At 49.9% G+C, this 144,179-nt stretch overlaps 2 protein-coding genes across 2 annotated transcripts; both read right to left on the bottom strand.

Annotated features, from left to right (window-relative positions):
* Positions 1 to 21,679: 21,679 nt before the first annotated feature.
* On the bottom strand, positions 21,680 to 25,662 carry HSPB1 (heat shock protein family B (small) member 1). The gene is made up of 3 exons (XM_038759251.1): positions 25,125 to 25,662; positions 23,357 to 23,420; positions 21,680 to 22,017 (listed from the first exon to the last, which is right to left on the bottom strand). Exons 1-3 carry the CDS (start codon positions 25,525 to 25,527, stop codon positions 21,822 to 21,824), a joined length of 663 nt encoding a protein of 220 aa, XP_038615179.1. The 5' UTR covers positions 25,528 to 25,662; the 3' UTR covers positions 21,680 to 21,821.
* A 14,380-nt stretch (positions 25,663 to 40,042) lies between these two features.
* On the bottom strand, positions 40,043 to 120,147 carry SRRM3 (serine/arginine repetitive matrix 3). The gene is made up of 16 exons (XM_038759892.1): positions 120,075 to 120,147; positions 88,677 to 88,773; positions 83,457 to 83,702; positions 80,534 to 80,635; positions 75,159 to 75,293; positions 72,991 to 73,071; positions 70,728 to 70,757; positions 70,379 to 70,447; positions 68,988 to 69,023; positions 68,638 to 68,688; positions 68,271 to 68,375; positions 67,848 to 68,031; positions 58,204 to 58,322; positions 51,777 to 52,031; positions 47,518 to 47,655; positions 40,043 to 40,347 (listed from the first exon to the last, which is right to left on the bottom strand). Exons 3-16 carry the CDS (start codon positions 83,678 to 83,680, stop codon positions 40,137 to 40,139), a joined length of 1,740 nt encoding a protein of 579 aa, XP_038615820.1. The 5' UTR covers positions 83,681 to 83,702; positions 88,677 to 88,773; positions 120,075 to 120,147; the 3' UTR covers positions 40,043 to 40,136.
* Positions 120,148 to 144,179: the final 24,032 nt, after the last annotated feature.

Here is a 144,179-nt window from a genome sequence, read left to right as displayed (position 1 = left end):
TCTCCCGGCTTCTTGTGAAATGGGCCCAGAGAGGTTAAGTGGCCTGCCCAAGGCCACACAGCAAGACAGTGGCAGAGCCTGGTTCTCCCGGCTTCTTGTGAAACAGGCCCAGAGAGGTTAGGTGACCTGCCCAAGGCCACACAGCAAGACAGTGGCAGAGCCTGGTTCTCCTGGCTTCTTGTGAAACAGGCCCAGAGAGGTTAGGTGACCTGCCCAAGGGCACACAGCAAGGCAGTGGCAGAGCCAGGACTAGAATCTGGTTCTCCTGGCTTCTTGTGAAACAGGCCCAGAGAGGTTAGGTGACCTGCCCAAGGCCACACAGCAAGACAGTGGCAGAGCCTGGTTCTCCCGGCTTCTTGTGAAACAGGCCCAGAGAGGTTAGGTGACCTGCCCAAGGCCACACAGCAAGACAGTGGCAGAGCCTGGTTCTCCTGGCTTCTTGTGAAACGGGCCCAGAGAGGTTAAGTGGCCTGCCCGAGGACACACAGCAAGGCAGTGGCAGAGCCAGGAGTAGAATCTGGTTCTCCCGGCTTCTTGTGAAACGGGCCCAGAGAGGTTAAGTGGCCTGCCCAAGGCCACACAGCAAGGCAGTGGCAGAGCCAGGTTCTCCTGGCTTCTCGTCTCGCACTCTCTCCACTAGGTCACGCTGCTCGCTATCTATAAACTAAAACACCGGAGGCAGCCTGCCAGCAAAATCAACTACCCAAGCAGCCGTGGCCTAGTGGAAAGATCACAGGCCTGAGAGCCAGAAAACCTGGGTTCTAATCCCGGCTCCACCGCTTGTCTGCTGTGTGACCTTGGGTAAGTCGCTTCACTTCTCCGGGCCTCAGTTGCCTCATCTGTAAAATAATAATGATGTCATTAAGTGCTTACTACGTGCAAAGCACTGTTCCAATAATAATAATGGCATTTGTTAAGCGCTTACTATGTGCAAACCACTGTTCTAAGCGCTGGGGAGGTTACAAGAAGCAGCGTGGCTCACCGGAAAGAGCCCGGGCTTTGGAGTCGGAGGTCATGGGTTCGAATCCCAGCTCTGTCAGCTGGGTGACTTTGGGCAAGTCACTTAACTTCTCTGCACCTCAGTTCCCTCATCTGTAAAATGGGGATTAAGACTGGGAGCCCCCCGTGGGACAACCTGATCACCTTGTAACCTCCCCAGCGCTTAGAACAGTGCTTTGCACATAGTAAGCGTTTAATAAATGCCATTATTATTATTATGATTATTATTAAGGTGATCAGGTTGTCCCACGGGGGGCTCACAGTCTTCATCCCCATTTTACAGATGAGGGTTCTGGGGCACAGAGAAGTGAAGTGACTTGCCCAGAGTCACACAGCTAACAATTGGCGGGGCCAGGATTTGAACCCATGACCTCTGACTCCAAAGCCCGGGCTCTTTCCACTGAGCCACGCTGCTTCTCGTGGTTCTAAGCACTGGGGAGGTTACGAGGTGATCAGGTTGTCCCGCGGGGGGCTCATAGTCTTCATCCCCATTTTCCAGATGAGGTAACTGAGACACAGAGAATCAATCAATCAATCAATCAATCGCATTTATTTAGCGCTTACTGTGTGCAGAGTGCTGTACTAAGTGCTTGGGAAGTACAAGATGGCAACATATAGAGACAGTCGCTACCCAACAGTGGGCTCACAGTCTAGAAGGGAAGTGACTTGCCCAAAGTCACACAGCTGACAATTGGCGGGGCCAGGATTTGAACCCACAACCTCCGCCTCCAAAGCCCGGGCTCTTTCCACTGAGCCACGCTGCTTCTCATGGTTCTAAGCGCCCGGGAGGTTACCAGGTGATCAGGTTGTCCCACGAGGGGGGCTCACAGTCTTTATCCCTATTTTCCAGATGAGGGAACTGAGGCCCAGAGAAGTGAGGTGACTTGTCCAAAGTCACACGGCTGACAAGTGGTGGGGCCGGGATTTGAACCCACGACCTCCGCCTCCAAAGCCCGGGCTCTTTCCACTGAGCCACGCTGCTTCTCGTGGTTCTAAGCGCCGGGGAGGTTACAAGGTGATCAGGTTGTCCCACGAGGGGGGCTCACAGTCTTCATCCCCATTTTCCAGATGAGGGAACTGAGGCCCAGAGAAGTGAAGTGACTGGTCCAAAGTCACACAGCTGACAATTGGCGGGGCTGGGATTTGAACCCACGACCTCCGCCTCCAAAGCCCGGGCTCTTTCCACTGAGCCACGCTGCTTCTTTTAGGGGCATACGGAGAAGGAGAGAGAAGCTGAGGTTGGGTTCCCAATTTGATAACTGATCTCAACTTCAGCAGCCAGCGGGGCCCGACAACTGACACCTTTGGTCAGAGAATCGGCCCGACAGACAGCTTGAACTTTGAATTTCTTGGCCTCGAACTGCCCGCTCTTGCCAACTCCAGCGTTGAAGTTGCTCTCTTTTTAGGCCGACATGAAAAACGGCAGCTTCTCCAACCCCCCGGGGCCCGGAAAAAGGCCCAATCGGGAATCAATCAATCAATCAATCGTATTTATTGAGCACTTACTGTGTGCAGAGCACTGGACTAAGAGCTTGGGAAGTCCAAGTTGGCAACATCTAGAGATGGTCCCTACCCAACAGCGGGCTCGCAGTCTAAAAGGGGGAGACAGAGAACAAAACCAAACATACTAACAAAATAAGTAGAATGGATATGTATTTATTTATTTATGTATTTTATTTATTTTACTTGTACATATCTATTCCATTTATTTCATTTTGTTAGTATGTTTGGTTTTGTTCTCTGTCTCCCCCTTTTAGACTGTGAGCCCACTGGTGGGTAGAGACTGTCTCTAGATGTTGCCAGCTTGGACTTCCCAAGTGCTTAGTACAGTGCTCTGCACACAGTAAGCGCTCAATAAATATGATTGATGATGATGATGATGATGATAAAATCAATAGAATAGATATGTATTTATTTATTTATTTATGTATTTTATTTATTTTACTTGTACATATCTATTCTATTTATTTCATTTTGTTAGTATGTTTGGTTTTGTTCTCTGTCTCCCCCTTTTAGACTGTGAGCCCACTGGTGGGTAGGGACTATCTCTATACGTTGCCAACTTGTACTTCCCAAGCGCTTAGTACAGTGCTCTGCACACAGTAAGCGCTCAATAAATACGATTGATGATGATGATGATAGAGACAGTCCCTACCCAACGGCGGGCTCGCAGTCTAAAAGAGGGAGACAGAGAACAAAACCAAACATACTAACAAAATAAAATAAATAGAATAGATATGTATTTATTCATTTATGTATTTTATTTATTTTACTTGTACATATCTATTCCATTTACTTCATTTTGTTAGTATGTTTGGTTTTGTTCTCTGTCTCCCCCTTTTAGACTGTGAGCCCACCGGTGGGTAGGGACTGTCTCTAGATGTTGCCAACTTGGACTTCCCAAGCGCTTAGTACAGTGCTCTGCACACAATAAGCGCTCAATCAATACGATTGAATGAATGAATGAATGAAGAAATACCGTCCTTATTATAATTAGTGAGGGGAAAGGTGCAAAAAGAAGGGCGACATGGAGTGGGTGGATGGGAGCCGCTGACTCCGGGCCAGCGTGGGGGCGGGTGGACGCTGCAGGGTGTGTTTGTGGGGTTGTACAGTTGTGGGCAAGCGGTCTGCACACCGCAGTGGTATGTTTGTTGATGTGGGTGAGTTACTGGGTGGGTGCGGACGGCGGCCTTCTTCTGCAGACAGGCCTCAGATGTGGGTGGGGGGTGTGGGGGGGTGTTTGTGGGTACATGTGAGTGAGGTTGGCAAGTGTTTTGGGGGGCGGGGGGAGAAGAGGTGCGTGTGTGTGTGTCTGTGTGGCTGTATGCGGTGGTTAGGCTTACCAACAGCGCTTAGAACAGTGCTTTGCACATAGTAAGCACTTAATAAATGCCATTATTATTGCTATTATTGTTATTATGTGTGTACGTGTATGAGGCGGGCAAGTGTTTGGATGGGGGGGTGGGAAGGGGTGTGTGTGAGTGTGTGTACACGTGCATAAGGCAGGTGAGTGTATCGGGTGTGGGGGGAATGGGTATGTCTGTGTGTGTGTGTATGTGGGTGAGGTGTGTGTGTGTCTGCAGTGCACAAGGTGTCTGTGTGTGTCTGCAGTGGGCAAGGAATGTGTGTGTGTATGTGCATGTGTCTGCAGTGGGCAAGGGGTGTGTGTGTGTGTATATGCAGTGGACAAGTGGTGTGTGTGTGTCTGTCTGCAGTGGGCAAGTGGTGTGTGTGTGTCTGTGTGGGTGTCTACACTGGGCAAGGGGTGTGTGTGTGTGTGTGTGTGTGTCTGCAGTGGGCAAGGTTGTGTGTGCGTGTGTGTCTGAAGTGGGCAAGGTGTGTGTGTATGCAGTGGGCAAGTGGGGTGTGTGTGTGCAGTAGACAAGGTTGTGTGTGTGTGTGTGTCTGCATTGGGCAAGGTGAGTGTGTGTGTGTCTGTCTACAGTGGGCAAGGTGTGTGTGTGTATATGCAGTGAACAAGGTTGTGTGTGCGTGTGTGTCTGCAGTGGGCAAGGGGTGTGTGTGTGTGTGTGCGCGTATGCAGTGGGCAAGTGGTGTGTGTGTGTATGCAGTGGGCAAGGTTGTGTATGCGTGTGTGTCTGCAGTGGGCAAGGGGTGTGTGCGTATCAATCAATCGTATTTATTGAGCGCTTACTATGTGCAGAGCACTGTACTAAGCGCTTGGGAAGTACAAATTGGCAACATATAGAGACAGTCCCTACCCAACAGTGGGCTCACAGTCTAAAAGGGGGAGACAGAGAACAAAGCCAAACATACTAACAAAATAAAATAAATAGAATAGATATGTACAAATAAAAAATAGAGTAAAAAATATGTACAAACATATATACATATATACAGGTATGTATGCAGTGGGCAAGGGGTGTGTGTGTGTGCGTGTGTATGCAGTGGGCAAGGTGTGTGTTTGTGTATGCAGTGGACAAGGTTGTGTCTGTGTGTGTGTATGCAGTGGACAAGGTGTGTGTGCGCGCATGCGCATCCGCTTCTTCTCGCCCCCGTCCCCGTGGCCTCCCGCAGAGCGATGCCGCGGCCCGCAGTCCGGGCCGGCCAATGGCGCGTCAGCAGGGCCGGCCGGCCAATCAGGACGCGGGGCCCGCTCCCGTCTAGCCAATCGGAGGCCTGTTGCTAAGGCCCCCTCCTGCTATTCCCCCCCCCCACCCGACGCCTGCTCAGAGCCCTGGCCACCCCGCCTCTAACCACCCAGCAGAAATTCATTCATTCATTCGATCTTATTTATTGAGCGCTTACTGTGTGCAGAGCACTGCACTAAGCCCTTGGGAAATCCAAGTTGGCAACATAGAGAGACGGTCCCTACCCAACAGGGGGCTCACAGTCATTCATTCAATCGTATTTATTGAGCAATTACTGTGTGCAGAGCACTGGACTAAGCGCCTAAGTTTAGAAGGGGGAGACAGACAACAAAACTATTTACTATTCCATTTATTTTATTTTGTTAATATGTTTTGTTTTGTTGTCTGTCTCCCCCTTCTAGACTGTGAGCCCGCTGTTGGGTAGGGACCGGCTCTGTATGTTGCCAAGTTGTACTTCCCAAGTGCTTAGTCCAGTGCTCTGCACACAGTAAGCACTCAATAAATACGATTGAATGAATGAATGAATGAAAACAAAACATTAACAAAATAAAATAAATATTAGAATAAATATGTACAAGTAAAATAAATAGAGTAATAAATACGTACAAACATATATACATATATAGCTAGTCACTCCATTCATTCATTCCATCATATTGAGTGTGCGCTGACTGGGTGCAGAGCGCTGGACTAAGCGCTTGGAAAGCCCAATCTGGCAACAGAAGGAGTCAGTAATAATAATGATGGCATTTATTAAGCGCTTACTATTCATTCATTCAATCGTATTTATTGAGTGCTTACTGTGTGCAGAGCACCGGACTAAGCGCATGGGAAGTCCAAGTGGGCAACATACAGAGACGGTCCGCTACCCAACAGCGGGTTCACAGTCTAGAAGGGAGGGACAGACAACAAAACAAAACATATTAACAAAATAAAATAAATAGAATAAATATGTACAAGTAAAATAAATAAGTAGAGTAATATATATGTACAAACATATATAAAATGTGCAGGGAGGGTGGCTACAATACAGTCGGATCAAATACCTGGGGCTCGCAATCAGTCGTATTTACTGAGCACTTAGTGTGCAGGCACTGTACTCAGCACTTGGGAGAGTGTAGTATGACAGCCCACAGTATGACACACAAGCTCACAGCCTAAGGGAGAGGACAAGCAGATATTTAATTTTATAGATAAGGAAACTGAGGCACAGAAATGGATTGGTTTGCCCAAGGTTGCACATCAGGTAAGTGACACGTACAGCTTTAATTCTATTTGTTCTGACGATTTTGACACCTGTCTACATGTTTTGTTTTGTTGTCTGTCCCCCCCTTCTAGACTATGAGCCCGTTGTTGGGTAGGGGCCGTCTCTGTACGTTGCCGACTTGTACTTCCCAAACGCTTAGTCCAGTGCTCTGCACACAGTAAGCGCTCAATAAATACGATTGAATGAATGAATGAATGAGCCCAGGTCTCCTGAGTCCCAGTCTTGTGCTAATAATGATGATAATAGTTGTGGTATGCATTTACCATGTGCCAAACACTATACTGAGCCCTGGAGCAATTAGTACAGTGCTAAGCGCTTAGTACAGTGCTCTGCACACAGCGCTCAATAAATACGATTGATTGATTGATTGGAGCAGATACAAGATAGTCAAATGGGATATAATCCCTGTCCCACGTGCAGCTCACAGTCTAAGGGGGAAGAAGAATAGATAAGCAGCGTGGCTTAGTGGAAAGAGCCCGGGCTTGGGAATCAGAGGTTGTGGGTTCTAATCCCGCTCTGCCACTTGTCAGCTGTGAGACTTTGGGCCAATAACTTATCTGTGCCTCATCTATAAAATGGGGATTAAGACTGTGAGCCCTGCGTGGGACAAGCTGATTACCTTGTATCTTCCCCAGCACTTAGAACAATGCTTGGCATATAGTAAGCACTTAACAAGTCCCATCATCATCGTTATTATTATATTTAATCCCCATTTTGAAAATGAGAAATCTGGTCTTCCCTCTAGGCCAGCAAACAGGTGCTGTTCACTCCTCTCAAGATTCATAATAATAATAATGACGGTATTTGTTATTGACTGGTTGCCCACAGTGTTCAGAACACTCTGCTGAGTGTGTACTGGATTCAAGATTCATAATAATAATAATGATGGTATTTGTTATTGACTGGGTGCCCTCAGTGTTCAGAACACTCTGCTGAGTGTGCACTGGATTCAAGGAACTGCTTTGGGGCAGACAGTAAAACGTCCCTCAGGTTAACAATCTAATCAGGGAGACAAGATCAGTTATATCCAGGCAGCGGATATAGGAAGTAGGAGAAAAACATTGTTACAGCTGCTTAGAGTCTAATGAGGGAGAAGAAAAAAAAAATGTGCAAATCAGTGGAATAAATGAATCCAATAGTCCCAGAAGAGCTGAGAGAGCACTCGATAAATGTAAGCACCTAGTAAATGCTCAATAAATACCATTGATTGATTGATTGATTGCTGAGGGGGCTGATGGACTGAGCTAAACAGGTTGGTGGGAAATCATCAATCAATGATGTTGGTGGGAAATCATCAATCAGTGATATTCTGGAAAAAGCAATGCCCTCTGAGCCACAAGGACAAAAAGCTCCCTCCTCTCCTTCCTCCTCCCTCCGTACCCAATTGCATTTATTGAGTGCTTACTGTGTGCGTGGCTCTGTACTAAGTGCTTAGGTGAGTACAATACAATACAGTTGATAGGCACATTCCCTGCCCTAAAGGAGCTCAAAATCTAGAGCGGGAGATGGAGGAAAGATCTCCTAGATGCTCGAGAGAGAAAATTGGAATCAGATGCTCCAGAAAGGACAGGAGACCCCCTTCACCTCATCTCAGCCGTCCAGTCACTGGGGTCTAGCAGATGACGGGAGTCAGACTATGGAGACTCCCGGGTGGGGAGGGAGTTAGAAGCGTGGTCGTCTCCGAGGGGGTTTAATGAAGGAGAACTGACAGGGATTGTGGATGGGATGGCCAGGGATGGGGGGAGACTGGAGTAGGGAAGAGAAGGACAGCAGTGGAGGAGCAGAAGTTGGGAAGATTGGGGAGGGAGGATTACAAGAAGGGAGCCAGTGGAGACTAGCTGGTTTTAGAGGGAGCGGTGATCTTCCTGGGGTCTCTGGGGGAAGGAAAAAGAGGAGGCGGAGAGCTGGGGGGTGAATTGGATCACCGCTTCTCTCTTCCCTACTGAGTCCTCTGCCCCCTCCGCCTGAAATTCCCCACCCCACCTCCCCCTGCTCCACCAGTCTTGCCCAAGAGCACATCAGTGGCAGAGACATAAATAGGTTCCAGCCCCAAGTCTTGCCAGTCCAATGAGGAGGCAAGTTTTGGCTCCCCGAAGCTCCTTAATAGCAACCATTTATCAAAGCAATTAGGTACAGAGGGAGGAGGGAAGGAGAGAAGGAGGGAGGTTTTTGTCCTGGTGGCTCAGAGGGCATCGATTTTTCCAGAAGCGACACTCCTTTCCGATCATCTCATGACCAGGCTGTTTTTCCCTCAGGGATGCCAGTGGTTAGACTGAGATTCCCCTGTTTAACTGTAGATTCCCCCTTTAAACTATAATAATAATGATGATGGCATTTATTAAGCACTTACTATGTGCAAAGCACTGTTCTAAGCACTGGGGGGGATACAAGGTGATCAGGTTGTCCCACATCGGGCTCACAGTCTTAATCCCCATTTTACAGATGAGGGAACTGAGGCCCAGAGAAATTGACTGGCCCAAGGTCACACAGCTGACAACTGGCAGAGCCAGAATTCGAACCCATGACCTCTGACTCCCAAGCCCGGGCTCTTTCCACGGAGCCACGCTGCTTCTCAACTATAGGCTTCTTGAAGGCAGGAATCATGTCTACTAACTGCCATAATTCATTCATTCAATCGTACTTATTGAGCGCTTACTGTGTGCACAGCACTGTACTGAGTGCTTGATTTCCCAAATGCTCTGCACACAGAAGGGACCCACAGAAGTAAATATGATTTATCGATTGATGGACTGATTGATAATCCTGGCAGAAGAGCTCTCTCGGATGGGTTGAGGAGGACTGGTCCCCACCTTTAAGGCGACGCTGTGTTTCTCCAGCTACTTCCATCCCCTTCCCCTCCCCATAGCCCTTGTGTATATATGTACATATTTATTACTCTATTTTATTAACGATGTGTATATATCTATAATTCTATTTATCTGTTTTGATGGTATTGATGCCTGTCTACTTGTTTTGTTTTGTTGTCTGTCTCCCCCTTCTAGATTATGAGCCTGTTGGGTAGGAATCGTCTCTATCTGTTGCCGAATTGTACTTTCCAAGCGCTTAATACAGTGCTCTGCACCCAGTAAGCGCTCAATAAACACGATTGAATGAATGAATGAATGATCAGAAAGGTATTTCTAGACTGTACACTCGTTGTGGGCAGGGAATGCGTTTGTCCTAGTCTATTGTCCTCTCCCAGCGCTTAATGCAGTGCTCTGCACACAGTAAGCATTCATTAAATACGATTGACTATTTTCCATGACTTTTTCACTCACCCCAGGGAAGCAGGCCGGGTCCTGAGCCCAGAGCTAGAAATCCTAAGTGGGTCCCAGGGGGGTTTGGGTGGGCCTATGGGTGAGTGGTCCGGGCTGGATGACCGGAGGGAGAGTCAGGGGTGGAGAGAGGAGAGGCAGGGGTGTCCCCCATCACTGGGGAATGGGGGAAGTCAGGGTGGAGACGGGAGAGTCCGAGATGAAGAGGGGAGAGTCAGAGGGGTGGGACAGTTAGTCCTGGGTCACTGGGGGAGAGTCAGGTGGGAAAGAGAAGGAAGGGGAGGAAGAAAAAAAGCAGAGGGAGAAACAGGAGAAGGAGAAGGACAGGGAGGTGGAAAAGAAAGGAAAGGGAAGAGGAGATGATGATTCCTTTTGGGACCCCAAGGGAGTCAGGCAGGGACCCTGTTCCCTCTGCTCCAGGGTGAGGTAAAGCCTGGGACTGGTCCAGGGGGAGCGTGGAGATGAGCCACTCGGCGTGTCGGTGCGGATGGCGAGGCAGGGGGATGGGGAGCCGGGCTGCGGTTGCTATGGAGATCCGGGCCCGGAGGAGGGGCGGTCCAGCAGGATGGATGCGACGGATGGTTATGTGCACCGGGGAAAGGGGCCAGCCCTCAGCGAGATGCAGAAACATCCGCCGCCCCTCCTCCACCACACGCATCTTGTATTCTCTGCAGTTGGGTTCTGGTTGCTCCCCTTTAATAATAATAATAATAATGACATTTATTAGGTGCTTACTATGTGGATGCGACGGATGGTTATGTGCACCGAGGAAAGGGGCCAGCCCTCAGCGAGATGCAGAAACATCCGCCGCCCCTCCTCCACCACACGCATCTTGTATTCTCTGCAGTTGGGTTCTGGTTGCTCCCCTTTAATAATAATAATAATAATGACATTTATTAGGCGCTTACTATGTGCAAAGCACTGTTCTAAGCGCCGGGGAGGTTAGAAGGTGATCAGGTTGTCCCACGAGGGGCTCACAGTCTTTATCCTCATTTTGCAGATGAGGTCACTGAGGCCCAGAGAAGTTATTTGCCGAAAGTCACACAGCTGACAACTGGCGGGTCTGGGATTTGAACTCATGGCCTCTGACTCCAAAGCCCGGGCTCTTTCCACTGAGCCACGCTGCTTCCCTTTTGCCCAGCTTCCCCCCTCCGCAACACACACACAGCCCCTCTGAGCTGCCCTGACTGCCCTACTCTCTACTTCTCTACATCTTTCATTCATTCAATCATATTTATTGAGCACTTACTGCGTGCAGAGCACTGAATTAAGCGCTTGGGAGAGTACAATGGAACAATAAGCAGACACAGTCCCTGCCCACAGAGAGCATACGGTCTAGAGGGGGAGAGGGACATGAACAGAAATAAATAAATGACAGATGGGGACATAAGTGCTGTGGGGCTGAGAGGGGAGATGAAGAAAGGGAGCACGTTGGGGTGATGCAGAAGGGAGTGGGAGAAGAGGGAAGGGGGAACTTAGTCAGGGAAGGCCTCTTGGAGGAGATGGGCCTTCAGTAAGACTTTGAAGGGGGGAAGAGTCATTGTCTCTCTGCTCCTCTGTTCCATCGCTGATGAAATCAAAGTCACTGTTAGGCACAGGAGAGCGAGTCAGCCCACTTCAGCCCACTCCCGTGCATCCCAGCCCGGAAAACTGGGAAAGGGACCAGCCAGGAGCGAGGGAGGAAAAGGCAGAGCGTGGCCGAACGGTCTGCAAATCGGGAGACCTTGGTTCTAGCTGTAACTCTCCCACTGGCCTGCTGTGTGACCTTGGGCAAGTCACCTGATCGCCCAGTTTCTTCATCTGTAAAGTGGAGATAAGGCAGCTGCTCTACTTTTGTTTTTTTCTGGTACTTGTTAATAATTGTGGTATTTGTTAAACTCTTACTATGTGCACCGGAGTGAACTTTGAAGTAGATACAAGCTATTTGGGCTGGACGCAGTCCCTGTCCCTTAAAGGGCTAGCAGTCTTAATCCCCATTTTACAGATGAGGTAACTGAGGCACAGAGAAGCTAAGTGACCTTCCCAAGGGTACACAGCAGACAAGTGGCAGAGCTGCGATTAGAACCCAGGTCCTTCTGACTCCCAAGCCCGGGCTCTTTCCACTAGGCTAGGCTGCTTCGCTTGTTAATCGCTTACTATATAATAATAATAATGGCATTTATTAAGCACTTACTATGTGCAAAGCACTGTTCTAAGTGCTGGGGAGGTTACAAGGTGATCGGGTTGTCCCACAGGGGGCTCACAGTGATCATCCCCATTGTACAGATGAGGGAACTGAGGCACAGAGAAGTTAAGTGACTTGACCAAGATCACCCAGCTGACAATTGGCAGAGCCAGGATTCAAACCCACGACCTCTGACTCCAAAGCCCGGGCTCTTTCCACTGAGCCACTCTGCTTCTCTGTATACGCCTAATATTGTACTATGTACCTCACCTCACCGTACCTCGCTCTCGCCTGTCCCGCCATCGACCCCCGGCCCACGTCATCCCCCGGGCCTGGAATGCCCTCCCTCTGCCCCTCCGCCAAGCCAGCTCTCTTCCTCCCTTCAAGGCCCTGCTGAGAGCTCACCTCCTCCAGGAGGCCTTCCCAGGCTGAGCCCCTTCCTTCCTCTCCCCCTCCTCCCCCTCTCCATCCCCCCCATCTTACCTCCTTCCCTTCCCCACAGCACCTGTATATATGTATATATATTTGTACATATTTATTACTCTATTTATTTATTTATTTATTTTATTTGTACATATCTATCCTACTTATTTTATTTTGTTAGTATGTTTGGTTTTGTTCTCTGTCTCCCCCTTTTAGACTGTGAGCCCACTGTTGGGTAGGGACTGTCTCTATGTGATGCCAATTTGTACTTCCCAAGCGCTTAGTACAGTGTTCTGCACATAGTAAGCGCTCAATAAATACGATTGATTGATTGATTGATTGTTGGGTAGGGACTGTCTCTATATGTTGCCAATTTGTACTTCCCAAGCGCTTAGTACAGTGCTCTGCACATAGTAAGCGCTCAATAAATATGATTGATGATGATGATGATGTACTGGGTTAGATACAAGATCGTCAGGTTAGACATGGGTCTTGAACTATACGGGACTCACAGTCTGAGTAGGAGGGAGTGGGTTTTAATCCTCTTTTGACAGAGGCGGAAACAGATCCAGGGCGTGAAGTGACTCATCCAAGGTCACCCAGCAGTGGTGGGGCTGGGATTAGAACCCAGGTTTTCCGATCCCGTAGGCTCTTCCGACTAGGCCTCGCTGCTTTGAGCCCTTTGTGGGGCAGGGACTGGGTCCCTTCTGATGATCTCTTATCCATCCCAGAACTTGTCATCTAGTAGGCTTTGAATAACTATTGGAAGGAACTCCTGTTTAGCCAGAAGGGAAGGCTGAGAGGACTGTTTCCTTCTGCGTGTTTGGCAATTTATGTCTGCTTGTCTCCGAGTGGCATCTGTGTCCTTTCCTTCTACACTGTGGGTTCTCAAGGGCCTAGTTCAGTGCCCGACAGGGAAGCAGCGTGGCCTAGTTGATACGGCACAGAACTGGGAAGCAGGAAACCTGGGTTCTGTACCTCCTCTTGTCTGCTACGTAATAATAATAATAATGATAGCATTTATTAAGCGCTTACTAGGTGCCAAGCACTGTTCTAAGCACGAGGGAGGTTACAAGGTGATCAGGTTGTCCCATGGGGGGCTCACAGTCTTCATCCCCATTTTACAGATGAGGGAACTGAGGCCCAGAGTAGTGAAGTGACTTGCCCAAAGTCACACAGCTGACAATTGGCGGAGTCGGCATTTGAACCCATGACCTCTGACTCCAAAGCCCGGGCTCTTTCCACTGAGCCAAGCTGCTTCTCCAATGCTACGTGACATTGGGCAAGCCACTCCTCGGTGCCCGTTTCCTCCTTTTTCATTCATTCGTTCAATCGTATCTATTGAGCGCTTACTGTGTGCAGAGCACTGTACTAAGCGCTTGGGAAGTACAAGTCGGCAACATATAGAGACGGTCCCTACCCGACAACGGGCTCACAGTCTAGAAGGGGGAGACAGATGACCCCGGCCCACATCATCCCCCTGGCCCAGAATGCCCTCCCTCCGCACATCCGCCAAGCTAGCTCTCTTCCTCCCTTCAAAGCCCTACTGAGAGCTCACCTCCTCCAGGAGGCCTTCCCACACTGAGCCCCCTCCTTCCTCTCCCCATCCCCCCCGCCTTACCTCCTTCCCCTCCCCACAGCACCTGGATATATGTTCGTACAGATTTATGACTCTATTTTATTTGTACATATTTATTCTATTTATTTTATTTTGTTAATACGTTTTGTTTTGTTGTCCGTCTCCCCCTTCTAGACTGGGAGCCCGCTGTTGGGTAGGGACCGGCTCTCTATGTTGCCGACTTGTACTTCCCAAGCGCTTAGTACAGTGCTCTGCACACAGTAAGCGCTCAATAAATACGATTGAATGAATGAATGACAAAACAAAACAAGTAGACAGGTTTGAAACAGGAATTCAATACCTCTTCTCCCTCCCTCTTGGGCCCTGAGCCCCATGAGGGACGGGACTGTGTCTGATCAGATTGTGTTGTATCTACTCCGGTGCTTAGTACAATGCTTAGCACATAGTAAACCCTTAATAAACACCTCAATCATTACTACACTACAGCATACATTGGTGTCCAGCACAGTTCTCTACACACAGTAGACGGCCAAAACAGTACTCTGGCCTCCCCCAAGCCTCCCCAGCCCTCCCTGAGTCAGTGGACTAGGACTGAATCCAGTTCCCACAGAAAGTCATCTTTCAGGAATCCAGATTCCCTGTTCCGGATGCATCCCCTCCCACCCCCGGAAACTGGGAATCACCCAAAATGGAAGAAGAGGGGAGCGAGCCCTCAGAGCCCTGCACCTCTGCTCACAGAGCAACTTGGGAATCAGGTTAGGGCTCTGGGAATGGGAGAGGGGGACATTTATTCCTAATAGTCAACCCCCTGCCTTCTTACTGGCATGGCAATGTGGCTCAGTGGAAAGAACCCAGGCTTTGGAGTCAGAGGTGGTGGGTTCAAATCCCGGCTCCGCCAATTGTCAACTGTGTGACTTGGGGCAATCACTTCACCTCTCTGGGCCTCAGTGACCTCATCTGTAAAATTGGGGTGAAGACTGGGAGCCCCCCGTGGGACAACCTGATCACCTTGTAACCTCCCCCGCGCTTAGAACAGCGCTTTGCACATAGTAAGCGCTTAATAAATGCCATCATTATTATTATTATTACTTTGCTCTTGGAGAAGAGTATGTGTCCCCAACTCCACGTGTGGGTGTGCGGGACTGCCCGCGTGTGCAACTGCAGATGCATGTGATTTTGCGTACGTAGGTCTGGGTGTATGTGTGTGTGTGTGATGGGTCATGCATGGGAGAATGTGTATGGGCAGCAGTGGAGGATCCGGCCTGGCATGTATTCACAAGCCTGGCTTTAAATGTGAGATAAATGCGTGCGAACGGGTGTAACAGCAGGACTACAGAATGACAACATGTATGTGTGCGCACACACACACACAAGAACCTCAGTTCCCTTGGACCCCTTTCACCCTCTCCCCCATTCTCTCTCCCTCTTATCTCCCCCCGAAATCGGCAGACTGGGTTGCTAGGCAACTCCCGGCTAATTGCGGATTTCCATCCGCTGCACAGCGAAGACAGAGACAATGTATCCAGGAGGGGAAATGGTACCCGAAGGAATTTCTCTCCCACCCTTTCCTCTCAGGGCTCCCGGCCCTCCAACCTCCAGCGTGCCATCCTCCCCTCCCTCCTCCAACCTCTTCCCCTTCTCCTCCCAACCCTCCTCCTGCCTCGCCCTTTGTCCCGGCGCTGGGTCTCCAAGGACCAGGCAGATGGCTTCTCCTTGGCAACAGAAAGGCAGGTCCTGGGCTAGGGCCTCCTATCAGCTGCAACCCCCTCATTCATTCATTCATATTTATTGAGCCTTTACTGTGTGCAGAGCACTAAGCACTTGGGAAAGCATGATACAGCAATAAACAGTGACATTCCCTGCCCACAACGAGCTCACAGTCTAGAGGGGGGAGACGGACATCAATACAAATAAATAAAATTGCAGTTGTGGACATAAGTGACGTGGGGCTGGTTGCAAAGGGAGCAACTTAGGGTGACGCGGAAGGGAGGGAGAGATGAGGAAAAGTGGGGCTTAGCCTGGGAAGGCCTCTTGGAGGAGATGGGCTTTGGGTAAGGCTTGGAAGTGGGGGAGAGTCTGTCAATCAATCAATCAATCAATCAATCGTATTTATTGAGCGCTTACTATGTGCAGAGCACTGTACTAAGCCCTTGGGAAGTACAAATTGGCAACATATAGAGACAGTCCCTACCCAACAGTGGGCTCACAGTCTAAAAGGGGGAATTTAAGAAGGGAGGGCATTCCAGGCCAGAGGCAGGACGTGGGCTAGGGGTTGGCGGTGAGACCCCTGGGGGTCCGTCCTCCCGAGTGGGAGAGGGTCTGCACAACCCCCTCCCTCTCCCCCCCTCCCAGGCCCATGGAGAGGACACTTTAAGCTCCTGGTGGGCAGAGAACCGGCCAACCAGCTCTGGTGTATTGGACTCTCCCAAATGCTTAGTATAGTGCTCTGCACACAGGAAGCACTCAGTAAATACCAGTGAATGAATGAATTCATCCTGCCAGTTTGGGCCGGGGGGCTGCATCCTTTGTTGAATCTCCTGAGGGTCTCCTGAGCCCCCCCACCCCCACCCCTCAGGAGAGATGAGATCCTGCTGACTAATCCGACCCCTGACTCACCCTCCCACACTCCGACCTCCTTGGCATTTCGGAGGCTCTGGAGGGGTGGGCAGTGCCCAGCTGCCCCAGTGGGATGGGGGGGTTTCTGAAGATTGCAGGGACCCCCCATCCCTCTCCCCCAGCCTTTCTGCCCCCGCCCAGACTTAGTGTGTTGGGGGGCAAAATGGGGGGGAGGTCTCTGCCATCTAGAATGAACAGCTCCTGGACCCCCAGGGGAAGAGGCGGGGCGGCCCTGGCAGACTCGCCCGCTGAGCTCAGACTGCCCTGGCACCAGAGTCAGAGCGGCCTGTACCCTTCCGTCGGGCTAATTAAAGGGAAAGGCAGGGATGGGGCAAGGCCGGGCTCCAGGCTATGCGTCTGAATCTGTGCCAGCCTGGGCCGACTGATCTCCCCGCAGCCTGGGAGGGAGGGGGTGTGGGAAGAAAGGGAAGGATGGGGGGGGAGAAAAAGAGAGGGTGGGGTCACCCCTGTAGGAACCGGTTCTGGCACAAATCAGCGGTGCCGCAAAACCCTGAGTCTCACCCCACCCCGCTTTCCCCCGGCCTTGGACACCAAGCTGCAGTGGGTACCCAAGGGAGGCAGTGCGGCCTAATGGAAAGAGCATGGTCCTGGGGGGCGAGGGGCCCAGGTTCTCATCGCATCTCTTTTTATTATGGTCTTTGGTGGGCGCTTACTAGGTGCCAGTCACTTCTCTGTCTCCCCCTTTCTAGACTGCAAGCTCATTAGCAAATAACATCAATCAATCAATCAATCAATCATATTTATTGAGCACTTACTGTGTGCAGAGCACTGTACTAAGTGCTTGGGAAGTACAAGTTGGCAACATATACAGTCCCTACCCAACAGTGTCTAAGCACTAGACAGTGGGCTCACAGTCTGAAAGGGGGAGACAGAGAAAAAAAACCAAACATACTAACAAAAGAAAATAAATAGAATAGATATGTACAAGCAAAATAAATAAATAGAGTAATAAATATGAGTAGAATAGATAATATGAGTAATATGAGTAGAGTAGATAAATAGAGTAACATCATTATTATTATCATTGCGAGCAGGGAATGTGCCTGTTTATTGTTGTATTGTACTCGCCCAAACCCTTAGAACAGTGCTCTGCACGCAGTAAGCGCTTAATAAATGCCACTGAATGAGTGAATGAGTGACCTTCCACTGGGCTGCTGTGTCGGCCAAGTCACTTATGTTTTCCGGGCATCATCATCAATCGTATTTATTGAGCGCTTACTATGTGCAGAGCATCAGTTTCGGCATCTGTAAAATGGGGGTCAGGTACCTATTTTCCCTCTATGTACACACTGCTTAGTCCGTGGGCCCCCAGGTGGGGCACAATTCACAGCGTGGCTCATTGGAGAGAGCCCGGGCTTTGGAGTCGGAGGTCATGGGTTCAAATCCCGGCTCCGCCGATTGTCAGCTGGGTGACTTTGGGCAAGTCATTTCACATCTCTGGGCCTCAGTTCCCTCATCCATAAAAATGGGGATTAAGACTGTGAGCCCCCTGTGGGATGACCTGATCACCTTGTAACCTCCCCAGCGCTTAGAACAGTGCTTTGCACATAGTAAGCACTTAATAAAGGCTGCCATTATTATTATTATTATTAATTCCCCCTCACCCCCCCCCCCCCCCCCCCCCCCCCCACTACACACACACCACAGACACTGCTCTCCTGGACAGATCTCCCCCCTAACCTGAAATCCCAGGGCTGGGGTCCGGTCCAGACCCAAATTGAGAACTGAAGCCCACCCTCACTGCCCAACTTCCAATGGTTTGCCCGTCCACCTCCACATCAAATAGAAACTCCTTACCATCAACTTTAAAGCACTCAATCCTCTTGCCTCTTTTTGCCTTATCTTAAAGATCTCCTACCACAACCCAGCCCACACACTTCAATCCTCTAACACCAACCTACTCGCTCTACCTGTCAGCTGGGTGGCTTTGGGCAAGTCACTTAACCTCTCTGTGCCTCAGTTACCTCATCTGTAAAATGGCGATGAACATATTTATTACTCTATTCATTTATTTATTTTACTTGTACATATCTGTCCTATTTATTTTATTTTGTTAGTATGTTTGGTTTTGTTCTCTGTCTCCCCCTTTTAGACTGTGAGCCCACTGTTGGGTAGGGACTGGCTCTAGATGTTGCCAATTTGTACTTCCCAAGCGCTTAGTACAGTGCTCTGCACATAGTAAGCGCTCAATAAATACAATTGATGATGATGATGATGAAGACTGTGAGCCTCCCGTGGGACAACCTGATCACCTTATAACCTCCCCAGCACTTAGAACAGTGTTTTGCACATAGTAAGCACTTAATAAATGCCATCATTATTATTATTATCATTATTACCTCAAACCCATCTATCTCACTGCCAACCCCTGGTCAATATCCTCTATGTAGCCTGGTTCTCCCCCTTTATATCACTTTCCCCACTTTCAAAATCTTATTAAAAGGAGGCCTTCCCCACGCCCTCATTTCTTCTTCTCCCAGTTCCTTCTGCATTGCTCTTTCACTTAATAATAATAATGATGGCATCTATTAAGCGTTTACTATGTGCAAAGCACTGTTCTAAGTGCTGGGGAGGTTACAAGGTGATCAGGTACATGGGGCTCCCAGTCTTAATCCCCATTTTACAGATGAGGTCACTGAGGCCCAGAGAAGTGAAGTGACTTGCCCAAAGTCACCCAGCTGACAGTTGGTGGAGCCGGGATTTGAACCCACGACCTCTGACTCCAAAGCCCGTGCTCTTTCCACTGAGTCATGCTGCTTCTCTTTTGGATTTGCACCCTTTATTCACCCTCCTCTCAGCCCCACGGCACTTATGTCCATGTCCATAATTTATTTCTATTAATGTCAATCTCCCCCCTCTAAACTATAAGCTCCTTGCAGGCAGGGAATGTATACACCCACTCTGTTATAATGTATTTTCTGCACACTGTAGGTGCTCAAGAGATATGATTGATTTGATATCAAACAGACCACCACTCTCCCCACCTCCGAAGTCTAATTAAAGTTCCATCTCCTCAATGGAAAAAGCCCGAGCTTTGGAGTCAGGGGTCGTGGGTTCAAATCCCGACTCTGCCAGTTGTCAGCTGTGTGACTTTGGGCAAGTCACTTCACTTCTCTGGGCCTCAGTTACCTCATCTGTAAAATGGGGATGAAGACTGGGAGCCCCCCGTGGGATAACCTGATCACCTTGTAACCTCCCCAGGGCTTAGAACAGTGCTTTGCACATAGTAAGCGCTTAACAAATGCCATTGTTATTATTATTATTATTATTAAGGCCTCATTTCCCCTACTCCCTCTCCCTTCCTCATTGTCTTTACTGGGGTAGATACATAATCAGGTTGGTTTCTGTCTCCCCCTTCTACACTGTGAGCCCATCTTGGGTAGGGACCGTCTCTATATTGCCAACTTGTACTTCCCAAGCGCTTAGTACAGTCCTCTGTACACAGTAAGCGCTCAATAAATACGAATGAATGAATGAATGAATACAGCCCATGTCCAATAGGGCTCGCAGCCTTAATCCCTGTTTTACAGATGAGGTAACTGAGGGCCAGAAAAGTGAAGCTACTTGCCCAAGGTCATTCAGCAGACAAGCGGTGGAGCCAGAACTAGAACCCAGGTCCTTCCGGCTCCCAGGCCTGTGCTCTACCCCCTAGGCCACACTGCTCTCCTCCTAATAATGATAGCATTTATTAAGCGCTTACTATGTGCAAAGCACTGTTCTAAGCGCTGGGGAGGTTACAGGGTGATCAGATTGCCCCACGCGGGGCTCACCGTCTTCACCCCCATTTTACAGATGAGGTAACTGAGGCGCAGACTCCTCTAGACTGCAACTTCCAAATGGGCAGTGAAGATGTTTTCCAACACAGTAAGCACTCAATAAATAATGGCACTTTGTTAAGCGCTTACTATGTGCAAAGCACTCTTTTGAGCGCTGGGCGGATACAAGGTGATCAGGTTGTCCCACGCGGGGCTCACAGTCTTCATCCCCGTTTTACAGATGAGGTCACTGAGGCTCAGAGAAGTTAAGTGACTCGCCCCAGGTCACACAGCAGACAGGTGGCGGAGCCGGGATTCGAACCCATGACCTCCAAAGCCCGGGCTGTTTCCACTGAGCCACGCTGCTCCATTGATGGATGGATTGATGGGGGGAAGAGGGGGACTACCTTCTCGGGATGCTGAACTCCGGCAGAGGATCCCTTCCCTAATCCCCGGGATGAGCCAACAGCCCTTTTTCACCTTCTAGTGCTTTCCGTATCCTCTCCCGGTCCCTCAGGGCCATCCGATTGGTTGAGACCAAAGGTTGACCCCCCCCCCCCACCTTCCAGAAAGACATTAACCAATAATAATAATAATAATAATGAACGTATTTAAGCGCTTCATTCATTCATTCAATGGTATTTATTGAGCGCTTCATTCATTCAATCGTATTTATTGAGCGCTTACTATGTGCAGAGCACTGTACTAAGCACTTGGGAAGTACAAGTTGGCAACATACAGAGACGGTCCCTACCCGACAACGGGCTCACAGTCTAGAAGGGGGAGACTTCTGGCTTATTATGTGCCAGGCACTGTACTAAGCACTGGGGTGGATACACGCAGATGGAGTTGAATACGGTCTCTGTCCCACGGGGGACTGGCAGTCTGAATCCCCATTTTACACATGAGGTAACTGAGGCACAGAGAAGCAGCGTGGCTCAGTGGAAAGAGCCCGGGCTTTGGAGTCAGAGGTCGTGGGTTCAAATCCAGCTCCGCCAGTCACTTGGGCAAGTCACTTCACTTCTCTGGGCCTCAGTTCCCTCATCTGTAAAATGGGGATTAAGACTGTGACCCCACGTGGGACAACCTGATCACCCTGTATCCCCCCCAGCGCTTTAGAACAGTGCTTTGCACATAGTAAGCGCTTAACAAATACCACCATCATCATCACAGAGAAATGAAGTGACTCGGCCAAGGTCACGCAGCAGACAAGAGGCAGATCTGGGGTTAGGACCTACGAATTTCCAACTCCCAGGCCTGTGATCTATCATCATCATCATCATCAATCGTATTTATTGAGCGCTTACTGTGTGCAGAGCACTGTACTAAGCGCTTGGGAAGTACAAATTGGCAACAGTCCCTACCCAACAGTGGGCTATCCACGCCACGTCACTCCTCTAACAGACCCCCAAACGCTCACCCCATCCCCAATTTCAGTCCCTCCAGGAAAGGACCAGGAGGCTGCAGGTGGGTTTTAGAGCTTTATTTGAGAAAGTGGGATGAATGTGCTAGTATAAAAAAGCAAGATGCGGATGCTGTGGCGTGGGAAGGGACGGTAGAGGCTGGGTCCGGGCCTCCCCCTCGCCCCCGGCCTGCAAGCGCCGCCGGATTCACTTGGCCGAAGCCGCCGCCTCCTCCGTCTTCTTGGCGTCCCCGGCTCCGATCTGGGCCCGGCTCTCGAAGGTCACGGGGATGGTGATCTCGGCAGATTGGGTGGCTGGCTTGGGCAGTGGGGCCTCCACCGTCAGCATGCCATCGGGGGACAGGGAGGAGACCACCGAGGTGGCGTCCACACCTGGGGGAAGCCTGCGGGGGACGGGGAGAAAAAGAGCAAGAGTCAGGGCGACTCCCAACTGGTAGGGGGGAAGGGGGGCAGGGGGAGGGAAGGAGGAGGAAAAAAAACTCCTACAGGGCCTCAAAAAACCAGACGGCCGGCGGGAAGGGATTTGTAATAATAATAATGATGATAATGGTATTTGTTAAGCGCTTACTATGTGCAAAGCACTGTTCTAAGCGCTGGGGAGGTTATAAGGTGATCAGGTTGCCCCACAGGGGCTCACAGTCTTCATCTATTCTATTTATTTTACTTTGTTAGTATGTTTGGTTTTGTTCTCTGTCTCCCCCTTTTAATAATAATAATATTGTTGGCATTTGTTAAGCGCTTACTATGTGCAAAGCACTGTTCTAAGCACTGGGGGGGGGGTGAGCCCACTGTTGGGTAGGGACTGTCTCTATATGTTGCCAACTTGTACTTCCCAAGCGCTTAGTACAGTGCTCTGCACACAGTAAGCGCTCAATAAATGACTGATGATGATGATGATGATCTATTCTATTTATTTTATTTTGTTAGCACGTTTGGTTTTGTTCTCTGTCTCCCCCTTTTAGACTGTGAGCCCACTGTTGGGTAGGGACTGTCTCTATATGTTGCCAACTTGGACTTCCCAAGCGCTTAGTACAGTGCTCTGCACACAGTAAGTGCTCGATAAATACGACTGATTGACTGATTGATTGATCCCCATTTTACAGATGAGCTCACTGAGGCCCAGAGAAGTGAGGTGACTTGCCCAAAGTCACACAGCTGACAGTCGGCGGAGCCGGGATTTGAACCCACGACCTCTGACTCCAAAACCTGTGCTCTTTCCACTAAGCCACGCTGCGAAGTTTAACTCCTTCCCCACCTTAGCCCTGAAATGGTTCTGCCCAGGTAGCGAGGGGTACTTCTGGCTGGTACCAATGCCCGTGGGGTGAATCCATCTGCCAGCTTGGCTTAGGCTTGCCCAGCTAGGAATCAGGCCGGCGGTAGGGTTTGGGCTAGTCAGTCAGTCAGAGGTATTTATTGAGCGCTTACTGTGTGCAGAGCACTATACTAAGCTTTTGGGATTGTAAAATAGAATAATATAGCAGGCACATTCCCCGCCCATAGTGAGTTTACGATTAAGGGCTAGGTAAGCGTTGTGGGGCACAGAGATGAAAGAGGATCTCCAGCCGCACCCCTGCTTCTCAGTTCCAACCCAACTCCCAAATCCCCAGTCCCACGGTACCCTCCCACCTCAGTCTCCAGTTCCTTGGTTCCCAATCCCTACCGCTCCCCACCCAACCCGGGCCCAAACCGCTCCCCGCCCCCAGTCCCTGGTCCGGGACTCACGTGTATTTCCGTGTGAAACACCTGGAGATGAAGCCGTGTTCGTCTTGCTTCTCCTCATGTTTTCCTGGAATGGAGTGGAGAGGGTGGGTTGGCATGAGGGGGTGGAGGGGGTCTCATTCCATGGGCACCTCCACTACCCGGGGGAGAAGCTAAACTGGTCCCAGGCTGGCAGGGCTGCTCTCCACCCTCTTGCCCCACCTCACAGCTCATCATTCCCCCCACCGCTTTCCCCCCCAACCCCATTTGGGACGGGAAGACTGATCCCAAGGGATGTGTGTGCGAGCATATAGGAAAGGGAAGGAGAACTCCATAACAATGTTCCAGCTGTGCTGAGCACTCAGCCAAGTCCCTTTTACCAACATTCCCTACGCCACACCCCTTTCCTCTTCCTCCTGTCTCCCCCCCACCCCCACCCATTACTCTCAGGGCAGAAATTGACTCAAGGGCATTAGGTGGTTGGGGGGGGGCGCCAATTGGAGCCCCCATCCGTCTCCCTGAAGGCATCGTGACACCCCCCACTCTAGGGAAGGGGATGGGGAAACTGAAGCCTGGAGGGAGGAGAAGGCTTGGCCAGGGAATGGGAGAGGTTACAGGTTCCCCCCCTTGGGAGATGTGAGAGCCGAGGGCGGACTCCTCAAGCGGGAAGGGGGTGTTGGATGGAGGAGTGGGGGGAGGGATTGGGGGGTCTCGTGGAGTCTGGAAGGCCCTGCTGGCCTGCAGTGGGAGGGATCGGGGGCAGAGGCAGGGGAGTCTGCAGGGTTGGTAGGGGCGGGGAGGAGGGGGGCATCAGGAGGGAGAAAATGAGAAATGAGAATGGGAGGGAGAGTGTGTGCCTGTGTGTGTGTGTGTGTGGTGTGTGTCACACCCGCTCTTGAGAATAAACAATCAAACCACTCTGGATGGCGGCCAAGCCAGGAGGAGGAATGCGGGAAGGCCGCAGGCCCGGCCTCAGGAGGACTGGACACCGTGCCTGCGTGTGTGCGGGGGTCGGCAGAGGGTCCTTGTGGGGGTCCGCAGAGGGTCCTTGGGGGGAACTAGAGAGGGTGGGTGCTGGAAACTGGAGATGGTGGGGGTGGGGGCTTGGAGAGGGTCCTTGTGGGGGTCTGGAGAGGGGGAGTAGGGGTGGGGGCCTGGAGAGAGTCTTTGCGGGGGTCTGGGGAGGGTGAGTACGTGTGGGGGCATGGAGAGAGTCTTTGCGGGGGGTCTGGAGAGGGGGAGTACGTGTGGGGGCCTGGAGAGAGTCTTTGCGGGGGGTCTGGAGAGGGGGAGTAGGTGTGGGGGCCTGGAGAGAGTCCTTGGGGGGGTCTGGAGAGGGTGAGTAGGTATAGGGGCCTGGAGAGAGTCGTTGCGGGGGTCTAGAGAGAGTCTTTGTGGGGGTCTGGAGAGGGTGAGTAGGTGTGGGGGCCTGGACAGAGTCTTTGCGGGGGTCTGGAGAGGGTGAGTAGGTGTAGGGGCCTGGACGGAGTCCTTGCGGGGGTCTGGAGAGGGTGAGTAGGTGTGGGGGCCTGGAGAGAGTCCTTGGGGGGGGTCTGGAGAGGGTGAGTAGGTGTGGGGGCCTGGAGAGAGTCTTTGCGGGGGTCTGGAGAGGGTGAGTAGGTGTGGGGGCCTGGAGAGGGTCTTTGCGGGGGTCTGGAGAGGGTGAGTAGGTGTGGGGGTCTGGAGAGAGTCTTTGCGGGGGTCAGGAGAGGGGGGTCCGGGGAAGGGAGAGGACTGGCCCCCCACCCCCTCCCCACCCCCCGTCTCCGGCCCCCCCCCCCTTGCCACTGACCGGTGATCTCCACCACCCCGTCTTTGGTCTTGACGAGGAGCTCCTCGGGGGCGAAGTGATTGACGTCCAGGGCCACCCGCCAGCGGTCGGCGGTCTGGCGGATCTCGGAGAGGCCGCTGCTCAGCTGGCGGCTCAGGGCCCGGCCGTAGGCGGGGGCCGCGGCCACCGGGGCCACCTGCTCGCCCGCCACCGGGCTGGGCAGCAGCCGCACGTAGCCCGGCCAGCTGCCGCTGCCAACGCCGCTGCTGCTGCTGCTGCCAACGCTGGGCCACGAGTACCAGTCCTCCGGGATGCGGGGCAACCCGAAGGCCTGGTCGAACAGGCGGCTGCCTTGGTACCAGTCCCGGAACGGGTCCCAGCTGGGGGTCCGCAGGAAGGTGAAGGGCACCCGACGCTCCGACATCTCGCCGGCTCTCGGACCCGCAGATAGGTCGAGGCCCGGGGTCTCTCTCTCTCGCTGCCTCTGCCGGGGCTGCGGGCTGGACTCCTCCGGCCGGTCCTGCTATAAGTAGCCGCGGCCGAGTTATTTTTAGCCCCGTGTTTCAGCTCTCTATTAATGGCGATGTGACACCCGGGGGCAGGGGCGAGGGAGGGGGGAAGGGGGACGGGCTCCCCACCCCCCGGCCACGCCCCCACCGCTTTAATAAGAAGAAGAATAATAATGTTGGTATTCACCAGTTTAATAATGAGAATAATGTTGGCATTTGTTAAGCGCTTACTCTGTGCAGAGCACTGTTCTGAGCGCTGGGGTTGATACAAGGTGATCGGGGCACCCCACGGGGGGCTCACAGCCTTCACCCCCGTTTGACTGATGAGGAAAGTGAGGCCCAGAGAAGTGAAGTGACTTGCCCAAAGTCAGCTGACAAGTGGCGGAGCCGGGATTTGAACCCACGACCTCTGACTCCAGAGCCCGGGCTCTTTCTGCTGAGCCACGCTGCTTCGCTATTCATTCCTTCGTATTGATTGATGTATATATAACAATCATAATAATGGCATTTATCATTAGTATTATTAATAATACTAATAATATTGTTTATTAAGCACTTACTATGTGCGAGGCACTGTTCTAAGCGCTGGGGAGGTTACAAGGAGATCGGGTTGTCCCACACGGGGCTCGCAGTCTTCATCCCCATTTTCCAGACGAGGTCCCTGAGGCTCAAAGAAGTTAACTGACTTGCCCGAGGTCACAAGGTGTTCAGGTTGTCCCGCGCGGGGCTTACGGTCTTCATCCCCATTTTCCAGATGAGGTCACTGAGGCTCAAAGAAGTTAAGTGACTTGCCCGAGGTCACAAGGTGATCAGGTTGTCCCACGCAGGACTCACGGCCTTCATCCCCATTTTCCAGACGAGGTCCCTGAGGCTCAAAGAAGTTAAGTGACTTGCCCAAGGTCACACAGCAGACACGTGGCGGAGGCGGGATTAGAACCCATGACCTCTGACTCCCAAGCCCGGGCTCTTTCCACTGATCCCTGCTGCTTCTCTATTAAGCGCTTACACTGTGCCAAGCACTGTTCTAAGCGCTGGGGAGGTAACAAGGTGATCAGGTTGTCCCACGGGGGCTTAATCCCCATTTTCCAGAGGAGGTGACTGAGGCCCAGAGAAGTGAAGTGACTTGCCCAAAGTCACACAGCTGACAAGGGGCGGAGCCGAGACTTGAACCCACGGCTTCTGACTCCAAAGCCCGGGCTCTTTCCACTGAGCCACGCTGCTTCCCCTTATATATAATATAATATACATATATATGTATATGTGTGTATATATATATATAGACATAGACTGTATAGAAAATATGTTAGTCTATTATTCTATTATTATTCTATTTATTTTACTCGTATTGATGTCTGTCCCCCCCCCCCCTTCTAGACTTTAAGCCCATTGAGGGCGGGGATGGTCTCTCTTTATTGCTGGATTGTAGCTTCCAAGCGCTTAGTACAGTGCTCTGAGTGCCTAATAAATACGATTGAATGAATGCCTGTCTGTCATTTTATTTATTTCTACTGATGCCTGCTTACTTGCATTGATGTCTCTCTTCCCCCCTCCACCCCCTTCTAGACTTCGAACTCGTTTTAGGTAGAGAAGGTCTCTCATTATTGCTGGATTGTACTTTCCAAGTGCTTAGTACAGTGTTCTGCACACAGTGAGTGCTTAATAAATGCGATGGAATGAATGCCTACCTGTCATTTTATGTATTTCTATTGATGCTTGTTTACTTGCACTGATGTCTGTCTCCCGGCGCCCCTCCACCCCCCTAGACTTTGAGCCCGTTGTGGGCAGGGATTGTCTCTCTTTATTGCTGGATTGTACTTTGCAAGTGCTTAGTACAGTGCTCTGCACACAGCAAGCGCTTTGGAGTCAGGGGTCATGGGTTCGAATCCCAGTTCTGCCAATTGTCAGCTGTGTGACTTTGGGCAAGTCACCTGTATATATGTACACCAACTTGTACTTCCCAAGCGCTTAGTCCAGTGCTCTGCACACAGTAAGCGCTCAGTAAATACAATTGATAGATATATATATGTACGTATTTATTACTCTATTATTTTGCTTGTACATATTTATTCTACTTATTTTATTTTGTTAATATGTTTTGTTTTGTCGTCTGTCTCCCCCTCCTAGACTGTGAGCCCGCTTTTGGGTAGGGACTGTCTCTATGTGTTCCCAACTTGGACTTCCCAAGCGCTTAGTCCAGTGCTCTGCACACAGTAAGCGCTCAATAAATACGATCGAATGAATGAATGAATGAAAGTCACTTAACTTCTCTTAATCTATTTATTCATTTATTTATTTTACTTGTACATATCTATTCTATTTATTTTATTTTGTTAGCATGTTTGGTTTTGTTCTCTGTCTCCCCCTTCTAGACTGTGAGCCCACTGTTGGGTAGGGACTGTCTCTATATGTTGCCAGCTTGGACTTCCCAAGCGCTTAGTCCAGTGCTCTGCACACAGTAAGCTCTCAATAAATACGATTGATTGATTCTCTGTGCCTCAGTTCCCTCATCTGTAAAATGGGGACTAAGACTGTGAGCCCCCCCGTGGGACAGCTTAATCTCCTTGTAACCTCCCCAGCGCTTTAGAACAGTGCTGTGCATGTAGTAAGAGCTTAATAAATCAATCAATCGTATTTATTGAGCGCTTACTGTTTGCAGAGCATTGGACTAAGCGCTAATAAATGACATTATTAGTATTATTTTATTAATAAATACGATTGGATGAATAAATTGAATGAATAAAGCTAGGAGGAGCCCCAGACGTGATCCCCTTCAGCTCATCCCCACGATGGGGAAAAGATGGATCCCCCCCATCTTACCTCCTTCCCTTCCCCACAGCACCTGTATATATGGATATATGTTTGTATATATTTGTTACTCTATTTATTTATTTTACTTGTACCTATCTATTCTATTTATTTTATTTTGTTAGTATGTTTGGTTTTGTTCTCCGTCTCCCCCCTTAAGACTGTGAGCCCACTGTTGGGTAGGGACTGTCTCTATATGTTGCCAACTTGTACTTCCCAAGCGCTTAGTCCAGTGCTCTGCACACAGTAAACGCTCAATAAATACGATTGATGATGATGATGATGGAGTCTGGGGAGAGAAGAGGAGGTGATTCAGTCAGCATTTCTCTGAGGGCGGGACGAGATCAGAGAAGGTCAGTAATTCGCCCGAGGCACACAGCCAGCCTACTCCCCTCTGTTTCCCCCGCGTCTCCCCCTTCTTTCTCCCACCCTTTAATTATGGTATTTGTTACGCTCCTTCTCTGTGCCAAGCACTGTCCTAAGCGCTGGGGTAGATACAAAGTCATCAGACTTATAGACCGTGAGCCCGCTGTTGGGTAGGGACCGTCTATATGTTGCTAACTTGTACTTCCCAAGCGCTTAGTCCAGTGCTCTGCACACAGTAAGCGCTCAATAAATGCGACTGAATGAAGGAATGAATCAGATTGCCCCACATTGGGCTCGCAAGCCTAATCCCTATTTTCCAGATGAGGAAACTGAGGCCCAGAGAAGTGAAGCGGCTTGCCTAAGGTCACACAGCAGATAATGGCGGGGGCGGGATTAGAACCCACGTCCTTTGACTCCCAAGCCCGGGCTGTTGCCACTAAGCCACGCTTGGTTCCTCAGGTCCCCTTCTGGTGCCACAGCTGGGACTGGATAATAATAATGATGATGATGATAATAATAATAATAACGGAATTTGTTAAGCGCTTACTATGTGCGAAGCTAGAATTCCTTCCTTCCTTCCTTCATTCATTCAATCGTATTTGTGCGAAGCTAGAATTCCTTCCTTCCTTCCTTCATTCATTCAATCGTATTTATTGAGCGCTTACTGTGTGCAGAGCACTGTACTAATGGAATTTGTTAAGCGCTTACTATGTGCGAAGCTAGAATTCCTTCCTTCCTTCCTTCATTCTTTCAATTGTATTTATTGAGCGCTTACTGTGTGCAGAGCACTGTACTAAGCGCTCCAGGAATTAGGCCGCCACCCCCTCCCCCCACCAGCATTGGAACAGCCTCCCCCTACCCACTTTGCCCACCCAGGGTCTCTGCTTCACACACAAACACACACATTCATTCACTCATTCAATCAATCAGCCGTATTTATTGAGCGCTTACAGGGACTGGATAATAATAATGATGATGATGATAATAATAATAATAATAATGGAATTTGTTAAGCACTTACTATGTGCGAAGCTAGAATTCCTTCCTTCGTTCCTTCATTCATTCAATCATATTTATTGAACACTTACTGTGTGCAGAGCACTGCACTAAGCGCTTGGCACCGTACTAAGCGCTCCAGGAATTAGGCCGCCACCCCCTCCCCCCACCAGCATTGGAACAGCCTCCCCCTACCCACTTTGCCCACCCAGGGTCTTTGCTTCACACACACACACACACACACACACACACACACACACACACACACACACATTCATTCATTCAATCAATCAGTCGTATTTATTGAGCGCTTACTGGGACTGGATAATAATAATGATGATGATGATAATAATAATAATAATGGAATTTGTTAAGCACTTACTATGTGCAAAGCTAGAATTCCTTCCTTCCTTCCTTCCTTCATTCAATCGTATTTATTGAGCGCTTACTGTGTGCAGAGCACTGTACTAAGCGCTCCAGGAATTAGGCCGCCACCCCCTCCCCTCACCAGCATTGGAACAGCCTCCCCCTACCCACTTTGCCCACCCAGGGTCTCTGCTTCACACACACACACACACACACACACACACACACACACACACACACACACACACAAACACACACATTCATTCATTCATTCATTTATTCAATCAATCGTATTTATTGAACGCTTACTGGGACTGGATAATAATGATGATGATAATAATAATAATGGAATTTGTTAAGCGCTTACTATGTGCGAAGCTAGAATTCCTCCAGGAATTAGGCCACCACCCCCTCGTCCCACCGGCATTGGAACAGCCTCCCCCTACCCACTTTGCCCACCCAGGGTCTCTGCTTCACACACACACACACAAACACACACATTCATTCACTCATTCAATCAGTCGTATTTACTGAGCGCTCACTGTGTGCAGAGCACCGTACTAAGCGCCTGGAAAATACAATCTGGCAACAGAGACCATCCCTACCCAACAGTGGACTCGCATACACACACGAGGGAGGCCCAGGCTGTGGGAGCCCCCTGCTCTTCCCCTTGACACCATGCTGTGTGACTGGGGATTAGCCCCTAAACCTCTCTGGGCCCTCCTTCCCAATTGTGCACTGGGGAGGTGCCCTTTCCCTGCCCTTCCGAGGCCTGGGCAGGACGGGAAAGCGCAGGAGCCTGCGGGAAGGTAGAAGCGCTGAGCTCATGCTGCCTCTTTGATTTGGGTGGAGTTGTGGGGATGAGATCACGTCTGCGGGGTGCGGCAGCCCTCCCCACCAAAAATCCGGGGGGCAGAGGGATTTTGGAAGAGGTGGGGGGGAGGCAGGCCACAGGGGTAGCCCCTTTGGATGATGATATTTGGGATGGACAGTGGGCAAGCCTCTTCGCTTCTCTCTGCCTCAGTGACCTCACCTGGAAAATGGGGATGAAGACTGTAAGCCCCACGTGGGACAACCCGACAGCCCTTAGAACAGTGCTTGGCACGTAGAGGAGGAAGCTGAGTCCCAGAGAAGCGAAGTGGCTCGCCCAAGGTCACACAGCGGACAGTGGCGGGGGTGGGATTGGAACCCACGTCCTCTGACTCCCAAGCCCGGGCTCTTTCATTCATTCAATCGTATTTATTGAGCGCCTACTGTGTGCAGAGCACTGGACTAAGCGCTTGGGAAGGACAAGTTGGCAACATATAGAGATGGTCCCTAACCAACATTCATTCATTCATTCATTCATTCAATCGTATTTATTAATCAATCAATCAATCAATCGTATTTACTGAGCGCTTACTGTGTGCAGAGCACTGGACTAAGCGCTTGGGAAGTCCAAGTTGGCAACATATAGAGACGGTCCCTAACCAACATTCAGTCATTCATTCATTCAATTGTATTAATTGAGCGCTTACTGTGTGCAGAGCACTGTACTAAGCGCTTGGGAAGTCCAAGTTGGCAACATATAGAGACGGTCCCTAACCAACATTCATTCATTCAATCGTATTTATTGAGCGCTTACGGTGTGCAGAGCACTGTACTAAGCGCTTGGGAAGTCCAAGTTGGCAACATATAGAGACGGCCCCTAACCAACATTCATTCATTCAATCGTATTTATTGAGCGCTTACTGTGTGCAGAGCACTGTACTAAGCGCTTGGGAAGTCCAAGTTGGCAACATATAGAGACGGTCCCTAACCAACATTCATTCATTCATTCATTCAATCGTCTTTATTGAGCGCTTACGGTGTGCAGAGCACTGTACTAAGCACTTGGGAAGTACAAGTTGGCAACATATAGAGTCGGTCCCTAACCAACATTCATTCATTCATTCATTCAATCGTCTTTATTGAGCGCTTACGGTGTGCAGAGCACTGTACTAAGCGCTTGGGAAGTCCAAGTCGGCAACATATAGAGACGGTCCCTAACCAACATTCATTCATTCAATCGTATTTATTGAGCGCTTACGGTGTGCAGAGCACTGGACTAAGCGCTTGGGAAGTCCAAGTCGGCAACATCTAGAGACGGTCCCTACCCAACAGCGGGCTCACAGTCTTGAGGTCACCGAGGCCCAGAGGAGGGAAGGTCACACAGCGGGAACGTGTCGGAGGCGGGATTGGAACCCAAGATCTTCCGACTCCCAGGGCCGTGCTCAATCCACCTCGCCCTGCTGTTGTACTAAGCGCCTGGGAGAGGACGATAGATCCGGAAAATGACACGTTCCCTCTCACAACGAGCTGAGGCCTGCTCCGAGGAGCTGCGGAGGTTGAGTGGGTGTTTGTTGGGGGGGTGGAGATTGACAGATCCCCCCCAAATCTGGGCTGCCACCCAAGAGGAGCTCATGAGGCCGTTCCCTGGAGGGAGGGAGGGAAAGGGACAGAAGCCCCGGGAAAAATCCAGCACCATCAGCCAGCCCCTGCAGGGAATTCCGGAGCCGGAATCACCAGCCAGAACTTTCCAGACCCGCCTCCTGCTTGCTCATCCAGAGAGATTGTGGCTCCCCCTTGACCCTCATTCATTCAGTCGTATTTCTTGAGCACTTACTGTGTGCAGAGCACTGGACTAAGCGCTTGGGAAGAACAACAGAATTAGCCTTTAAGGTGGGTGACCAGATGAAATGTCAGGAATCTTTTTACAGCGTGAAAAAGGCCCACTAACCGTGCTGGTTTTAGTTAGCAGCTGATTGTACCTAGAACGGAATGTTGCCCTGTGCAAATTCATCATCATCATCATCAATCGTATTTATTGAGCGCTTACTATGTGCATGGCACTGTACTAAGCGCTTGGGAAGTACAAATTGGCAACACATAGAGACAGTCCCTACCCAACAGTGGGCTCACAGTCTAAAAGGGGGAGACAGAGAACAAAACCAAACATAAATTAAGGAATAATATTCCTGTGTGCATGTCTCTGATAAAAAAAAAAATCCAAATATGTTCCCTATGGAGTATTATGCAAGACACATCCTTAACAGTTGATAATTTGCATAATAAAAAATCTTGGTATTCTAGAAAATTTGCTGCCGTGGGAATGACGAGTTGTATTAAATACCAACTCTTTTATATTGTACTCTCCTATTACTATGTTTATTTTATTTGTACATATTCTGTTTATTTTATTTTGTTAATATGTTTTGTTTTGTTCTCTGTCTCCCCCTTCTAGACTGTGAGCCCACTGTTGGGTAGGGACCATCTCTATATGTTGCCAACTTGTACTTCCCAAGCGCTTAGTACAGTGCTCTGCACACAGTAAGCGCTCAATAAATACGATTGGAAAAAAAAAAACAAGTTGGCAACGTATAGCTAGCTCTCTTCCTCCCTTCAAGGCCCAATTTGTACTTCCCAAGCGCTTAGTACAGTGCTCTGCACATAGTAAGCGCTCAATAAATACGATTGATTGATTGATTGATTGATATTGAGAGCTCCCCTCCTCCAGGAGGCCTTCCCACACCGAGCCCCCTCCTTCCTCTCCCCCTCCATCCCTCCCCACCTTACCTCCTTCCCTTCCCCACAGCCCTGTATATATGTTTGGACGGATTTATTACTCTTTATTTTACTTGCACATATTTATTCTACTTATTTTATTTTGTTAATACCTTTTGTTGTCTGTCTCCCTTATTACTCTATTTATTTGACTTGTACATATTTATTCTACTTATTTTATTTTGTTAATATGTTTTGTTGTCTGTCTCCCCCCTCTATAATAATAATATAATAATGGCATTTATTAAGCGCTTTCTATGTGCAAAGCGCTGTTCTAAGCGCTGGGGAGGTTACAAGGAGATGAGGTTGTCCCTCGGGGAGCTCACAGTCTTCATCCCCATTTTCCAGATGAGGGAACTAGACTGTGAGCCCACTGTCGGGTAGGGACTGTCTCTAGATGTTGCCAACTTGGACTTCCCAAGCGCTTAGTACAGTGCTCTGCACACAGTAAGCGCTCAATAAATACGATTGATTGATTGAACGTCTAGAGACGGTCCCTACCCAACAGCGGGCTCACAGTCTGGTCTCCCGAGACCACCCACCCGTCTCCCCAGCTGTCCTAGGAATAGGGCGAAGCGCCCACCTCTCTCCCTCCCTCCCCTCAATCCCAGCTCCAATCGATCAATGAATCAATCACCAATCAGCTGGGTGACTTTGGGCAAGTCACTTCACTTCTCTGGGCCTCAGTTACCTCACCTGTAAAATGGGGATTAAGACTGTGAGCCCCCCACCGTGGGACAACCTGATCACCTTGTAACCTCCCCAGCGCTTAGAACAGTGCTTTGCACATAGTAAGCGCTTAAGAAATGCCATCATTATTATTATTATTAGAAGGAGGAGACGGGTAACAAAACATATTGACAAAATAAAATAAATAGAATATGTACAAATAAAATAAATAAATAAATAGAGTAATAAATACATACAAACATAGAGACAGGTGCTGTGGGGAGGGGAAGGAGGTCACACAGCTGACAACTGGTGGAGCAGGAATTTGAACCCATGACCCCTGACTCCAAAGCCTGAGCTCTTTCCACTGAGCCACGCTGCTTCTCTAAGAATAGAACCGTGCTTGGCACATGGTAAGCGCTTAACAAATACCATCATCACCATCATCAACCGTGGCATTGGTGAAGTGCTTACTATGTGCCGTACACTCTTCTAAGCACTGGGGTACATACAAAGTCATATAATAATGGTATTTGTTAAGCGCTTACTATGTACCAAGCACTGTTCTAAGCGCTGGGGGAGATACAAGGTAATCAGGTTGTCCCAGGTGGGGCTCACAGTCTTTCATCCCCCTTTTAAAATAATAATAATGATGATGATCGCATTTATTAAGCGCTTACTATGTGCAAAGCACTGTTCTAAGCGCTGTGGGCCATACAAGGTAATCAGGTTATCCCAGGTGGGGCTCACAGTCTTTCATCCCCCTTTTAAAATAATAATAATAATGATGATGGCATTTATTAAGCGCTTACTATGTGCCAAGCACTGTTCTAAGCACTGGGGAAGTTACAAGGTAATCAGGTTGTCCCAGGTGGGGCTCACAGCCTTTTATCCCCCTTTTAAAATAATGATAAGAATAATGATGGCATTTATTAAGCGCTTACTATGTGCGAAACACTGTTCTAAGCGCTGTGGGCCATACAAGGTAATCAGGTTATCCCAGGTGGGGCTCACAGTCATTCATCCCCCTTTTACAGATGAGGGAACTGAGGCGCAGAGAAGTGAAGCGCCTTGCCCAAAGTCACCCAGCAGACAAGTGGCGGAGCCGGGATTAGAACCCACGACCGCTGACTCCTAAACCCGGGCTCTTTCCACTGGGCCACTCTGCTTCTCAGTTAGGTTAGTAATCAGGTTAGGCGTGGTTCTAATTAGCTCGGGTCATTCGTTCATTCAATCCTATTGATTGAGCGCTTACTGTGTGCAGAGCACTGTACTAAGCGCTTGGGAAGTAGAAGTTGGCAACAACTTGGTCCTTATCCCTACCCAAGGACCCCGGACTTTTCAATCCTCAGTTTCCCCCACCTCCCCCAACCCTCTCGGTTGCTCAGCCCCCCGCCCCACGGTCGCGTCTCCTCGGGGTCCTGGGTTCAGATCTTTTTCCTTCTTTTCCTGATCCTGCGACGGGTTCCCTGTTTTCCCTGCTCTCCCACCCCATCCCCTCATCCTCCATCTCCCCGTCCTCGTCCCCTCCTCTCCCCATCCCCCGTCTCCATCCCCAGCTCTCCCACCATCTCCGCCCTGGCCAGTCCCGGGTCCGGCCGGCCGGCCCGCGTCCCGTTGCCCAGCAACAGGGACCGGTCGCCATGGCAACCGCATCCCTGCGTGAGCCGCGGGGGATGCTCGCGGGCTGGCTGGAAGCCAAAGAAAGGAAAATGGGATTCGGCCCCTCCGAAGGACTGGCCAGAGCCGAAATTGCTAATCTGCTCCCATCTGGAGGGGAGTCACAAGCAAGGCTGGGGCCTACAGGGCAGGGGATGTATCTGTTTATTGTTCTAGTGTAATAATAATAATAATAATTGTAATAATCATGGTGTTTGTTAAGCGCTTACTATGTGCCAAGCACTGTTTTAAGCGCTGGGGGAGCTACAAGGTCATCAGGTTGTTCCACGTGGGGCTCACAACAGTGCTTTGCACATAGTAAGGGCTTAACAAACGCCAATTATTATTATTATTATTATTAATCTGGTGTTTGTTAAGCGCTTACTATGTGCCAAGCACTGTTTTAAGCGCTGGGGGAGCTACAAGGTCATCAGGTTGTTCCACGTGGGGCTCACAACAGTGCTTTGCACATAGTAAGCGCTTAACAAATGCCAATTGTTATTATTATTATTATTAATCTGGTGTTTGTTAAGCGCTTACTATGTGCCTAGCACTGTTTTAAGCGCTGGGGGAGATACAAGGTCATCAGGTTGTTCCACGTGGGGCTCACAACAGTGCTTTGCACATAGTAAGGGTTTAACAAACGCCAATTATTATTATTATTATTAATCTGGTGTTTGTTAAGCGCTTACTATGTGCCAAGCACTGTTTTAAGCGCTGGGGGAGATACAAGGTCATCAGGTCGTTCCACGTGGGGCTCACAACAGTGCTTTGCACATAGTAAGCGCTTAACAAACGCCTATTATTATTATTATTATTATTAATTTGGTGTTTGTTAAGCGCTTACTATGTGCCAAGCGCTGTTTTAAGCGCTGGGGGAGCTACAAGGTCATCAGGTTGTTCCACGTGGGGCTCACAACAGTGCTTTGCACACAGTAAACGCTTAACAAATGCCAATTATTATTATTATTATTATTAATTTGGTGTTTGTTAAGCGCTTACTATGTGCCAAGCGCTGTTTTAAGCGCTGGGGGAGCTACAAGGTCATCAGGTCGTTCCACGTGGGGCTCACAACAGTGCTTTGCACATAGTAAGCGCTTAACAAATGCCAATTATTATTATTATTATTAATCTGGTGTGTGTTAAGCGCTTACTATGTGCCAAGCACTGTTTTAAGCGCTGGGGGAGCTACAAGGTCATCAGGTCGTTCCACGTGGGGCTCACAGTCTTAATCCCCATTTTACGAATGAGATAACTGAGGCCCAGAGAAGTGAAGTGACTAGTTCACACACACACACACACACACACACACACACACACGTATGTTCATAACATACATCCATACTCCCCCCCCCCCCGACCACATAGGCCTTTCCTCTTTCCACTGCTTCTCAAGACAGGGGATGTTCTGTCCACCCCGCTCCAAACGAAAAGTCGTCCGCTCTGGTGGCCTCAGCGCCTTGGGGGGAGAGGGGTGTCTTGGACCAAGGGATGGAAGGGAAAGCAGAGTCCCCCCCAACTTTCCGACGCTCAGCCTCCCACCCCCACGGCTCCAACAGACCACGCTCCAGGCCGCACACCCGGCTCTGTACAATCTATACTGTGTGTTTATTAGAACCCGACCAGCTCACGGTGGGGGCGAAGGGTGTTCCGGCTTGACTCACGATCAGGAAGAAAAAAGAGGGAAAGCAAAAATCCAAAAAATCCAACTCAAAAGAGAGAGGGAGGAGTTGCGCGTCCCACGTTTCCGCAGGAGCGTTTGTTCCGGGAAAACCCACTCCCGCGGGCTGGAGGTTGACTTCGAGGAAGACTGGAGATATCCCTGATTCACAATACCCCGGCCTGGGGGCCGTGCCGGCCGAACCCGGGGAGGGAAGTGGGGTCCAGAGAGGGGGTGCGAGGGGGTCGGGGGGGGGGAGCCGAGGATCTGGTGCTCCTGGTGGCCCCCCCACCCCAAATCCCCTTCCCCTCTGCCCCACACGCCCTGCCCAACTCGGCGGTGGGAAAATGATTCTGAAGCCCAACCATGGAGGTAAATCAACAGAGAAATAAATAAGTTAAATAAATAAATAAGAGACGTGTTCTTGCGTGGTCGGACACGGCCGAGAGCCCCGTCGCTGTGAGAATAATACTTGGCTCTCCCCACCCTCACCAGGGCCGCCCGTCTCCCGGAGGGCCCCTGCCCCGGCCCAGCCCTTTCGGGGCCAACCACAGCCCCGTGAAGGGCCTTGACCCCTCCACCCCCGCCCCCCCCCACCCCACTGCACCCCCAGTTTAGGGGCAGAGACCCCTGTTCTGTTCCGTCAATCATCTGGGATCCCCGGGGAGGCCTAGCAGCAGCTGCCCACACGCCCCGGCTTGGCCCCGTGACCTCCCCAACTATCCACCCTCCCCTCCCCACACACAAACTCCCCGCTCCCAAAACCTCTCCAGGTCATGCCCCTTGCCTGGGATCCCCTCCCCAAGAAGAGGAAGGTGCTGGAGGCGGGCGGACGAAGGAAGTGGGGCGGCCCAGGGTGACCCCCACGGAGGGGGCGAGGGACTGTCTCCCATGATCTCTGGTCGGAGGCAGAGGAATGGACAGGGTGACCTTCACGTCCCTCCTCGCCTCTCTGGAGGAGGGGGTAAGGAGGCTGCGACCCGTCGCTAACTTCTACTCCTCCCCATCCTGAAGCCAGAAATTGGGTGTTGTGGAGAAAGGAGCCACCCCTCCACCCCGTGCCCCACCCTGGGAAACAGGACTCTGCTAGACGCCCCCTGATTTGCACAATTAATGGCTGGGATGGGGAAGAGCTGGGCCTGTCTGGACTGGCTCTCTGAGAAGGCCAAAGGCTCAGGTGGTGTTTCACACCTGGCTCCTTCTCCTCCCCACCCCTCTTAACAAGCCCCCTTCCCATTCCCTGCTCCTTCCCGAGGTGGTCCCGGCGGCGGTCCGGACTGTAAGCTCCTTGTGAGTAGGCATCGCATCCACCAACTCGTATTGGCCCAAACGCTTGGCGCGGTGCTCCGCACACGGTAAGCGCTCAATAAATACCATCGATTGATTGATTGACCCTCTCTTCCCTAGCCTTGGCTTGCCGGCTAGGAGCCCGGAGAGGCCAACCGATCCATCCCTCTGCCTCCGGACCCAGTTTCAAGGAAGGGAAGCCGGTCAGGCAGGCGGCCCAGCCCCTGGCGGCCGGAAAGTGCGCCCTCCGGTCTGACCTCCATCCCTCTCGCTGCAGCAAAGGCGCTCTGGCCGCAACAGAAACGGAGGGAAGGCCGGCTCCTGGTCCCGTGGGAGAGTCTGCGAGTGGGGGATGCCGGCAGGACCACGGAGGGGGTCCAAGCCTCCTCTGAGGCCTCTGCCTGGTTGGCCCCCATCGGGATCACGACCAGGTGGCGAAGGAAGATGTCTGGTTAGGAGCGGCCGTCCGACCGCTTTCGGGGATCCGAGGCCGGTTTTCCCACCCTTTCCCTAGTCGTAACCCTTCCCCTGGGCCCGGCACCCAAGACAACACCAGAGAAGCGGCGTGGCTCAGTAGGAAGAGCCTGGGATTTGGAGTCAGAGGTCACGGCTCCAAATCCCGGCTCCGCCAGTTGTCAGGTGGGTGACTTCGGGCAAGTCGCTTCACTTCCCTGGGCCTCAGTGACCTCATCTGTCAAATGGGGACTGTGAACCCCCCACCGTGGGCCCACCCGATCGCCTTGTAACCTCCCACAGTGCTGTGCACGTAGTAAGCGCTTAATAAATGCCATCATCATCATCATCATCAACACCAGGCCTCCTGAAGGGGCAGGAAACGCAGGCCGGATGCGGAGGGGATCTTTATACGCGGGCGTCTCTTTCGTGCCCGGTCTTCTGCCGGGGAGGGGTATCGATGAGGGGTGGGGGGCAGTGCTGGTTTGATGGGAGACGCAGCCAAGCAGGGGGTCCCTGGGCCCGGGGGGCAAACCTGGGCCTACTCCCGGATGAGCGGGGGGCGGCAGGAGCTGGGAGTCCCCCAAACCGGGGGGCGACCCCGACGGCTCCCACCCCTCCGGGCCTTTCCCCCTCGCCCCTCGGCCTGCCCTGCGGGTGAGGGGCGACGGCGGCGGGGGCTCAGAAGCCGGCGCTCTCGGAGCTGCTTCTGCTGTGGAAACTGAGGCTGCGGCTCTGGGTGCGAGGGAGGCTGGGCGGGCTGGTGGTCCGGCTGCGGCTGGAACTGCTGCTGTAGCTGTCGCAGCTGCGGCTGCGGCTGCGGGAATAGCTGCTCAGGGAGCTGGAGGAGGACGGGCTGGGCCGGTAGTAGGGGATGGGCCTCTTGCGAGCGCTGCCAACGAGAAGGCCTCGGTCGGTCATTCAGCCGGATTTAATAATAATAATAATGACGATGATGGCATTTATTAAGCGCTTACTATGTGCCAAGCACTGTTCTAAGCGCTGGGGAGGTTACAAGGTGATCAGGTCGTCCCACGGGGGGCTCCCAGTCTTCATCCCCATGTGACAGACGAGGGAACTGAGGCCCAGAGAAGTGAAGTGACTTGCCCAAAGTCACCCAGCTGACAATTGGCAGAGCCGGAATTCGAACCCATGACCTCTGACTCCAAAGCCTGTGCTCTTTCCCACTGAGCCACGCTGCTTCTCTATTCTTCTGATTTACTGAGCGCTTACTGTGCACGGAGCACCGGACTACTACTACTATCAATCAATCAATCAATTGTATTTATTGAGCGCTTACTATGTGCAGAGCACTGTACTAAGCGCTTGGGAAGTACAAATTGGCATCACATAGAGACAGTCCCTACCCAACAGTGGGCTCACAGTCTAAAAGGCTCACAGTCTAAAAGTAGTACTACTACTACTACTACTACTAATAATAATGATGGCATTCATTAAGCGCTTACTATGTGCAAAGCACCGTTCTAAGCGCTGGGGAGATTACAAGGTAATCAGGTTGTCCCACGGGGGGCTCCCAGTCTTAATCCCCATTTTACAGATGAGGTCACTGAGGCCCAGAGAAGTGAAGTGACTTGCCCAAAGTCACCCAGCTGACCATTCATTCATTCAATCGTATCTATTAAGCGCTGGGGAAGTCCACGCTGGCCACGGAACAGGCCTAGGGCTCAGCTAATAATAACGATGATGATGGTGGTGGTATTTGTTTTTTTTTAAATTCATTCATTCAATCGTATTTATTGAGCGCTTACTGTGTGCAGAGCACTGTACTAAGCGCTTGGGAAGTACAATTTGGCAACATATAGAGACAGTCCCTACCCAACAGTGGGCTTACAGTCTAGCCATGACCTCTGACTTCCAAGCCTGGGCTCTTTCCACTGAGCCACGCGGCTTCTCTGCCATAGCAGTCATTTATTTATCTCCGTTAATGTCTGTCTACCCGACTCTAGATTGTAAGCTCAATGTGGGCAGGGAATGTGTCTTTATGGTTGGATTGTACTCTCCCGAACACTTAATACACTGCTCTGCATACAGCAGTAATAATATAATAATGGCATTTATTAAGCGCTTACTATGTGCAAAGCACAGTTCTAAGCGCTGGGGAGGTTACAAGGTGATCAGGTTGTCCCACGGGGGGCTCACAGTCTTCATCCCCATTTTACAGATGAGGTAACTGAGGCCCAGAGAAGTGACTTGCCCAAAGTCACCCAGCTGACCATTCATTCATTCATTCATTCAATCGTACCTATTAAGCGCTGGGGAAGTCCACGCTGGCCACGGAACAGGCCTCGGGCTCAGCTAATAATAACGATGATGATGGTGGTGGTATTCGGTTTCTTTTAAATTCATTCATTCAATCGTATTTATTGAGCGCTTACTGTGTGCAGAGCACTGTACTAAGCGCTTGGGAAGTACAATTCGGCAACATATAGAGACAGTCCCTACCCAACAGTGGGCTTACAGTCTAGCCATGACCTCTGACTCCACTGAGCCACGCGGCTTCTCTGCCATAGCAGTCATTTATTTATCTCCGTTAATGTCTGTCTCCCCGACTCTAGATTGTAAGCTCACTGTGGGCAGGGAATGCGTCTTTATGGTTGGATTGTACTCTCCCCAACACTTAATACAGTGCTCTGCATACAGTAGTAATAATAATAATAATAATGGCATTTATTAAGCGCTTACTATGTGCAAAGCACTGTTCTAAGCGCTGGGGAGGTTACAAGGTGATCAGGTTGTCCCCTGGGGGGCTCCCAGTCTTCATCCCCATTTTCCAGATGAGGTGACTGAGGCCCAGAGAAGTGAAGTGACTTGCCGAAAGTCACATAGCTGACAATTGCCGGAGCCGGGATTTGAACCCACGACCTCTGACTCCAAAGACCAGCCTCTTTCCACTGAGCCATGCTGCTTCTCTAAGCGCTTACTAGGTGCCGGCGCTGTACTGAGCGCCGGGGTGGGCTGCGTGGCTCCGTAGAAAGAGCATGGGCTTTGTAGACGGTGAGTCCGCTGTTGGGTAGGGACTGTCTCTATATGTCGCTGACTTGTACTTCCCAAGCGCTTAGTACAGTGCTCTGCACACAGTAAGCGCTCAATAAATACGATTGATTGATTGGACTTCCCAAGCGCTTAGTACAGTGCTCTGCACACAGTAAGCGCTCAATAAATACGATTGATTGATTGTACTTCAAGCGCTTAGTGCAGTGCTCTGCACACAGTAAGCACTCAATAAATATGATTGATTGTACTTCCCAAGCGCTTAGTACAGTGCTGTGCACACAGTAAGCACTCAGTAAATATGATTGATTGATTGTACTTCCCAAGCGCTTAGTACAGTGCTCTGCACACAGTAAGTGCTCGATAAATATGATTGATTGTACTTCCCAAGCGCTTAGTACAGTGCTCTGCACACAGTAAGCGCTCAATAAATATGATTGATTGTACTTCCCAAGCGCTTAGTACAGTGCTCTGCTCACAGTAAGCGCTCAATAAATACGACTGAATGAATGGGCTTTGGAGTCAGAGGTCATGGGTTCGAATGTCAGCTTCGCCACATGTCTGCTGTGTGACCTTGGGCAAGTCACTTCACTTCTCGGAGCCTCCGTGACCTCATCTGGAAAATGGGGATGAAGACTGTGAGCTCCATGTGGGATGACCTGATCACCTTGTATCCCCCCCAGCGCTTAGAACAGTGCTTTGCACATAGTAAGCGCTTAACAAATGCCGTCATTATTAAGATTATTACGGGCGAATCGAGGTGGACCCAGTCCGTGTCTCAGTCAAAATGGGGATGAAGACTGTGAGCCCCACGTGGGACAACCTGATCACCTTGTATCTCCCCCAGCGCTTAGAACAGTGCTCGGCGCATAGTAAACGCTTAACAAATGCCATCGTCATCATCCGTGCCCATTTTACAGAGGAGGGAACTGAGGCCCAGAGAAGCCAAGCGACTTGCCCAAGGTGACACAACAGACAAGTGAGCAGCGGCAGGGCCTCGTGGAGAGAGCACGGGCCTGGGAATCGGAGGTTGTGGGTTCTAATCCTGGCTCCGCCACAGGTCTGCTGCGTGACCTTGGGCAAGTCACTTAATTTCTCTGGGCCTCAGTGACCTCATCTGTAAAATGGGGATCCTCCTCATCATCATTCCTCTCCCCCTCGTCTCCCTCTCCATCCCCCCCATCTTACCTCCTTCCCTTCCCCACAGCACCTGTACATATGTATATATGTTTGTACATATTTATTACTCTATTTATTTATTTTACTTGTCCATATCTATCCTATTTATTTTATTTTGTTAGTATGTTTGGTTTTGTTCTCCGTCTCCCCCTTTTAGACTGTGAGCCCACTGTTGGGTAGGGACTGTCTCTAGATGTTGCCAATTTGTACTTCCCAAGCGCTTAGTCCAGTGCTCTGCACATAGTAAGCGCTCAATAAATACGATTGATTGATTGATTGATGGATCATCATCAATCGTATTTATTGAGCGCTTACTGTGTGCAGAGCACTGGACTAAGCGCTTGGGAAGTCCAAGTTGGCAACATATAGAGACGGTCCCTACCCAACCACGGGCTCACAGTCTAAAAGATCAGGACTGTGAGCCCCATGAGAGACATGGACTGTGTCCAACCTGATGACCTTGTATCCCCCCCAGCGCTTAGAACAGTGCTTGGCACATAGTAAGCGCCTTAACAAATACCACAATTATTACTATTAAGTGGCGGAGCTGGGATTAGAATCCTTAACCATCAGAGTCCCAGGCCCGTGCTGTATCCGCTACGCCACGCTGCTTCTCCGTGGCTCAGTGGAAAGAGCCCGGGCTTGGGAGTCAGAGGTCATGGGTTCAAATCCCGGCTCCACCACTGGTCAGCTGTGTGCCTTTGGGCAAGTCACTTCACTTCTCTGGGCCTCAGTTACCTCATCTGTCAAATGGGGATTTTGTGAGCCCCAGACGGGACAACCTGATCACCTTGTACCCTCCCCAGAGCTTAGAACAGTGCTTTGCACATAATAAGCGCTTAACAGATACCAAAATGATTATTATTATAGTGCGGAGCGCTCGTGAGAGCACACAGTAAGCGCTCAATAAATGCGATCGATTGATTGATACCAAAATGATTATTATGACAGTGCGGAGCGTCATCATCATCATGAATCGTATCGAGCGCTTACTATGTGCAGAGCACTGTACTAAGCGCTTGGGAAGTACAAATTGGCAACATATGGAGACAGTCCCTACCCAACAGTGGGCTCACAGTCTAAAAGCACTGTACCAAGTCAAAGAGCACTGTACCAAGCGCTTGTGAGAGCACAGTGGAACAGAAGAACGGACACATTCCGCACAGGGGACCGGCTTTCCGTTTGACCCTAAGGATGCGGGGGGTTGGAAGCAGAGCAGGAGGGTAGGAAAAACAGGGAAGGTTTTTACAGTTGGCTCTTTTTTAAATACCCTGATGGTTTGCTGGGATTGTCTCCTCCCGGTTCGGGGTTCAGGACCGAAATGGGGGCTGCAGCTGGCCCCGGCCCCCCGCTCTGCAGTTGCTCCTTTACATCCCCCCCCCAGCTGCCCGGAACTGCTGAAAATCCAGAGAGGTGATTAATAAGGAGCCACCGGGATGGGAAGTCTGGATGCAGCTGCCTGGGTCTGGGGGAGGCAGGGATTAGCGGCGTGGCTCAGTGGAAAGAGCCCGGCCTTTGGAGTCGGAGGTCATGGCTTCAAATCCCAGCTCCGCCAATCAATCAATCAATCAATCAATCATATTTATTGAGCGCTTACTATGTGCAGAGCACCGGACTAAGCGCTTGGGAAGTACAAATTGGCAGCATCTAGAGACAGTCCCTACCCAACAGTGGGCTCACCGTCTAAAAGGGGGAGACAGAGGACAAAACCAAACGTACTAACAAAAGAAAATAAATAGAATAGATAGGTACAAGGAAAATAAATCAATCAATAAATAGAGTAATAAATATGTACAAACATATATACAGGTGCCGTGGGGAGGGGAAGACAGTCTGCACAGTCCCTACCCAACAGCGGGCTCACAGTCTAAAAGGGGGAGACAGAGGACAAAACCAAACATACTAACAAAATAAAATAAATAGAATAGATAGGTACAAGGAAAATAAAAAATAAATAAATAGAGTAATATAGAGTAATAGCCAACCGTCAGCTGGGTGCCTTTGATTAATCAATCAATCAATCGTATTTATTGAGCGCTTACTGTGCACGGAGCACTGGACTAAGCATTTGGGAAGTCCAAGTTGGCAACATACGGAGACGGTCCCTACCCGACAGTGGGCTCACAGTCTAGAAGGGACTTAACTTCTCTGTGCCTCAGTTACCTCATCTGTGAAATGGGGATGAAGACTGTGAGCCCCCCGCCGCCGTGGGACAGCCTGATCACCTTGTAACCTCCCCAGCACGACCTCGGACTCCCAAGCCCCTGCTCTCTCCACTGAGCCACACTGGGAGCCCCGTCCGTAACAGGCCGGAGAGAGACCAGTAGGTGCTTACAAATACCATCATCATCATCATCAATCGTATTTATTGAGCGCTTACTATGTGCAGAGCAATGTATCATCATCATCATCGTCATCATCATCATCCTAGCCGACAAGGAACTTACAATCTGGCAGATCCTCAACCTTAACTGTAGCTTCAAGGGGGGTTTGGATAGGAAAGACGGCCCATAAATTATTTTAGACTGTGAGCCCACTGTCGGGTAGGGACCATCTCTAGATGTTGCCAACTTGGACTTCCCAAGCGCTTAGTCCAGTGCTCTGCACACAGTAAGCGCTCAATAAATACGATTTTTTTTAAAATGGCATTTATTAAGCGCTTACTACGCGCAAAGCACTGTTGTAAGCGCTGGGGAGGTTACAAGGTGATCAGGTTGTCCCACACGGGGCTCACAGTCTTCGTCCCCATTTTCCAGATGAGGTCACTGAGGCCCAGAGAAGTGAAGTGACTTGCCCAAAGTCACCCAGCTGACGAGTGGCAGAGCCGGGGTTTGAACCCCTGACCTCTGACTCCAAAGCCCGGGCTCTTTCCACTGAGCCACGCTGCTCCTCAGCTCTATATGTTGCCAACTTGGACTTCCCAAGAGCTTAGTCCAGTGCTCTGCACGCAGTAAGCGCTCAATAAATACGATTTTTAAAAAAATGGCATTTATTAAGCGCTTACTACGCGCAAAGCACTGTTCTAAGCGCTTGGGGAGGTTACAAGGTGATCAGGTTGTCCCACACGGGGCTCACAGTCTTAGTCCCCATTTTCCAGATGAGGTCACTGAGGCCCAGAGAAGCGAAGTGACCCAGCTGACGAGTGGCGGAGCCGGGGTTTGAACCCCTGACCTCTGACTCCAAAGCCCGGGCTCTTTCCACTGAGCCATGCTGCTCCTCAGCTCTATATGTTGCCAACTTGGACTTCCCAAGCGCTTAGTCCAGTGCTCTGCACACAGTAAGCGCTCAATAAATACGATTTTTTTAAAATGGCATTTATTAAGCGCTTACTACGTGCAAAGCACTGTTCTAAGCGCTTGGGGAGGTTACAAGGTGATCAGGTTGTCCCACGGGGGGCTCACAGTCTTAGTCCCCATTTTCCAGATGAGGTCACTGAGGCCCAGAGAAGCAAAGTGACTTGCCCAACAGAGCCGGGGTTTGAACCCCTGACCTCTGACTCCAAAGCCCTGGCTCTTTTCCACCGAGCCACGCTGCTCCTCAGCTCTATATGTTGCCAACTTGGACTTCCCAAGCGCTTAGTCCAGTGCTCTGCACGCAATAAGAGCTCAATAAATACGATTTTTTTTTTTAAATGGCATTTATTAAGCGCTTAGTACGTGCAAAGAACTGTTCTAAGCGCTGGGGAGGTTCCAAGGTGATCAAGTGCCAACTTGGACTTCCCAAGAGCTTGGTCCAGTGCTCTGCACGCAGTAAGCGCTCAGTAAATACGATGGATTGATTGATTGACTATGGGCGGGGAAAGTGCCCGCCAAATCTGTGGTACTGTGCTCTCCCAAGTGCTGCGTCCCCCCGTCCGGCCTCCCCACGGTACCTGGTGATGCGCCGAGGCTCCATGAAGCTCGGAGAGTCGCGTCTCCTCTTGCGGATGGGCGAGTAGCTCCGGGAGCGGCGGCGGGCCCTGGCCGCCTCGGGCTCGCTGTGCCGCGAACGGCCCTCGCTGTCCTTCTCCCTGCGCCAGAGACAGAGGCCTGATCACCCCGGCGGGCAGGGACAGGGGACGGCTGCCCGCTGCCGCCTGGACAGTCATTCAATCGTATTTATTGAGCGCCTACTGCGTGCAGGGCACTGCGCTAAGCGCTTGGGAAGTCCAAGTTGGCCACATAGACGGTCCCTACCCAACGGCGGGCTCACGGCCTAGAAGGGGGAGACGGACAGCAAAACAAAACAGGTGGACGGGGGTCGATACCATCAAAATAAATAGAATTATAGATAGATATTCATTCAATCGTATTTATTGAGCGCTTACTGTGTGCAGAGCGCTTTACTAAGTGCTTGGCAAGCACAAGTTGGCAACATATAGAGACATCAAAACTCTGCCCCTGCCCCGCCTCTGTCCGACTGTCTCTCCCTTTCTGTTTTATTCTTCCTCGATCATTCAATCGTGTTTATTGAGCACCTACTGCGTGCAGAGCACTGCACTAAGCGCTTGGGAAGTCCAAGTTGGTAACATTTAGAGACAGTCCCTACCCAACAGCGGGCTCACGGCCTGGAAGGGGGAGACGGACAGCAAAACAAAACAGGTAGACAGGGGTCGATACCATCAAAATAAATAGAATTATAGGTAGATATTCATTCAATCGTATTTATTGAGCGCTTACTGTGTGCAGAGCGCTGTACTAAGCGCTTGGGAAGCACAAGTTGGCAACATATAAAGACATCACCACTCTGCCCCTGCCCCGCCTCTGTCCGACTGTCTCCCCCTTTCTATTTTTCCTCGATCGTTCATTCATTCAATCGTGTTTATTGAGCGCTTACTGTGTGCAGAGCACTGTACTAAGCGCTTGGGAAGTACAAGTTGGTAACATCTGTATTTATTCAATTGTATTTATAGAGTGCTTACTGTGTGCAGAGCACTGCACTAAGCGCTTGGGAAGTCCAAGTTGGCCACATAGAGAGACGGTCCCTACCCAACAGCGGGCTCACGGCCTAGAAGGGGGAGACGGACAGCAAAACAAAACAGGCAGACAGGTGTCGATACCATCAAAATAAATAGAATTATAGATAGATATTCAATCGTATTTATTGGGCGCTTACTGTGTGCAGAGCGCTGTACTAAGCGCTTGGGAAGCACAAGTTGGCAACATAAAGAGACATCACCACTCTGCCCCTGCCCCGCCTCTGTCTGACTGTCTCTCCCTTTCTGTTTTATTTTTCCTCGATCAATCGTGTTTATTGAGCGCTTACTGTGTGCAGAGCACTGCACTAAGCACTTGGGAAGTACAAGTTGGTAGCATATAGAGACGGTCCCTACCCAACAGCGGGCTCACGGTCTAGAAGGGGGAGACGGACAGCAAAACAAAACAGGTAGACAGGGGTCGATACCATCAAAATAAATAGAATTATAGATAGATATTCATTCAATCGTATTTATAGAGTGCTTACTGTGTGCAGAGCACTGTAATAATAATAGTAATAATAATGGCATTTATTAAGCGCTTACTATGTGCAAAGCACTGTTCTAAGCGCTGGGGAGGCTACAAGGTGATCAGGTTGTCCCACAGGGGGCTCACAGTCTTCATCCCCGTTTCACAGATGAGGTAACTGAGGCCCAGAGAAGCGAAGTGACTTGCCCAAAGTCACACAGCTGACAATTGGAGGAGCCGGGATTCGAACCCATGACCTCTGACTCCAAAGCCCGGGCTCTTTCCACTGAGCCACGCTGCTTCTCTTAACTTCTCTGTGCCTCAGTTCCCTCATCTGTAAAATGGGGATTAAGACTGTGAGCCCCACGTAGGACAACCTGATCACCCTGTATCCCCCCAGTACTTAACAAAAGCACTTAAGTAAGTGCTTAACAAATTATATCATTTATTATTATTATCCTTATGTGTGTCAGGTGTGCATTTCAGAGTCTGGACCCTGTGTCTTTTAGACTGTGAGCCTGCTGTTGGGTAGGGACCGTCTCTAGATGTTGCCAACTTGTGCTTCCCAAGCGCTTAGTCCAGTGCTCTGCACACAGTAAGCGCTCAATAAATACGATTGAATGAATGAATGAATGATCCTGTATCTATCCCAGCGCTCAGAACAGTTCTTGACACATAGTAAGTGCTTAACAAATACTATCATTTATTATTATTATCCTTATGTGTGTCAGGTGTGCGTTTCAGAGTCTGGACCCTGTGACTACTAGACTGTGAGCCCGCTGTTGGGTAGGGACCGTCTCTAGATGTTGCCAACTTGGACTTCCCAAGCGCTTAGTCCAGTGCTCTGCACACAGTAAGCGTTCAATGAATACGATTGAATGAATGAATGATCCTGTATCTATCCCAGCGCTCAGAACAGTTCTTGACACATAGTAAGTGCTTAACAAATACTATCATTTATTATTATTATCCTTATGTGTGTCAGGTGTGCGTTTCAGAGTCTGGACCCTGTGTCTTCTAGACTGTGAGCCCGCTGTTGGGTAGGGACCGTCTCGATATGTTGCCAACTTGTGCTTCCCAAGCGCTTAGTCCAGTGCTCTGCACACAGTAAGCGTTCAATGAATACGATTGAATGAATGAATGAATGATCCTGTATCTATCCCAGCGCTCAGAACAGTTCTTGACACATAGTAAGTGCTTAACAAATACTATCATTTATTATTATTATCCTTATGTGTGTCAGGTGTGCGTTTCAGAGTCTGGACCCTGTGTCTTCTAGACTGTGAGCCCGCTGTTGGGTAGGGACCGTCTCTAGATGTTGCCAACTTGGACTTCCCAAGCGCTTAGTCCAGTGCTCTGCACACAGTAAGCGTTCAATGAATACGATTGAATGAATGAATGATCCTGTATCTATCCCAGCGCTCAGAACAGTTCTTGACACATAGTAAGTGCTTAACAAATACTATCATTTATTATTATTATCCTTATGTGTGTCAGGTGTGCGTTTCAGAGTCTGGACCCTGTGTCTTCTAGACTGTGAGCCCGCTGTTGGGTAGGGACTGTCTCTATATGTTTCCAACTTGTGCTTCCCAAGCGCTTAGTCCAGTGCTCTGCACACAGTAAGCGTTCAATGAATACGATTGAATGAATGAATGAATGATCCTGTATCTATCCCAGCGCTCAGAACAGTTCTTGACACATAGTAAGTGCTTAACAAATACTATCATTTATTATTATTATCCTTATGTGTGTCAGGTGTGCGTTTCAGAGTCTGGATGCTGTGTCTTCTAGACTGTGAGCCCGCTGTTGGGTAGGGACTGTCTCTACATGTTGCCAACTTGTGCTTCCCAAGCGCTTAGTACAGTGCTCTGCACACAGTGAGCGCTCAATAAATACGATCGAATGAATGAATGATCCTGTATCTATCCCAGCGCTTAGAACAGTTCTTGACACATAGTAAGTGCTTAACAAATACTATCATTTATTATTATTATCCTTATGTGTGTCAGGTGTGCGTTTCAGAGTTTGAACGACTGTCTGGATGCTGTGTCTTCTAGACTGTGAGCCCACTGTTGGGTAGGGACCGTCTCGATATGTTGCCAACTTGGACTTCCCAAGCGCTTAGTCCAGTGCTCTGCACACAGTAAGTGCTCAATAAATACGATCGAATGAATGAATGATCCTGTATCTATCCCAGCGCTTAGAACAGTTCTTGACACATAGTAAGTGCTTACCAGATACTATTATTATTATCCTTATGTGTGTCAGGTGTGCGTTTCAGAGTCTGGACGCTGTGTCTTCTAGACTGTGAGCCCGCTGTTGGGTAGGGACCGTCTCGATATGTTGCCAACTTGTACTTCCCAAGCGCTTAGTCCAGTGCTCTGCACACAGTAAGCGCTCAATAAATACCATTGAATGAATGAATGATCCCCCTGGAGGCCCTCAAAGGCCCTTTAGAGGCCTGGCCAGGAACCGAAGCCCATCTCTACCCGGAATGCGCCGTGTGACCTCGGGATAGTCGCTTAACACCTCTGGGCCTCAGTCCTCCCTGCCGTGCAATGGGTGGGGGAGAGGAGATCTTTATTCCGAAGGAGCCAGGGGGATCTTGGGGAGGAGTGGGCTGACCGGGCCTCAGAGGGACCCTATTTCCGAGGTTGGGGTGGGGGAACCCGCCTCCCTCTCCTCCCCTCCGCGTCCAAGGCCTCACCGACTCGTGGTGTTTTTCTGCGAGGGGCTTCGGCTGCGGCTGCGACTGCGGCTCCGGGCCGCCCTCTTCTCCCGGGAGTGGGAGCGGGAGTGGGAGCGGGAGCGGGATCTGGAAGGTGACGGGCTGGAGGTCCAGGAGCTGCTGCGGGGCGCAGGGCTGCGCGAACCGCTCTTCCTCAGGGGGCCGTGCCGGCCGTGCTTGGCAGGCGACGCGGAGCCGCTGGTCAGCCGGGTCCGGTGATGCTGTTCCTTTCCCCTGTGGGACACCAGGATCACCAGGATTTACACGCCTTTCCTGGCTCCTCTCCGTCCCCTGAATCCCACCGTCCGCCTCTCACCTCCCTCTGGGACCACTAATAATAAGGATGGCACTTGTTAAGCGCTTACTACGTGCCAAGCACTGTTCAGATCACTGGGGTGGATACAAACAAATCAGACCGGACACAGCCCCGTCCCACATGGTGCTCACAGTCTTAATCAATCAATCAATCGTATTTATTGAGCGCTTACTGTGGGCAGAGCACTGGACTAAGCGCTTGGGAAGTCCAAGTTGGCAACATAGAGAGACGGTCCCTACCCAACAGTGGGTTCACAGTCTAAAAGGGGGAGACGGAGAACAAAACCAAACATACTAACCAAACGAAATAAATAGAATAGATACGTACAAGTAAAATAAATAGAGTATTAAGGGGTTGTCGTTGAGGCACAGAAAAATGAAGTGACCTGGCCAAGGTCACACTGCAGGCAAGTGGCGGAGCCAGGATAATAATAATAGTAATGATGATGGTATTTGTGAAGCACTTACTATGTGCCAAGCACCGTTCTAAGCGCTTGGGGAGTCCAAGTTGGCAACATATAGAGACAGTCCCTACCCAACAGTGGGTTCACAGTCTAAAAGGGGGAGACGGAGAACAAAACCAAACATACTAACCAAATAAAATAAATAGAATAGATAGGTACAAGTAAAATAAATAAATCAATAAGTAGAGTATTAAGGGGTTGTCGTTGAGGCACAGAAAAATGAAGTGACCTGGCCAAGGTCACACTGCAGGCAAGTGGCGGAGCCAGGATGATAATAATAATAATAATGATGATGGTATTTGTGAAGCACTTACTATGTGCAAAGCACCGTTCTAAGCGCTTGGGGAGTCCAAGTTGGCAACATATAGAGACGGTCCCTACCCAACAGTGGGTTCACAGTCTAAAAGGGGGAGACGGAGAACAAAACCAAACATACTAACCAAATAAAATAAATAGAATGGATAGGTACAAGTAAAATAAATAAATCAATAAATAGAGTATTAAGGGGTTGTCGTTGAGGCACAGAAAAATGAAGTGACCTGGCCAAGGTCACACTGCAGGCAAGTGGCGGAGCCAGGATGATAATAATAATAATAGTGATGATGGTATTTGTGAAGCACTTACTATGTGCAAAGCACCGTTCTAAGCGCTTGGGGAGTCCAAGTTGGCAACATATAGAGACGGTCCCTACCCAACAGTGGGTTCACAGTCTAAAAGGGGGAGACGGAGAACAAAACCAAACATACTAACCAAATAAAATAAATAGAATGGATAGGTACAAGTAAAATAAATAAATAGAGTATTAAGGGGCTGTCGTTGAGGCACAGAAAAATGAAGTGACCTGGCCAAGGTCACACTGCAGGCAAGTGGCGGAGCCAGGATGATAATAATAATAATAGTGATGATGGTATTTGTGAAGCACTTACTATGTGCAAAGCACCGTTCTAAGCGCTTGGGGAGTCCAAGTTGGCAACATATAGAGACAGTCCCTACCCAACAGTGGGTTCACAGTCTAAAAGGGGGAGACGGAGAACAAAACCAAACATACTAACCAAATAAAATAAATAGAATAGATAGGTACAAGTAAAATAAATAAATCAATAAGTAGAGTATTAAGGGATTGTCGTTGAGGCACAGAAAAATGAAGTGACCTGGCCAAGGTCACACTGCAGGCAAGTGGCGGAGCCAGGATGATAATAATAATAATAGTGATGATGGTATTTGTGAAGCACTTACTATGTGCCAAGCACCGTTCTAAGCGCTTGGGGAGTCCAAGTTGGCAACATATAGAGACGGTCCCTACCCAACAGTGGGTTCACAGTCTAAAAGGGGGAGACGGAGAACAAAACCAAACATACTAACCAAATAAAATAAATAGAATAGATAGGTACAAGTAAAATAAATAAATCAATAAGTAGAGTATTAAGGGGTTGTCGTTGAGGCACAGAAAAATGAAGTGACCTGGCCAAGGTCACACTGCAGGCAAGTGGCGGAGCCAGGATGATAATAATAATAATAGTGATGATGGTATTTGTGAAGCACTTACTATGTGCAAAGCACCGTTCTAAGCGCTTGGGGAGTCCAAGTTGGCAACATATAGAGACAGTCCCTACCCAACAGTGGGTTCACAGTCTAAAAGGGGGAGACGGAGAACAAAACCAAACATACTAACCAAATAAAATAAATAGAATAGATAGGTACAAGTAAAATAAATAAATCAATAAGTAGAGTATTAAGGGGTTGTCGTTGAGGCACAGAAAAATGAAGTGACCTGGCCAAGGTCACACTGCAGGCAAGTGGCGGAGCCAGGATAATAATAATAATAATGATGATGGTATTTGTGAAGCACTTACTATGTGCAAAGCACCATTCTAAGCGCTTGAGGAGTCCAAGTTGGCAACATATAGAGACAGTCCCTACCCAACAGTGGGTTCACAGTCTAAAAGGGGGAGACGGAGAACAAAACCAAACATACTAACAAAATAAAATAAATAGAATAGATAGGTACCAGTAAAATAAATAAATAAGTAAATAGAGTATTAAGGGGTTGTCGTTGAGGCACAGAAAAATGAAGTGACCTGGCCAAGGTCACACTGCAGGCAAGTGGCGGAGCCAGGATAATAATAATAATAATAATGATGGTATTTGTGAAGCACTCACTATGTGCAAAGCACCGGTCTAAGCGCTTGGGGAGTCCAAGTTGGCAACATATAGAGACAGTCCCTACCCAACAGTGGGTTCACAGTCTAAAAGGGGGAGACGGAGAACAAAACCAAACATACTAACCAAATAAAATAAATAGAATAGATAGGTACCAGTAAAATAAATAAATCAATAAATAGAGTATTAAGGGGTTGTCGTTGAGGCACAGAAAAATGAAGTGACCTGGCCAAGGTCACACTGCAGGCAAGTGGCGGAGCCAGGATAATAATAATAATAATGATGATAGTATTTGTGAAGCACTTACTATGTGCAGAGCACCGTTCTAAGCATTGGGAAGGTTACAAGGTGATCAATTTGTCCCACGGGGGGGCTCACAGTTTTAATCCCCATTTTACAGATGAGGTAACTGAGGCCCAGAGAAGTGAAGTCCTCCCTTCAAGACCTCCTCCAGGAGGCCTTCCCAGACTGAGCCCCCTCCTTCCTATCCCCCTCCTCCAAATGAAGCCCCTAGAACTGAACCGTGGGACTCAGTCTCCTCCTTCTGTGTCCTGAACCCCTCTAGTATCCCTCTCGGGGGTCCCCCGATATTCCGATTCACTCCCCAATCTCCTTGTCTACAGACCCGGCAGGTTCCACCATCTGGAGGGAATTCAGACCCGTGGGAAGGAGGAGCCTGATAGGAAATGGAAAGGAGGAATTGGTCTGCCCCGACCCTGCGCAAAATCAATGCTGTGTGACCTGGCAGGAATCATCTAACGTCTCTGTGTCTATCATCTATCCCTGGCCCTGGCTCGCAGGGTTGTTGGAAGCTCGAATCCACAGCCTCCAAGGAAGCCAGGGAAGGGAGCTCAAGAGGTCGTGCGGTCCAGGCCCCTGACTCCAAGCGGCTACAGAAGCAGCGTGGCTCAGTGGAAAGAGCCCGGGCTTTGGAGTCAGAGGTGGTGGGTTCAAATCCCGGCTCCACCAACTGTCAGCTGTGTGACTTTGGGCAAGTCGCTTCACTTCTCTGGGCCTCAGTGGCCTCATCTGTAAAATGGGGATGAAGACTGTGAGCCCCCCGTGGGACAACCTGATCACCTTGTAACCTCCCCAGAGCTTAGAACAGTGTTTGGCACTCAGTAAGTGCTTAATAAATGCCATCCTTATTATTACCCCAGTGCTTAGAACACTGCTTGGCACATAGTAAGTGCTAAACAAATACCATTATTATTATTATTATTGAGAAGCATTGTGGCTCAGTAGAAAGAGCCCGGGCTTGGGAGTCAGAGGTCGTGGGTTCTAATCCCGGCTCCGCCGCTTGTCAGCTGTGTGACTTTGGGCAAGTCACTTCGCTTCTCTGGGTCTCAGTTCCCTCAACTGTAAAATGGGGATGACGACTGGGAGCCCTACATGGGACAACCTGGTGGCCTTGCAATAATAATAGTAATGATGGCATTTATGAAGCGCTTACTATGTGCAAAGCACTGTTCTAAGCGCTTGTATTGACCCCAGCGCTTAGAACAGTGCTTGGCACAAAGTAAGCGCTTAACAAATACCGTAATTATAATTATTACTATAATTATTATCAGCGATTAGAACAGTGCTTGGCACAACGTAAGCGCTTAACAAATACCGTAATTATAATTACTACTATTATTACTATCAGCACTTAGAACGGTGCTTGGAACAAAGTAAGCGCTTAACAAATACCGTAATTATAATTACTACTATTATTACTATCAGCGCTCAGAACGGTGCTTGGCACAAGGTAAGCGCTTAACAAATACCGTAATTGTAATTACTACTATTATTACTATCAATCAGTGCTCAGAACGGTGCTTGGCACAAAGTAAGCGCTTAACAAATACCGTAATTATAATTATTACTATTATTACTATATCAGCGCTTAGAACGGTGCTTGGCACAAAGTATGCGCTTAACAAGTACGGTCATGATGATTACTACTATTATTACTATATCAGCGCTCAGAACGGCGCTTGGCACAAAGTAAGCGCTTAACAAATACCGTAATGACAATTACTACTATTATTACTATTTCCGCGCTTAGAACGGTGCTTGGCACATAGCAAGCGCTTCATGAATGCGATTATTTCTTTCTTTCTTTTACGAATTGGCCGACCGGCCTGGTCCCTCACGTGGGCGCGCGGCCCCGCCCCCCTCCTCACAGTCCCTCGAGGCCACGCCCCCTCCGCGCGGCCCCGCCCCTCCCCCATAGTCCCTCATGGCCCCGCCCCTCCCCGTGGCCCCGCCCCTCCCCATGGCCCCGCCCCCAGACAGGATCAGCCCTCGTGGCCCCGCCCCCTCCGAGCGCCCCCTCCCTCCGTGGCCCCGCCCCTCCGGCCCCCCTCCACGAGGCCCCTCCCCCCTCCCCGCGGCCCCGCCCCGCCCACAGCCCCTCGAGGCCCCGCCCCCTCCACGAGACCACGCGGGGGGGGCGGCCACGCCCCGTCTCCCCACGCCCTCGAGGTCCCGCCCCCTCCGTTCGACCCCCTCCCCTCCCCCCAACGCCCCGCCTCGCGGCCCCGCCCCTTCTCCCCAGGCCCTCGAGGCCCCACCCCCTCCGCACGGCCCCGCCCCTCCCCCACACCCTCGAGACCACGCCCCGGCCGCGAGGCCCCGCCCCGTCGAGGCCCCGCCTCCCTCCTCGCGACCCCTCCCCGGCCCCGCCCCTTCCCACAGTCCCTTTCGGCCCCGCCCCCGCCGCGCGGCCTCCTCCAGCCCCGCCCCTCTCCCTTCAGCCCCGCCCCACACCCTCGAGACCACGCCCCCACTACGAGGCCCCGCCCCCACCCCTCGAAGCCCCGCCCTCCTCCGTGCGACCCCCTCCCCGGCCCCCCCTCCGCGCGGCCCCTCCCCTCCCCACAGTCTCTCTCGGCCCCGCCCCCGGCGCTTGGCCTTCTCTAGCCCCGCCCCTCTCTCCTCAGCCCCGCCCCGCCACGAGGTCCCGCCCCTTCGAGAGGCCCCGCCTCCCTCCGTTTGGCCCCGCCCCTTCCCGCAGCCCCTCTCGGCCCCGCCCCCGGCGCTTGGCCTTCTCCAGCCCCGCCCCTCTCTCCTCAGCCCCGCCCCTCCGCCCCCACACCCTCGAAGCCACGCCCCTCCGCGAGGCCCTGCCCCTCTCGGCCCCGCCCCCGCCGCCTTCTCCAGCCCCACCCCTCTCTCCTCAGCCCCGCCCCCCGCACCCTCGAGGCCCCTCCCCCCTCCGCGAGGCCCCGCCTCCCTCCGCGCGGCCCCGCCCCTCCGCACAGTCCCTCTAGGCCCCGCCCCTCTCTCCTCGGCCCCGCCCTCCCACACCCTCGAGACCACGCCCCCTCCGCGAAGCCCCTCCCTTCGAGTCCCCGCCCCCTCCGTCGCGCGGCCCCGCCCCTCTTCTTGACCCCGCCCCCTCCATTCGGCCACGCCCCTTTCGCGAGGCCCCGTCTCCGTCCTCCCGCCCCGCCCTCCCGCGCACGCGCGCCCCGTCTCACTTCCGGGCGCGCGCCCCGCGGGTCCTGTCAGCGTCGGCCTGGTCGGCGGCTGAGGCGGCGGGGGCCGAGGCGGGGGCGGGCTGAGGCGGCCTCGGGGGCGGGGAGGTCGAGTCGAGCCTCTGGCGAGGACGGGGAGGGAAAAGGAGACAGAAACAAAAAAAGAAAAAGAAAGAAAAGAAGAAAAAACGGGGGCCTTTAAGGGCGGGGGGCTTCCGGGCCAACGGGCACAGCCGCAATGTCAAATGAACGTTGCAAAAACCGCAGGCTACCCAGACCCTAACCTGCCCCTTTCCTGCGTCCAACCTTCTTCACCTCAACGATGCAGCTCATGCAAATACCTCGGCATGCACAACACAAATTGAACGGAACAGATCGAAGAAGGGGAGGGGGGGGGGGTGGAGAAGAGAGAGAGGAGGAGGAGGAGGATGAGGAAAGATGGGGAGGAAGGGCTGGGACAGACCCCCCCTCACCAAAAATAAAAAAAGGGCCTTGGAAAGGCAGCCCCGGGGTGGAAACGGGGAAAGCTCGCCTCCCCAAGATGGAGAGACTTTCTTTTTTCCTCCCCCCTCCCGCCCTTGTGTGTGGAAGATGGGGAACCGTCACAGAAATCGCGGGGAAAATAGACACCGAGATCAATCGGAACCGACCCGGCCGTGAGGGCGAGTCGAGACACACACCGATGACGAGGGAGGGTGGCGGGGGTGGGGGGGAGAGAAAGGGAGTAGGGGAGGAAGAAGAATTCAGTTGAAACCGAAAGAAAAAGGGGAGGGAAAAAAAACCAAATCAAAACTCCACAAATGTCATCGATACTGAAATCAAAAGAACAAAATGTTTCTGAACTTCCCCTGGGAAACTCATCCATTTCCTTTTTTAGATATATATATATTTTTCTTCCTCAGAGTACTGTTGAGCTTGTAAGCAGCTTCCTACTGTCTGTTTTTTTTTTTCCTTTTAATTCTGATTAAGTCCCTCCTGGTTAACGTCCACTTACCAAAAAAGTGGCACTTCCTCCTTTAGTAGGTAAGGTGTGAAGAGAAGGGAAAAGTGGGGCAACATAAGTTCATCATTAGATTCACAAAAATGCAAGAGAGATAGAGAGAGATCAAAACGAAACAACCCCTGATGTCTCCTAGACCTCGGCCGGACCAACCTCGGGGGCTTCCAGGTGCAGGAGGGCGTGTGACGAAGAGCGTTCGCTTTATTATTTAAAGAAAGGAACAAAAACGGACAAAATGGGACGGTCCCCTCTGGTTTTGAGGAGGCAAAAAACGGGGAGGAGGAAACAGGCCCTGATGTTGAGGGGGCACAGACCCCTCAAGTCCCCTCGAGGGGTTGGCCCAAATAGGACAGATCTTCAAGGCCTGTTCTGGGGGCTGTGTGTTGGCCGTGCCGCGTCGTACCCCGGTTTCATCATTTCATCCGTGCCGGGAGCCATTTAGAAGAGGTCTGAGAGGAAACTGATTTTACAGGGACCTCTTGGAGGTGAAAAAGGGCAAGGAGCTGAAAAGATGGTACCCGCTCGGGCAGCTAGTCACTAAGAGCCTGCACTCAAAGCTCCGTCCCACAGGTTTCTGGGGGCTACAGGGACGCTCTTGGGGCATTAAACCAGGTTAGCAAAGAGCCGTATCCTAGGATGTGTTAATAATTGATGCCCGGCAACCGGAAAAGAGTGTGCCGACATCAGGTTTTGCTACGGGTGGAAGGAGCGGGCTGGTAAAAAAAAAAAACTGTTCCTATCTACAAGGCAGGATTAAATCCATATGGCGGCGAGAAGACACATCGTCTCTCCCTCGCTCATCCCTGACCCAGGCGGAAGCAACTGTAGCGGAGACCCATCGGAGCTGGGGTTTCCTCCCCAGGCAATCGAGGTCCGGTGCGGATTCAGCCACGGACCGAGACGGGGTGGAGGCCAACTTACTGGGGCTGTGACTGAAGAGCCGGGTCGGGTCTCCGCCCCAAACAAAGTCACTTGGGAGCCAAGGATGGAGCGGCCTTGTGCTCCTCGTGGACTGAGGTGTCGCGGGGGTAACTGGGGCGGATGGGGAGAGGTCCCGAGGTGGGGATGGTTCTCTCGTCTAAGTCAGCCGAACTTTGAGTCGGCGGCTCAGGCCCAACATGACGGCGGGCTCTGCCGGACGTCGCTGCAACCGAAGCAACGCTTCAGTGCCCCCGCCCTCCGCTCTTCCCTCTCCCTCTCTCTGTGGCCCCATAAACGCTTTTCCAGTGGGCAGTGATTGATTTCTGTGGAAGAGACACCAAGCAACAGTGCATCTCCTTCCCCTCACAGATCTGCACCTGCCCTCTTATCAAACCCTTAGGTATCCCCCTTCCCGATTTCCTCAGTGGCCCACCAGCCTGGGCATAGAACAAGGCCTCTCATCCCAACTCCCATGCTCCGACCCCACTGGAGGGGGATTTCCTCTTTCTGCCAGTGTGTGGGTTTGGACCTCTTCTGCTCGCTCTCCCTTCGTGTTTCTTGGGAGCTCAGCTGGGGCCCAGAAACTCCCGGCCCCTCCTGTGAGGAAGTAGGAGAGGAGGTCCAGGGAAGGCCACTTAGGATCAGGCGTCTGAATCCAAAGCTCCGGCTCCGGAGCCTCAAAACCCGACAGCATCCAGCCTGTGCCTCAAAACCAGACCAGGGGCACCTCAGCTCCAAGGCCCTAAGCCCTGCCACCACTTCTGAGACCTGCTTGTTGCTTTCACCCCACCAAACACGTGGGAAGGGACTGCGTGTCTGTGCGCTAAGGAGTTTCGCACAGTGCTCTGCACAGGGTAGATGCTCAGCAAATATTACAGATTGACCACTCTCCCACCCCTACTGCACGTCCAAATGCTGGGGACATTTTGAGGCCGAGGGGCTTACAGGCTGGGTGTGAGGAGCGAGTCTGCTTACGGGCCTCCACTGATTCCTCGTCGCAGAGCAATTTTTTGTGATCCTAGGAACCTCCAGGGGAGGGGAGAATTGACCTCTTGAGAGTTAGCTGGTCCATCCTTCTGCCTTCAAGGTGGGGAGCGTAACCAAACCAGTGTTTTCGGAAAATCCTCTGGGACAGAAATCCCTTCCAGCTACCCGGAATCTAGCAAGAGCTTCCCGGAGCCTTCCCTAAATCTCTCATGCTCTAGTTTTGGCCCTCTCTATTTTCTGCCCTCAGAGGAGATGGGTAGCTAATTGCCCTCGGGTAGCCCCAAGGCCTCAGACCCGCTCAGGAACCAGGGAGCTCTGTGACGTCACAGCTTAGCACCAGGGCGCCACTTATGACATCACAAACATTTCAGGCCGCCCAGTCATATCCCCCCCCACGGCCACAGCCCCCCATGCAGGCTCTGCCTCTTGTGCCCTCTGTTGCGAGGAAGGTCCTGCACGTTTACCTCTCCCCACTCTCATCCCAACTTGTACTTCCCAAGCGCTTAGTACAGTGCTCTGCGCACAGTAAGCGCTCAATAAATACGATTGATTGATTGATCTCAGCTCGCTCCACCCCAACCCAGCCGTCGCTGGTCACTGGCCATTACCCCAAGGCCCCAGCCCTGGCCTGGGGACTCAGAAGGCGTTGGCTCTCCCCAAATTCTCAACGGGCCTGGAGGGAAGGAGAAGATCCCAAACCAAGGCTTTCCTGGATGGGATCCTGATATCGCAGCCTCAAGGTCTCCCTCTCTCTCCCCCCGATTAACGGGCTGGGGGTCCCGCCAGGCACCCAGAGCTTAAACTAGTTACTGTCTCCCTTGGAAAGGTGGGGTGGGAATGCTCCTGGAGATCGTGGAGGGTCAGCACCTCCAAGCCGGGCTTCTTATCACCTCTCTCCACCTCTCCCTCTGGCAGGCCTCTTCCCACTGGGCCACCAGTGGACAGGGAAGGCCAGGGAGGATAGCAAAGTAGGAGAAAACAAAGCAGCTTCCTGAGGGTTGAGTTTCACGTACAGGAGAGACTTTTCCTCTTTCTCCCTAAATCTACCATCCCATCTGGTCGCAGTCAGCCCGGACCGTGAATCTCGGGGTCGGGGTTAGCTGGACGGGCCACTGGAGCGTCCAGTGGCTCAGCGGACCGAACATATCACACCGCTGAGGGGGAGCAAACACCACGCTTGGAGCCCTGAGACATACAGAAATGCATTCTAACAACGGAACAGGAAACAGAGGCAGAGAGGGAAAAGAAAAACAAAAATCGTGAACCAAAAGAAAGAACGAAACCAAACCAAAACAGGAGAAGAGGAGCATGGCTTTGTAGCTATTTGAAAAGAAAAAACAATATTATATATATATTTATCTATATACAAGTTAAAAGATTTGAGTCACCAAAGAAAGGGAGGGAGAGAAAGACCAAATTAGAGATTGACAGAGAGAACGAGAAAGAAAATAAACATTAAAATCAAGCTAAGTGCTTCAGCAGGCTTATCTGCAGATGGGAACGTGCGTAGTCGAATACCTACCTTCTGTTTGGTCAGTGACAGGGATGCAATAATAAAAACAGAAAACAATAATCTCCGCATTTGGAATGCAGAATGGGGAAAACAGACAATGACTCTTTAGTAATGTGCTTTAGACCCCTTTGCTAAGAAAGTTGTTCTCTGGGGAGTTTTGGCCCGAGGAGTGCGGATTTTTTTTAGGTTGAACAAGGTTGCAATTTCGATTAAAAAAAAAAATACCAGTTGTCTGAATCGCAGAACTCCTTAAGTCCCTCAACAAACATAAAACTTGGAAAGTGCATGCAGTAAGCATTGGATGGAGGCAGAGCAAAGTCGAGGTATTGAACCGGGATAGGGTTAGGAGAGAGAGAGGGAGAGAGAGAGAGAGGGAGAGAGAGAGAGTGGGCAATAGAAAAAACGATTGAAGGAGGAAGATGAAACCGAAATGAAATGTGATCATTTAAAAGGGAAGTCAACCATGTGGGATTTCTTTCTGGTCTTTCCCCTCAGCCATTTCTCCTTTGCCCTCCCTTGGCCTTGGCCAAAACCTATCCCCTAAAAGCATCCAAGATGTCAGGGATTTTCTTCTCCCCGTTCTCTGTGTCCCTTCCTTCCCCAGGAGGGGAAATTCAGGGAGGTTTGGAGTCACTCTTGCCATTCCTTCCCATCTTTCCTTTCCAGGACACCAAGGAAGAAAGGAGGGCAGCCCCAGCTGGATCTTCCCCCTCATTTCACTAAGGGAAGATCCTTCCCTCCAATCGTCATCTTTGTCGGAATTCGAGTTGTCTAGGGAGCCTAAGTGCCCCTCTCCCTCTGCCCCACTGTGAGTGGCAGGATTTCTGTAGGGGGCCTGGGAGCGGGAAGGTGGTGGGACCTCAGCCCCTTTGGATTTGGCCCCAGATATGGGGAAGAAGGATCCCAGAGGAACTTTCTAGCCTCTCTACCCTGGGTCCCTAGAGGGATCGTCCGCTCAGGGGGAGATACATAGAAGCCGAAAGTGCAGAGCTGCTCTTTCCGGCCGGCTCTGAAGACTATTACGCCTCATCTCCCCTTCTCCTAGAATCCACCCTCCCACCCCACTCCTTTGGCCAGGACTCCTCAAGCCTTCTGGGCCATCCTTGGATCCGGCAACCTCTTTGGAAGAGTAGTTATGGGAACTCGAGTCCGTTTGAGTCGTTCTGCAGCATATTTTTCTGCCAGAACTAAAACAGCCACTACTGGGCCCCGCCTATCCAGTAAGGACCACCCCTCCCCGTGCCTGGAAAGACCACTGCAAAATCTTGGTTCTTGACCCACCGACAGGGTGGCTATTTGGGGACTCCCGGCGGGGGAGAGGAGGAAGAGAGAAAAGCCGGAGAAGGTTGGCCAACTCCTCCATATCCAAGTCTCCTCCTGCTATTCTCACCCGGCCCCATCTCTTCCCAAGTCCGGATGCTGAACACAGAGGGGAGGTAGCCTGGGCCCACTCGCCACTCTTTCATCTGGCCTAGAAGGGCCAGGGCTAGCTTTGTCTGCTAGGGAAATTCTCGGGATAAGGCCGTAGGGAATTAGGAAATCAACTCCCACCTCCTCTCACGTCACACGGGGCCTCGTGCCCAGCGAGTGCTCGCAGCTGTCCAGCCAACGGGCTGACAGGCACCGAACGGACAAAACTTGAGGAAATCCGTCTGCTGGGAATGACGCCTCATTGGCAAGGCATGGCGTCTGGGGGCGTTGGCACCCCGTAGCCGTGGCCCCTAGGCACCGGCTCTGGCTATTTGAGAAAAGTAACCAAATCACGTCTGAATTCCGGGGCCCCCGGTTGAAGGGGATGGGATCGGGCCTGGATACTGCTCTGAACAGTTACCTTCCCTTTTAAAATCCAGTTCGGGGACGGGAAGGGGGAGGCGGAAGGGCAGAATGCGTGTGTATCACGTTCACTGAATATTCCAAACCAGATCTCCGTGTTTATGGATGAGGCTTCCACAGAACACACACAGGAAAGCAAAATTCCAGAACCACATGAACACAAAAGGATATCTGGGGGGAAAAAGAACCAAAAAACAACAACCCAGAAACGTCGAACTGATTTTGCATTTCTGGATGTGGCGGAAGGAAAGGAAACCCAAAGAGAAGAGGAAGAAGCTGGGATGCTGTCCAGCTCTTCCTCCCCTCCCTCTCCCTGCCTACCGAACAAGAAGAAACCCTGCCTCCCCGCCGTTTCCAGGGGGCCTCAAAACGAGCGAGGGATTAATCGAGACCACCGTTCGGGGTTCAATAGTCTGCCGGGCCGGTGAGGGGGCCAGACGGACGACAGAATCGGGTCATCTTGGAGGACCGAAGAAGCCAAACCCAACCCAGAACCAGCGGCTCTCTCAGACCGAAGTCCCGACTCCCTTTCCAACACATCGGCCGCGGAGGTGGAAGGCCCGAAACGCCCCGCTGGGTAGCCCAGGAAGGGATCAAGAGGGAGACGAAAAGAGAGACCAGAGGACACATTTGGAGCGGGGACGAGGGGGAGGTTTGGAGAGGTGTTGCCTTAAGAAGGGGCGGGAAGGGAGACGGAGGAACGAGGACAGTCCAAGACGCTGTTGGTGAAGCGAACGGATGGAAAAGGTCCGCTTCCGTGGGGGTTGGGGGACGAGGGGGCAGGCTGTGGCCCCGGACTGGCCCCGGTTCTGCTTTCAGTCCGGGGAACGTAGAATTCAATGGGAGAGAGACCCGCTTTTTTATAAATCAGCGCCCTACGTTTTCAGGGAGAGAAACCGGCTGAAGCCATTTCCTGTCCTCTCTGGCGGCCGTCCTGCGGGAAACTGCTCGGGGAGCGGGACGCCCTGCAAGTTCGGCCTCTCCTCAGCCCCAAGGGCACGTGGCCTGTGTCAGTCGTGGCTTCTATCCTCCTCCCCGCCTCAGTGGCTAGTGGGATTCAGCAAAATGGCCACCACCCTCTCGGGGGGGACGGGGAAAAGGCCTCCACTGAGTTGCTCCCTCCAATTCGGGCTCCTCTATTCAGGCCGTGGGCCTTTATGGAGCCATTTGGACCCCCCTGAGTTGACAGGAGTTGGGGAGACTACACTGGGCCCGGTGGAGTCCTGGTCCTGCTGGAAGGCAACAGGGCCTCGGGGAGCAACTCCCAGGGGTGCAGATGGCCCCACCCGGGGCTAGACTGGGCTGTCCTTCCTCAGGCTTGAGGCCACCCAACATCAAAGTCGACGACCCACCCTGAGGGGAAGACCTCTCCTGACCGGCCCCACCTGGACCCAGCGTCAACCAACCTGATTCTGCACCAATATTTTTGTGTGAGTGTGTGACCGGAAGCCCCGGGCTTTGCCTCGATGGAGGGGAGACGCTCTTGGAAAAACAAAACAAAACAAAAAAACAAACCAAAAAGCAAAACAAAGGAAAAGGAAAAGGAGGAAAACAATCGAAAACATCAAAATAAAAACCAACCGACGCACACATGATTCGCTGCCATGCTGAGACCCCCCCGGAGGCGGAGTTTGCGGTTCTGAGGAATGATGGAGGGACCGGCCTGTGCCCCCCGGCCCGGGGTTTGGGGAGGAGGCAGGGGCAGGGGCAGAAAGGACATGAAACTTTAAGAGCAGTTGCCCCGATTTGTGGCCTTCGGGGCGGGTGAGCCCATCCGATCCATCCTGGGCCTGGGGTGAAAACAGGGATGAAGGAATTACCTCCGGCCTGCAAAGAGAGGCTGGAGGAGGCTGGAGCAGGGAGAGCCCTGAGACTAGTGTCAGCAAATGTGCCACTTGGTTGTTTTGTACTTCCCAAGCGCTTAGCACAGTGCTCTCCCCACAGAGGGCACTCAGTAAATACTACCACTGCTACTACTACTACTACTAGGGTGAGGAGGGGTAAGGACAGGGATGGGATGGGGGAGTAAAGGGAGGTCGGCCTTTTTGCTCCAGACTGGGAGCTCGTTGTGGGCAGGGAATGTGTCTTTTAATTAATGATAATAATAATGGTGGCATTTGTTAAGCACTTACTACATGCGCAGCACTGTTCTAAGCACTGGGGAGGTTACAAGGTGGTCATGTTGTCTCGTGGCGGGCTCACAGTCTTCATCCCCATTTTACAGACGAGGGAGCTGAGGCCCAGAGAAGTTAAGCGACTTGCCCAAAGTCGCACAGCTGACAATCGGCAGAGCCGGGATTTGAACCCAAGTCCTCTGACTCCAAAGCCCGTGCTCTTTCCACTGGGCCACGCTGCTTCTCAATACGATATTGCTGTATTGTCCTCTCCCAAGCACTTAGTAGAGTGCTCAGCACCCAGTAGGCGCTCAGTAAATACCACCGACTGATTGACTAACTGCTTGCCTGCTCTAGAGGCAGCGAGGCTTAGGAGGAAAGTGATAATAATAATAATAATTTTGGTATTTGTTAAGCGCTTACTATGTGCAAAGCACTGTTCTCAGCGCTGGGGAGGATACAAAGTGATCAGGTTGTCCCGTGTGGGGCTCACAACCTTCATCCCCATTTTACAGATGAGGCAACTGAGGCACAGAGAAGTTAAGGGACTCGCCCAAAGTCACACAGCTGACAAGCGGTGGAGCTGGGGGAGCTGGGGCCTAACCCTCGCGTTGAACGTGACTCCCTGTGTGGCTCCGGACAAGCCGCTTAATTTCTCCGGGCTCCTCCGTCTAATCGGGGGGTCAGGAGCTGCCCTTCTCCCGAGTGGGGAAATTAAAGGCTCCAGAGCGCCTAATGGCTGATGATGAGAAGCAACCATTTCAGCCACCCAAAGGGGCCCGAAGGCCTAGTTTCTAGCCCCCGACCAGGCAGCCGAACTGCCGTGTGGCCTCAGATGGGTTCCTTAATCTCTCTGAGCCTCCGGTTTCCCTCCTGTGAAATGGGTCGATCAGAAGGTGTGGCCTCCCCCTGCTACCCGTTCTGTCCGGCCAGGGTCTACGGGATGGGCACCAGGCTGGGATTGCCGCCCAACATGGGGGGATGCACCGATGTTTCCCAGTGACTCCTAAGGGGGTACAATTTCCCTCCGAGTTAAGGCAGTGAGTGGGGAGGGGTCAATGACAAGACGACAAGCCCGAGGGGTCTCCCTTCTCGAGAGTCCGGAGGGAGGGAATGGCCCGCTCCGGAGCCGGCCTGTCCACCTGGAAACGGGAAGCGAGTCCGAAAGAGGGTGGATGGCTGTGGCGCGGCGGTGGCGGGTAGTAGGGGGGATCGGAGCGGGGGTCGGAAAGGGAGGGAGGGAGGATGATGAACCATGGCGAAAGCGAAGAGTACGTACATCCTGTGGGCGAGCAGGCGGGCTGGCCCTGCCCTGGCTGGAGCGCCCGTTGTGCGCGCTGCCCCGGTGCCCGTTCTGGTGCGGCGTGGCCGATCTGCTGTGGCCGGGGGATGAGGAGGACCGGCTCCCGCTGGACCGTCGGCTGCTGGGCTTGGGGCCGTCCTCTCGGTGCTTGGGACTCGGCCTGAGGGCGGGGAGCGCGGAGGTCAGGGGTGGAGGGGCCGCAGTGGGGGGCAGAGGGCAGGTGATCTGGGACCTGCCGGGGGTCGCCTTGTCTTCCCAGGAGGTATCGGGATGGGGCCAGGAATGGCTGGGGGGTGAACCCTGGGAGTGGAAGGTTGGAGATGGAGCCTGGGCCTCAGGCTTCCGGGCGAGCCCGGGCCTTGGGGCTGGACCAGAGGGATGAGGGATGAGTGGACCGACCTGCTGGGAGATTTGAAGCTGCTGGAGTCTGAGGAGAGCGAAGTACAGCGGGAACTGCAGCTGCTGCGGCGGTGACCCCTCCGCACGGGGGATTCGCTGGGGGGCCTGCGGCGGGGAGGAGGACGAGGAGGAAGAGGAGGCCGTGGAGACGGTGGGGCGGGAGCGCGGCCAAGCCGGCCCTCATCATCCACACCCCCCCACGACACCTGGCTGGGGTCCCCTCCTCCTTTCCCACCTCCCCGTGGCCCCAGCACCTCCCTCGACCGGAGGCCAGGCCAACGAGGGCCCAGGTCATCGGGGTCAGGGGATTGAGGGGAGTGGGCGTCGAGTGGCCCGCAAGGTGGTCCGGGCCCGGACGGCCCCTCACCTCTTCCGCTCTTTGTTCCTCTCTTTCCTTTTGTTCTTGGGGCTCTTGGCTCTGCAAAGCAGGGTGGGGAGGGGGCTGGAGACCGGGAGGCTGATCCCGCTTCACCCCGCTTCCTTCTTCCATCCAAGGACGGTGGGTGACGGCCCAGATTGGGGCCCGGCTCCTCAGCCCCCTCTGGCCTGGTCCGGGGGGCTGGGGGGCTAGCCCGAAGCCCTCTGTAGTAGTGCCCACCCACCCCCCGTCCCTTCTCGCCACCCCCTCCAAGGGTCTGATGCCCCGGGGGGCCGGAGGGGAAGGGGCTAGTGTCCAAGGAGGAGCGGGATGGTGGCTTGGATGCTGGAGATTCTCACCTGTATCTGCGCTTCCTCCTGGATCCTGACTCAGACCTGTGGCGGGAGAGGCGGAGGGAGGGTCCGCTGAGCCGGTGTGGAAGGGGTTAATAATAATTGCAGTATTTGTTAAGCGCTTACTATGTGCCAGGCCCTGTACCAAGTGCTGGGGTGGATACAAGCCAATCAGGTTGGACACAGTCCATGTCCCAAGCAGGGCTCACAGGCTCAATCCCCATTTTCCAGGTGAGGCAACCGAGGCCCAGAGAAGTGAAGTGACTTGCCCGAGGTCACACAGCTGACAAGTGGCGGGACGGGGATTAGAACGCATAATCAGGTTGGACACAGTCCATGTCCCATGTGGGGCTCACAGGCTCAATCCCCATTTTCCAGATGAGGCAACCGAGGCCCAGAGAAGTGAACTGACTCGCCCAAGGTCACACAGCTGACAAGTGGCAGGACGGGGATTAGAACGCATTACCTCGTAGGGAAGCAGCGTGGCACAGTGGAAAGAGCCCTGGCTTTGGAGTCAGAGGCCATGGGTTCAAATCCCGGCTCCGCCAATTGTCAGCTGGGTGATTTTGGGCAAGCCTCTTAACTTCCCTGTGCCTCAGTTCCCTCATCTGTAAAATGGGGATGAAGGCTGTGAGCCCCCCTGTGGGACAACCTGATCACCTTGTAACCTCCGCAGTGCTTAGAACAGTGCTTTGCACATAGTAAGCACTTAATAATTGCCATTATTATTATTATAACCTTCCGATTCTCAGGCCTGGGCTCCATCCGCTACTCCATGCTGCTTCCCGGTTAACCCTCCCGTGTCCGCTTATAATAATAACAACGTTGGTATTCGCAGAGAAGCGGCGTGGCTCAATGGAAAGAGCCTCGTCTTGGGAGTCAGAGGTCATAGGTTCAAATCCCGGCTCCGCCAATTGTCAGCTGTGTGACCTTGGGCAAGTCACTTCACTTCTCTGGGCCTCCGTTACCTCATCTGTCAAATGGGGGTTAAGACTGTGAGCCCCACATGGGACAACCTGATCACCTTGCATCCTCCCCAGCGCTTAGAACAGTGCTGTGCACATAGTAAGTGCCTAATAATTGCCATTATTATTATTGTAAGCTTCTGATTCTCAGGCCTGGGCTCCACCAGCTACTCTATGCTGCTTCCCGGTTAACCCTCCCCTGTCCGCTTATAATAATAATAATAATGTTGGTATTTGTTAAGCGCTTACTATGTGCCAGGCGGACCCTTACCCCCCGCCCCCTGTGTCTGAGACCGTGGGGAGGGGGGCGGGAGGGTCGGGGGGCTTCTTGCTGTCCCCACTTCCCATCCACAACGACTCGCTCGTGGCCCCCTGCCCCCAGGGGGGTGGACGTCAAGGGGGATGGAGAGAGGGGCAGGGGTGGGGTGATACCTATCTCGCCTGTGCCTCTTCCCAATCCCAGTCCTCTTCCTCTTGTGCTGGGGCGAGGAGCTGTCGAAGCTGCGGACAGAGCGTGGTTGGGGGGTCCGTGAGGCCTGAGCTGCGGGGAAGGGGGGTCTCCCCTCTCCCCGGACCCCGGCGGCCCTTGACTCGACAAGACCTCCCATCCTTCCCCCCCACCCAAACCCCATCTTTGGGGTGGGGAGGGGGGCAAGGTCAGAGATGCATCCAGTTCTTGACCCTTTGGGGCCTGAAGAAAGAGGCCTCTGGCCTGCCCACCCCATCGCCCAGTGGATGCCCCCCGAAGCCCACCAGGCCCACGGGCAGTGGGGTCCCTCACCTGCAGTCCGAATCCACTTTCCTCTTCTTTCTGCGGCCGGTCCGGTCCAGTCCCGGTGAGGCAGGGGGCAGACAGTAGAGTGAGCGGACGGGGGGCCGGGGACCCAGGAACCCGGGGAACTGAGGCCCAGTGTTGTGGCGGGGGGGAGGCAAACGCTGCCTCAATCAATCAATCAATCAATCAATCGTATTTATCGGGCGCTTACTGGGTGCAGAGCACTGGACTAAGCGCTTGGGAAGTCCAAGTTGGCAACATAGAGAGACGGTCCCTACCCAACAGTGGGCTCACAGTCTAAAAAGGGGCTCCCAAATGGTTCTGCCCCCTCCAGAAAGACCCAAGAGGAGGGGTGGGAAGGGACGCAGAAGAAGACGGGGAAGTGGGCCTGATCACTGAGAATGATGATGATGATGATGGCATTTGTTAAGCACTTACTATGTGCAGAGCACTGTTCTAAGCGCTGGGGGGGGGATACAAGGTGATCAAGTTGTCCCACGTGGGGCTCACAGTCTTAATCCCCATCGTACAGATGAGGTCACTGAGGCTCAGAGAAGTTAAGTGACTTGCCCGAGGTCACACAGCAGACATGTGGCGGAGTTGGGATGGATGATAATAATAATGATAGCATTTATTAAGCGCTTACTCTGTGCAAGGCACTGTTCTAAGCGCTGGGGAGGTTACAAGGGTGATCAGGTTGTCCCACGTGGGGCTCACAGTCTTCATCCCCATTTTCCAGATGAGGTAACTGAGGCCCAGAGAAGTGAAGCGACTTGCCCAAAGTCACCCAGCTGACAATTGGCAGAGCCAGGATTTGAACCCATGACCTCTGACTCCAAAGCCCGGGCTCTTTTCCACTGAGCCACGGAGCCACGCGGACTTCTCAGCGATGGATGTGTGTATGTGTGTGTGCACGTGTGAGCACGTGTGTGTGTGTGTGTATGTGTGTGTTTTGGGGGGGAGGTGAGGAGGGGGTCTCCTCAGCCTCCTTTCTCTGCCCCTTGGCCTGGGAGCAGAAACAGCTGTCGATTCATTCATTCATCCAATCGTATTTATTCATTCATTCATCCAATGGTATTTACTGAGCGCTTACTGTGTGCAGAGCACTGGACTAAGCGCTTGGGAAGTACAAATCGGGATTGCACAGTCAATGGGATTGTGTGTGTGTGTGTGTGTTGGCGGGGGGGGGGGGGGGAGTCCCAGAGACTGTCTCCCGGCCCTTGGCTGCATTCTATTTATTTTATTAATGCTGTGCATTTAGCTTTAATTCTATTTGTTCTGACGACTTGACACCTGTCCACATGTTTGGTTTTGTCGTCTGTCTCCCCCTTCTAGACTGGAAGCCCGTTGTGGGGTAGGGACCATCTCTATGTGGCGCCAACTTGTACTTCCCAAGTGCTTAGTACAGTGCTCTGCACACAGTGAGCGCTCAATAAATACGATTGAATGAATGAATGAATGGAGCCCCCTCCCACACCCTCACAGCTGCTTCCAAATCATCATCATCATCAATCGTATTTATTGTGTTTATCCAAATGTATTTATCCATTTATGTATTTATGTATTTATATTTATTTATATAATTTTTATTTTTATTTTTTTATTATTTATATTTTTATTTATTTATATATTATTTATGTATTTATAATTGTATGTATTTATGTATTTATCCGTATTTATCCAAATGTAGTGAAGCAGTGTGGCTCAGTGGAAAGAACCCAGGCTTTGGAGTCAGAGGTCACGGGTTCGAATCCCGCCAATTGTCAGCTGGGTGACTCTGGGCAAGCCGCTTCACTTCTCTGGGCCTCAGTGACCTCATCTGGAAAATGGGGATTAAAACTGTAAGCCCCCCCACCGTGGGGCAACCTGATCACCTTGTCACCTCCCCAGCGCTTAGAACAGTGCTTTGCGCAGAGTAAGCGCTTCACAAATACCATCATTATTATTAGTGGGAGTGGGAGAGAGGATCGATCGATTGATTGAAGGTTCACAACCCAGGAGCAAGAGAAGGGAGACATGTTCCCTTTCTCCCCCTTGCCTACCCTCTCTTCCCCGGCCTTCCGGGCTTCCCGGGGATCACTGGGGTGGGGGAACTGCCCCCCGCTCCTGCCTCAGTTTACAATTTTGGGGTCGGGGGCGATGAGTCCCGCAGATCCCATGGCTTGGGCCTGCTCCTCTCTCCTCAGGCCACCCTAATCAGCGGTGGGGCCTGGGACCGGACGGGAGTCGGGAATGTTTCCCGGTCCGATTTCCCCGGAGAGACACTCACCGGTTCCGGCGATGACCCGATTTCTTCTTCTTTTTCTTCTTGGGGGGAGGAGAGAGCGAGCTGCTTGACTGGTGGGTGGTCCTGCCGGGGGGGAAGGGGGAGATAATAATAATAATAGTAATAATGTTGGCATTTGTTAAGCGCTTACTATGTACGAAGCACTGTTCTAAGCGCTTGGGGGATACAAAGTGATCAGGTTGTCCCACGTGGGGCTCACAGTCTTCATCCCCATTTGACAGATGAGGTCACTGAGGCTCAGAGAAGTGAAGTGACTTGCCCAAGGTCACACAGCAGGCATGTGGCGGAGCCGGGATTCGAACCCATGACCTCTGACTCCATCATCATCAATCATATTTATTGAGCGCTTACTGTGTGCAGAGCACCGTACTAAGCGCTTGGGAAGTACAAATTGGCAACATCTAGAGACGGTCCCTGCCCAACAGTGGGCTCACAGTCTAAAAGGGGGAGACGGAGAACAAATCCAAACATACTAACAAAATAAAATAAATAGAATAGATATGTACAAGTAAAATAAATAAATAGAGTAATCATCATCATCAATCGTATTTATTGAGCGCTTACTATGTGCAGAGCACTGTACTAAGCGCTTGGAAAGTATAAATTGGCAACATATAGAGACAGTCCCTACCCAACAGTGGGCTCACAGTCTAAAAGGGGGAGACAGAGAACAAAACCAAACATACTAACAAAATAAAATAAATAGAATAGATATGTACGAATGAAATAAATAAATAAATATGTACAAACATATATCCATATATATAGGTGCTGTGGGGAAGGGAAGGAGGTAAGATGGGGGGAATGGAGAAGGGGACGAGGGGGAGAGGAGGGAAGGGGCTCAGGGTGGGAAGGCCTCCTGGAGGAGGTGAGCTCTCAGTAGGGCCTTGAAGGGAGGAAGAGAGCGAGCTTGGCGGATGGGCAGAGGGATTGGGGGCATTCCAGGGATTGGGGGAGGACGTGGCCGGGGGTCGATGGTGGGACAGGCGAGAACGAGGCCTAACGGTGAGGAGATTAGCGGTGGCAGAGGAGCGGAGGGTGCGGGCTGGGCCGGAGAAGGAGAGAAGGGAGGTGAGGTAGGAGGGGGCCAGGGGATGGATGGACAGCCTGGAAGCCCAGGGTGAGGGGTTTCTGCTTGATGCGCAGATTGATCGGTAGCCACTGGAGATTTTTGAGGAGGGGAGTGATAGGCCCAGAGCGTTTCTGGACAAAGATAATCCGGGCAGAAGCATGAAGTATGGATTCCTTCCTCTCCCCCTCATCCCCCTCTCCATCCCCCCATCTTACCTCCTTCCCTTCCCCACAGCACCTGTATATATGTATATATCTTTGTACATATTTATTACTCTATTTATTTATTTATTTATTTTATTTGTGCATATCTATTCTATTTATTTTATTTTGTCAGTATGTTTGGTTTTGTTCTCTGTCTCCCCCTTTTAGACTGTGAGCCCACTGTTGGGTAAGGACACTGTTGGGTAGGGTCTCTATATGTTGCCAATTTGTACTTCCCAAGCGCTTAGTACAGTGCTCTGCACATAGTAAGCGCTCAATAAATACGATTGATGATGATGATGATTGAAGTGGGGAAAGACACAAGGATGGGAGATCAGAGAGAAGGCTGATGCAGACTCCAAAGCCCGGGCTCTTTCCACTGAGCCACGCTGACCCCTCGGCCGGAGTGGGGTGGGTCGAGAAGCAGCGTGGCTCAGTGGAAAGAGCCCGGGCTTTGGAGTCAGAGTTCATGAGTTCAAATCCTGGCTCCGCCAATTGTCAGCTGGGTGACTTTGGGCAAGTCACTTCACTTCTCTGGGCCTCATCTGTAAAATGGGGATTAAAACTGTGAGGCCCCCCCTTGGGACAACCTGATCACCTTGTAACTTTCCCAGCGCTTAGAACAGTGCTTTGCACATAGTAAGCGCTTAATAAATGCCATTATTATTATTATTATTATTATTAGGGTGGAGGGCGGCCAGCGAAGTGGCAGGGATGGGATGGTGGTCGCAGGCCTAGGCCCGCCATGGCTTCCCGCTTGCCTCAAGTGGGGACCCCCTTTCCTCCTCCGTCCCCCCCCGACCCTCAGTCCAAACCAGGTCACCCTCTCCTCTCCTGAAGCCCCCTCCCACCCCCTGAGCATCCCCCAAACACACCTGTACTCGCGGTGGTGGCCCTCATCCCGATAACAGTCGGAGGGACAATTACACTCCAGCAGACAGTCGTCGCCATACTGGGGGTACTCCAGGCCCGGCTCCTCTCCCTCCGCCAGGTGGTGAGGCTGGATCACTCTGCCACAGAAAGAGTCACTCGGTCCTATTTATTGAGCGCTTACTGTGCGCGGGGCACTGTACTGAGCGCTTGGGGGAGGGCAGAGAAGCAGCGGAAAGAGCGCGGGCTTGGGAGTCGAACGCTTGGGAGAGGACAGAGAAGCAGTGTGGCTCAGTGGAAAGAGCGCGGGCTTGGGAGTCGCAGGTCCTGGGTTCGAATCCTGCCTCCCCCACGTATCTGCTGTGTGACCTTGGGCAAGTCACTTCACTTCTCTGTGCCTCAGTTCCCTCATATGTAAAATGTGGATTAAGACTTGTGAGCCCCACATGGGACAACCTCATCTCCTTGTGTTCTCCCCAGTGCTTAGAACAGTGCTTTGCACATAGTAAGCGCTTAACAAATACCAACATTATTATTATCCTTTTAGACTGTGAACCCACTGTTGGGTACGGACTGTCTCTATATGTTGCCAACTTGGACTTCCCAAGTGCTTAGTACAGTGCTCTGCACACAGTAAGCGCTCAATAAATACGATTGATGATGATGATGATGACAACCTCATCTCTTTGTGTTCCCCTCAGCGCTTAGAACAGTGCTTTGCACACAGTAAGCGCTTAACAAATACCAACATTATTATTATCCTTTTAGACTGTGAACTCACTGTTGGGTACGGACTGTCTCTATATGTTGCCAACTTGGACTTCCCTAGTGCTTAGTACAGTGCTCTGCACACAGTAAGCGCTCAATAAATACGATTGATGATGATGATGATGACAACCTCATCTCTTTGTGTTCCCCCCAGCGCTTAGAACAGTGCTTTGCACATAGTAAGCGCTTAACAAATACCAATATTATTATTATCCTTTTAGACTGTGAGCCCACTGTTGGGTAGGGACTGTCTCTATATGTTGCCAACTTGGACTTCCCAAGCGCTTAGTACAGTGCTCTGCACACAGTAAGCGCTCAATAAATACGATTGATGATGATGATGATGACAACCTCATCTCTTTGTGTTCCCCCCAGCGCTTAGAACAGTGCTTTGCACATAGTAAGCGCTTAACAAATACCAATATTATTATTATCCTTTTAGACTGTGAGCCCACTGTTGGGTAGGGACTGTCTCTATATGTTGCCAACTTGGACTTCCCAAGCGCTTAGTACAGTGCTCTGCACACAGTAAGCGCTCAATAAATACGATTGAAGATGATGATGATGACAACCTCATCTCCTTGTGTTCCCCCCAGCGCTTAGAACAGTGCTTTGCACATAGTAAGCGCTTAACAAATACCAACATTATTATTATCCTTTTAGACTGTGAGCCCACTGTTGGGTAGGGACCGTCTCTATATGTTGCCAACTTGAACTTCCCAAGCGCTTAGTACAGTGCTCTGCATACAGTAAGCGCTCAATAAATACGATTGATTGAGTGATTGATTGACACCTGTATATATGTATATATGTTTGTACAGGTTTATTACTCTATTTATTTATTTATTTTACTTGTACATATCTATTCTATTTATTTTATTTTGTTAGTATGTTTGGTTTTGTTCTCTGTCTCCCCCTTTTAGACTGTGAGCCCACTGGTGGGTAGGGACCATCTCTAGATGTTGCCAACTTGGACTTCCCAAGCGCTTAGTACAGTGCTCTGCACACAGTAAGTGCTCAATAAATACAATTGATTGATTGATTGTACCTATCTATTCTATTTTATTTTGTTAGTATGTTTGGTTTTGTTCTCTGTCTCCCCCTTCTAGACTGTGAGCCCGCGGTTGGGTAGGGACTGTCTCTATGTGTTGCCGACTTGTACTTCCCAAGCGCTTAGTACAGTGCCCTGCACACAGTAAGCGCTCAATAAATACGATTGATGATGATCATGATGACTGTCTCTAGATGTTGCCAACTTGGACTTCCCAAGCGCTTAGTCCAGTGCTTTGCACACAGTAAGCGCTCAATAAATACGATTGATTGATTGTACATATCTATTCTATTTATTTGATTTTGTTAGTATGTTTGGTTTTGTTCTCTGTCTCCCCCTTCTAGACTGTGAGCCCGCTGTTGGGTAGGGACTGTCTCTATGTGTTGCCGACTTGTACTTCCCAAGCGCTTAGTACAGTGCCCTGCACACAATAAGCGCTCAATAAATACGATTGATTGATTGATTGATTGATTGATTGATTGATAGGTAGTGGTGGGATCATCTGCTGTAGTTACCACATGTGGCCACCAGAGGGCAGAGCCACCGCCCAGTGGGGGGCGGCTAGGACAGCGCCCTTTTAGTCATTCATTCATTCATACTTATTGAGCGCTTACTGTGTGAAGAGCACTGTAATAATAATAATAATAATGGCATTTGTTAAGCGCTTACAATGTGCAAAGCACTGCTCTAAGCTCTGGGGAGGTTACAAGGTGATCAGGTTGTCCCGGGGGGAGCTCACATTAGTCCCCATTTTCCAGATGAGGGAACTGAGGCCCAGAGAAGTGAAGTGACTTGCCCAAAGTCACCCAGCTGACAACTGGCAGGGCCGGGATTTGAACCCATGACCTCTGACTCCAAAGCCCGGGCTCTTTCCACTGAGCCACGCTGCTTCTCTGTACTAAGCGCTTGGGAGAGTCCAGTATAGAACAGTCAACAGGCACTGCCCACAGCGAGCTGATAGTCTAGGAGGCAGTCAGTCGAATTTACTGAGCGCCTACTGTGTGCAGAGCACAGCGTGGCTCAGCGGAAAGAGCCCGGGCTTTGGAGTCAGAGGTCATGGGTTCAAATCCCGCCTCTGCCAATTGCCAGCTGGGTGACTTTGGGCAAGTCACTTCACTTCTCTGGGCCTCAGTGACCTCATCTGTAAAATGGGGATGAAGACTGGGAGCCCCCCGAAGGACAACCTGATCACCTTGTATCCCCCCCAGCGCTTAGAACAGTGACTTGCACATAGTAAGCGCTTAATAAATGCCGTCATTATTATTATTATTATTCTCTGGGCCTCAGTTACCTCATCTGTAAAATGGGGGTGAAGACCGTGAGCCCCCCATGGGACAACCTGATCACCTTGTCACCTCCCCAGCGCTTAGAACAGTGCTTTGCACACAGTAAGCGCTTAATAAATGCTATTATTATTACTATTACTAGGCGCTTGGGAGAGTCCATTGTAACAATAAGCAGACACAATCCCTGCCCACAGCGAGCTTACAGTCTAGGAGACAGTCGTATTTATTGAGCGCTCACTGTATGCAGAGCACTGTACTAAGCCCTTGGGAGAGGACAGTACAACAATATATGTCTATATGGATACACCTGTATATATGTATATATGCTTGTACGTATTTATTACTCTATTTTATTTGTACATATTTATTCTATTTATTTTATTTTGTTAATATGTTTGGTTTTGTTCTCCGTCTCCCCCTTTTAGACTGTGAACCCACTGTTGGGTAGGGACCGTCTCTATATGTTGCCAACTTGGACTTCCCAAGCGCTTAGTACAGTGCTCTGCACACAGTAAGCGCTCAATAAATACGATTGAATGAATGAATGAATAAATAAATACTATTGAATGAATGAATGAACAATAGACAGACACATTCCCTGCCCACAACGAGCTTACAGTCTAGGAGACAGTCATATTTATTGAGCGCTCACTGTATGCAGAGCAGCATGCTAAGCCCTTGGGAGAGGACAGTACAACAATAGACAGACACATTCCCTGCCTGCAGCGAGCTTACAGTCTAGGAGACAGTCGTATTTATTGAGCACTCACTATATGCAGAGCACCGTACTACTACTACTAATAATAATGATGGCATTTACTAAGCGCTTACTATGTGCAAAGCACTGTTCTAAGCACTGGGGAGGGTACAAGGTGCTCAGGTTGTCCCACGGGGGGCTTACAGTCTTCATCCCCATTTGACAGATGAGGGAACTGAGGCCCAGAGAAGTGAAGTGACTTGCCTAAAGTCACACACGGGGGCCAAGCTGACTCTAAACTTAGACTCTAAACTTGTCTGCTGGGTGACCTTGGGCAAGCCACTTCCCTTCTCTGGGCCTCAGTTTCCCCATCTGTAAAATGGGGGCTAAGAGCGTGAGCCCGGGACCGTGTCCAACCTCACAAACTTGTATCTACTCCAACGCTTAGCACAGAGCAAGCGCATAACAAATACCATCAGTATTATTATTGTTGCCAACTTATACTTCCCAAGCGCTTAGGACAGTGCTCTGCACACAGTAAGCGCTCAATAGATACGATTGAATGAATGAGTGAACACAGCTGGCAATTGGCGGAGCCGGGATTTGAACCCATGACCTCTGACTCCAAAGCCTGGGCTCTTTTCCACTTAGTCACGCTGCTTCTCCAGCCACGCTGCTTCTTCTTCTAAGCCCTTGGGAGAGGACAGTCCAACAATAGACAGACACATTCCCTGCCCGCAGGGAGCTTAAGGTCTAGAGGGACAGGCAGACATTAATAGAAATAAATAAATTCCGATAATTTCCTGCTGGATCCCCAGCTCTGCCCAGACCAGTGGCCGTATTTGTAAGTAGATAATAATAATAATAATAATGTTGGCATTTGTTAAGCGCTTACTATGTGCAAAGCACTGTTCTAAGCGCTGGATGGTTCCCCAGCTCAACCCCCCTCCCCTCTGGTCCCATTTTCCCGGCGGCCACAGAAGGATTAGCACAGTGCTAAGCGCTTAGTACAGTGCTCTGCACATAGTAAGCGCTCAATAAATACGATTGATGATGTCGATGGCATCAGCACTGACAGGGAAGCCCAATCTCGCCCCATATGCCCATCGTGGGAAGCAACGTGGCTCAATGGAAAGAGTCCGGGCTTTGGAGTCACCGAGGTCATGGGTTCAAATCCCGGCTCTGCCACCTGTCAGCTGGGTGACTGTGGGTAAGTCGCTTCACTTCTCTGGGCCTCAGTTCCCTCAGTGCTCTGCACAACAGTAAGTGCTCAGTCAAGGCGATCGAATGAATGAACGAAATACTATCATTATTATTATCATTGTTTTTTTATCCATAAATATGATTGGAGCTTTATTATTAATTATTATTATTAGGGGAGGGCTGGGCGGACCTGACAGGCTGGGCCTAGTCTTGGTCTCCCTCCCTCTGCCGCCCCGCGCCCATGTGAGCCCACTGTTGGGTAGGGACCGTCTCTATACGTTGCCAACTTGGACTTCCCAAGCGCTTAGTACAGTGCTCTGCACACAGTAAGCGCTCAATAAATACGATTGATGATGATGATGATGATAGACTCACATGTGGCGTCCGTGCTGATCCTCCCGGGTCAACACTCCCTCCTTCTCCATCAGCATCTGCCGGAACGTGCCCACTTTCTGCCTGACCTCCTCTTCGGCGTACCTGGGGTGGGCAGAGCGGGCAAGGAGGCGTCAAGAGATTTATTTATTTTACTTGTACATATTTATTCCATTTATTTTATCCTGTTAATATGTTTTGCTTTGTTCTCTGTCTCCCCCTTCTAGACTGTGAGCCCGCTGTTGGGTAGGGACCGGCTCTAGATGTTGCCAACTTGGACTTCCCAAGCGCTTAGTACAGTGCTCTGCACACAGTAAGCGCTCAATAAATACAATTGAATGAATGAATGAATGAATGAATGAATGTGTGAATCTTCCCCTCCCGCTCCATCCTCCTCCCAGCACCCAGGACCGCCCCCGCCCCCATTCATCCCATTGATTCATTTGTATTCAATTGTAGTGATTATGATATTTGTTAAGTGCTTACTATGTATAAGCCCTGGGGTAGACACAAGATATTAAGGTTGGACACAGTCTAATAGTATTTATTGAGCGCTTACCGTGTGCAGAGCATTGTAATATGTGCTTCTAATAATATTAATAATAATGGCATTTATTAAGCGCTTACTATGTGCAAAGCACTGTTCTAAGCACTGGGGGATACAAGCTGATCAGGTTGTCCCACGTGGGGCTCACAGTCTTAATCCCATTTTACAGATGAGGTAACTGAGGCACAGAGAAGTTAAGTGGCTTGCCCAAGGCCCCACAGCTGACAAGTGGTGGAGCCGGGATTCGAACCCATGACCTCTGACTCCAAAGCCCGTGCTCTTTCCACTGAGCCATGCTGCTTCTAGACTGTGAGCCCACTGTTGGGTAGGGACCGTCTCTAGATGTTGCCAACTTGGACTTCCCAACCGCTTAGTCCAGTGCTCTGCACACAGTAAGCGCTCAATAAATACGCTTGATTGATTGATAATATGTACCTGTACATATTTGCTATTCTATTTATTTTGTTAATGATGTGCATCTAGCTTTAATTCTATTTGTTCTGATGATTTTGACACCTGTCTACATGTTTTGTTTTGTTGTCTGTCTCCCCCTTCTAGACTGTGAGCCCACTGTTGGGTAGGGACCGTCTCTATATGTCGCCGACTTGGACTTCCCAAGCGCTCAGTACAGTGCTCTGCACACAGTAAGCGCTCAATAAACACGATTGAATGAATTAATGAATGAATACTAAGCGCTTGGAGAGTACAATCCAACAAGAAGCAGCCACATTCCCTGTCCACTATGAGTTTACAGTCTTGAATGCTTTCCCCTAATAATATAATAACTGTGGTCTTTGTTAAGCCCTTTCTGTGTGCCAAGCTCTGGGGTAGAAACGAAGTAACTTTATTCTTTCAGTGGTATTAATTAAGTGCTTACTATGTGTCAGGCACTGTACTAAGAGCTGGGGTGGATACAAGCTAATCAGGTTGGACACAATCCCATCCCCTTTCTCAGGCCCACAGCACTTATGTCCAAGTCTGGAATTCATTCCTTCTCGACTGTGAGCCCACTGTTGGGTAGGGACAGTCTCTAGATGTTGCCAACTTGGACTTCCCAAGCGCTTAGTACAGTGCTCTGCACACAGTAAGCGCTCAATAAATACGATTGAATGAATGAATGACTTTCTCTTCATGTCTGTCTGCCCCTCTGGAATGTAAGCTCATTGTGGGCAGGGAGTGTGTCTGCTATATTGTTCTATTGAACTCTCCCAAGCGCTCAGTACAGCGTTCTGGACCGTAAGCTCGTCGTGGGCAGGGAAGGTGTCTGTTATATTGTTCTACTGTACTCATCATCATCAATCGTATTTATTGAGCGCTTACTATGTGCAGAGCACTGTACTAAGCTCTTGGGAAGTACAAATTGGCAACATCTAGAGACAGTCCCTACCCAACAGTGGGCTCACAGTCTAAAACGGGCAGACAGAGAACAAAACCAAACACACTAACAAAATAAAATAAATAGAATAGATATGTACAAGTAAAATAAATAAATAAATAGAGTAATAAATAAATAGAGTTCTACTGTACTCTCTGCACAAAGTAAGCACTCAATAAATACGATGGGCTGACTGATGATGTTGATGACGATGATGGCATTTATTAAGCGCTTACTATGTGCCAAGTACTGTTCTAAGCACTGGGGAGGTCACAAGGTGATCAGGTTGTCCCACGGGGGGCTCACAGTCTTAATCTCCATTTTCCAGATGAGGTAACTGAGGCCCAGAGAAGTGAGGTGATTTGCCCAAAGTCACCCAACTGACAAGTGGCGGAGCCGGGATTTGAACCCATGACCTCTGACTCCAAAGCCCGGCCTCTCTCCACTGAGCCACGCTGCTTCCCCACTGCTCTGCACACGGTAAGCGCTCAATAAATAGGATTGATTGACTGATCCCCGGGAACCCGCGGTGGCTAATTCGGCCCCGCCACGGTCCCCCACTCGGCTCACCATCTGGGCCGGGAGCCTCATTTAGTCTACAAATACCATTAAAAAAAGAAACTGAGGCCCAAGGTCATTCATTCATTCATTCAATCGTCTCTATCGAGCGCTTACTGTGCGCAGAGCGCTGGACTAAGCTCTTGGGAAGGACAAGTTGGCAACGTATAGAGACGGTCCCTACCCAACAGTGGGCTCACAGCCGTCAATCAATCAATCAATCAATCAATCGTATTTCTTGAGCGCTTACTGTGTGTAGAGCACCGGACTAAGCGCTTGGGAAGGACAAGTTGGCGACGTATAGAGACGGTCCCTACCCAACAGTGGGCTTACAGTCTAGAAGAGTCACCCAGGCTCTTCTAGGCCCCGTCGCCGAGACCGCCCAAGGCCGGGGGCTCCCCACCAGTCGCCCCGCACGCCCCGAGCCAGCCGCCCTTGCCACTCACCCCTGCTCCTCCATCATCTCCTGCAGCTCCATACATTTGAGCTCCACTCGCCGCTTCCTCTCGTGGTCCAGGATCTCGCGGTGGGCCTTTTTCCCGCGGCCGGGCTCTCCCGCCCGCGGATCCTCCTCCGGCTTGTACCAGGCTCCCGAGGCCCCGGCCTGCGGGAGGCCGTTGGCGGCATCCTGGGGCGACGGCATCCTGGCCCCATTATTGAAGGTGGACATGGCTCAGGCCTCGGGGCCGCCCCTGCGGGATGGGAAATGGGGGCTGATTCGGTCCCTGGGTATCGCCAGTCCCCCCTCATTCATTTATTCGGTTGCATTTACTGAGCGCTTACTGTGTTGAGCACTTGGGAGAGGACAACAGAACAGTAAACAGACACGTTCCCTGCCCGCAACAAGCCGACGGTCTAGAGACGAGCGTACAGTCTCCTCTCCACCTGTCCCACGCCGGGCCCTCAGGGAGGTGCAATCAATCAATCAATCAATCAATCGTATTTATTGAGCGCTTACTGTGTGCGGAGCACTGTACTAAGCGCTTGGGAAGTGCAAGTTGGCAACACATAGAGACAGTCCCTACCCAACAGTGGGCTCACAGTCTAAAAGACTGTGCAGAAGGGACAGTAATAATAATAATAATATTATTTGTTAGGTGCTTATTATGTGCCAGACTGAGCCCCCTCCTTCCTCTGTCCATCCCCCCCGCCTTACCTCCTTTTTTTTTTTAATGGCATTTGTTCAGCGCTTACTATGTGCCAAGCACTGTTCTAAGCGCTGGTGGGGGGGGATACAAGGTGATCAGGTTGTCCCACTTGGGGCTCACAGTGTGAATCCCCATTTGACAGATGAGGGAACTGAGGCTCCGAGAAGTTAAGTGACTTGTCCAAGGTCACACAGCAGACATGTGGCGGAGCCGGGATTCGGACCCATGACCCCTGACTCCAAAGCCCGGGCTCTTGCCACTGAGCAAGATCACCTTGTATCTCCCCCAGCGCTTAGAACAGTGCTTTGCACATAGTAAGTGCTTAATAAATGTCATTATTATTATTATTATTATTATTATTTGGAGTCAGAGGTCGTGGGTTCAAACCCCGGCTCCGCCAATTGTCAGCTGGGTGACAAGTAAATAAATAAATAATAATATATACATATATGCAGGTGCTGTGGGGAGAGGAAGGAGGTAAGGTGGGGGGGATGGGGAGGGGGAGGGGGGAGGATCTACCCCAGCGCTTAGAATGGTGCTTGGCACATAGTAAGCGCTTAACAAATAGCAACATTATTGTTATTATTAAGTCACCCCGTTGCTGATTCTCTGCCCCAGGAGAAGGGCACCCTCCCTGCCTCAACGCCCCAGCCCATCAGAAGCACTTCAATCAATCAATCAATCATATTTATTGAGTGCTTACTGTGTGCAGAGCACTGGACTAAGCGCTTGGGAAGTCCAAGTTGGCAACATATAGCGACAGTCCCTACCCAACAGTGGGCTCACAGTCTAAAAGGGGGAGACAGAGAACAAAACCAAACATACTAACAAAACAAAATAAATAGAATAGATATGTACAAGTAAAATAAATAGAGTAATAAATCTGTACAAACATATATTCATATATACAGGTGCTGTAGGGAAGGGAAGGAGGTAAGATGAGGGGGATGGAGAGGGGGACGAGGGGGAGATGCCCACCAGCTCGAGCCCCTAAATCCAGCCTGGCACCCACCCCCTGACCTCTGTGCCCCCTGCCCCTAGTATGAGGCCCAACAAGCCCCAGACCCCCTCTGCTCGCCCACTCCTCAAGAGAGAAAGGAGGGCTATCATGCAGAGCCAGGATCAGGCCTCTCTCCAGGCGACCATAAATATGTTTGTACATATTTATTACTCCATCTATCTATCTATCTATCTATCTATCTATCTATCTATCTATTTATTTATTTATTTATCTATCTATCTATTTATTTACTTATTTATGTTTGTACATATTTATTACTCTATTTATTTATTTGTTTATTTATCTTACTTGTAATAATAAATAATAATCGTATTTATTGAGCGCTTACTGTGTGCAGAGCACTGTACCAAGTGCTTGGGAAGTCCAAGTTGGCAACATCTAGAGACGGTCCCCCTACCCAACAGCGGGCTCACAGTCTAGAAGGGGGAGATGGACAACAAAACAAAGCATATTAACAAAATAAAATGAATAGAATATGTACAAGTAAAATAAATAGGGTAATAAATAAGTACAAACATATATACACACATATATATATAAAACCACAAAATAACAATAAATAATAATCGTATTTATCGAGCGCTTACTGTGTGCAGAGCACTGTACTAAGCGCTTGGGAAGTCCAAGTTGGCAACATCTAGAGACGGTCCCTACCCAACAGCGGGCTCACAGTCTAGAAGGGGGAGACAGACAACAAAACAAAACATATTAACAAAATAAAATAAATAGAATATGTACAAGTAAAATAAATAGAGTAATAAATACGTACAAACATATATACACACACATATATATATATAAAACCACAAAATAACAATAAATAATAATCGTATTTATTGAGCGCTTACTGTGTGCAGAGCACTGGACTAAGCGCTTGGGAAGTACATATACTTGTACATATCTATTCTATTTATTTTATTTTGTTAGTGTGTTTGGTTCTGTTCTCCGTCTCCCCCTTCTAGACTGTGAGCCCACTGTCGGGTAGGGCCCGGCTCTAGATGTTGCCAACTTGGACTTCCCAAGCGCTTAGTCCAGTGCTCTGCATGCAGTAAGCGCTCAGTAAATACGATTGATTGATTGACCCTCTCTGCAGCCCGGAGGAAATTTTATTTATTTTATTAAATAAATAAACCCCCTCTGCTTTCTCAGCTCCCTGCTCCTCTGCGGGGGCATGCAAGGAGTGGTCCAGCCTTCGAGCGTATTTGAAGTCCTTTCATCCATTGTACTTCCAGTTGCTAAGCAACGGCTTTGCCCCATCTCCCTCCCTCCTGGGGAGAAGCAGGGAAGACAGAAGGTGGGATGGGATGGAGGGGCCTGATCCTAAGATTTCCCAAGGCCTCCCCCCTTCCTGAACATCCCATCTCCACCCTCCACCCACTGATTTTAGAGACTTAAACTGCAGGTTGTGAGCTTGTTGAGGGCAGGGAACGCATCCTTTCATTGTTGTATTGTCCTCTTAATAATAATAATGGCACGTATTAAGCGCTCACTATGTGCAAAGCACTGTCTAAGGGCTGGGGAGGATACAAGATGATCAGGTTGTCCCGCGGGGGGCTCACAGTCTTCATCCCCATTTTACAGATGAGGTAACTGAGGCCCAGAGAAGTGAAGTGACTTGCCCAAAGTCACCCAGCTGACAATTGGCGGAGCCGGGATTTGAACCCATGTTCTCTGACTCCAAAGCCCGTGGTCTTTCCACTGAGCTACGCTGCCTCTCTTCCAAGCGCCTAGTAAGGTGCTCTGCACACAGTAAGTGCTCAATAAATACGATTGAATGAATGAAAGATCGGAACTGAGAATCAGGAAACCTGGGGTCTGGTCTCTGCTGGGTGGCTTATCCATGCTGGGCCTCAGTTTCCTCGTCGGGAAAACGGGACTCGTGGCGCTGCTTTCTCCCTACCTCACAGGCCTGCTGTGAGGATAGGATGACATACGGAACGGGACGAGCGCTTCATACAGTGCTCTGCGCACAGTAAGTGCTCAATAAATACAACTGAATGAGTGATGCTTTGGAAAAATGAAATCCGATGATATTTCTCCAAGTTTTCAGAGCATTCAGTAAATGTCATCGATTGATTGGCCCCAAGCAGTCCATGCCGACCTGGAAAACCAGACCCCGAGTATGTTGGGAAGGGGTCTGGAGGACTGAACACTGTCCCCCACCCCCAATATTAATAATAATTAATATAATTCATATAATTAATTATAATTAATAATTAATATATAAATAATAATATTAATAATAATGTAATAATTAAGTGTTTACTGTGTGTCAAGCACTGTTCGGAGCACCGGGGCTGATACCAATTAATCAGGTTGCACACAGTCCCTGCCCCACATGAGGCTCACAGTCTTAATCTCCATTTCCCAGATGAGGTAACTGAGGCACGGAGAAGTGATGTGACATACCCGAAGTCACACAGCAGACAAGTGATGGAGTCAGGATTAGAACCCAGGTCCTAATCCTCCCAGACCGGGCTCTGTCCACTAGGCCACGGTGCTTTCCCCTGAAGCCCCTGTTCAGCCCTTCCTTTTTGCCTCCAGGATAACTTGTATACATTTGTACAGATTTATTACTCTATTTATTTTACTTGTACATATGAACTATGTTTATTTTATTAATGATGTGCATATAGTTATAATTCTATTTATTCTATTATTTGCCACCTGTCTACATGTTTTGTTTTGTTGTCCGTCCCCCCTTCTAGACTGTGAGCCCACTGTAGGGACCGTCTCTATATATCGCCGACTTGTACTTCCCAAGCGCTTAGTTCAGTGCTCTGCACACAGTAAGCACTCAATCAATATGATTGAATGAATGAATGAATGAATGAATTTCTATTTATTCTGACGATCTGACACCTGTCCCCATGTTTTGTTCTGTTGCCCGTCTCCCCCTTATAATCAATCAATCGTATTTATTGAGCGCTTACTGTGTGCAGAGCACTGGACTAAGCCCTTGGGAAGTACAAGTTGGCAACATATAGAGACAGTCCCTACCCAACAGTGGGCTCACAGTCTAGAAGAGGGAGACAGAGAACAAAACCAAACATATTAACAAAGTAAAATAAATAGAATAGATATGTACAAGCAAAATAAATAAATAGAGTAATAAATATGTACAAACATATATACATATATACAGGTGCTGTGGGGAAGGGAAGGAGGTAAGACGGGGGGATGGAGAGGAGGACGAGGGGGAGAGGAAGGAGGGGGCTGAGTGTGGGAAGGCCTCCTGGAGGAGGTGAGCTCTCAGTAGGGCCTTGAAGGGAGGAAGAGAGCGAGCTTGGCGGATGGGCAGAGGGATTGGGGGCATTCCGGGCCCGGGGGAGGACGTGGGCCGGGCCGTCGTTGGGTAGGAAACGTCGCTACATGTTGCCAACTTGGACTTCCCAAGCACTTAGCCCAGTGCTCTGTGCACAGTAAGCGCTCAATAAATACGATTGAATGAATGAATGAATGAATGAACTGTGAAACCCTCTGTTGCTCCCACTCACCTCTCAGAAGGTGGTGCCCATCGGCTGGTAACCGGTCACCCTGGGCACAGCCTCCGCTGCTGCGGTGCCCTCTCCAGCAGCCTGCGGTGGGAGAACACTGGGCAGTGCCAGGTAGAAAGGGTGAGAGACAGAGACAGAGAGAGAGACACAGAGAGAAAAAGAGAGAGTGAGAGAGACTTGATTTACTGACCAGTCAACCTTGTCCACTGCTCCCTACCCTCCAAGCCTCCTCCTGCCATGAGAACTGACGCTCCCCACCCCCCCCCACAAGCCACAAGAGCCGGGGTGGGGGTAGGCCGAGGCAGATTTATTTTATTTTATTTTATTTTATTTTATTTTATTTTATTTTATTTTATTATTTTATTTTATTTTATTTTATTTATTTTATTTTATTTTATTTTATTTTATTTTATTTATTTTATTTTTCATTTTATTTTATTTTTATTTTATTTTATTTTGTTAGTATGTTTGGTTTTGTTCTCTGTCTCCCCCTTTTAATAATAATAATAATAATAATAATGGCATTTGTTAAGCGCTTACTATGTGCAATGCACTGTTCTAAGCACTGGGGGGGGATACAAGGTGATCAGGTTGTCCCGCGTGGGGCTCACAGTCATCATCCCCATTTTTTACAGATGAGGTAACTGAGGTTCTGAGAAGTTAAGTGACTTGCCCAAGGTCACACAGCAGACATGTGGTGGAGTCAGCATTCGAACCCATGACCTCTGACTCCAAAGCCCGTGCTCTTTCCACTGAGCCACGCTGTTTCTTTTAGACTGTGAGCCCACTGTTGGGTAGGGACTGTCTCTATCTGTTGCCAACTTGGACTTCCCAAGCGCTTAGTACAGTGCTCTGCACACAGTAAGCGCTCAATATATACGATTGATTGATTGATTAACTAGGAGGGGCTGCAGGAGATGAAGGGTCCAGCATTAATCAATCATATTTATTGAGCGCTTACTGTGTGCAGAGCACTGTACTAAGCGCTTGGGAAGTCCAAGTTGGCAACATCTAGAGACAGTCCCTACCCAACAGTGGGTTCACAGTCCAGAAGACTGGACTCCTGTTTTGTCAGCTTTTTGGTGGGTTTGTTTTTTATGCAGCGTGGCTCAGTGGAAAGAGCCCGGGCTTTGGAGTCAGAGGTCATAGGTTCAAATCCTGGCTCTGCCAATTGTCAGCTGGGTGACTTTGGGCAAGACACTTAACTTCTCTGGGCCTCAGTTCCTTCATCTGGAAAATGGGGATTAAGATTGTGAGCCTCCCGTGGGACAACCTGATCACCTTGTATCCTCCCCAACGCTTAGAACAGTGCTTCGCACATAGTAAGCACTTAACAAATGCCATCATTTTTATTACTATTAATTGAAGCAGAAATACCCCCCACAAAATCTGGCAATGACTCTCCCCCGGCTTCAAAGCCCCTTCCTTCCTCTCCTCCTCGTCCCCCTCTCCATCCCCCCCATTTTACCTCCTTCCCTTCCCCACAGCACCTGTATATATGTATATATGTTTGTACATATTTATTACTCTATTTATTTATTTATTTATTTTACTTGTATATATCTATCCTATTTATTTTATTTTGTTAGTAGCTTTGGTTTTGTTCTCTGTCTCCCCCTTTTAGACTGTGAGCCCAACTGTTGGGTAGGGACTGTCTCTATATGTTGCCAATTTGTACTTCCCAAGTGCTTAGTACAGTGCTCTGCACATAGTAAGCGCTCAATAAATACGATTGATGATGATGATTGAAGGCCCATGTCCTCCAGGAGGCCTTCCCGGACTAAGCCCTCCTTTCCTCTTATCCCGTTCCCTTCCACCTCACCCCGACTTGCTCTCTTTAGTCATCCTCCCACCCAGCGCCTCAACACTTCTGTCCGCATCTGTCATTTATTCTTTTATATTCACGTCTGGCTTCCCTCTGGACTGTTACGGGCCGGGAATGTGTCCATTTATTGTACTAGTGTTCTCTTCCAAGCGTTCAGCACAGTGCTCCTCACACATTCATTCATTCAATCGTATTTATTGAGCGCTTACTATGTGCAAAGTACTGTCCTAAGCGCTGGGGGGATACAAGGGGATCAGGTTGTCCCGCGTGGGACAGAAGGCGCTCAGTAAGGATGACTGATGGACTGACTGACTGATGACAGGACCCCCCTCTCCTCCAGGAGGAAGCAGGGCCCACCCCAGGGACTCTATATGTTGCCAATTTGTACTTCCCAAGCGCTTAGTACAGTGCTCTGCACATAGTAAGCGCTCAATAAATACGATTGATGATGATGATGACTGGCAGATGGTGGTAGCAATGGGAGGATGACCCGAACTGCTGTCAGGATGGGGAGCGGAGCCACTCGGACCATTCCGACCCGGCAGACACCAGGATGCAGAGGGTTTGGAAGATTACAAATGCCATTATTATTATTATTATGGGGGAAAGGGGACACTACATCAGCATCCTACCCCCCAACACACACACACACACACACACACAAAAAAAAAAAATCCACCTCCCCCTAGCACCGACAGCTCAGCTGAAATCCTTTCCCCAAACGTTGTTCAGCCACAAAATCCCCCGGGGACCCATCCACTTGTACCAGCCCAGCCCTAGTTCTGATTGCCCTCCTCTGTCACCATCAATCGTATTTATTGAGCGCTTACTATGTGCAGAGCACTGTACTAAGCGCTTGGGTAGTACAAATTGGCAACATGTAGAGACAGTCCCTACCCAACGGCGGGCTCGCAGTCTAAAAGGGGGAGACAGAGAACAAAACCAAACGTACTAACAAAATAAAATCAATAGAATAGATAGGTACAAGTAAAATAAATAAATAGAGTAATAAATCTGTACAAACATATATACATATATACAAGCGCTTAGTACAGTGCTCTGCACATAGTAAGCGCTCAATAAATACGATTGATGATGATGATGATATACAGGTTCTGTGGGGAAGGGAAGGAGGTAAGATGGGGGAGGGAGAGGGGGACAAGGGGGAGAGGAAGGAAGGGGCTCAGTCTGGGAAGGCCTCCTGGAGGAGGTGAGCTCTCAGTAGGGCCTTGTCTCCCCTTCCCACCCCCTCACAGGAGAACCGCAAGGGAAGGGGCTTTCTCCTCAGGCCCCCATCCACCCTACCATCCACCCTAGCAGGGAATATCGTTGTATTTATTAAGCACTCACTGGGTGGAAAGTACTGTACTAAGCGCCGGGAAAGGAGACACGTCTCGGAATTAATCAATCAATCAATCAATCGTATTTATTGAGCGCTTACTGTGTGCAGAGCACTGGACTAAGCGCTTGGGAAGTCCAAGTTGGCAACATATAGAGACAGTCCCTACCCAACAGTGGGCTCACAGTCTAAAAGGGGGAGAGAAGAGAATTAAATTAAGCAGAGAAGCAGCGTGGCTCAATGGAAAGAGCCCGGCCTTTGGAGTCAGAGGTCACGGGTTCAAATCCCAGCTCGGCCCATTGTGAGCCGTGTGACTTTGGGCAAGTCCCTTCACTTCTCCGGGCCTCAGGTCTCTCATCTGTAAAATGAGGGTTAGGACTGTGAGCCCCCGTGGGACACTCTGATCACCCTGTAACCTCTCCAGCGCTTAGAACAGTGCTTTGCACAAATAAGTGCTCAATAAATGCTGTTATTATTATTATTATTATTAATTAAGACACTTGTCCTCACTGCAAAGGCCTCTGGTATGCCCCTTCTTGCTTGGGCTCCTAGTAGTTTTGTTGGTTTGCTTGAGCTTGGGCAATTTGCTTGGGCTTTGGGTGGCTGAAAAGCTGCCCACTGCGGGCACCCTTGAGGTCCTAGGAGGTACGTGCCCTTGTCCCGATGATGATGATGATGATGATGGCATTTGTTAAGCGCTTACTACATGCAAAGCACTGTTCTAAGCGCTGGGGGGGATACAAAGTGATCAGGTTGTCCCGCGTGGGGCTCACAGTCATCATCCCCATTTCACAGAGGAGGGAACTGAGGCTCCGCGAAGTTAAGTGACTTGCCCAAGGTCACACAGCAGACATGTGGCAGAGTCGGAATTCGAACCCATGACCTCTGACTCCAAAGCCCGTGTTCTTTCCACTGAGCCACGCTGCTTCACGCTGCTGATCCTTCCAGGACGACAGCAAGCTGGGGGACAGGAAGGTGATACCATAGGCTGACAGCCAGGGTCGGCGCTAGGGACTCTACAATCCTGGCTCTGCCAATTGTCAGCTGTGTGACCTTGGGCAAGTCACTTAACTTCTCTGGGCCTCAGTTCCCTCATCTGTAAAATGGGGATTAAGACTGCGAGCCCCCTGTGGGACAACCTGATCACCTTGTAACCTCCCCAGTGCTTAGAACACTGCTTTGCACATTTTACAGAGGAGGTAACTGAGGCCCAGAGAAGTGAAGTGACTTGCCCAAAGTCACCCAGCTGACAATTGGCAGAGCTGGGATTTGAATCCGTGACCTCTGACTCCAAAGCCCGGGCTCTTTCCACTGAGCCACGCTGCTTCAGAAAGCCAGGCCTTGTCCCCTCTAGACTGTAAGCTCACTGCCGGGAGGGAATATGTCTGTTATATTGGTCTTTCCCAAGTGCCTAGCAATAATAATAATAATAATAATCATGGCATTTATTAAGCACTTACTATGTGTAAAGCACTGTTCTAAGCGCTTTACAATGTACTGCATGCACTAAGTGCTTAATAAACACAGCTGGTTGATTGATTTTGACTGCCCCATGAGCATGGGCCTGGGGAGGAGGGGTGGCTGGCTGTGTGGGGTGGGTCTGGGGTCATTCATTTCATTCATTCATTCATTCAATCGTATTTATTGAGCGCTTACTGTGTGCAGAGCACTGTACAAGTTGGCAACATCTAGAGACGGTCCCTACCCAACAGCGGGCTCACAGTCTAGAAGGGGGAGACAGACAACAAAACAAAACATATTAACAAAATAAAATACATAGAATAGCTATGTACAAGTAAAATAAATAGAGTAATAAATCCGTACAAACATATATCCATATATCCAGGTGCCGTGGGGAAGGGAAGAAGGTACGGTGGGAGGGATGGAGAGGGGGAGGAGGGGGAGAGGAAGGAGGGGGCTCAGTCTGTCGGCTTTCACCTCATTCTTGGGGGGCGTGAGGAGAGGGGCAGATCCGGGTAGGGATGGGAGGGGAAAGGGAATAAGGACCAGGAGTCCCAGGGCACTGACACTGCCCGCCTGGAATCTGGGGTTCTGCAGTGCCCACTCACTATATTTACCCCCCCTAAATAGTTCCCCACCCATACTGACCCATATTTACATACATTTACCCACCCATTTCTCATCCCGACTCCGCCACTTGTCTGTTGTGTGACTTTGGGCAAGTCACTTCACTTCTCTGGGCCTCAGTGACCTCATCTGTAAACTGGGGATGAAGACTGTGAGCCCCCCGTGGGACAACCTGATCACCTTGTAACCTCCCCGGCGCTTAGAACAGTGCTTTGCATATAGTAAGTGCTTAATAAACACCATCATTATTATTATCACTAGTACCCACCAAAAAGACCTGACATGAAGCAGCATGGCTAAGTGGAAGAAGCACAGGCTTTGGAGTCAGAGGTCATGGGTTCAAATCCCGGCTCCGCCAACTGGCAGCTGTGTGACTTTGGGCAAATCACTTCATTTCTCTGTGCCTCAGTTATCTCATCTGTAAACTGGGCATGAAGACGGTGAGCCCCACCGTGGGACAACCTGATCATCTTGTAACCTCCCCGGTGCTTAGAACAGTGCTTTGCATATAGTAAGTGCTTAATAAATACCATCATTATTATTATTATTATTACCCACCAAAAAGACCTGACATGAAGCAGCGTGGCTCAGTGGAAAGAGCCCAGGCTTTGGAGTCAGAGGTCATGGGTTCAAATCCCGGCACCGCCAACTGTCAGCTGTGTGACTTTGGGCAAGTCACTTCACTTCTCTGGGCCTCAGTTCCCTCGTCTGGCAAATGGGGATTAAAACTGTGAGCCCCCTGTGGGACAACCTGATCACCTTGTAACCTCCCCAGTGCTTAGAACAGTGCTTTGCACATAGTAAGTGCTTAACAAATGCCATCATCATTATTATTATTATTATCTTCACCTCCTACTGGCATTCTGGATTTCTTTTTTAATGCTAAGCACTTACTATGTGCCAGGTACTGTTCTAAGCTCTGAGGTAGATACAAACTGGTCAGATTCCACGCAGTCCGTGTACCCCATGGGGCTTCATCCCCATTTGACAGATGAGGTAACTGAGGTCCAAGGTTGCCCAGCAGACAAGTGGCAGAACGAGGATTAGAACGCAAGTCCTCTAATCCCCAGGCCCGGGCCCTTTCCACTAGGCCACACTGCTTCTCTCGGAAGCCTGGATTGGCAAGAGGGACTTGGGCCAAACCTCCACAACGTCCAGCCACCCTTCCACTTGAGAGGCCTCCTTCTCCTCCTCCCGTCAGTCGTATTTACTGAGCTCTTCTTGTGTGCAGAGCACTGTACTAAGCGCTTGGGAGAGGACAATGCAACAATAACCAGACACATTCCCTGCTTCTTAAAGGCAGAACCTTGAGCCCAGCTTCTTCTTGGGGTGGCTTTTCTCTTACCCGCAGACCCCCAGAACTTGCTCAACCCCCGTCCCCTCGGCCCCAGCCCCCCGCAATTCCTCCTCCTCATCCCGCCGCCGCCCTTGTCAACTAGCCCTGAAGATGGAAGAGAGGCAGGAAGGAGAACTGAAAGCAATTCTTTAAATTATTCAGTGGCTCGAGGGCTCTCATCTCCTCCAGAGCTTGGCCGGGAGCCAGCCGCCTCCATCCCTCACCCAGTCAGCCCACAGACAGGCCACCCGTCGTGGTCACGGGGTGGGCAGCGGCGGACGGGAGGTGGAGAACGCGGACCCCCTCAACTGCCCACTGGGCCTATAATACGGAGGGAGCTGAGTAATAATAATCGTGGTATTGGTTAAGCGCTTACTACACGCCAGGCACCGTACTAAGCACTGAGAGGGATGCAAGAAAATCAGTTTGGACACCAATTTGGGGGGCAGAGCCGCCTCTCCCGGGTTCCTCTGGGTTCCTTCCCCGAAAGCTGCCATTCTCTTCTGTCCCGGCGGCTCCGGGGAGGAGAGAAGCAAGCAGCCTCTTCAGCGCCAGGGAGTTTGCGGGACAAGGGAGCCCCAATCAATCGTATTTATTGAGCGCTTACTGTGAGCAGAGCACCGTACTAAGCACTTGGGAGGGTCCGCTAGAACAGAGTTGATGGACACGCTCCCTGCCCAGAAGGAGCTCACAGTCTAAAGGGGGAGACAGACATTAATCAATCAATCAATCAATCATATTTATTGAGCACTTACTGTGTGCAGGGCACTGTACTAAGCGCTTGGGAAGTACAAGTTGGCAACATAGAGAGACAGTCCCTACCCAACAGTGGGCTCACAGTCTAAAAGGGAGAGACAGAGAACAAAACCAAACATACTAACAAGATAAAATAAATAGAATAGATAGGTACAAGTAAAATCAATCAATCAATCAATCAATCGTATTTATTGAGCACTTACTGTGTGCAGAGCACTGTACTAAGAGCTTGGGAAGTACAAGTTGGCAACATATAGAGACAGTCCCTACCCAACAGTGGGCTCACAGTCTAAAAGGGGGAGACGGAGAACAAAACCAAACATACTAACAAAATAAAATAAATAGAATAGATATGTACTAATAATTATCATTATATAAATATAAATTATAAATAATAAGCGCTTAGTACAGCGCTCTGCACACAGTAAGCGCTCAATAAATACGATTGAATGAATGAATGAATGAATGAATAAATAAAAATAAATCACAGCTATGGACATAAGTGCTGTGGGGCTGAGGGATGGGTGAATAAAGGGAGCAAATCCAACTGGAAGGGGGATGCAGAAAGGAGTGGGAGAAGAGGAAATTAGGGTTTAGTCAGGGATTAAGCTCTTTGGATCTCCCAAAATCATCCAGGACAGGGATACCACTCCATCCCCCACCTCCCAGCTCCCGGCTTCGGCCTACAAGCAGCCCCGGGATCTCTCAGCGTTTTCCCAGTCTAAGCCCCAGTGGGACAGAAAATGAATCCAGGTCTCCCTGCTGGAGGAGGCATTGGCACATATTCATTCATTCAATCGTATTTATTGAGCGCTTACTGTGTGCACAGCACTGGACTAAGCGCTTGGGAAGTACAAGTCGGCAACCTATAGAGACGGTCCCTACAACGGGCTCACAGTCTAGAAGGGGGAGACGGACAACAAAACGAAATGTGTAGACAGCTGTCAAATAATAGAATAAATGGAATTATAACTATATGCACATCATTAACAAAATGAATGTAGTTCATATGTACAAGTAAAATAAATAGAGTAATAAATCTGTACAAATATATACAAGCGCTGTGGGGAAGGGAAGGAGGTAGGGTGGTGAGGGGATGAGGTGGAGGGGAGGGAAAGGGGGGCTCAGTGTGGGAAGGCCTCCTGGAGGAGGTGAGCACTCAGTAGGGCTTTGAAGGGAGGAAGAGAGCTAGCTTGGTGGATGTGTGGAGGGATTGGGGGCATTCCAGGCCGGGGGGAGGACGTGGGCCGGGGGTCGACAGCGGGATGGGCGAGAATGAGGCCCTGTGAGGAGGTTAGCGGCGGCGGAAGAGCGGAGGGTGCGGGCTGGGCTGGAGAAGGACAGAAGGGAGGGGAGGTAGGAGGGGGCGAGGTGACGGAAAGCCTGGAAGCCGAGAGTGAGGAGTTTTTGCTTGATTTGTAGGTTGACAGGCACATATGCCCTGCAAAACCCACCCCTCCTCCTCAGTCCTCCTCCTCCTCCTCAGCAATTCCTCCCCCTCCTCAAGGATTGGGTCCACCACCCTCCAGCCTGCTTCCAGAGCCCGGGGCTGGACATCCCCTGGTCCATTTCTAGCATGGCCTAGTGGCTAGAGCGCGGGGCTGGGAGTGAGAAGGACGTGGATTCTAATCCCGGCTCCGCCACTTGTCTGCTGCGTGACCTTGGGTAAGTCACTTCACTGAGCTTCGGAGACCTCATCTGTAAAATGGGGATTAAAACTGGGAGCCCCATGTGGGACGCGGACTGCGTCCAACCCGGTTAACATATCTTCTATAAGTGCTCTGCACATAGTAAGCGCTCAATAAATACGATTGATGATGATATCTTCTAGGCTGTGAGCCCGCTGTTGGGTAGGGACCGTCTCTATATGTTGCCAACTTGGACTTCCCAAGTGCTTAGTCCAGTGCTCTGCACACAGTAAGCACTCAATAAATACAATTGAATGAATGAATGAGCCCACGGTTGGGTAGGGACCGTCTTTTATGTTGCCAACTTGGACTTCCCAAGCGCTTAGTCCAGTGTTCAGCACACAGTAAGCGCTTGATAAATAGGATTGAATGAATGAATGAGCCCGCTGTTGGGTAGGGACCGTCTCTATATGTTGCCAACTTGGACTTCCCAAGCGCTTAGTACAGTGCTCTGCACACAGTAAGCGCTCAATAAATACGATTGAATGAATGTAGGGATGAAGCCTCACCATTCCCGGCCATTCCCCAGGTTTCCTGTCTTGTCCCAGAAGGGAGTTTCAGGGGGGCAGAATTGGGGCAACCCCACCCCACCCAAGTCCATCCGGCTTTAAGGCTCAGAAGCGCTTAGTCCAGTGCTCTGCACACAGTAAGCACTCAATAAATACGATTGAATGAATGAATAGGACTAGCTACTGGGGACATGAGGAAGGGCAGGGCCCTTCTCTCTTTTTTTTTGATGGTATTTGTTAAGCGCTTACTTCCCTTCCCCACAGCACTTGTATATATGTTTGTACATATTTATTACTTTATTTATTTATTTTAGTTGTACCTATCTATTCTATTTATTTTATTTTGTTAGTATGCTTGGTTTTGCTCTCTGTCTCATCATCATCAATCGTATTTATTGAGCGCTGACTGTGCGCAGTAAGTGTGCGGACTGTGTGCCTCCCCCTTCTAGACTGTGAGCCCACTGTTGGGTAGGGACTGTCTCTACATGTTGCCAGCTTGTACTTCCCAAGCGCTTAGTCCAGTGCTCTGCACACAGTAAGCGCTCAATAAATACGATTGATGTACCAGGCGCTGTACTACGCTAGACCCAAGGTCCATATCCCACACGGGGGTCACAGTCTCCATCTCCATTTTACAGGTGAGGGAACTGGGCCCAGAGAAGTGAAGCGACTTGCCCACGGTCACACAGCAGACAAGAGCCGGGATGAGAACCCAGGTCCTTCTGATTCCCAGGCCTCGTGTTCCGTCCAACAGGATGCACTGCTTCTCTGGCAAGAAGAGTCCCGGAAGCCGGGGGAAAATTGTTCTCAACAAGCAGGATTCAGCCGTGGGGAAGAGATAGCTCCCTGTGGGCCTCTCTCGCTTCAGTGCCACTCACCGGCCCGGATCGACGGCTTCTCCCCTGGGGTTTTTCCCGTCTGGCGCTCTGTGCCACCACCTTGCCTCGGGAAAGGCTGGCACTGTTGCTTATGGCCAAGGGCACCGATGCTTTGGACTCCAGGAGAGCCTGGCACCTGCCCGGGCCTTGCCCTCTTCCTGTCCAAGCGCCCAAGCCGTGGAAGGCCCTGTGCAAACCACGGGGAGAGATATCCTGGCTCCCAGAGGTTTATTAATAATAATTGTTATTATTATTATGGTATTTGTTGAGTGCTTACTACGTGCCAAGCACCGTTCTAAGCACTGGGGTAGATACAAGGTCATCGGGTTGTCCCACGTGGGGCTCACCGTCTTAATCCCCATTTTACAGATGAGCTGCCCAAAGTCACACAGCTGACAAGCGGTGGAGCCGGGATAAGAAGCCACAGCTTCTGATTCCCAAGCCTGGGCTCTTTCCACTAAGCTAATAATAATAATAACGATGATAATAACTGTGATACTTTTTAAGCCCTTACTACGTGCCAAGCATTTTTCCAAGCGCTGGGGAAGATACAAACAAATCAGATAGGACACGGTCCCTGTCCCGCTTGGGTCTCACACTCATCCCTTTTACGGATGAGAAGCAGCGTGGCTCAATGGAAAGAGCCCGGGCTTTGGAGTCAGAGGTCATGGGTTCAAATCCAGGCTCCGCCAACTGTCGGCTGTGTGACTTGGGGCAAGTCACTTCACTTCTCTGTGCCTCAGTTCCCTCATCTGTAAAATGGGGATTAAGACTGTGAGCCCCACGTGGGACAACCTGATCACCTTGTATCACCCCGGCGCTTAGAGCAGTGCTTTGTACGTAGTAAGTGCTTAACAAATACCATAATAATAATAATAATAATAATAATAATAATAATAATAATAATAAGATGAGGGAACTGAGGCAGAGAAGTGAAGTGACTTACCCAGGGTCACGCAGCAGACATGTGACGGAGCCGGGGTTAGAAACCAGGTCCTTCTGACTCCAAGGCCTGGCCTGTAGCCAACTGGGCCACGCCAGTGATGGACCCCAAGTGAGAAAAGTGGCGATAAGCCATCGATCAATCAGTGGTTGTCTCCTCCTCTAGGTTGTAAGCACATTGTGTCTGTTATATTGTTGTGTTGTATTCTCCCAAGCGCTTAGTACAATGCCCTGCACACGGGAAGTGCTCAATAAATACAAATGAAGGACCGCCCAAGGCCTGAGGGGTTGTCAGGAGAAGCAGCATGGCTCACTGGAAAGAGCCCGGGCTTTGGAGTCAGAGGTCATGGGTTCAAATCCTGACTCTGCCAACTGTCAGGTGTGTGACTTTGGGCAAGTCACTTCACTTATCTGGGCCTCAGTTCCCTCATCTGTAAAATGGGGATAAAAACTGTGAGCCCCCCGTGGGACAACCTGATCACCTTGTAACCTCCACGGCGCTTAGAACAGTGCTTTGCGCATAGTAAGCGCTTAACAAATACCATTATTATTATTATTATTATTATTATTATTATTATTATTATTGTCTCTGTGCCCATCAGAGAATCTGCATCCCTCTATCTCTGCCTTCCTCCTCCTTCTCCTCCGAGGTGCGTGGTTCTGTGGGCTGAGGCGATGGAAGCCCAGAGTCGAAATGAATCTGTTTTCTGGGCTAGAAAGCTGAGCAGGGGGCGAGGCCCCCCCAAAAAAACCTTTTCTTGGGACCATCCTTTGCTCCCCACGCCAGGGACTCCCCGCCCTTGTTCTCGCTCCTTTCCCGCTCCGAGATTAAACATTCAATCTCCCCTATCGAAGAACCAGGAAGGCTAAGGCCTGAAGGCTCTTCTAGACTGTGAGCCCACTGTTGGGTAGGGACCGTCTCTCTATGTTGCCAACTTGGACTTCCCAAGCGCTTAGTCCAGTGCTCTGCACACAGTAAGCGCTCAATAAATACGATTGAATGAATGAATGAATGAATTCCCTGGGTCCCTCTCTGCCAGCCCTTCACTTCGCTTCTCTGGGCCTCAGTTCCCTCATCTGTAAAAAATGGGGATTAAGATTGGTGGCCCCACGTGGGGCAGGGACGGTGTCTCCCCCTCGTCCCCCTCTCAATCCCCCCCATCTTACCTCCTTCCCTTCCCCACAGCACCTGTATATATGTATATATGTTTGTACATATTTATTACTCTATTTATTTATCTTGTACCTATCTATTCTATTTATTTTATTTTGTTAGCATGTTTGGTTTTATTCTCCGTCTCCCCCTTCTAGGCTGTGAGCCCGCTGTTGGGTAGGGACTGTCTCTATGTGTTGCCGACTTGTACTTCCCAAGCGCTTAGTCCAGTGCTCTGCACACAGTAAGCGCTCAATAAATACGACTGATTGATTGATTGATTGATTGTCCAACCTGATGAACCGGTATCTACCCCAGTGCTTAGATCAGGGCTTGGCACATAGTAAGCGCTTAATAATCATTATTATCATTATCCCGCTTTGGGCAGCCCTCCGGACCCCATCCCTAGCCTGTGGCCGGTTGCTAGGCAACCAGGCTCCACATCCTCTCCCGGTTCCAGTCTCCCCAGGGGAAAGGGGGGCAAATCCATTCTCTCTTCTAGATCGGCCCATCCTTCTCCCGGGTGCGGAGACTCCCGCGTATCCAAGCAACGGCCTCCTTGTCGGCTGAGAGGAGCATCTCTGCCCAGGTGAAGACGGAGGTGAGAAAATAAGAACACATCTCCAGGCGCTTCTCCCTCCACCATCCCCCACAACCCCATCATCATCATCATCATCATCATCAATCCTATTTATTGAGCGCTTACTATGTGCAGAGCACTGTACTAAGCGCTTGGGAAGTACAAGTTGGCAACATCTAGAGACAGTCCCTACCCAACAGTGGGCTCATAGTCTAAAAGGGGGAGACAGAGAACAAAACCAAACATACTAACAAAATAAAATAAATAGAATAGATATGTACAAGTAAAATAAATAAATAAATAGAGTAATAAATAGGTACAAACATATATACATCTATACAGGTGCTGTGGGGAAGGGAAGGAGGTAAGATGGGGGGATGGAGAGGTGGACGAGGGGGAGAGGAAGGAAGGGGCTCAGTCGGAGGGCGGGGGGAAACCGAGGCTCAGAGTAACGGGGACCTCCCTCCAAGGACCCGAGAGAGGGCTGCGCCACCCATGAGAGCAGTCCCTAAATTCCCTGGCCTCTGAGGATCCCGAAGCACGCATCGCTTAGAACAGTGCTTTGCGCATAACAGGCGCTTAATAAATGCTATCATTATTATTATCGAGGGCCAATGGGTTCAAATCCCAGCTCTGCCAATTGTCAGCTGTGTGACTTTGGGCAAGTCATTTAATAATAATAATGGCATTTATTAAGCGCTTACTACGCGCCAAGCACTGTTCTAAGCGCTGGGGAGGTTATAAGGTGATCAGGTGGTCCCACGGGGGGCTCACAGTCTTAAATCGCCATTTTACAGATGAGGTCACTGAGGCCCAGAGAAGTTAGGTGACTTGCCAAAAGTCTCACAGCTGACAATTGGCAGAGCTGGGATTTGAACCCATGACCTCTGACTCCAAAGCCCGGGCTCTTTCCACTGAGCCACGCTGCTTCTCATGCTCCCCAGCGCTTAGTACAGCGCCTGGCACAGAGTAAGCGCTTAACAAATACCATTAATAATAATAATGACATTTATTAAGTGCTTACTTTGTGCCAAACACTGTTCTAAGCGCTGGGGAGGTTATAAGGTGATCAGGTTGTCCCACGGGGGACTCACAGTCTTAATCACCATTTGACAGATGAGGTCACTGAGGCCCAGAGAAGTTAGGTGACTTGCCCAAAGTCACACAGCTGACAATTGGCAGAGCTGGGATTTGAACCCATGACCTCTGACTCCAAAGCCTGGGCTCTTTCCACTGAGCCACGCTGCTTCTCTGTGCCTCAGTCACCTCATCTGTAAAATGGGGATTAAGACTGTGAGCCCCCGGGGGACAACCTGATCACCTTGTAACCTCCCCAGCGCTTAGAACAGTGCTTTGCACATAGTAAGAGCTTAATAAATGTCATTATTATTATTATTATTATTAATGGTATTTGCTAAGCGCTTACTCTGTGCCAGGCACTGTACTAAGCGCTGGGGAGCATACTAGCAAATCCAGTTGGACACCATCCCTGTCGCACGTGGGGATCACGGGTTCCATCCCCACTTTACAGAGGAGGTAACAGAGGCACAGGGGAAGAGAAGTGACTTGCCCAAGGTCACACAGCAGGCAAGTGGTGGAGCCAGGATTAGAACCCATGACCTTCTGACTCCAAGGCCTGTCCTCTCTCCACTTCACCATGAGTCTCCAATCAATCAGCAGTATTTATTGAGCACTACGTGCAGAGCACTGTACTAGGCGCTTGGGAGAGGACAGTACAACCGAATTAGCAGATACATTCCCTGCGGGGAACGCTCCACCCCACCACATACACACCTACACAAGAAGCGTGGCTCTGTGGAAAGAGCCCGGGCTTTGGAGTCAGAGGTCATGGGTTCAAATCCTGCCTCTACCAATTGTCAGCTGGGTGACTTTGGGAAAGTCACTTCACTTCTCTGGGCCTCAGTTACCTCCTCTGGAAAATGGGGATGAAGACTGTGAGCCTCCCGGGGGACAACCTGATCACCTTGTCACCTCCCCAACGCTTAGAACGGTGCTTAATTCATTCAATCGTATTTATTGAGCGCTTACTGTGTGCAGAGCACTGTACTAAGCACTTGGGAAGTACAAGCTGGCAACATACTCAGTGTGGCTCAGCGGAAAGAGCACAGGCTTGGGAGTCGGAGGTCATGGGTTCTAATCCCGGCTCCGCCACTTGTCTGCTGTGTGACTTGGGGCAAGTCACTTAACTTCTCTGGGCCTCAGTTACCTCATCTGTAAAATGGGGATTAAGATGGTAAGCCCCATGTGGGATAATATAATTACCTTGTATCCCCCCTTGTGCTTAGAACAGTGCTTTGCACATAGTAGCACTTAATAAATGCCACCATCATTATTATTATTATTGTGCCTTCACAAAGCTCAGCTTGAAGCCCAACCGGGACAGCGTGGCTCAGTGGCTACAGCCTGGGCTCAGGAGGCAGAGGATGTGGGTTCTAATTCTGACTCCACCACGTGTCCGCTATGTGATCTAGGACAAGTCACTTAAGCAGCATGGCTCGCTGGAAAGAGCCCGGGCTTCGGAGTCGGAGGTCAAGGGTTCAAATCCCGGCTCTGCCAACTGTCAGCTGGGTGACTTTGGGCAAGTCACTTCACTTCTCTGGGCCTCAGTTACCTCCTCTGGAAAATGGGGATGAAGACTGTGAGCCCCCCGGGGGACAACCTGATCACCTTGTCACCTCCCCAGCGCGTAGAACAGTGCTTTGCGCATAGTAGCGCTTAATAAATGCCACCATCATTATTATTATTATTATTCTCTGGGCCTCCGTGACCTCATCTGCAAAATGGGGATTGAGACTGTGAGCCCCACATGGGGCAGGGATTGTGTCCCACTCGATTTGCTCATATCCACCCTAGCGCTTAGTACAGTGCCTGAAGCATACTAAGCGCTTAACAAATACCATCATTATTATCATTAGAAGAGCAGTGTGGCCCAGTGGAAAGAGCACGGGCTTTAGGGTCAGAGGTCATGGGTTCAAATCTCGGCTCCGCCAATTGCCAGCTCTGTGACTTTGGGCAAGTCACTTAACTTCTCTGTGCCTCAGTTACCTCATCTGTAAAATGGGGATTGACTGTGAGCCCCCCCATGGGACAACCTGATCACCTTGTAGACTTTCTAGACTGTGAGCCCACTGTTGGGTAGGGACCGTCTCTATATGTTGCCAACTTGTACTTCCCAAATGCTTAGTACAGTGCTGTGCACACAGTAAGTGCTCAATAAGTATGATTGATTGATTAATTGATTGTAGCCTCCCCAGCACTTAGAGCCGTGCTTTGCACATAGTAAGCGCTTAATAAATCGATCAATCGTATTTATTGAGCGCTTACTGTGTGCAGAGCACTGTACTAAGCGCTTGGGAAGTACAAGTTGGCAACATGTAGAGACGGTCCCTACCCAACAGTGGGCTCGCAGTCTAAAAGACTGCCTAATAAATGCCATCATTATTATTATTATTTATTATTATTATTATCAAGCGCTTAGTACAGTGCTCTGCACACAGCAAGCGCTCAATAAATACGATTGAATGAATTATTACCTGCCTGAGTCGCAGGCCACAAACACGGAACGCCCCATCCCAGGGACAGGAAGAGGCCTATCTCAACCGCCTCATCCATTAACATGCAGGGCTCCAAGAGGTGTTTCTCTTCAGAGCCCTTGACGAACGTTAACCAATTAATGTAGATTAATCTGATTAGCCTAAATAGTTAATTAAGCAGTTAATGAACCGTAGGCGTTTCACTCTAACCTGCTGGATCCCCAGCATGAAGGCCCCCGGAGGCAAGGAGGGGTGCGGGGGTGGTACCTGACCCACTGTGACCCGCTGAACGATATTCCCTTGCCGCTCCTGAGGGAAAGAAGAAGCGCCCGGGGTTCAGGTAGAGGGGGGAACCGATGGAGCCCCCATTTGTCTCCCAAACTTCCCTTAGATCAAACCCGACAACCAATTCCAGACCGGGATGCTGGGCGGAAGGAGAGAGGTGGTTAGGGGGAAGGATGCGAGGTCTTGGGTGATGCCGTTGGAAGACCACAGAAGCTCCTGGGAAAGAGGGAGATTTCACCCATCCAGATACACCAGCCCTTCCCCGCCTCCTACAGCCAGACCCTTCCCCCTCGGGGCTCTACCACTTGTCAGCTGCGTGACCTTGGACAAGTCACTTCAATCAATCAATCAATCAATCGTATTTATTGAGCGCTTACTGTGTGCAGAGCACTGGACTAAGCGCTTGGGAAGTACAAACTGGCAACATCTAGAGACGGTCCCTACCCAACAGTGGGCTCACAGTCTAAAAGGGGGAGACAGAGAACAAAACCAAACATACTAACAAAATAAAATAAATAGAATAGATAGGTACAAGTAAAATAAATAAATAAATAAAGAGAGTAATAAATATGTACAAACATATATACATATATACAGGTGCTGTGGGGAAGGGAAGGAGGTAAGATGGGGGGGATTGAGAGGGGGATGAGGGGGAGAGGAAGGAAGGGGCCCAGTCTGGGAAGGCCTCCTGGAGGAGGTGAGCTCTCAGCAGGGCCTTGAAGGGAGGAAGAGAGCTAGCTTGGCGGATGGGCAGAGGGAGGGCATTCCAGGCCCCGGGGATGATGTGGGCCGGGGGTCGATGGCGGGACAGGCGAGAACGAGGTACAGGGAGGAGATTAGCGGCGGAGGAGCGGAGGGTGCGGGCTGGGCTGGAGAAGGAGAGAAGGGAGGTGAGGTAGGACTTCACTTCAAGTCACTTGGACAAGTCACTCCCCTTTTAGACTGTGAGCCCCTTTTAGACTGTGAGTCCACTGTTGGGTAGGGACTGTCTCTAGATGTTGCCAACTTGGACTTCACAAGCGCTTAGTACAGCGCTCCGCACACAGTAAGCGCTCAATAAATACGATTGATTGATTGATTCTCTGAACCTCGGTGACCTCATCTGGAAAATGGGAGTTGAGACTGTGAGCCCCAAGTGGCACAGGGGCTCCGTTTAGATTGGCTTGTATCCACCTGTAGGCAGTGTCCGGCACCTAGTAAGCGTCTCCCTCTCCATCCCCCACATCTTACCTCCTTCCCTTCCCCACAGCACCTGTATATATGTATATATATTTGAACATATTTATTACTCTATTTATTTATTTATTTATTTATTTATTTATTTATTTATTTATTTTACTTGTACATATCTATTCTATTTATTTTATTTTGTTAGTATGTTTGGTTTTGTTCTCTGTCTCCCCCTTTTAGACTGTGAGCCCACTGTTGGGTTGGGACTGTCTCTAGATGTTGCCAACTTGGACTTCCCAAGCGCTTAGTATGGTGCTCTGCACATAGTAAGCGCTCAATAAATACGACATTGATTGATTGATTAACAAATACCACAATTATTATTCGGTATTATTGCTAATGCCCGGTGGAGAAGAGGCCCAGGACACTCTGCCAGGATCCTCAGAGGCCGGAGGGGCAGGGGCAGGGGGGAGACGCCAGCCTCATCCAGTGCTCTGGGGTTTTGTGGGACAGGGCCGCAGTGTCATCATCATCATCATCATCAATCGTATTTATTGAGCGCTTACTATGTGCAGAGCACTGTACTAAGCACTTGGGAAGTACAAATTGGCAACACATGGAGACAGTCCCTACCCAACAGTGGGCTCACAGTCTAAAAGTGATGCCAAGTCGGAGGAGACAGAGAGGGAAGAACTGGAGACATGGTATAACAGAAAGTCCTCATCCATCCCATCCTTCTCCTCTACCCCCAGTTTTTGCGTATTCTGGTCCAAAGCCCACCCCCTCCCTCAACCCCCAAAGTTGTACCCCCGACGGAAGCGAATCATCTCCCTCCCATTTTTTTTTGATGGCATTTATTAAGCGCTTACTATGTGCAAAGCACTGTTCTTATTGCTGGGGAGGTTACAAAGTGACCAGGTTGTCCCACGAGGGGCTCACAGTCTTCATCCCCATTTTACAGATGAGGGAACGGAGGCCCAGAGAAGTGAAGTGACTTGCCCAAAGTCACACAGCTGACAATCGGCGGAGCCGGGATTTGAACCCATGACCTCTGACTCCAAAGCCCGGGCTCTTTCCCACTGAGCCACGCTGCTTCTCTACCGTTGTCCCTCCCGTTGTCCCCGTGCCAGTCTCTCTGGCCCAGAGATGACTTCTCCACCCTGCATCGTGGCATCCCAACAGAAGTAGCTCCGCTACCCCTCTTCTGCCCATCCCTATTCATTCAATCGTATTTATTGAGCACTTACTGTGTGCAGAGCACTGTACTAAGCGCTTGGGAAGTCCAAGTTGGCAACATATAGAGACGGTCCCTACCCAACAGTGGGCTCACAGTCTAGAAGGGGGAGTTATCCGTATCCAAAGCTGGAACCTAATGATAATAACTGCGGTGTTTGTTAAGCGCTTACTATGCCGGTTTACGGTATTTGTTCATTCATTCATTCAATCGTATTTATTGAGCGCTTACTGTATGCAGAGCACTGTACTAAGCACTTGGGAGGTACAAGTTGGCAACATATAAAGACAGTCCCTACCCAAAAACGGGCTCACAGGCTAGAAGGGGGAGACAGACAACAAAACAAAATTATTATTCCAGGGCTGTGCTGGGCAAATGCCTAGTTCCATTCATTCATTCATTCATTCGTTCATTCATTCATTCATTCATTCATTCGTATCTATTGAGCGCTTACTGTGTGCAGAGCACTGTACTAAGCGCTTGGAAAGTACAATTTGGCACTGTCCAGAAGGAGGGAAAAGAAGGGAGGGAGGCAGAGAGAGAGAAAAGAAACGTTGGAATCCAGGCCTGAATTTGGAGCAGAAGGAAGGCGGCATCAAACATTTGGCGCTTACAACATTCATTCATTCATTCAGACGTATTTATTGAGCGCTTACTGTGTGCAGAGCACTGGACTAAGCGCTTGGGAAGTGCAAGTTGGCAACATATAGAGATGCTCCCTACCCAACAGCGGGCTCACAGTCTACAAAGGTGTTTGGCACAGACGAAGTGCTTAACAAATACCATCATTATTACTTGCCCCTCTCCTTCTTCGCAGAGAAACCCTTCCTGAGATGAAATGAAAGCTTTGGAACTCCAAAGTTGCCCTTTCCCACTGAGCTGGCTCCCCTCGGGGCAGGCGGGAGGGATCAAATCCACTTCTCTCGACCACCACCACCACCACCACCACCACCACCACCACCGCTCCCTTCCAGGGCCCAAGCCGGATGGCGTTGCCGTGGCAACTCTGCAGGATAAACTTGCTGTCTGTCCGATTGGCTGAATCTCCCGTGGGCTGTTCAGAACGGCTTCAAAGCCGTGTCCTTAAACGGGCCGGGATCTATGCTGTGAGTCCTAGGAGTTCTTTCCCTTCCAGCTCTCATTCAAATTCCCAACTGGAGGTCATGGGAATCAACTGCAGAGAGGTAGCTGAGTTAGAGAGAAAGGAGGACTTCCTGTTGGGAAAGGGGCAGATCAGTGGAAAGAGCCCGGGCTTTGGAGTCAGAGCTCGTGGGTTCAAATCCCGCCTCCCACCAAACGTCAGCTGTGTGACTTTAGGCAAGTCACTTCCCTTCTCTGGGCCTCAGCTACCTCATCCGTAAAATGGGGATGAAGATGGTGAGCCCCCCGTGGGGCAACCTGATCACCTTGTAACCTCCCCAGCGCTTAGAACGGTGCTTAATTCATTCAATCGTATTTATTGAGCGCTTACTGTGTGCAGAGCACTGTACTAAGCGCTTGGGAAGTACAAGTTGCTTAATAAATGCCATTATTATTGTTATTAAGGGGATCTGACAAGGCGGTGAGTCGTGGACTCTTCACCCCTGGAGATCTTTAAGCACAGCGTAGATGGTCACTGGTCCTGGGTGGTTTCTGGGAGGCATTCATTCATTCATTCAATCGCATTTATTGAGCACTTACTGTGTGCAGAGCACTGTACTAAGCGCTTGGGAAGTCCAAGTTGGCAACATGAAGAGACGGTCCTTACCCAACAACGGGCTCACAGTCTAGAAAGAGGCAGAGGGCTGGACCAGATGACCGCGCTGGGGTAGACACAGGTTAATCAGCTGGACGCAGCCCCTGTGCCACATGGGGCTCAGAGGCTTAAACCCCATTTTCCGGATGAGGTAACTGAGGCCTAGAGAAGTGAAGTGACTTGCTCAAGGTCACCCAGCAGACAAGGGGCAGAGCGGAGATTAGAACCCACATTCTGCGACTCACAGGCGCGGGGCTCTTTTCCACCAGGCCACACTGCTGCCTTATTATAGGCCCTACTGGGAGCTCACCTCCTCCAGGAGGCCTTCGCAGACTGAGCCCCTTCCTTCCTCTCCCCCTCGCCCCCCTCTCCATCCCCCCCATCTTACCTCCTTCCCTTCCCCACTGCACCTGTATATATGTATATATGTTTGTACATATTTGTTACTCTTATTTATTTATTTTACTTGTACATATCTATTCTATTTATTTTATTTTGTTAGCATGTTTGGTTTTGTTCTCCGTCTCCCCCTTTTAGACTGTGAGCCCACTGTTGGGTAGGGACTGTCTCTATATGTTGCCAACTTGTACTTCCCAAGCGCTTAGTCCAGTGCTCTGCACACAGTAAGCACTCAATAAATACGATTGATGATGATGATGATTGGGGCAGCCCATTTGGGGGTCTCCCCACTGACCCCCCCCAAAGCTGGATTAGTCTCAGCCAAATCAGCAATGCTGTTCACCGTGCTCTTCCCCAGCCTCGCCCACCAAGAGACCCAGGCCCAGCACCCTCCCTTCCTCCCACCCCCGGCACCTGACGGCCCGCTGACCACCCTGGGCCAGGCCCCAATTCCATCCATTCCATCCCCTTCAATAGAAAGGTTCAGTCCCCAGACTAGATCATCATCATCATCATCATCAATCGTATTTATTGAGCGCTTACTGTGTGCAGCACACTGTACTAAGCGCTTGGGAATTACAAGTTGGCAACATATAGAGACAGTCCCTACCCAACAGTGGGCTCACAGTCTAAAAGGGGGAGAGAAGGAGGCCTCTCCCATCCCTCCCTCCCTCACAAACCCCTCCCCTGTTCTCTCTGCCACTTAGCTGTGTGACCTTGGGCAAGTCACTTAACTTCTCTGTGCCTCAGTTCCCTCATCTGTAAAAAATGGGGATTAATCAATCAATCAATCAATCAATCAATCAATCAATTGTATTTATTGAGAGCTTACTGTGTGCAGAGCACTGCACTAAGCGCTTGGGAATTACAAGTTGGCAACATATAGAGACAGTCCCTACCCAACAGTGGGCTCACAGTCTAAAAGGGGGAGAGAAGGAGGCCTCTCCCATCCCTCCCTCCCTCACAAACCCCTCCCCTGTTCTCTCTGGCAGTGGGGTAAGCTCTGCCACTTGTCAGCTGTGCGACCTTGGGCAAGTCACTTAACTTCTCTGTGCCTCAGTTCCCTCATCTGTAAAAAATGGGGATTAATCAATCAATCAATCAATCAATTGTATTTATTGAGCGCTTACTGTGTGCAGAGCACTGGACTAAGCGCTTGGGAAGTACAAATTGGCAACATATAGAGACAGTCCCTACCCAACAGTGGGCTCACAGTCTGAAAGGGGGAGACAGAGAACAAAACCAAACCTACTAACAAAATAAAATAAATAGAATAGATACGTACAAGTAAAATAAATAAATAAATAAATAGAGTAATAAATATGTACAAACATATATACATATATACAGGTTGAGTTCCCTCATCTGTAAAAAATGGGGATTAAGACTGTAAGCCCCACGTGCGACAACCTGATCACCTTGTATCAGGGAAGCAGCATGGCTCAGTGGAAAGAGCCTGGGCTTTGGAGTCAGAGGTCATGGGTTCGAATCCCGGCTCCGCCACATGTCTGCTGTGTGACCTTGGGCAAGTCGCCTAACTTCTCTGAGCCTCAGTTACCTCATCTGTAAAATGGGGATTGACTGTGAGCCCCACGTGGGACAACTTAACCACCTTATATCCTCCCCAGCGCTTAGAACAGTGCTTTGCACATAGTAAGCGCTTAACAAATGCCATCATGGTCATCATCATCACCTTGTATCCCCCCCAGGGCTTAGAACAGTGCTTGGCACATAGTAAGCGCTTAACAAATACCATTATTACCATTAAAGAAAGCTAGCCAGGGACTGTCTTTATTAAATGAGGAGCTCGCCGGAATCGCGGGGCTGGGTGCGGGCTGGGAGGCTGAGGTGACTCAAAGACGCAGAGGGAGCCAGGGAGCAGCGTCGCTTTCGCAGTCGTTTTCCCTCCCCGTGGAGGGCTTAAGATCATCTGATCAGCACCCAGCCTCTTTGGGAAGGGTCTCGCTTTCACATCCTCCCTCCTCAAATTCATTCATTCAATCATATTTATTGAGCGCTTACTAAGTGCAGAACACTGTACCGTACCTCATTCTCGCCTGTCCTTCCATCGACTCCCGGCCCACCTCATCCCCCGGGCCTGGAATGCCCTCCCTCTGCCCATCCGCCAAGCTCGCTCTCTTCCTCCCTTCAAGGCCCTACTGAGAGCTCACCTCCTCCAGGAGGCCTTCCCACACTGAGCTCCTTCCTTCCTCTCCCCCTCGTCCCCCTCTCCATCCCCCCCCCCCAATATTACCTCCTTCCCTTCCCCACAGCACCTGTATATATGGATATATGTTTGTACATATTTATTACTCTATTTATTTATCTATTTATTTTACTTGTACCTATCTATTCTATTTATTTTATTTTGTTAGTGTGTTTGGTTTTGTTCTCTGTCTCCCCCTTCTAGACCATGAGCCCACTATTGGGTAGGGACTGTCTCTAGATGTTGCCAACTAGTGATTATGATATTTGTTAAGTGCTTACTATGTATAAGCCTTGGGGTAGACACAAGATATTAAGGTTGGACACAGTCTAATTGTATTTATTGAGCGCTTACCGTGTGCAGAGCACTGTAATATGTGCTTCTAGACTGTGAGCCCACTGTTGGGTAGGGACCGTCTCTATATGTTGCCAAATTGTACTTCCCAAGCGCTTAGTACAGTGCTCTGCACACAGTAAGTGCTCAATAAATACGATTGATGATGATGATGATAATGAGAGTACAATACAACAATAAACAGACACATTCAAATCCAACACACAATTACTCTCCACCCCCCTCCAAGCCTATGGAGGGCCCATCTCCTCCAAGATGCCTTCCCTGATTAAGCCCCCCCTTTTCTCTTCTCCCACCCCCTTCCGCGTCTCCCTAACCTGCTCCCTTTTTTCATCCCCCCTTCCCAGCCCCAGAGCACTTATAATGATGGCATTTGTTAAACGCTTACTATGTGCCAAGCACTGTTCTAAGCGCTGGAGGGATACAAGGTGATCAGGTTGTCCCATGTGGGGCTCACAGTCTTAATCTCCATTTTACGGATGAGGGAACTGAGGCTCAGAGAAGTTAACTGACTTGCCCAAGGTCACACAGCAGACATGTGGCGGGGTCGGGATTAAAACCCATGACCTCTGATTCCCAAGCCCGGGCTCTTTCCACCGAGCCACGCTGCTTCTCTGCCCTAGCAGTCATTTATTTATCTCTGTTAATGTCTGTCTCCCCTACTCTAGATTGTAAATTCACTGTGGGCAGGGAATCAATCAATCAATCAATCAATCAATCATATTTATTGAGCGCTTACTGTGTGCAGAGCACTGGACTAAGCGCTTTGGGAAGTACACGTTGGCAACATATAGAGACAGTCCCTACCCAACAGTGGGCTCACAGTCTAAAAGGGGGAGACAGAGAACAAAACCAAACATACTAACAAAATAAAATAAATAGAATAGCTATGTACAAGAATAGAATAGATATGTACAAGGAATGTGTCTTTATTGTTGGATTGTACTCTCCCAAACACTTAATACAGTGCTCTGCATACAGTAGTAATAATAATAATAATAATGGCATTTATGAAGCGCTTACTATGTGCAAAGCACTGTTCTAAGCGCTGGGGAGGTTACAAGTTGATCAGGTTGTCCCACGTAGGGCTCACAGTCTTAATCCCCATTTTACAGATGAGGGAACTGAGGCCCAGAGAAGTGAAGTGACTTGCCAAAAGCCACTCAGCTGACAATTGGCGGAGCCGGGATTCAAACCTTTGACCTCTGACTCCAAAGCCCTGGCTCTTTCCACTGAGCCACGCTGCTTCTCTAATAATAATAATAAGAATGATGGCATTTATTAAGCGCTTACTATGTGCAAAGCACTGTTCTAAGCTCTAAGCACTCTAGTGAGCACTCAATAAATACGACTGACTGATTGAATGAGTGAAACCATCCCAAGCAACTCTCAAAGGGCTCCCGTTTCCCCCCTTCCTCTCCCCCAGGGGCTGTCCAACGGAATGGTTCCCCACCAGGCCCGGGGTGGGTTTTGGGTGGTGGGGGGAGGTTGTGTGCTAAACAGTGGGGACAAACTGGGTGGGAATGGGCCTGAACTGGGAACCCGGTGTCCTGCCTCCCAGCTCGACACTGCCCGAGAGCCGCCCGACTGGAATTTAGACTCCCGTGGTCAGCCCGCAAACCCACTCTCTGACCCCTTCTGTGCTCGCCCCCCAGGGAAGCAGGACAGTGAGGAGGAAAAAGAAGCTAGCCAGGGACTGCCTTCATCATCATCATCATCATCATCAATCGTATTTATTGAGCGCTTACTGTGTGCAGAGCACTGTACTAAGCGCTTGGGAAGTACAAGTTGGGAACATATAGAGACGGTCCCTACCCAACAGTGGGCTCACAGTCTAAAAGACTGTGTCTAAAACACAAAATAAGGAGCCACACTGCTCCTTTCTCTTCCCCGAGGACCACAGAGGACGTGATCTTGTCCAAGCCTAAAGCTAAACCAGGAAGCAGTAGGGGCCATGATTTACCTCCGAATCATCAGTGGTATTTACTGGGTGTCTACTGAGTGCAAAGTGCTGTACTGAGCTCCTGGGAGAAGGCAACAAAAGCATTTCCTGCCCTCGAGGACTTTACAATTTAGCGGTTTGATCCTAGAAGACAAGGGTAGGTCCAGTGGATAATAATAATAATAATGTTGGTATTTGTTAGGCGCTTACTGTGTGCAAAGCACTGTTCTAAGCGCTGGGGGGAACACAAGGAGGTGAGGTTGTCCCATGTGGGGCTCGCAGTCTTAATCCCCATTTTACAGATGAGGGAACTGAGGCACAGAGAAGTGAAGTGACTTGCCCAAGGTCACACAGAAAACATGTGGGGGAGGCGGGATTCAAACCCATGACTTCTGACTCCCAAGCCCGCGCTCTTTCCACTGAGCCACGCTGCTTCTCTAAGTGGATGATAGAGAGTGCTGTACTGAGCGCCTGGGAGAAGGCAACAGAAGCATTTTCTGCCCTCGAGGACTTTACAATTTAACGGTCTGATCCTAGAAGACAAGGGCAGGTCCAGTGGATGATAGAGAGCGCTGTACTGAGCGCCTGGGAGAAGGCAACAGAAGCATTTCCCGCCCTCGAGGACTTTACAATTTAACGGGTTGATCCTAGAAGACAAGGGCAGGTCCAGTGGATGTTAGAGAGCGCTGTACTGAGCGCCTGGGAGAAGGCAATAGAAGCATTTCCTGCCCTCGAGGACTTTACAATTTAACGGTTTGATCCTAGGAGACAAGGGCAGGTCCAGTGGATGATAGAGAGCGCTGTACTGAGCGCCTGGGAGAAGGCAATAGAAGCATTTCCTGCCCTCGAGGACTTAACAATTTAACAGTTTGATCCTAGGAGACAAGGGCAGGTCCAGTGGATGATAGAGAGCGCTGTACTGAGCGCCTGGGAGAAGGCAACAGAAGCATTTCTGTGCTCTGCACACAGTAAGCACTCAATAAATACGATTGATGATTTCCTGCCCTCGAGGACTTTACAATTTAACGGTTTGATCCTAGAAGACAAGGGCAGGTCCAGTGGATGTTAGAGAGCATCTGAGATGCCTTGTTTCTTCCTCCTCCTGGGGCTTTTCCCTTCCCCGCCCTCAGCTGACTCCTCCCTTGCTGCCTAAGGCCTGCAAAATGGGGGTGGCCAGGTTCGTCTGAGTCACCCGTGTGTCCTCTGAGGCCCCCGAACTCAACACCTCTGCCCACTCCTTCTGTGACAACCGAGATGGTAATGGGGTCACGGCTGCTGGAAATCTCTTGCAGTAGATTAGGGAGGGTCTTGGGGGTGGGCGGAGGTGGGGGAGAGGGAGCGAATCACCCTGCTAAGGCTGGGAGTTCACCTGCTGGAGCCCGGTAGCATATGGGAAGGATCCATAAGGGAAAAGCTGCCCAGGCCGGAGGCCTGTGAGCATCAGTTGGTGACCATTTCTGCTTCCTCCTTGCCACCACAAAGCCCGGCAGCATCCCAGGAGAGAGTGGACACCCCTTCTCGGGAGAATCTTAACCAGAAGGCAGGAGACTGGATGAGAAGCAGCGTGGCTTAATGGATAGAGCACGGACCTAAAAGTCAGAAGGACCTGTGTTTTAATCCCACATCCGCCACATGTCTGCTGAGTGACCTTGGGCAATTCACTTCACTTCTTTGGGCCTCAGTCCCCTCGTCTGTAAAATGAGGATTAAGACTGTGAGCCCAATGTGGGACAGAGACTGTGTCCAACCTGATGACCTTGTATCTACCCCGGAGTTTAGAAGAGTGCTTGGCGCATAGTAAGTGCTTAACAAGTACCGTAATTATTATTTTGAGATGACCCTGCAAATTCTCTCTCTCTCTGTGGCATTGTAATGCTGCCCGGCTCACAGTCATTCATTCATTTATTCAATCATATTTATTGAGCGCTTACTGTGTGCAGAGCACTGTACTAAGCGCTAGGGAAGTACAAATCGGCAACATATCGAGGCGGTCCCTACCCAACAACGGGCTCCCAGTCTAGAAGGGGGAGACAGACAACAAAATCTATCTGGTCCAGGGGTCTGGGGGTTCCTGAAACCAAACTTCAGCCCCTTCCCCAGGTCCAGCTGGCCTGGCTTATGGAAATGAGATCAGGACAGACCCTCAAGAGCAAACTGACCCACGGGTCAAGAAAAGTCTGGGTTTTGTCACCCTCTCTGGGTGCTCTCTGCTACCCAGTACGGTAGATTTCTTTCTTTCTTTCTAAAGTAGCCCCAGGTGTGCTCCCCAAGATGGAGAAACGGAGTTCTCTTCTGTCAGGAAGCAGTGGCATCTCAAAGCAAGAGACCTCCCCATCATGTCTGGCAACCTACATGTGAAAGAGTTGACGGGAGAACCCAAGAGATTTTTTTTTAAATGGTATTTCACTTCCAGGCCCATGATCTATCCAGTAATAATAATAATGGTATTTATTAAGCACTTACTACGTGCCAGGCACCGTGCTAAGCGCTGGGGTAGATACAAGTTAGTCAGGTTGGACAGAGTCCATGTCCCACGTGGGGCTCACAGTGAGGTACAGATGAGGTAACTGAGGCAGAGGGAAGTGAAGTGACTTGCCCAAGGTCACACGCCAGACAAGTGGCGGAGCTGGGATTAGAGATTGCAACTCGCTTTGGCCCTGGGTGTTAGAACCGGTCGGTCTGCCTCTCTGAGCCCTGGGGTCTCCCAACAGCGGCAGAATTAATTGTCCTTATCCCTGCTGTAGGAAGACACCCCATGGTTCCACTCTGGGAGAGGCCTGGCTGGTCCGTAGCTCGCCTCGTGGAGCCCCAGGGGTGAAATTCCAAATTTTGGGATCCGGGACCCCCCAGCTTCACCCTCGGACCCGTCTTCCCACATGCTGGGGGGGTAAAAAGACCAGGCCCCGGGGGTCTGGTCCTCTCCGGAGCTCAGAGACTGTTAGAGCAGGAAGCGATGACACTGAACTCTGGGAAAAGCCGGCAGCTATTTTTAACTGCTGCCAAATTTCAAGGAGGGAGATGCTCTCTCTTTCTTTCCCCCCTGCTCCTCCTCCCCCCCACACCCAGGAGGAAAATGACATCAGCAGTTTCCTCACTGAGGTCACCTGGGTGGTGAGAGGCCGTCAGACCCTGGGAAGGTTGGGTGGGGGGAAGAATGGGGGTGAACCGATCAGGGGAGGTTGCCCCCAAAGACACCTGAGGCAGAGTAGGGCAGGGGGGGAGTTGTCTGGGTTCTATCCGAGGGGCACTCGGTGACCTTGAGATTGACATTTCCCCTCACCAATGGGCCTGCCTCGCCTCCTAACTCAAAGACCTCCCTAGGGATCAACCGGTTCATCCCTCTGACTCCAAGGCGATTCAACCGATCCCATTTTTCGAGATCTCCAAGGAAGGAAATTTCTCATTGACAATGCTGTCTATCAGCAGAAGAGGAAGACGGGGGCTCGGCTACCTCCTCTGACCCTTTGACCACGGCTTCCCTGCGTTAGAGAGCCCCAGAACAGAGGATTCCTAGAAAGGGAGGGAGAGGACTTGGAGAAAGAGGCATCCCCTGAACCAGAGGCACATAATTGTAATTGCGGTATTTGTTAAGCCCTTACTTTGTGCTAAGCGCTGGGATAGCTACAAGATAATGAGGTGAGACACGGACCCAATCTCATGTAGGGTTCACGGTCTAAGTAGGAGGGAAAACAGGCACTGAAACCCCATTTTACAAGGAGGAAACTGAGGCAAAGAGAAGTGAAGTGACTCGTCCAAAGTCACCCAGCAGGCACGTGGCGGAGCTGGGATTAGAACCCAAGACCTGAGCTCTTGTCATTGGGCACGTTGCTGCTCCTCCCTCCCGGACTGTAAGCTCGTCGTGGGCGGGGACTGTGTCTACCAACTCTGTTGTACTATTGTACTCGCCCAAGCGCTTGGTACAGTGCTCTGCACACGGTAAGCGCTCAATAAATCCAATCGATTGATCGTAGCCGGCTCTGCAATTCAGCATCCCTGAGACAGACGGGCCTCTGGGGAGGGAAAGAGAAGGTGTAAAACGAGAGCCGAGGTCTCGATGTTTAACCCAGGGCTTAGACGGGAGCTCCTTGGCGTCTGAGCATCCGACCCAGAATCAATCAATCGTATTTATTGAGCGCTTACTGTGTACTTAGTACAGAGCACTGTACTAAGCGCTTATGTGAAAATGTGAGACTAGGGAGGGTAAGGACCGGCCCCTGGGCTTCAGGACTCCTGGCTTCCAACCCCAGCTCCAGTCTGGAGAACCGAGTGTAGGGGCCCAATTCTCTCTCTTGGTGCCTTAATTTGAGATGCTTTTCCGACCTGTCCGGGGACATTTTTCCACCCTGGATTTCTCTTTGGGGCCGATCACCAGCTCCAGGGCAGGAAAAGAAGAGGCTTGGGGGTGGAGTGGGGGAGGCCCGACTCTCCCAGAGGAGAAGAGAGTCCCGCGGGAGGGGTGAGCCGCTTCCTCTCTCTCCTCCCAAGCCTGGGGCCCGTTGCTAGGGCCAGTGAGGTTGCTAAGGAACCTCCTCCAGGGAGCAAGAAAAGAAGACAACGGTGAGGAAGAGGGCCAAAAGATACAGACTCGGCGCCCCCTCCCCACCCAGTCCAAACCCCAGGCTGGGGTCAGCAGACAAACCCAGGCCTAATCCCCCACCCCACCCCACCCCACCCTCAATGTTCCTCCAGCCCCTGGAGAGCTCTGAGGGTCCTGCAATGGCCTCTGGCTGGTCGGACTCTGCCTCAGATCATCTCCTCAGAGCTCCCCGTCGGAGAAAATCCTTCTCAGCCTGCTAAGCTGTAAATCCAGCCGACCGAAAGCAGCAGAGATGGCGAGGCGGCATGTCTCCCTTGCCCTCCCAAAGATGGAATGGGGCCAGAGCAAAGATAACTTTTCCATCTCTTCCATCCAGCTTTTCCCATCTCTCCTTTGGTCCCCCCATTTTCTTGCCCCACTCAAACAGCCCGTGTCCTCATTCTCCCCTGCAGCAGCGGGGGCCTGGACATAACTCGACTTGAGGGAATGTCAGACCGTATCTCGCTCGCCATCTGCTCCCCCATTCGCGAGCCCACCAACACACACAATTCTCCCTCCCGCACTCCAGTCCCCGGCCTCCTCCAGCCTCGGGTGGAGGGCGAGAGATTCTGGCACCGACTGGGAGCTCCCACTCTTCCCCCCCCCCCACCTCCCAAGAGCCAGGATTCACCCCCTCCCCTCCCTCCTCCAGAGCTCATAAAATGTCCTGCAACAGGAGACACCCAATTGTAATTCCAAGCTGGCTCCTCCATCCGGCTCCCGACAGCAGCTTCCTAGCAGGCTGTGCATGCAATAATAATGATGATGGTAATAATAAAAGGTTCCAGGTATCCCCCTCCCCCTTTATTCTTTATCCCCCACCCCTGCCTCGGTGTCTTCTGCTTCTTACCTTTCTGCAGGCTTCTCCGCCCCTCTCTTGGAGGCTCCTTGCAATTGTGCCTCTCCTCTGTTCCTTCTCCCACTCTTCTCCTCTCCCTCCTTTTATTTTATTCCCTCTTCTGCACCCCCTGTTCTATTTTTTCCAGCTCAATTCCCCCCCCTGTTTGGTGCCCCCCACTGTCTCTGCCCCCGGGGGTCTCTCCCCTCTCGTCTCCCTGTTCTTGGTGCTGAAATGCTGGACAGCTCCCTACCATAGAGCCCCGGCCTCCCGGGCGGCCAGAGCGGCCGCCGCACACCGCCGGCGCGCCCTCCCCCATCGCCCCCTCGAGGCTGGGAGGGCCAACCGCCCCTGCGCGCTGCCGTCGGGAAAACTGAGGCACCATACTATCAGTCATCATCATCATCAATCGTATTGATTGAGCGCTTACTGTGTGCAGAGCACTGTACTAAGCGCTTGGGAAGTACAAGTTGGCAACATATAGAGACAGTCCCTACCCAATCAATCAATCAATCAATCGTATTTATTGAGAGCTTACTGTGTGCAGAGCACTGTACTAAGCGCTTGGGATGTACCAGTTGGCGACATATAGAGACGGTCCCGACGGGCTCACAGTCTAGAAGGGGGAGCTGGACAACAGAACAAAACATGGGGACAGGTGTCAAGTCGTCAGAATAAATAGAAATTCATTCCTTCATTAATTCAATCGTATTGATTGAGCGCTTACTGTGTGCAGAGCACTGTACTAAGCGCTTGGGAAGTCCAAGTTGGCAACATATAGAGACCGTCCCTACCCAACAGTGGCCTCACAGTCTAGAAGGGGGAGACAGACAACAAAACAAAACATATTAACAAAATAAAATAGAATAAATAGGTACAAGTAAAATAAATAGAGTAATAAATAAAGCTAGATGCACATCATTAACAAAATAAATAGAATAGTAAATATGGACAAGTAAAATAGAGTAGTAAATCTGTACCAACAGGTGCTGTGGGGAGGTGAAGGAGGTAGGGCGGGGGGGGATGGGGAAGAGGAGAGGAAAAAGGAGGCCCAGTCTGGGATAATAATGATGGCATTTATTAAGCGCTTACTATGTGTGCAATGCACTGTTTTAAGCGCTGGGGAAGTTACAAGGTGATCAGGTTGTCCCACGGGGGGGCTCACAATCTCAATCCCCATTTTGCGGATGAGGTAACTGAGGCACAGAGAAATTAAGTGACTTGTCCAAAGTCACACACCTGACAATTGGCGGAGCCGGGATTTGAACCCGTGATTTCTGACTCCAAAGGCCGGGCTCTTTCCACTGGGCCACGCTGCTTCTCTAGAAGCAGCTGTTGGGTAGGGACCGTCTCTAGATGTTGCCAACTTGGACTTCCCAAGCGCTTAGTCCAGTGCTCTGCACACAGTAAGCGCTCAATAAATACGATTGAATGAATGAATGGATGAATGAAGCAGCTGGAAGGGCATGGGGGCCGTCAGGCGCTTTTGCAAGAAGGAGGAAAGGAGTGGAGGTGCCAAACTAAGACACCTTCTGTCAGATGGGGTGTAAAAATAGTATTAATTGCGGTCTTTGTTCAGCACTTACTACGTGCCAGACACTGTACTAAGTGCTGGGGTAGATACAAGGTTGTTCACAGTCCCTGTCCCACGTAGGGCTCACAGTCTTATTCCCTAGTCTCCCCAATTCAGCCCTGAAACTAGCGTGGCTCAATGGAAAGAGCCAGGGCTTTGGAGTTAGAAGTCATGGGTTCAAATCCGAACTCTCCCTCATGTCTGCTGTGTGACTTCGGGTAAGTCACTTAACTTCTCTGAGCCTCAGTGACCTCATCTGTAGAATGGGGATTAAGACTGTGAGCCCCATGGGGGACAACCCGCTCACCTTGTAGCCTCCCCAGCGCTAAGTATGGTGTCTGGTATGTAGTAAATGTTGCCAACTTGTACTTCCCAAGCGCTTAGTACAGTGCTCTGCACACAGTAAGCGCTCAATAAATACGATTGATTGATAGTAAATGCTGAACAAAGACCGAAATTAATATTATTTTTACACCCCGTCTGACAGAAGGTGTCTTAGTTTGGCACCTCCACTCCTTTCCTTCTCCTTGGAAAAGCGCCTGATGGCACATAGTAAGCGCTTCTTAATAAATGCCATCATTATTATTATTATGAGAAGCAGTGCGGCCTAGTGGAAAGAACCCGGGCCTGGAAATCAGAAGACCTGCGTTCTAATCCCGGCTCTGCTGCTTGTCTGCTGTGTGATCTTAGGCAAGTCACTTCACTCCTCTGTGCCTCAGTTCCCTCATCTGCCAAATGGGTATTCAATGCCTGTTCTCCCTCCTACCTAGACTGGGAACCCCACATGGGACCTGGTTATCTTGTATCTACCCTGGTGCTTAGTATAGCGCTCGGCACCTAGTATGTGCTTAACATATATAATGATAATATGATCATTATTAATTCTCATTATTATGAGAAGCAGCGTGGCTCTGTGGAAAGAGCCCGGGCTTTGGAGTCAGAGGTCATGGGTCCCCCTACTCGACTGTGAGCCCACTGTTGGGTAGGGACCGTCTCTACATGTTGCCGACTTGTACTTCCCAAGCGCTTAGTACAGTGCTCTGCACACGGTAAGCGCTCAATAAATACGATTGAATGAATGAATGGTCTGCTGTGTGACCTTGGGCAAGTCACTTCACTTCTCCGGGCCTCAGTTACCTCATCTGTAAAACACAGATTAAGACTTTTAGACTGTAAGCCCACTGTTGGGTAGGGACTGTCTCTATGTGTTGCCAATTTGTACTTCCCAAGCGCTTAGTACAGTGCTCTGCACATAGTAAGCACTCAATAAATACGATTGATTGATTGATTGATTGACTGTGAGCCCCAGGTGGGACACGGATTGTGTCCAACCTGATTATCATGTTTCTATAATAATAATAATGATGGCATTTATTAAGCACTTACGATGTGCAAAGCACCGTTCTAAGAGCTGGAGGGATACAAAGTAATCAGGCTGTCCACAGTCTTCATCCCCATTTTCCAGATGAGGTCACTGAGGCCCAGAGAAGTGAAGTGACTTGCCCAAAGTCACCCAGCTGACAGTTGGTGGAGCCGGGATTTGAACCCATTTGAAACTCTGACTCCAAAGCCCGGGCTCTTTCCACTGAGCCATGCTGCTTCTATCGCAGTGCTTAGTACATAGTAAGCACTAAACAAATACCAAAGTTATTATTATTATTATCATTATTAGGTCTTTGTCTCTCCCTCCTTCCCTCCCAGCTCTGGCCGAGATAAATAATTCAGGCCTGGCCCTGCCAAGTTAAACTGTTAAACCTATGGGAAGTTTTCCGGGTGAACCTCCGGCCACCAGGCCCGGTTTGGACGCCCCAAGAGTTATTTTCTTCCTCAAACTTCCGATCAAAGCAGCTCCCAAACCAGAAGAGAGGGCCTGCCTGGCATCTTGGAGTGAGGAGGCCCGGAGTAATCAATCAATCAATCATATTTATTGAGCACTTACTGTGTGCAGAGCACTGTACTAAGCGCTTGGGAAGTACAAGTTGGCAACATATAGAGACAGTCCCTACTGTGGGAGGAACAGAAGACTCATTTTGGAGGAGGGGAGAGGCTGATACAGGGGAGGGATCGATGGCCGGCTTGGCCGCTCCGCACATTAATTACCCAACAGAGGCGGAGGCCAAATCTGCGGATGACACAGGACGTCTTGGGTTCTACTGTCTCTATATGTTGCCAACTTGTACTTCCCAAGCGCTTAGTACAGTGCTCTGCACACAGTAAGCGCTCAATAAATACGATTGATGATGATGATGATGATGATAACTGGGTCAGGTAACTGGGCAAGGCGGCAACGGGCCACACAGCCCAGAGCGGAGCCGGGCATCGCCCGGGAGACGGGCTCAGTGCAGTGTTGCTCTGTCGTCCTCTCCTAAGCGCTCAGAACAGTGTCTGCACACAGTAAGCTCTCAATAAATACCATTGATTGATTGATTCAGTGGAAAGGGCAGGGGACCGAGAAGCAGCATGGCCCAGTGGATAGGGCCTGAGCCTGGGAATCAGGACATAGGCTCTAATCCTGGCTCTGCCACTTGCCTGCTGTGTGACCTTGGGAAAGTCACTTTACTTCTCTGTGCCTCGGGGACTTCTCTGTCCCTGTCCCACATGGGGCTCCCAGTCTGAATCGTCATTTTACAGATGAGGTAACAGACACTGACTTGATGAGCTTGTATCTACTCCAGCGCTTAGTATAGTGCTTGGCACATAGTGAGTGCTTAACAATCATCATCATCACTATGATTATTATCATTATCCCTCTCTAGACTGTAAGCTCATTACGGGCAGGGAATGTGTGTTATATAGTTCTATTGTCCTCTCCCAAGCGCTTAGTACAGTGCTCTGCACACAGTAAATAGTCAATAACCGTGATTGCCTGACTGACTGATTTATTACTAAGCGGAGGGAGGAGACCTGCTCGGTTTGGCTTGGATTGTGGTATCTGTGTCAGAAGGTCAAGGGTTCTAATCCCAACTCCACCAATTGTCTGCTGGGGGACCTTGGGCAAGTCACGTCACTTCTCTGGGCCTCAGTTCCCTCATCTGGAAAATGGGGGTTGAGACTGTGAGCCCCATGTGGGACAGGGACTGTGTCCAACCCAATTTGCTTGGATCCACCCAGCATTTAATCAATCAATCGTATTTATTGAGCGCTTACTGTGTGCAGAGCACTGTACTAGGCGCTTGGGAAGTACAAGTTGGCAACCTATAGAGACGGTCCCTACCCAACAGTGGGCTCACAGTCCAAAAGTCTAATACAGTGATAATAATAATGATCATCATCATCATCATCAATCGTATTTATTGAGCGCTTACTATATGCAGGGCACTGTACCAAGCGCTTGGGAAGTACAAACTGGCAACACATAGAGACAGTCCCTACCCAACAGTGGGCTCACAGTCTAAAAGGGGGAGACAGAGAACAAAGCCAAACATACTAACATAATAAAATAAATAGAATAGATTAAAAAAGATTAAAAAATAGATAAAAAATACCATAAAAAATGATGCACTTACTATGTGCAAAGCACTGTTCTAAGCTCTGGGGAGGTTACAAGGTCATCAGGTTGTCCCTCGGGGGGCTCTCACAGTCTTAATCCCCATTTTACAGAGGAGGGAACTGAGGCAGAGAGAAGTCAAGCAACTTGCCCAAAGTCGCACAACTGACAATTGGCAGATTTGAGCCCATGACCTCTGACTCCAAAGCCTGTGCTCTTTCCACTAATAGGAAGCATTTAACAAATACCATTATTATGAGTATTATGAGCAGGAGGGAGGGGAGAGGAGCTGGCGGGGGGGTTAGCAGGAGGGAGAGGGGGTCTATCCACTGGTGTCTGGCGACAAAGAGGGGGAGAGAGAGGAACCGGCGGCCCTTCATCTGCCTTCTGGAGCCGATGAATATTTCATCAGAGGAGGCGCAGGTTTGGAGGTGGGTTGGGGGTGGGCTGGGGGTGGGCTGGGGGCTGTGCGCCTCTCAGATCTAGTTACGCCCCGGCTTCCCAGGCAGGGCCGAAGACGACGAAGAAAATCGAAGGCTGCCGGGGCCTCTCTGCGAGAAGGGAGGTGGGCAGGGGCTGTGTTCGGCTCCCGGATTGATTGATGTACTAAGAGCCTGGGAGAATACACTACAGTTAGTAGAGTCATGCTTGCAGAGAAGCAGCATGGCTCAATGGAAAGAGCATGGGCTTTGGAGTCAGAGGTTATAGGCTCAAATCCCAGCTCCGCCAATTGTCAGCTGTGTGACTTTGGACAAGTCACTTCACTTCTCTGGGCCTCAGTTCCCTCATCTGTAAAATGAGGATTAAGACTGTGAGCCCCCCGTGGGACAACCTGATCTCCTTGTAACCTCCCCAGCACTTAGAACAGTGCTTTGCACATAGTAAGTGCTTAATAAATGCCATCAATAAATAATAATAAATGACCCTTGCCTGCACAGAGGCTACGATCTAGGGGAGGGGCTCACAATCTTTTCACCTTGCTCTTCTACTCCTGCTAGTCAATCAATCCATCAATCAGTCATATTTATTGAGCGCTTACTGTGTGCAGAGCACTGGACTAAGCGCTTGGGAAGTCCAAGTTGGCAACATATAGAGACGGTCCCTACCCAACAGTGGGCTTACGGTCTAAAAGTCCTCTGTCAGTTGTGCGATGTCGGGCAAATCACTCCAGTTCTCTGGGCCTCAGTTCCCTCATCTGGGAAATGGAGGTTAAGACGGTGGGACAGGGACTGTGCCCAACCTGATAAGCTAGTATGTACCCAGTGCTTAGTACAATGCCTGGCACATAGTAAGCGCTAACAGATACCAAAAATAATAATAATACTGGTGAGGAGGCCCGATTACATGACACAGTAAACGACAATCAATCCATTAATTGTAACTTTTGAGCACTTCCTGTGTGCCGAGCACTGTACTAAACGCTTGGGAGAACAGAGTCGGTAGACCTGTTCCCTGCCCACAAACAGTTTACAGTCTAGAGCTGGAGAAAGAAATTAATATAAATAAATTTGGCGTATGTACAGAAGTGCTGTGGGGCTGACAGTGGGGAGGAATAAAGGGAGCAAATCCCAGTGCAAGAGTGACACAGAAGGGAGAGGGGAAAATGCCAGTGTGGGATACCTCTGATCCACTTGGCTTTAGGTAAGGAAGGGAATCACATTCTTCAGTTTATGTTTTCCAGGGGCTGCCGGAGATATCGCAAGGAACCAGTTTATCCTGCTCAGTTGCTATGGAAACTCCAGATGCTTAAGACCAGCCCCCAGTGATGGGTCGCCATCTTCTTGCCTCAGAGAAATTAGGTCTTTGGTCAAATCTGTTGGTTCCCTTCAAAATGGGTAATGGAGGGGATTAGGGGGTGGAGGGAAGAGTCTCTTCCTCTTTTGCCTCTGGATCGGTCCACGCCATGACCTGGGAAAAACGGGAATACGAAATGCAGTGTGGATAGAGCATGGGAAGGGTCTAGGTTCTAATCCTGACTCCGCCACTTGTCTGCTGTGTGACCTTGATTAGAACTGTGAGCCCCATGTGGGACATGGATTGTGTCCAACCTGATTAGCTTGAATCTACCCCAGTGCTTAGTACAGTGCCTGGCACATAGTAAGGACTTAACAAATACCACGATTACTATTATTACTACAAGCAGATCAAATGTAGTCCCGGCCCCACATGGGGTTCGCAATCTAAGAGGGAGAGAAAACAGGCACCTGATTCCCATTTAACTGATGAGGTTTATAGAGGTTGAGACCGGCCCAAGATCACTGGCAAACCTGGGACTGGAGGAGACAAAATGGGATAATGATAATAATTTTGGTATTTGTTAAACGCTTACTATGTGCAAAGCACTGTTCTAAGCCCTGGAGAGGATACAAGGTGATCAGGTTGTCCCATGTGGGACTCACAATCTTAATCCCCATTTTGCAGATGAGGTAACAGAGAAGTTAAGTGACTCGCCCAAAGTCACACAGCTGACAATTGGCAGAGCCGGGATGTGATCTTCTTCTCATCCTCCTGATTTTGGAGGTACCATTGGGTTACTCAGAGGTTGAAAAGCAGTTTGGCCTGCTGTAAAGAGCTTAGGCCCGGTGTCACGGGACCTGGGTTCTAAAACCGGCTCCCTCAACTGTCTACTGTGTGACCTTGGTCAAGTCACTTTATGTCTCTGTGCCTCAGTTCCCTCATCTGCAAAATGGGGCTCCAATACCTGTTGTCCCTCCTACTTAGACCGGGAGACCTAATTATCTTGTATCTACCCCAGTGCTTAATACATAGTAAGTGCTTAACAGATACCACAGTTATTATTATCGTTATTATGAAAATCTGGGCTTATTTGGAGGTGGGGAAAGGGAAGGAAGAACCGAATAAAGACTGTGGGAAAGGAGTCAAAGGGGAGGGAAAGGAGAAGAGGAGGAGGGAATTGTGGGACAGAGGAGTTGCTGAAAAGCATGGCAGTTTTGTGGCTTACAATTCCGAGTCAAGGCGATAGGCCTATTACTTAGTCACCAATTGAAATTATGCCCAGAAATCCCTTTGGCTCACACAACGCAGGGAAGATGGGAGCCCAGGAGAAGAGGGAGATATTGGGGAGAGGAAATGGAAGGGGTCCGGGGGGCGGGGAGAGCTGAGAGCAGAGGAGAATGGGATATGGCCTATTTGGATGGGATTAAGAAATAGGTATAAAGAATAAATATTCTTGAGGACAAAGTCTAACTCAGTGCTTATGGGGTTCACCCTCTGTGCAGACTTGACTGTCAGTTTTTATAAAAAAAAAATTAAAGCTTGAGGCCCCCCTACTTCTCAGGGAGAAGCTCCAGAGGCATTTCCAGAGTCAAGGGTTTGTCTTGTTTATTGTCTTGTCTTCAAATTGTAATCAACCAAATGGAGAGAATAGCTTGTCCGATAAGAACTTCTTGCCATGTCTTATTCTATCCGGTCACCTCCGACCCGCAGCGACTCCATGGACGCGTCTCTCCCAAACACCCCACTCTCCATCAGCAGTCGTTCTGGGAGTGTGTTCCTAGAGTTTTCTTGGGAAAAATATACAGGTGGTTTGCCGTTGCCTTCTTCCGCGCAGTAAACCTGTGTCTCTGCCCTCGACTCAGTTCTGTGCGTTTGCTGCCCAGCACGGGTGAGTTTTGACCTGTAGCAGATGGCCTTCCACTCGCTAGCCACTGCCCAAGCTAGGAATGGAATGGATATTCCTCTGCTTGGCAGGCCGGGAACAAGTCAAACGCTCCCTGGACATCCTGAGGAGATAAACCCGAGTTAGATCTGTTTGCTTCTAGCAAGAATAGTGGCTTTAACTCTGCTGGCCAGAGATCAAGGGTAGTAATTGTAGCAGTATTTATTGAGTGCCCCCCCGCCCCGGGTGCAGTGTACCGAGCTAAGCACTTCCAGTAGAAGTACCATTCATTCATTCATTCAATCGTATTTATTGAGTGCTTACAGAGCACTGTACTAAGTGCTTGGGAAGTACAAGTTGGCAACATATAGAGACGGTCCCTACCCAACAACGGGCTCACAGTCTAGAAGGGGAGACACAACGAAACGAAACATGTGGACAGGTGTAAAGTCATCAGAATAAATGGAAGTAAAGCTAGAAGCACATCACTAACAAAATAAATAGAATAGTAAATATGTACAAATATGTACCACCAAGCAATCAGTCGGTAGTATTTATTGAGCGCTTACTGTGTGCAGAGTACTGTACTAAATGCTTGGGAGAGTACAAAGCAGCAGAGTTGGTAGACACATTCCCTGCTCAAAAGGAGTTTTTAATCTAATGAGGGAGACAGACATAAAAATAATATACAAATAGAGTAATCATAATAAGTACGTGATTGTCCAATTGATTACATGTATGTTATATATCTACATTAAGGCACTTCTCCGAGAGGCTTTCTCTGACCAAGCCTTCCTTTCCCCTTCTCCCATTCTCTTCTGTGTCACCCTGACTTGTTCCCTTTATTTATCCTCCCTCCCAGCCCCACAGTATTTATGTATATATCTGTCATTTATTTATTTCTATTAATGTCTGCCTCCCCCTTTAAACTATAAGTTCATTGTGGGCAGGGAATGTGTCTGTTTATTGTTGTATTGAGGTCTCCCAAGCACTTAGTACAGTGCTCTGCACACAGTAAGCACTCAATAAATATGACTAAGGAAGAGTAGAGATAAACAAGTTAAAGCCGAGAGGGAGAGAGATGCCAGACTCAGGAAGTTGGGAATTAACCGGGGAAGAGTGTTGGAGGAGGTGGGATTTAGGGAGGGCTTTGAACATGGGAAAAACTGTAGTCTGTTGGATTTAGGGAGGGGTGGGGAGGGAATCAATCAATCGTATTTATTGAGCGCTTACTGTGTGCAGAGCACTGTACTAAGCACTTGGGAAGTACTAGTTGGCAACATATAGAGACAGTCCCTACCCAACAGTGGGCTCACAGTCTAAAAGGGGGAGACAGAGAACAAAACCAAACATACTAACAAAATAAAATAAATAGAATAGATATGTACAGGTAAAATAAATAAATAAATAAATAGAGTAATAAATATGTACAAACATATATACATATATACAGGTGCCGTGGGGAAGGGAAGGAGGTAAGATGGGGGGATGGAGAGGGGGACGAGGGGAAGAGGAAGGAAGGGGCTCAGTCTGGGAAGGCCTCATAAATACAATTGAATGAATGAATAAGTACAACTGAATGAATGAAGCTCTGGCAGAGGAACCTTGTGAATGAGGGATTGGAAGTGGAAGTAATAATAATAATAGTGGCATTTATTAAGCGCTTACTATGTGCAAAGCACTGTTCTAAGGGCTGGGAAGGTTACAAGGTGATCAGGTTGTCCCACGGGGGGCTCACAGTCTTAATCCCCATTTTACAGATGAGGGAACTGAGGCCCAGAGAAGTGAAGTGATTTGCCCAGAATCACCCAGCTGCCAATTGGCGGAGCCGGGATTTGAACCCATGACCTCTGACTCCAAAGCCCGGGCTCTTTCCACTGAGCCACGCTGCTTCTCTAGAGTAGAGGAAGAGCTGGGGAAAAACAGAAAATAGAAAGAAAAGAGATATATACTAGTAGTGGTAGAAGCAGCGTGCTGTAGCAGCTAGAGAAGCAGCGTGGCTCAATGGAAAGAGCGCGGGCTTTGGAATCAGAGGTCATGGGTTCAAATCCCGGCTCTGCCAATTGTCAGCTGTGTGACTTTGGGCAAGTCACTTCACTTCTCCGGTCCTCAGTTACCTCATCTGGAAAATGGGGATTAAGACTGTGAGCCTCCTGTGGGACAACCTGATCACTTTGTAACCTCCCTAGCGCTTAGAACAGTGCTTTGCACATAGTAAGCACTAAATAAATGCCATTATTATTATTATTATTATTAGAGCACAGGCCTCGGAGTCAGAAGGTCACGGGCTCTAATCCTGGCTCTGCCACTGGTCTGCTGTGTGACCTTAGGCAAGTCACTTCACTTCTCTGGGCTTCAGTGACCTCATCTGTAAGATGGGGATTGAGACCGGGAGCCCCACAGGGGACAGGGACTGTGTCCAACACAATTTGCTTGTATCCACCCCAGCGTTTAGTTCAGTGTCCGGCACATAGTAAGTGCTTAACAAATGATCCCGCTGTTGGGTAGGGACCGTCTCTGTGTGTTGCCAATCTGTACTTCCCAAGCACTTAGTACAGTGCTCTGCACACAGTAAGCGCTCAATAAATACGATTGAATGGTTGAATGAATGAATGAAATACCATAATTGTTATTATTATTAGCTCCTTGTGGGACGAGATTGGTTACTCTATTTATTTATTTATTTATTTTACTTGTACGTATCTATTCTATTTATTTTATTTTGTTAGTGTGTTTGGTTTCGTTCTCTGTCTCCCCCTTTTAGACTGTGAGCCCACTGTTGGGTAGGGACTGTCTCTATATGTTGCCAACTTGTACTTCCCAAGTGCCTAGTACAGTGCTCTGCACACAGTAAGCGCTCAATCAATACGATTGATGATGATGTTGATGATGCTTTATTATATTGTATATTCCCAACTGCTCAGTGCAGTGCTCTGCACACAGTAAATGCTCAATAAATACCTTTGTTTGTATCTACCCCTGTGCTTAGTACAGTGCCTGACACACAGTAAGGATTTAACAAATGCCACAATTATTATTTTTATTACCAGTGATTGATAGTGATGGTATTTATTAAGCACTTACTATGTTCCAAGCACTGTACAAAGCCCTGGGGGAAAAAAACAGATGAAAATTAGACCTGTCCTTGGCCTTCAAGCGGGAGAGTCGTAGTTTAAGAGTAAGGGAGGGGAGAGGGGATGGTTGACAGATAAATAAGGATAGAAGTGGCCTTAAGGTTTATTTGGATGTATAATTACGGCATTTATTAAGCACTTATTACGTGCCAGGCCCTGGGCTGAATCTGTCCCTCACAGGGTTGCTATTTTATGCTCTTTTTTTACTGAAAAGGAAACCTAGGACTAGAGAGGTTAAGCAATTTTCTCAGAAGGCTGGTGGCGGAGTTGGGATTAAACTTGGATCTTCTGATTCCCGCTTAGGCCCTGAGTTCTTTCCACTAGGCCTCACTGCCTCCTCAGAGGACGCGAGATCCAAGAGGGCTGGTCGCAACTGTGTTCTGTGTGCTCTCCCCAGCGCTTAGTACAGTGCTCTGCACACGGAAAGCGCTGGGGAGAGTTTATTGTTCTTATGTGCTCTCCCCAGCGCTTAGTACAGTGCTCTGCACTCAGTAAGCCCTTGATAAATACAGCTGAATGAATGAGTGAATACAGAACAGTGTGGCTTAGTGGAAGGAGCCCGGGCCTGGGAATCGGAAGGTCATGGGTTCTAATCCCAACTCCACACCTGTCTGCTGGGTGACCTTGGGCAAGTCACTTCCCTTCTCTGGGCCTCAATTGCCGAATCAGGAAAATGGGGATGAAGGCTGTGAGCCCCACGGGGGAACGACCCGATGACCTCGTATCTCCCCCGGCGCTTAGAACAGTGCTCGGCATATAGTAAGTGCTTAACAAATGCCATCATTATTATTATTATTAATGCTGGATTAGTTGGGCTTGGATTAACAAGAGGCCAGAAGCCCAGGGAATGTTAGGGTCAAAACCTTTCCAAGCCAAGAACACGGCTTTAAAATCAATAATAATAATAATAAATCATCTAACCCAAATAATAAAATCATCATCATCATCTAATCCCGGAGGCAAGCAGACTTTTATTCCCAGAATACCAACTGATGGTTTGGGCTGCTAAGCAATTAATAATTAGCGGAAGCAGCATGGCATAGTGGATAGCTTAGCTTTAATTCTATTTATTCTGACAACTTGACCCCTGCCCACATGTTTTGTTTTGTCGTCTGTCTCCCCCTTCTAGAATGTGAGCCCGTTGTTGGGTAGGGACTGTCTCTATATGTCGCCAACTTGTACTTCTTAAGCACTTAGTACAGTGCTCTGCACACAGTAAGCACTCAATAAATATGATTGAATGAATGAATGAACAATAGAGCACGGGGCTGGGAGTCAGAAAGTCATGGGTTCTAATCCCGACTCTGCCACTCGTCTGCTATGTGACCTGGGGGCAAGTCACTTAACTTCTCCGTGCCTCAGTTACCTCATCTGTAAAATAGGGATCAAGACTGTGAGCTCTGAGACAGGGACTATGTCCAACCCGATTTGATGGTATCCACCCCAGCGCTAAATACGGTGCCTGGGGCATAGTAAGCACTTAGCAAATAACATAATTATCATTATTAATCTCAGGAAACCAACAGCGGTTGAAGGAGCGTCTACTGTCTACCGAACTCTGTACTGGGCCACTGAGGGAGCCAGCTTACAGAAGAGATGCAAGGTACTATCCCTGCCTTCAAGAGTTTACACTCTATCAAGCAGCGTGGCTCAGTAGAAAGAGCCCGGGCTTTGGAGTCAGGGGTCATGGGTTCGAATCCTGGCTCGGCCAACTGTCAGCTGGGTGAATTTGGGCAAGTCACTTAACTTCTCTGTGCCTCAGTTCCCTCATCTGTAAAATGGGGATTAAGACTGTGAGCCCCCTGTGGGACAACCTGATCTCCTTGTAACCTCCCCAGCACTTAGAACGGTGCTTTGCACATAGTAAGCACTTAATAAATGCCATCATTATTATTAGTATTATTATCAAACAATCAGTTATACTTACTGAACGCTCACTGTGTGCAGAGCATTGTTCTAAGTACCTGGGAGAGTATAATATCCCTCCTTCCTCTCCCCCTTCTCCCCCTCCCCATCCTCCCGCCTTACCTCCTTCCCCTCCCCACAGCACCTGTATATATATATATATATATGTTTGTACGTATTTATTACTCTATTTATTTATTTTATTTATACAATATTTATTCTATTTATTTTATTTTGTTCATATGTTTTGTTTTGTTGTCTGTCTCTCCCTTCTAGACTGTGAGCCTGCTGTTGGGTAGGGATCGTCTCTATATGTTGCCTACTTGTACTTCCCAAGCGTTTAGTACAGTGCTCTGCACACAGTAAGCACTCAATAAATACGATTGAATGAATGAATATAACGATGTAACAGAGTTCATAGACCCTGCCCACAATGATATTACAGTCTAGAGAGAACAATGGTGCCAGCAGTGGGATTTGAACCCAAGCCCTCCAGAGACTAGAGCCTTAATCCAGAGATTTAAAGCGCTCCTCGTTGCTACCTACAGTGACAAGGAATCAACAGTTATGAAGCAGTGTGGCCTAGTGGATAGAGCCCGGGCCTGAGAGCCAGAAGGATCTGGGTTCTAATCCCGGCTCCGCCACTTGCCTTGGGCAAGTCACTTCACTTCTCCGGGCCTCGGTTTCCTCAATTGCAAAATGGGGATCCAATACCTGCTCCTGCTTAGATCGGGAACCCCATGTGGGACTGGGACTACGTTCGGCCTAACGTGTATCGACCCCAGCGCTTAGAACAGTGCTTGATACGTGGAAAGCGCTCATCACATACCATTAAACAAAAAAGGCAGCGAGTAAATTTCATTAGCCGCAGAGTCTGGGACTGGGAGGAAGCACCCCAGCGCTTAGAACAGTGCTTGATACATGGAAAGCTCTCATCAGATGCCATTAAACAAAAAAGGCAGCGAGTAAATTTCATTAGCCGCAGAGTCTGGGACTGGGAGGAAGCACCCCAGCGCTTAGAACAGTGCTTGATACATGGAAAGCACTCATCAGATGCCATTAAACAAAAAAGGCAGCGAGTAAATTTCATTAGCCGCAGAGTCTGGGACTGGGAGGAAGCAGAGGAAGAGACAGATTCCCGCACCCTGGAAAACTCCTTGTCGCCAGGCCCGGATTTTGGCATTCCGAGCATGTTCTGCTGCAAATTAAGTCTTGGAGAGGATGATTCAGGAGGGTCTGATTTTGCAGGCGGGTCTCTCCCGGAGACACCAAACCGTCAATGGGCTCTGCTCTCAGGAGGAGCCGGAGGCAGGGACAGAAGGTCAGCGCTGCCTGAAATACCTCCTTCCATGGCTGTTTAATCTCCCCCCTCTGCTCTCTCGCTCTGCACCTCTGAGAAGAGAAGGAGACAGCGGTGAGGAGCCATGAAGCAGAGGGGAGGTAAAAGAAGGTTTCAGGGGCAGGAAAGGAAGCCCTGAGTTTTCCTGGGAAACTAGAAAATGTTAGCGTATTTCCAGGGAGCGGACACTGACTAGAGGAGAGATCTGGATGAGGAGCAGAGGCCCAGGTTTTAGTCCTGGCTAGCTGTGTGACCTTGGGATAATCGCTAAACCTCTCTGGGCCTCGTTTTCCTGTTTGTGGTGAGCGAGGAAATGACTTGGCGGAGAGAAAGCGAAGGCAGCCGTAGTGTTCATTTATTCAATCAATCAATCAATCGCATTTATTGAGCGCTTACTGTGTGCAGAGCACTGTACTAAGCGCTTGGGAAGTACAAGTCGGCAATAGATAGAGACGGTCCCTACCCAACAGTGGGCTCACAGTCTAGAAGGGGGAGGCCGAGAACAAAACCAAACATATTAACGAAATAAAATAAATAGAATAGATATATACAAGTAAAATAAATAAATAAATGGAGTAATAAATATGTACAAACATAGATGCATATATACAGGGACATTCAAGAAGTTGGATTAGACATGGAAGAGGGCAGGGAACATGTCTACCGACTCGTATTCTCCCGAGCATTTATTACAATGCCCTGCACGCAGTAAGTGCTCAATAAATACCACTGATCGGTTGTTTGATTGATTGAGGGCAGTGGAATCCAGAGATTGATATTTTTAGTAGAGGGGTGGCTTGAATGGGTTTGAAGACGTGGGGAAGGATTCATCAGAGAGTGAGGGGTTTGCAGGTGGCAGTTAGGGAGGCATAGTAAGCAAGAAGTGAACATGGAGCAATGTGGCCTAATGGAAAGAGCACAGGCCTGGGCATCAGAGGCCCTGGGTTCTAATTCTGCCTCTGCCACTTGTCTTTTGTGGGATCTTGGGCGAGTAACTTAACTCCTCTGTGCCGCAGTCCCCTCATCTACAAAATGGGGCTTCAACACCTGTACTCCCTCCTATTCATTCATTCATTTATTCAATCATATTTATTGAGCGCTTACTGTGTGCAGAGCACCATACTAAGTGCTTGGGAAAGTACAATACAACAATACACAGTGACGTTTTTAGAATGAGAGCCCTTTGTGAGACCTGATTATCTTGTTTCAGTGCTTAGAACAGTGCTTGACACAGAGAAAGTGCATTATTATTATTATTATTATTATTATTATTATTATTATTATTATTATTATTATTAAGAGGTCAGGGGAAATGCGGTCTAGGACTCAGGTGGAGGGGAACATTTTGAGAGCTGGTTGAAGTTCTCCTCTTGAAAGGCATCAGTGTGACCTAACCTAAAGAGTTCAGAGCTGGAAGTCAGGGAACCTGGGTTCTAATCCCAGCTCCGCTAATTTCGTGCTATGTGACCTTGGGTAAATCCCTGCGCGTCCCTGTGCTTCAGTTTCGTCAACTGTAAAATGGGGATTAAATACCTGTTCTCCCTCCTACTCCACTGTGAAAGCTTTGTAGCACAGAGACTGTGTCTGACCTGATTAACTTGTATCGACCCCAGTGCTTAGAATAGTGCTTGACATGTAAAAAGTGCTTAACAAAGGCCATTAACAAAAAAAAAAGGAGCTGAGGATGAGCCAGTATGCTAGTGTTGGAGAGGGGAGAGAGGAAGTGGGGAAAGTTCACACTTTTTTGCCAATAAAGTAGTCTATTTTGCCAATAAAATAGTCTGTGAGGGTATAAGCTTAACTAACTGACTGATTGAGGTCATCAGGGGTTAGCGAGTGGAAGGCGGGAGCACTGGGGACTTGGACGGGGGAGTATTAGGGGCTTGTGAGGGAGCACTGGATGTTTGGTGGAGGAGCACTGAAGACTCGGAGGCTAGGGAAGACTTGAAGCTTTGGAATAGAGAAGCAACGTGGCCTACTGGATAGACTGCCAGCCTAGGAGTCCGAAGGACCTGAATTCTAACCCTGGCTCCTCCACTTGTCTGCTGGGTGACCTTGGGCAAATCACTTAACTTCTCTGGGCTTCAGTGACCTCACCTGTAAAATAGGGATTAAGGACGTGAGCCCCATGCGGGACAGGGACTGCGTCCAACCCGATTTCCTTGTAACGACCCCAGTGCTCAGAACAGTGCTTGGCACATAGTAAGTGCTTAACAAGTGCCATAATAATAATTATTATTTATTGGAGGGGTACTAGGGGTTCGTGAGAGGGCACTGGGGGTGTGGTGGAAGAGCGCTGGGGATTTGGAGGTAGGGAAGAGTTGAAGGTCTGGAATAGTTTGTGGGGCTGTGAGTGCAAGTCAATGAGGGAGGTAAAACGGTGTTGCTGAGCAGAAGAGAGATTGGCTGGAATGAATTTGAAGTAGAGAAGGCAACCTGCTGTCTGGTTCTCCACCTACAGAGCTCTGTTTTGTGATGGCAGGAGTGAAGAAAGGCAGCCGAGGAAGAGGAGAGGTGTGACCTAATGGAAAGAGTCCAGGCCTTAATGGATCCCAGCTCCTCTACTTTCCTGCTAGGTGACTTCGGGCGAATCACCTCGCTTCCCCGTGCTTCACTTTCCTCAACTGTAAAATGGGGATTTGATACCCATTCTCCCTCCTACTTGATTGTGAAAGCTGTCTGGCACAGCGAGGGCTGACGGAGGGATGGGGTAAGGGAGTTAGAGTTGGTAGAGACGGCCGTGTTAAGAAGTGGACTTAAACATCAAGAAAAGAGAGATGGGAGGGAGATTTAGTGAGTTGGAACTGCAGAGAGCCTTGTAAACGTACATATATGTATATATATAGTCAATCATTTATTCAGTTATTCTGACACCTGGGCTACTATTGCCTGCTATTTCCTTGCTCATTCAGTTGTGTTTATTGAACACTGACTGTGTGCAAAGCACTGTACTAAGCACTCGTTCTCTACTATTTGTAACTATTTTTTTCCCTGTCTCTTCAATAAGATTGCAAGCTTCTTGAAGGCAGGGAACTTGTGCCTTGCTGCTCCTATATTCGTTAGGAGATTACATGTCTACCAACCCTATTACTTAGTACAATGCTCTGCATATAATAAGCACTCAATAAATACCATTGATTGATTACAATGAGTGAGAGGAAACCTCACAAGATAATATAGTCCATCACCACCGGCCTTTACCTCTCTAGGATGGTTTAATCAATCAACCAATCAGATTTATTGAGTGTTTACCGATTGCACAGCACTGTACTAAGCACTTGGAAAAATGCAACTTAGAGTTGGTAAACACGTTCCTTGCAGCGATGAGTTTGCCGTCTAAAGAGGGAAACACATTAAAATCGATCAATAAATTAGAGTTATGAATATGATGATGATGATGGCATTTGTTAAGCGCTTACTATGTGCAAAGCACTGTTCTAAGCGCTGGGGGGATACAAGGTGATCAGGTTGTCCCACATGGGGCTCACAGTCTTAATCCCCATTTTACAGTTGAGGTAACTGAGGCTCAGAGAAGTTAAGTGACTTGCCCAGTGTCACACAGCAGACATGTGGCGGAGCCGGGATTCAAACCCAGACCTCTGATTCCAAAGCCCGTGCTCTTTCTACTGAGCCACGCTGCTTCTCTAATATGTGCAACAGGGCTGAGGGAGAGGTGAATAAAGTGTGCAAATCATCATCATCATCAATCATATTTATTGAGCGCTTCCTATGTGCAGAGCACTGTACTAAGCGCTTGGGAAGTACAAATTGGCAACATATAGAGACAGTCCCTACCCAACAGTGGGCTCACAGTCTAAAAGGGGGGGACAGAGAACAAAACCAAACACGCTAACAAAAGAAAATAAATAGGATAGATATGTACAAGTAAAATAAATAAATAGAGTAATAAATATGTGCAAGGATGGTTTAGGAGACAGCATAGTTGTTCTCCCAGACCTTGAGGAGGGAGAGATTTGACTCCTCCAAGTCACACGGCCTGGCAAGGGCCCTTGCCAGTTCTGGCACCAAATCCCGGCTCCGCCTGCCGACACGGGAGGAAATTGAGATTTGTCCAGAAAACCGTCACCCCGTGAACCCTGCGGTCTGGGAAATGTCTTCCGTTTCATCAGGAAGGGCCGTGATAAGCTGTGGTCAGTGACCTCAGAGGCCGGCTCTTTCCTTGAGCCGTTTGATGGGGGGGAAGAGTGGGGAGGACGGAGATCATGTGAACCACTTCCTGCAAGGACTTCAGGGCCGCTGCTCGGGCGATTGCGGGAGGGAAGGAGCGAGCCGTCTAGGGACAGGAAGATGTTGATGGAACCTCTTTCCTCAGTGGGCCGGCGGTGTGGGGAATGAGTTCGGTGGACTCAACTCTGCTGACATAATAGACAGGAGATTGAGAATCAGGTCATCCGATGTCGAAACCCAACGTGACCTCCGGACCCTTCTCTGGCAAACGCCGTGACGGAGCGGGAAGACTCCCGGCCTAGGAGTCGGATGACTTCAGTTCTAATTCTGGCTCTGCCACTTGCCTGCTATGTGACCTTTGTCAAGTCGCTTAACTTCTCTGGGCCTCAGTTTCCTCATTAGTGAAATGGACATGAAATACCTGGTCTCCCTCCCTATTAGACAGAGATTATCCACGTGGGACAGGGACTCTGCTGCACTGGATTTTCTTGTAGCTACCTAGTAATTGGCACATCAATCAGTCGCTTGCATTTATTTGCATACTGTGTGCAAAGTGCTGTACTAAGCGCTTGGGAGACTACAAAGCAATAGAGTTGGTAGATGTGCTCCCTGCCCACAAGAAGCTTGCAGTGTAGGGCAGGAGACAGGCATTAAAATAAATTACAATCAGGAGAAACGGCAGAATATAAGGTTGTGTACATAAGTGCTGTGGGGCTGGGTTGGGGTGAATATCAAGCACTTAAAGGGTACAGATCCATGTACAGAGGCAATGCAGACGGAAGAGTGAGTTTGTTTTTTTTGGTGGTATTTGTTAAGCGCTTACTATGTGTCAAGCACTGTTCTAAGCACTGGGGGAGATACAAATTAATCAGGTTGGACTCGGTCCCTCTCCCACATGGGGCTCACAGTCTAGGTAGGACGGAATAGGATTTAATCCCCATTTTACAGTTGAGGAAACTGAGGCACAAGAGAAGTTAAGGTCACGCGGTGGGAAATGTTCAGAGCTGATATTAAAACTCAGGGCCTCTGGGTCCCAGGCCTATGTTTTTTCCAGTAGGTCACACTGCTTCTCTTGGAGAAATGAGGGTTTAGTTGGTCTCTTGAAGGAGATATTTAAGCACATAATAAGTGCTTAACAAATGCCGTGGTCAATCAAAGGTATTTATTACTATTATTTATTATTAAATGATATTAATTAATATTATTAATAATAAAGGTATGTATTATTTTTATTTACTTATTATTATTGCACTTATTGTGTGCAGAGCACTGTATTAAGCACTTGGGAGAGTACAAAACAACAGACCTATAAATCAATCAATCGTATTTATTGAGCGCTTATTATGTGCAGAGCCCTTTACTAAACATTTTGGAGAGTACATATACAGCAGACATGTTCCCTGCCCGTAATGAGCTTCTTCCCTTCACTTTCTTGCCTCCCAGAGAAATCCTGGGAAATCCTTGAAGATCCAGGCTTCGGTCCTACATTCTCTCCCTAGGTTTGGAGAGCTTTGCCTCTCAGAATAATAAAGGCATTTGTTAAGCGCTTACACCAAGCACTGTCCTAAGCACTGGGGTAGATACGAGTTAATCAGGTCTCTCATGGGCTTCGCATTCTAAGTAGGAGGTATTGAATCCCCATTTTGTGGATAATAAGAATAATAATGTTGGTATTTGTTAAGCGCTTACTATGTGCAAAGCACTGTTCTAAGCACTGGGGTAGATACAAGGTAATCAGGTTGTCCCACAAGGGGCTTACAGTCTTCATCACCATTTTACAGATGAAGGAACTGAGGCCCAGAGAAGTGAAGTGACTTGCCCAAAGTCACACAGCTGACAAGTGGAGGAGCCGGGATTTGAACCCACGACCTCTGATGCCAAAGCCCAGGCTCTTTCCACTGAGCCACGCTGCTTCCCTCACAGTCTTCATCCCCATTTTACAGATGAGGGAACTGAGGCTCAGAGAAGCAAAGTGACTCACCCAAGGTCACACAGCAGGTAAGTGGCGGAGTCAGGATCAGAACCCAGGCCCTCTAACTCCCAAGCTCACGCTTTTTCCACCAGGCCCGCCACTTCTCATCCTCCCCCAGTCTCCTAAGGTCTCTCAGCCAGTGGTATGAACTTCTGAGCTTCCCAAACCCTCCTCGCCTCTGCTCTCCCACCCAGCCCCTCTGCCTTAATAATAATAATAATGGTATTTATTAAGTGCTTACAGTGTGCAAAGCACTGTTCTAAGCGCTGGGGGGATACAAGGTAATCAGGTTGTCCCACAGGGGGCTCACAGTCTTAATCCCCCTTTTACAGATGAGGTAACTGAGGCACAGAGAAGTGAAATGACTTCCCCCAGTCACCCAGCTGACAATTGGCGGAGCTGGGATTTGAACCCATGACCTCCGACTCCAAAGCCCGTGCTCTTTTCCACTGAGTCACGCTGCCTTCCCTCACAAGCTTTCATGTGGTAGTTTTCAGGCCTGCTCCTCCCCGGAGGGAGCACTGGCATTGTCTGAACGGACTATTAAACTGCAGTTTGCGCAGTCATTAAAACATACCTGCTGTCACTCACGTGACAGCGCGGCTCAGGAGAGGAACGGGGACCGTATACCACTTGGCTCTTCGGCTTTGAAAGATGAAGAGTGCTTTTCCCATTTGAATTCGGACACCACCGATGCCAGTGTTCCCCCCTTCCTTTGCCCAGGGCATGAGTTGTGAGCAGGGAAAGTGTCTACCCAACTCCGTTGTATTGTACTCCCCCAAATGCTTAGTTATAGTGCTCTGCCCACAGTAAGCGCTCGTGAAATGCGATTGATTGATGGTTGACGTCTCCTCAGGGCTTAGTTCAGAGAGGGAAACTGAGGCGTAGAGAGAGGAAGCCACACCTGGGCCCCGCTGTCTTGTGCCATAAGCGCTCATGAAATGCGATTGATTGATGGTTGACGTCTCCTCAGGGCTTAGTTCAGAGAGGGAAACTGAGGCGTAGAGAGAGGAAACCACACCTGGGCCCCGCTGTCTTGTGCCATAAGCGCTCATGAAATGTGAATGATCGATGGTTGACGTCTCCTCAGGGCTTAGTTCAGAGAGGGAAACTGAGGCGTAGAGAGAGGAAGCCACACCTGGGCCCTGCTGTCTTGTGCCTGGCATATAGTAAGTGCATAACAAACACCATTATTATTATTATTAATAAACAATTGTTTCACAATTATTGACTGCATTGTCTTCCCCCTTATCCTCTGCCTGTCCTAGGGTCTTAAGGATGATTAATTACTGTATTGTTCTTACGCAAGCGCACAGTCTTTTAGACTGTGAGCCCACTGTTGGGAAGGGACTTGCTCTATATGTTGCCAACTTGTACTTCCCAAGTGCTTAGTACAGTACTCTGCACACAGTAAGCGCTCAATAAATACGATTGATTGATTGACAGTAAAGTGCTTGGCATACAGAAAATGTTCAGTAAATACCAGTGATTGATTGATCGTGACCTAGAGGAAAGAACTTCAGGCTGGGAGACAGGAGACGTGGATTCTAGGCCGAACTCTGCCAGTGTCTTGCATTGGGACCTTGGGAAAATGCCTTTTTTACAAATCTCTCTAGGCCTCAGTTTTTTCATCTGTGAAATGGGGACAATACTACCTGCCTCTCCTTATCTCACAAAGTGGTTGTGAGATTAACAGCAGGAGAAGTGACTTAGCCTAGTGGATATGTTGCTGACTTGTACTTCCCAAGCGCTTAGTACAGTGCTCTGCATGCGGTAAGCGCTCAATAAATACGATTGAATGAATGAATAGAGCCCGGGCCTGGGTGCCAGAAGGACCTGGGTTCTAATCCCGGCTCCACCACTCGTCTGCTGCGTGATCTTTGGCTGGTCGCCTGGCTTCTCTGTGTCTCTTTCACCTCATCTGTAAAATGGGGATTAAGACTGTGAGCCCCGTGTTGGACATGGGCTGTTCCATCCTAATTAGCTTGTATCTATCCCAGTGCTTAGTACAGTGTCTGGCACATAGTAAGTTACTTAAATACATTTGTTTTTTTTTTTTAAAAAAACCAAGTTATTAAGTCACTGTGGGGTTTTATTATTAGGGACGATTTCCTACAGAATATTGTTTTCAGCCCATCAGGGTACGGTACATTGGTCATGTTGATTAGATGAATAATTTCCTTGATAACAGCTATCATTAAGTGCTAGCTTCCTTCCTCTGGGTTGCAGTCCCCATCCCATTAGAGTTTAAACTCCCTGTGGGCAGGAAACACATCTTTTATTTCAGCTGCACTTTCCTAAGTGCTTAGTACAGGGCATTGCACTCAGTGGTCACTGAAGAAATACAATTCCTCCTCCTCCTAGAGAAAGATGGGATGGTGGTCAGTGCAATCAATCAGTGGTATTTGTTGAGCACTTTCTGTGTGCAGAGCACTGTACTAAGCAACTGGGAGAGTACAGCATAACAGAGTCAGCATGTTCCCTCCCCACAAGGAGCTGACAGTCTTTCTGGAGGAGGATGGATTAATAGAAATAAATAAATAGATGACGGATATGTACGTAAATGCAGTGGGGCTGAGGGGGGGTGAATAAAGAGAGCAAATCCAAGTGCAAAGGCGATGCAGAAGGGAGTGGGAGAAGGGAAAATCGGGGTTTAATCTGGAAACTCCTCCAGGAGGCCTTCCCAGACTGAGCCCCTTCCTTCCTCTCCCCCTCGTCCCCCTCTCCATCCCCCCCATCTTACCTCTTACCTCCTTCCCTTCCCCACAGCACCTGTCTATATGTATATATGTTTGTACATATTTTTTACTGTATTTATTTATTTATTTATTTTATTTGTACATATCTATTCTATTTATTTTATTTTGTTAGTATGTTTGGTTTTGTTCTCTGTCTCCCCC

This window comes from Tachyglossus aculeatus, chromosome 17 (assembly GCF_015852505.1).
Source record: "Tachyglossus aculeatus isolate mTacAcu1 chromosome 17, mTacAcu1.pri, whole genome shotgun sequence".
Lineage (NCBI taxonomy): Eukaryota > Metazoa > Chordata > Mammalia > Monotremata > Tachyglossidae > Tachyglossus > Tachyglossus aculeatus.
Note: the sequence above shows the minus strand (reverse complement) of the source record. Positions and strands in the feature narration are given on the sequence as shown.

Coding starts and splice junctions, on each gene's coding strand:
- SRRM3 (XM_038759892.1), bottom strand. CDS start 83,680: ATGTCCACCTTCAATAATGGGGCCAGGATGCCGTCGCCCCAGGATGCC. Junction 73,072..75,158: donor GGCCACCACCGCGAGTACAG/GTGTGTTTGGGG, acceptor CCCCCCCGGCAG/GACCACCCACCAGTCAAGCA. Junction 70,448..70,727: donor AAAGTGGATTCGGACTGCAG/GTGAGGGACCCC, acceptor CTCTGTCCGCAG/CTTCGACAGCTCCTCGCCCC.
- HSPB1 (XM_038759251.1), bottom strand. CDS start 25,527: ATGTCGGAGCGTCGGGTGCCCTTCACCTTCCTGCGGACCCCCAGCTGG. Junction 23,421..25,124: donor CGGGGTGGTGGAGATCACCG/GTCAGTGGCAAG, acceptor ACTCCATTCCAG/GAAAACATGAGGAGAAGCAA. Junction 22,018..23,356: donor TGTTTCACACGGAAATACAC/GTGAGTCCCGGA, acceptor CGTCCCCCGCAG/GCTTCCCCCAGGTGTGGACG.